Below are 144179 nucleotides of genomic sequence, written 5' to 3' on the forward strand. Positions count from 1 at the left end.
TCTCATCCAAGAAGCTTCTTCAGCTCTGACTGGATGGTGGTGGGGAGTCAGAGCTGAAGAAGCTTCTTGGATGGGACCAGTGAAGCATCTTCAAGAAAAACTAGAAAGTCCAGTTGCCTCTTCTAAAAGCACCTTTGGGACAACCATGACCTGGATGACTGAGAATCTCCATAGACATTTAGCGATAAACTGGCCAGATGAACTGCCATTTATTAGAGCTGTGTGATTAAGTTACACAGAAAGATCGACCAGACCCTTAATGGGCCAAGTTACTGCTACAGAGGTATTGTATGTGATTTTAGATATTTTAGTTGTAATTTTATATATTATCTGACTTGACATAAATTGTAAGACACATTTTTGTAATGTGAATTGTAATCACACTTTATATAAATCCAGATACCATCTAACCCATATATTCCGTTTAGACTTCACAGATTCTAACCAGATTGTTTTACAGATGCATTTTAAGTTTGTCTCAAATTTTCTTTACTGTCTCTGAAGATCGATTTAGAAGTACTCACAGAGAGTTCCTAGTACTTGTCTGTAATAAACTGACTGACTGGCCAGAGAGGATAAGAATACTCCTTGTAGTAGTACTCGTTCTTTCTGTTACAGCAAAGCCACAAGTGATTTAAGTGCCAGTAAATTACTAGGACCCATTTTCAGAGAAAGGTGTGCAAAGGAGCGTTTTCTTTTCGAACGAACTCTGGCGCTCCTCCTTTCATTGAATGTACCGTAGACCATTCACGTTATAAATCCGGTTTTTGCCTCAATGCCTCCGTTTAATATGCCAACAGGGAAGTCCGCTTTACTGGGGGTGGACGGGGGGGGGTGCGTTGAGATGGGGGGGGAGAGAGCGCGTCCCGCCCGCGAGCAGTTCCCTCCTCCTTCTCTCCCTCAGAGCGCACGGACGAATGAGTAGAGGTCACGTGCACAGAATCCCGCCTTCTGGGCACACTAATTGGCTTATGCCTTTCTCTCCCCTCGGTTGGTTGGTGGATTTGGGCCATCACTCTAGCAGCTTTCCCGGGATGGGGGGTTGTGGAGGAAGGAAAAGAGAAAAAGGCTGCTGACTGCTGGACTATTAGCTGCAGGAAGCCGGAAATACTACTTGCTATCCGTTAAAGGGTTGCCTCCGGCGGGTTTGTAGTCTCTTTTTTTTTTGGCCGCTCGTCCGTTGGGACCGTCGCTTCGGTTGGCTCCTCCCCGATTCTTTTCGTTCGATGGCCGAGTTCGATCTCTTCGGCGCCCCTCAGCCGGTGGCGGGAAACGGGGCACTGGGGGTGGGCGGCGAAGAAGACCCAGCCGCCGCTTTCCTGGCCCAGCAAGAGAATGAAATCGCGGGCATCGAGAACGACGAGGGCTACAGTATCCTGGAAAATGGCGAGCTGCCCGTCGGGATGCAAGGCCAAGACGGGCTGACCGCAGGTTAGGAGAGGGCCCGGCCGAGGACGCGCGCGGGGAGGGGAAGGAAGTGGCACGTGCGGAGGGGGGGGGGAAAGAAAGAGAGGGAGTGGGTCACGTGACAGCCGGCGCGCGCTTGTACGGTTGGCCTGAGTGGGGGGAGGGAAGAGAAAGGGAGGGAGGGGGGAGAAATGGAAGCTTCGCGTTCGATCCCCCCCCCCCGCCACCCTATCTAGACGTTCGATAGCTCTCGAGAGGAGGGGCAGTAGAATTATCTAATGGTTAGATCTCCTGCTTCCCCCCCCCCCCAAAATCTCTCGCTCTGACCGCGTTCTCGTTTAACGCTGACCCGAAGGGAAGCTATGTCATAGCGAACGTATGAAGACGCCTTGTAATACTGGGTAGCCTTCCCCCCCCTAAAAAAAAAAAACTTGTCCTGAAAAAAAATACCTTGCGTATTTCCTTCACAAACACCCCCCCAAAAAAAAATTACACCCCCCCCCCCAAAAAAAAACCTGAGCCAGTTCGTGTAACTTTTGAAGCCATTGCAGCCGTAGGCTGACACGTTCCTTGTGGCTCTGGGCGCCTTTTCTTTCTCTCTTCTGCCTCTTTCTTCACGAGAACCTGTATTGGGAGAGTTTTGCTGCCTGAGGCGGCTTGCCTCGCCCCGCCTAATAGGTTGTAGGGAGAATCCAGCGTCGAATAAATGGCAAATAAAATGAGCCACGGTAAAGAAAACTGCCTCGGAACTGAACTGAAACTTCCCTTTCTAAGGGAAATTTTTAAATTTTTTAGTAATTTTTCTAGTCTGGGCATCTACGCCAGCGCTTCATATTTTTCCACACATTTTCTTTCTGCCTCATAGTTCACTTCGGATTATTGGGGTGCTCGTCCGTCCTCCCAATAATTGTCGTTCCTATCAATGCCCAATATTTGTATTTGTTTCCAGGTAGCATTCAAGAGGCTGGTCGTTATTTATAATTCCTACTTAAACTACTGTCATTATGTATGGGCCTGCCTCCTTCAGCATCGATTCATCCTGTTTGAGTAGTCCATGAAGGATTGCTCTGGATTCCTCTTCAACACTTCAAGGGCAAATGGGCCTGAAACTGGCCTTTTTTCAGTAGCATTCCTTGTGGAATTTGCTGTCCCTGAAATCTATATGTATATCGCTACAGTATAGTTCTATTTTTCCACAAGGCAACAGAGAGCATAAGACAATTAAGATCAACAGTATTGTGTCTAATCCTTATATATTGTACAGTCCCTCTTTTTTAGCTATATAGCTGTTGAAATATTTCTGTTTTTATTTTATTGGTTTGTTTTTTAAATGTTAGTTGCATGGAGTCTGAACTAGGCAGAATATAATTGTTTCTTTAAACATAAAGTCCATTTAGGAAAATAACATGGAAGTAGGTCTTCTCAGTTTATATTCTAAGCTGCTTACGTGTCTTTTCATGCTATATGTAGCGTTAGTAAGAAACTTTTAAGTATAACACCTTCTCTCACCATTTTTTAGTGGTTCTTTAAACAACATAATAAATCAGAAATATCTCTTAAACATTAAAGGGACATCATCACAACCATTAATTTGGATGTTTTATATTAGATTTGTTATAGACTATAGGTTTATAGTCAAAAAGGATAGAAATAAAGAGGAAAAAAAATTATAAAAATGACTTCTGATCTTTATAGCAGTTACAAACGTTTATCATTTTTCCCTTTAGAATTATATAAGAATTCCCTTCTTCCCATGTTTAATATGTTTTAATCAGCAAATCCTTTTTGTTTATTGTCAGCAAAAAAAAAAGGGTTTTAATCTTTTATAAACCTACTGTTTTGTCCCTAATCAAGACAGGTCAATGCCTCCTTTGTGGGTACATTTTAGCTAAGCACTTCTGATTTTATAACTCAAAAACAAATTGTTTCCTTTTTCTCTCCCTCTTAACATGATTCTCATTCACTCTATATTTGATTAGCACGAAATGAATTATAGAAATGGATCTATTCTGAATCTGTATGATTCCAGCTTGAGAGCACAGATTGCATTTTTGGCTATGGTTTGATCCCCTATTTCAGTGATGGCGAACCCTTTCGGCACCAAGTGCCCAAACTGGAATGTGCACGCCAGAAACCCAAAGACCAGCTGGCCGGTGCACATGTGCGCAGGGTGAGCTGGTCTTCGGGTTTCCAGCACGCACGAAGACCAACTGGCCGGCACGCATACACACACCGGAAACCCAAAGACCAGGTGGCTGTGGATAACCTTTGGTGGTTGTACAACATTATCTTCTGCCAATGCAAAGAAATGTTAAGTGTCTTTGGGACTAAAGTACATTCAATTTTAGGAAAATGATGAAACGGCCAAATAAAACATCTGACTTTAACCCCTTCTCTCTCCCCCCCCCACCTCTGTTCAATTGTATCTGATTCTTGGAGATTGCCTGGACAAGTCCCTATAGTTCCCTGGGCATGGTTTTTCAGAAGTGGTGTGCCATTTCCGCCTCCCTACAGCTAAGAGAAAGTGACTGGCCCAAGTTAATGCAGCTGGCATTGTGCTTAAGGCAGGATCCGAACTCATGGTCTCCTGATTTCTAGACTGGTGCCTTAACCACCTAGTTCCTTTCTGTTTCAAAAACTCTGCATCATAAAACTAAAACTGTTCCTATGAAGCCTTTTAGATCTAATATGTGCAATCTTGATGAAATTCCTTAGTATAAAATCACCACAGGTACTCCTTGACCTATGACTATAATTGAGCCATGAATTATGGTAGTTAAACAGGTCACCACACGACCATACCTGATTTTACAACATTTTTTGTGCTGGTCATTAAATAAATCCATTTTACCCAATGTGCTTTATAAAACATTGGAAGCCAAAACTGCCAAAAATTGCAGTCACGTGACGCTGGGATGCTGCAATCAGCCATAAGGATAAACCAATTGTCAAGTGCCCAAAATGTGACGATGTAACCATGGGGAGGTTGGCTGTCAGAATTTTAAACATAGCTGGGGTTGGGGCAGTGTAACTTCAAATGGTCTGTGAGTGGCGAGCTGTATGTTGAGGATTATCTAATGTTAATTTTGTCTAAAAAATGATTTTGTCACCTTTGCAGAGGAAGGTAGAATATCTAGCTAAAAGAGACGTCTGATTTCAGTAAAGTTGTCCTGATGGTCACTATAAGAAGAATGAGAACAAAAAGTGTTATCTAATGCTAGATTTGAACTTGTCAGAAGGGCTTTGATCTTGCTGTAGGTACAGTAAAAAAGATAAAGGAGTCCCTGCAGATTTTATTCCATTAGTTGTTGCTGCCTATAGGGGCAGTGCTTGTCTCCATGTCAAGGCTATTGAGTCAGCACTGTCGGAAGACATTTCCAGAATTATGTGGCCACTTTGATGTCATGGAGCACTGTTATTTTCCCACAGAAGTGGTACCTTTTTATCTACTCACATTTGCATGCTTTGACTGTTAGATTAGCAGGAGCTGGAGCGAGGATGGGAGCTCACACCATTGTGTGGAGTTCGGGTCTCAAACCTGGGCTGCAGCTTTCCAGCCAGCAAGCCCAACATCTTAATGGCTGAACTATCATGCTGTCCTTGCTGCAGGGAATGGGAGAAAAAGCACAATCGTTCAGTACATGTTGTCTTATAACTCTTAAGGATAGATTCCTCACCTGCTCTCATATCTGTTTTGCCCAACAGCAGTTTAAATTCACAAGAAAAATAAAGAGGAACAAATGGACTTAGGCAGAAAATAGAAAAAATTCAAGCTTGAACACAATTGTGAATAAATTAAAAATGGTTTGATCTTAATTTGGATTAATAGAAAAGTATGGTCTAAGTATACTTCATAAATTCAGTATTTATTTGATACAAAGTCTTGATAAAATGGCCTTGCTGCTCATTTGTTTGTTTCTGATAAGAATAATGTAAATCAGCTTCAGTTTTTCCTTACATTTGCTATATGTGACAGAATCCATTACGTATTTGCTAATAAATAGTAACTGTTCTAGAATGCTTGGCCAAAAACTTTAGAAATGGGTTTAGTTTAAAATAGAGGTTTTTGTTTGCTTGTTTGTTTACATCTACAAAGTCACTTTCTACATACATGTTGAAGGATAATTTGTACAGCTTATGAAATATATATGCTTTTGTGAAAAAATAGATTGGCGTGGCAACAGCCCTGCCCGAGCTCCTCAACGTGATAGCCATGGTGGCAGTTGATACACCCAGGCTTATGGTCATGGGTGATTTCAACTTGCCGTCCATTGGTGAATCATCCGAGATGGCTCGGGAGTTCATGGCTTCCATGACAACCATGGACCTGACCCAGCTAGTTCATGGCCCCACCCACAGGGGGGGGTCACACTCTGGACTTGATTTTTGTCTCTGGCCAGTGGTTGAGTGGTCTTGTTATAGGGGATATAGACATGGAACCCTTGTCATGGTCAGATCATTCGCTCCTTCGCCTGGACCCTTGAACCGCTACACCCCGCCGCAGGGAGGCGGAGCCAATAAGATGGGTCCGCCCCAGGCGCCTGATGGATCCTGAGAGGTTCCAGATGGAGCTTGGGCCACCTCCTGAGGATCTGGCACATGACTCGGCCGAGGACCTGGTGGCTGCCTGGGATCGGGCGGCTGGTGGGGCCTTGGATCGAGTCGTGCCTCTGCGGCCTCTGACCCGGTGCCGATCCCTCGCGGCTCCTTGGTTTACCGAGGAGCTGAGGGAGATGAAGCGCCGGAAAAGACGCCTGGAAAGCGGTTGGAGGGCCAGTCTCGCTGAATCTGACCGAACACTAGTAAGGTCGCATATTAAGACCTACTTAGTGGCGATAAAAGCGGCAAAGTTTAATTACTTTTCCGCTCTTATTGCATCATCAGAGAATCGTCCGGCCGCCCTGTTCAGGGTGACTCGCTCCCTGCTTCAACCGGGAGTGCGGGAGGACCCCCTGGAAGGCAGGGCTGAGGATTTCGGACAATATCTGTATGACAAAATCGCTCACATCCGGGGGGATTTGGACTCTGACTGGGAAGAGTTTGACTCTGTGACCCCTGATGACTTAGTGCGGCCACATGTTTACTGGATCCGTGTCCCTCCTGGTTAGTATTGGCTTCCCGGGAGGTTACATGAGGCTGGCTCCAGGGAATTATTAATGCTTCGTTGAGTGAGGGTTACTTCCCCACAGCCTTGAAAGAGGCTATGGTGAGGCCTCTCCTCAAGAAGCCCTCCCTGGACCCGGCAGTATTGGCCAACTACCGTCCTGTCTCCAACCTTCGCTTCGTGGCGAAGGTTGTTGAGAGTGTGGTCGCGCGACAGTTTCCACAATTCCTGGAGGAAACGTCTTATCTAGATCCTTTCTAGTCGGGTTTCAGGCCTGGGCACAGCACGGAAATGGCATTGGTCGTGTTGGTAGATGATCTCTGGAGGGCTCGGGACAGGGGTTGCTCTTCTGTTCTAGCCCTGTTAGACCTCTCAGCGGCTTTTGATATCATCGACCATGGTATCATGCTGCACTGGTTGGAAGAGTTGGGGATGGGGGCACCGTGTTACGGTGGTTCTCCTTTCTCTCTGACCGGTCGCAGTTTGTGTTGGCAGGGGGGCAGAGGTCGACCTCGAGGCCTCTCATCTGTGGAGTCGGTCCTCTCGCCCCTTTTGTTCAACATTTATGTGAAGCCGCTGGGTGAGATCATCCGTGGCTTTGGGGTGAAGTACCACCAGTACGCTGATGACACCCAGCTGTACATCTCCACCCCAGACCACCCCAACGATGCCCTTGAAGTGATGTCTCAGTGCCTGGAGGCTATGCGGATCTGGATGGGGAGGAACAGGCTCAAGCTCAACCCTTCCAAGACTGAGTGGCTGTGGTTCCCGGCATCCCAATATAGTCAGCTGACTCCATCGCTGACTATTGGGGGCGAGTCTTTGGCCCCCTCGGAGAGGGCGCACAATCTGGGAGTCCTCCTGGATACGCAGCTGTCCTTGGAGGAACATCTGACAGCTGTAGCCAGGGGACCTTTTGTCAGGTTCGCCTGATTCGCCAGTTGTGACCCTTTCTTGATCGGGATTCCATGTGCACAGTCACTCATGCCCTCGTCACCTCTCGCCTGGACTACTGCAACACACTCTACATGGGGCTCCCCTTGAAGAGCACCCGGAGGCTCTAACTGGTCCAGAATGCGGCCGCGCGGGTTATTACGGGAGCTGCATGGCGCTCCCACATAACATTGCTGCGCGAGCTGCACTGGCTCCCAGTGGTCTTCTGGGTGCGCTTCAAGGTGTTGGTTACCACCTTTAAAGCGCTCCATGGCATAGGACCTAGTTATCTTCGAGACCGCCTGCTGCTACCGACAACCTCCCATCGACCCGTGTGCTCCCACAGAGAGGGCCTCCTCGGGGTGCCATCAGCCAAACAATGTAGGCTGGTGACCCCCAGGGGGAGGGCCTTCTCTGTGGGGGCACCTACCCTATGGAACCAGCTGCCCCCTGAGATAAGGAAAATCCAAGACCTTGGTGTCTTCCTCCGTGCCCTTAAAACTTTCTGTTTTCATCAAGCCGGGCTGGCTTAACATATTTTTAAATTTTAAATTTTTAATTGGTTTGTCATTTTAAACTGGGGCCAAATTAATATATATTCTTTTAATTGTTCTTAATGTTTGTATTGTATGTTTTTATCTGGCTGTACACCGCCCTGAGTCCCTTGGGAGAAGGTGCAGTATATAAATTTGAGATAAAATAAAATAAAAATAAAAATTACTGATCTACATTTTTGAACATAATAAAAATATGATATATTCATTTAATGGCCTGCTGTGGAATTTTGACCACATTGGTTGCAGTTCTGTGACAAATGCAAGGAGACATTTCTTTGGGGCTGAACAGAGCAGCATACTTGCGGCTATAGCTTGTCTTTGGGACTTGAGCTGAGGGACTGCTGATGTTTGAAGGAGATAGATGCAGGTTTCTACTTCCCCGTGTAGATAAATTATAACTCTTAATCAGATTTGTGCTCTATTTTCTTTTTAATTGCAGATAGTGCTCCCCTCTTACTATCAGATTATTCTTTGCTTCTGGGAATGTTTAATGGAATAGAATGTTTAATAGAATGCAAATGTGATAGTAAATAGTTTTATTTACTATCAGATCTATTTTTAATCCATACAGTACATAAAGATGTTTAGTATTATAAGAAACAATCCATGAGAACAGTAGTCATTATGAATAAACAGAGAAACAGAAAATAAACACGGTGAAGGTCACAATTGTATGCTCAATAATATGATATTCATTAGCACAATTTTGTTTTCTGCAAAAATTAAACAAAGACTCTAAATTGTTCCAAATACAGTTCTGTTGAATTTATTTCATATAATAATTATCTAAATTATCCTTTCTAACAGTGGAACTCAACTAAAGCATTTCTTTAGATAATTGCAATTAAAAATATTCTGTTAATCAACTGTTGATATTTGAACGTGAAATCTGTTTTCCTACCGAGCAACTTGGAAATATAAAAATATGATCCAGTTTCGATGTTTCAAGTCTTTTCTTAATAAAGCAAATACTCACACAAACACTTTCTTTCGCTTGCATGTTGCTGATTTCAGGATCCTATAAAAAAATCGGGGATCTGAAAACACGGTTTTGAACTGGTTTCAGGGCCTGATGTGCTCTGTTCCTGGTAACCACTATTTTCTGTTCAAAGATAACAGGAAGAAGTGTGACTACATATATCTAATCTTCTGGCAAAGGGTGGAATATGCAAGTGCAAATTTCCTGTTTCTAAAAAAAATTCTAGTATACTTGGATTTTTGTCTTCATCTCATTAAATATTTAGCCTTTTAATTTGTGTGACTCAAATCTCACAATTAGTTAATTATTAAGGATAAAATTTTAAAAACTATTAAAATTAATAAAACATAATCTCAATAAAACATTAATTCTAAACTGGATTCTTGTGAATTTTAGAAATAAGGTAGTACAATTTTAAAAACCTAATGAGAAATTAAATTGCTGTAATCTGACAGTAGAGACTGAATCTAATTTTCTCCTTGCCCTAGAAAATTAATTAATGGAATTGTAGAATACATAGAGACATTATAGAAAAGAAAATATAAAAGAAAATGATCTGTGAAAGAAAGAGTTTGTGTGTATATTTGCTTTATTAAGAAAAGATGTGAAACAATAGTAGCAAGGAGTCTTGGTTCTGATCCTTGCCTAGGCTCAGAAGCAACCTGGGTGATTTTGGTCCTCTCAGCCCTATACTGAAAATATCTATCAAGCAAATGTGCACTGGACCATCATGATAGCTAAAGCTCCATAATCTTCAATGAAGCAGGATTGATTCAAGCAGATTATATATACATTTATACATTCTTTGTATTATTGACCACATTTGTATAACTATCCATTTCACGTAGTGACCCTGGGTGGCATATACAATAAAACACACAACCATTAAAAAACAATTTTAATTAAAAAGATTAAGATAAATAAAAACAATGACAGGAGTGCATTCCATTAATTATATATAGCCATCTAGAAGCTTCATTTCTACTGTTGGATACCAAAGCAAGTTGACAGAATCACTTTTAAGTGCCTTCTGGAAGGTCAATCTCACCTCAGGGTGTCTGTAGTTGTGATCTCTCCCAAAATGAATGTAGCCCTTAATTTTCCTAATCTAATAGAATTTATGCTTTACTCTTGTTATAATCAATTTTAATCATTGAAATTATTTTTCAGTAAATTATTTATTTAGCATTTCAAGTGTTTTGAAACTATTATAATAGTGGCTTTAACAGTTATCTTGAAATTGGTATCTTATAAAATATATTACAAAGGGAAGAGGTTGACTGAAAAATTATGGCTTCACCAAGTAAACAATTAGAAGAGCTTTGAAACGTGAGCTTTCTGTAGTATTTACTCTTAGTTAATATAGTCTCAAGTTCCAGTTGAGAGGGTGAAGCTAGTTTAACTATAACTAAATAAAGTCTCATTCTTTAGTTTACTTTCTTACATACTTTTAAATGCTGCTTCTTTTAAAGAAAGATTCTGTTGCCAAGAAAGTTAATGTAGACCATTTCTTCTTCCTCAGATGCAATTGATGGAGTGACGAATGGCGATATCTACCAGGTAAGTGAAATTCTACTGTAAGAATGGTCACCACTGATTGAACCGAACTCTTGATAATGAGTTTTGTCTCCTGTTACATCATGTCTCACTTCACAACTGCACCTGTTAACAATGAATTTTCCAGTGCGCTGCTCCCACTATCCATCAACGGGTTAAATCCTCCAGCTTTGGCAATAACTGAGTGAAGCTAAGACTTCCCTTTCCTGCTGCCAACCACGCCCCCCAAGTCCCATGATCCCCAGTCTTCACTCAGTTATTGGCAAACACTGGAGTGATTTTCTGAGCTGCTGGAATAATTTTTTCCAGAAGATTTCCCTTTCCGTTAGGTTTTTTCTTTATTTTTGATTACTTGTTTTTTCTATCGGGTAGCTGCCTTGCAGCGAAGACCGGAGTTGCGGCTGGGAATTTCAAAGCGTCAGCTGGGCAGCGGGCAAGCTCTTCCCCTCGCCCACGCCTCAGCGCACCTGGGACGCTCCGTTTCGGCAGCGGCCGAACGCTAGGCTCCCCTCCAGGGGGGGGGGCATTTCCAAGCCGAAGGAGAGCAGCGGAGCTCAGAAGCGGCGGCGGCGGCGCGGTTTACCGCCGCTCGCATCCAGGAAGCGGCAGGAGACTCCCAGACTCATTCGGAGCGCACGCGAGTGGCGGTAAGGCGGCAGGCGCTCCCAACGCGGCAGAAGAGGGCTCAGGCTTCTCGGGCTGTTAGCGGCATTTGGTCGGACCCTCGGGCCGCCATTGTGAGTCCGCTGCTTCCACAGCCCTTTCGAATTTGGCGCCACGTGCGCCCGCCATCTTGGTGGACCTGCGGGCCGCCATTTTGAGCGTCATTTCCGGCCCCACCCGGACAAGCCTGCACCAACCTGCCTACCCAGCACGGGAAGGGGGAAGCCCTTAGCTGCGAAGCCGCGCAAATTAAGGCAGTTTGGGGACCCTCGGGCCCCATCTTCCTGGAAGCCAGTAAGCATTCCCGGGGGCCACAAATCCAACGCGCAGGACCCCAGCCTGCAAGGAGAAGCCATGTCAGAGTCACCCTTCTCCTCTGACATGGAGCTTGAGGCCAGCCCACCGCGCAAGTCTCACAAATCAGACAAAAAGGGGTCGGGCAAGCGGTCTGAGTCCACCAGCCGCAAAACCCAGGCGGAGAAGGCGCCTCTCACACTGGACAGAGACGCCCAAAGGCGCCACAGGGCCCTAGAAAGGCAATGGGCCAAGGCGCAGAAGGCAGCCTCAGTGACATCAGGCCGGGAGATAGGCTCCCCCCAAAGAGCAAGCCTACCCCCAGGAGAGGGCCTGCCTGGAATCACAAGCCTGGATGAACTGGCCACAACACCAGCTACCCCCAAGCCTACCGGGTCAGATAATTCACTGCTCCGCTCCAAAGGAGTCTCCCTGTCCCTGCCGGATGTCTCAACCGCCAACCTGTCACAGCGGCAGCACCGGGGCGCAGAGGCGACCTTCACACCAACAGCAGCAGGGTTGCGAGCAACAGAGGGAGCACCCCCGACAGGCCAGCTGGACTTCCAATCAATGCTGTCATCCGCCTTTTCCACGTTTCTGGCTACGCAGTTTCAGCAGGCCTCACAGGCCCCGGCACAGCCGTTGGCGCAAGGGACACAACACCGGCAGCGTTCCCAGGCGCATCCCTCACGAGATCATGATTCATCTTCGGATGACTCAGATCAAGCAGAAGAGGGTCCGGAGGACAGGGAGTTCTCTGAAGACGAGGGACTGACACCTGACACCCCGGCTTTCACAGGACTGTTCCGCCCGGCACTGTTCAAATCCCTTCTCCACAAAGCGAGGCTCTCGACTAATTTGGGAGTACCGGGGGAGGTGACTCCGTCCCCTCAGGTTCCGGCGGGACCCCACGACGCCCTGTTCAAGTCATCAAAGCCAGAAAAGGACTGCATCCCCTGTCCACAACTGTTTGCGGACGTAATCCAAATCCCGTGGGGACAACCAGCCTCTCTCACGACACCCAGCAGTCTGGACAGGAAACTCTACTGCTCAGCACCGGAATTGGAGGACCTTTTGGCCCTACCCTCAGTAGACCAACCGGTAGCGGCCCTCTCAGCTACCTCCATGATTTCCACAGACGCCTTGGACGGCCTAAAAGCGGAGGATAAAAGGACAGAGTGGGCTTTCCGCAAGTCACATCAGGCAGTGTCGTGGGCAATCAGGACAGCAACAGCAACGTCCTTCTTCAACAGGGCAGCTCTAATCTGGCTGAAACAAATGCAGGAGAGGATCCCACCGGAGGATGCCAGGCTGCACCAAGATTTAAGCAAAATTTTGGCAGCCACAGAATACGCCGCGGATGCGTCTCTGAACTCCGCAAAGTTTGCCTCGAGGGCACTTGCCTCAACAGTCACAGCTAGAAGGCTATTCTGGCTCCGCCCCTGGAAAGCCGACCTGAAAGCGAAATGGAAACTCGCAGCAGCCCCATACAAAGCCCCAGACCTTTTCGGGGCAGCCTTAGAACCTGTCCTAATCGAAAGCAAGGACAAGAGGAAGATCCTCCCATCGGCCTACCGCCGCCAGGAACGTAGATTCTCACCGTATGGGCACCAGCAGCCCTTTCGTTCCAGCGGGGGGTCCAGAGGCCCCCCCTCTCAACGAGCCCAGTTTCAGAGTGGTGACCGAAACCAAGAAAGACAGCAGTTCCGAGATCGAGGCCGACACCAACAGTCTAAGAGACCATTCCGGGGAGCAGGTTTTAAAACCACCAGGAGGGGGAAGTGACGCCCGAGCCGCGGGCCCCATCGGAGGGAGGCTCCATCTCTTCCACCAACAATGGGCCCACTCAACATCGGATCTGTGGGTACAACGCACGACTTCTTTGGGGCTTTCTATAGATTTCTCCGGTCCTCCTCCCCGTCGTTTCGTGCGCTGCCCGGTCCCGCCTACCAGGGACCTCTCCCTTCTGATGGCTCAAGAAGTATCACACCTCCTGGAGATCAGAGCCATAGAACCGGTACCATTGAATCAGCACGGTTCGGGGTTTTACTCAATCCTCTTCCTCGTGCCCAAGAACTCCGGAGGTTGGAGGGGCATCCTAAATCTAAAGCAGCTGAACCTGACCGTCCAGTACCGCAGGTTCAAAATGCACTCCCTTCGGTCAATCTTAGCAGGGGTCAGACAAGGGGACCTGCTCCAATCAGTCGACTTACGAGAGGCCTACCTTCACGTTCCCATTCACCCCAACCACCGTCAGTACCTGAGATTCGAGTACGCGGGGCAACACTTCCAGTACCGCGCGATGCCTTTCGGACTCTCTTCAGCGCCCCGCACCTTTACCAAACTGGTAGCAGTGGTAGCAGCCACTCTCCGGGAGATCCCGGTACGAGTTCTTTGTTACCTCGACGACATCCTGGTCCTCTCATCGTCTCACGAGCAAGCGATCAAGGATATGGAGCGGGTCCTGGAAGCATTTCAAAACCACGGCTTCACCATCAACTACGAGAAGAGTCAGCTGCGGCCATCGACCCGTATCCTGCATCTGGGGGCGGTGATAGACTCGGTACGAGGACAGGTCTTCCTGTCTCCAGAAAGGGTCCGGAGCATTCGGGTCCTGACTCAGCAAGTACTGACAAAGAGGAAAGTACGCCTGCTGCACTTCTCACGCCTGCTGGGGAAGATGGTCTCCTGTTTCGGCATCGTACCGTGGGCACGCAGACACTCGCGGTCCCTCCAATGGTTCCTTCTTCCGTTCCAGCAGACGGGCAAAGCCAGCTCGATTCAGGAGGTGACCCTCCCAGCTCAAGTCCGCCGGTCCCTCGGTTGGTGGATGTCCCTGTCGCTTCTCAAAGGCCGCGACTTTCTGGACCCGGACAGACTAACTCTCACCACAGATGCGAGCCTCCGGGGATGGGGGGCTCACCTCGGCTCCCAAGTGGCACAGGGGCAGTGGTCACGGAGCGAGCGGCAGTGCAGCATCAACCTGTTGGAGCTCCGAGCGATCAGGCTGGCCCTAGTACATTTTCAATCCACAGTGCAAGGCCATCACGTCCTCATCCTGACAGACAACATCTCGGCCAAAGCTCATGTGAACCGAGAAGGGGGCACGAGGTCCCGAGCGCTGATGTTCGAGTCCGAGGCCCTATTCACCTGGGTGGAGAAGCACCTGCGGTCGATAAAGGCGGACCACATCGCGGGGTCGACGAACGTCACAGCAGACTGGCTCAGCCGGGAACAGCTAGATCCGGCGGAGTGGCAACTACACTCCAGCCTATTCCAGGAGATAGCGACAAGATTCGGGACGCCGGTGGTAGACCTCTTCGCGTCCCCGGCCAACACTCAGCTTCCTCGGTTCGTGTCCCGTTACACAACGCCACAGGCAGAGGATCAGGATGCTCTCCGCTGCAGGTGGCCCAGGGGTCTGCTATACGCCTTCCCGCCGATCCCTCTACTTCCTCGCGTCATCCGGAAGTTACTGGTCGAAAGAGCCGACCTACTCTTGGTCGCGCCAAACTGGCCCCGAAGAATGTGGTACGCCGACCTAGTAGCTCTCTCGGTAGAGCAACCGTGGGTGATCCCACCACACAAGGTTGTACTGTGCCAGGGAGCAGTCACTCACCCAGAGCCTCAATGGCTTCAATTGGCCGTCTGGCACTTGAAAGGGTCATCCTAAAGAAGGACAGACTGTCGGACGGAGTCGTCAACACCATCCAGGCGGCCAGACGACCCTCTACGACTCGCATATACGAGTCCTCTTGGTGCGCCTTCTGCTGCTGGTGTTCCCAACACCATACGGACCCCACAGCAGCGGTGGTGCAGGACGTCCTAGAATTCTTGCAGACTGGACTGGACAAGGGACTGGCTCCGGCCACCCTAAGACGTCAGACAGCAGCTCTGTCCACCGTCATTTTGTGTCCACCGTACCAAGCACTGTCGCACCACCCGCGTATCAAAGGTTTTCTGCACGGCGCTACGAACCTCAGGCCCCCTACAGTACACCGTTACCCATCATGGGACCTCCCTCTGGTATTGAAGGCCCTGATGTCAACCCCATTCGAACCATTAAACTCGGTCGCCCTCAAGTATTTATCGTTTAAGGTGACCTTTCTCCTGGCTATCACCTCGGCCAGGAGAGTTTCAGAGCTAGCGGCCCTATCGGTCCGGAGGGACCTGTGTATTTTTAGAGATTCCTCAGTAGTACTACGGCTGGATCCTTCCTTCGTGCCCAAGGTCAACTCCTGGTTCCACCGCGCTCAGGAGCTCATCCTCCCGGATTTCTGCCCATCCCCGCGCAACGACAGGGAAAGACGTTGGCATACCCTCGACGTGCGTCGCGCGCTCCGCATCTACATCCGGCGGACAGCGGCACACCGCCGCTCGGAGGCGCTTCTAGTGTCTTTCAACCCAGCCTCAATGGGTCTGAAGATCTCGGCTTCCACAGTCAGCAGGTGGATTAAGGCCTGTATCGCCTTAGCGTATGATCTGGACTCCAGGCCACCACCGGGAAGAATCCTTCCGCACTCCACCCGCAGTGCGGCCACCTCGGCGGCCTGGGCAACGCAGGCGTCGGTGGCAGACATCTGCAGAGCGGCGACCTGGTCGTCTCTGTCACCCTTCATTCGCCACTACAAAATTGACACCTATGACTCGGCTGAAGCGGCCTTTGGCCGTAGGGTCCTCCAAAGGGTCCTAGGCGAAGAGGGCCCAGGAGGCAGTCAGCCCCCCGCCCAGGGGGTTTAAGCTTGGGTATATCCCGTTGATGGATAATGGGAGCAGCGCACTGGAAAATGGACGTTGTCTTACCTGAACGTCCCTTTTCAGGGCGCTGCGTACACTATCCATACCCACCCTGGGTCTGACTACCAGACAGATTGTTGTTCCTGTTTAAGGTTTTGTTCAATAAAGTTGGTTTCTAACTGCCAATCATTGTTTGCGGTGTTTTCGTTCAGACTGGGGATCATGGGACTTGGGGGGCGTGGTTGGCAGCAGGAAAGGGAAGTCTTAGCTTCACTCAGTTATTGCCAAAGCTGGAGGATTTAACCCGTTGATGGATAGTGTACGCAGCGCCCTGAAAAGGGACGTTCAGGTAAGACAACGTCCATTTTCCAGTCCCTATATTGTTAAGTAAGTTGAAGAGTATAATTCAAAGAACCATACGATACGTACATAGGATGATACGTATAGGTAGTCCCTCTGTTACGACAGTTCACTTAGCAACCGTTCGAAGTTGTGACATAATCCCTCCCCCCAAAGTACTTACAACACAGTCCCCAGGTTATGAATGTCGCAACACCACAGCAGTCATTCATCCTTACGGATGACAACAGAGGCACTGCAACATTCATCCTGCCTATTCCCTCCCCCACGTTGGGTCTCCATAGGCAGGCCTGTTTCCACAGTGAAAAGATCTTTACTTACCTTTTGAAGATCTAGCAAGCTGACTCCTCTCCAGCCTTTCTGTTTCTTTGCCTGCCTGCTCAAACACTTTTTGCCTTGAGACTGGAAGCTTCTGGGGGCCATGATCTCATGCGACTTCAGGCACACATCTGCTTTTGCAGAGAAGGGGTGCCTAAAGTCCTGCGAGATTAGGGCACCCAGAAGCTTCTAGTCTGCACATGAAAAGTGTTTGCATGCCAATAGGAGGCTTGAAGCAACATGATTTCACTGGCCCAAAACCTCCCATCACCATCCGAATATGTTTCTGTGCCGAGACTGGAAGCCTTTGGAGGAGATTCACTGAGGCTGCCCGCTGCTCCAGAAGTTGCAGGCAGCCTCAGTGAGTTAGAGAAGCTGATCAAGTCGCACTTGTCCTGCTCTCCCTCTGCTCTTGCTGGGAGCAAAGAAACCAGAGGCAGGAGAGGAGGCAGCTCGCTAGATCTTCGAAAGGTAAGTGAGTCTCCATAGGCCTGCCATTGCAGGATTGGGGAGGGGGGAAAGTAATTGCGTGCATTCTCTGGATTAGGTGAGACCTTGGGTGGTCTGAAGCAGGTGGTCTGTTCCATCACTAGGTCCCCCATGGCTTTCCCCACCCTGAGATACCTCATGTGCACTTAATGACCCACGTATCCGATTAGCAAATGCATGGACAAAAGGAGGGAGTGATCATGTTCAAGTTATACAATTCACTCCTTCGAATCCCCAGGTTACGAATGTATTTGGCAGGCCCCATTGCATTTCTAACTCAAATACTACTTGTAATTCCATTTGTTTTTCTTCTGTTCAATTATGTCCAATTCTCGGATACTGCCTGGATAAGTCCATGTGGGGTTTTTTGGCCAGATATTTCAGAAGTGATTTGCCATTGCTTCCTTCCTAAGACTGAGAAAGAGTGACTGGCTCAAATTGACCCAGCTGGCTGTGTGCCTAAGTGGGACTAGAACTCACAATAACCAAATTTCTACCCTGGTACTCTAACTACTACATCAAATTGGCTTCCAAAAATTTCCCATGAATACATGATGAACCTTCCAGTTAAAATAAATTTATATGCCTTTTCCTTATTATTTGAAAAGTATATTAGGTGGTATCCCCTCTTTGAGGGTCAGCATGATATTAACGAAGTACTTGGCAGTGCTCTCTTCTGACAGATAGTTATCACTCTTTTTTTTCCCTACAGATGACTAGGATTCATCTATTTCTTTAGCAAAATACTATTATTAGTGTTGCCCTTTTCCTATTTTTCCTAGCAAAAGAAGGTTTTTCCTAGGTTTTCTTGCTTTTTCATAGTTTAAGGTGGCAGCCAAAGGGTACTTTTTTTTAAAAAAAAAGGCTGAAACCCAGAAACTCTGCTCTCAACTCCCACTTAATGCTTCATTTGCCATGGAGGTTATATATTACCAAATCTTTCCAAATAACTTGTCATTGTTGATCCATTTGCCTCTTCTTACATTTCTTCTTACTCTTCATGCAGCAAAGCTAACCATACCTTAGAACTTTATTTTTATTCAATTATAAAAATAGCTGCCTCTTTGTCTGGATCAGGAGAGCAATGGTCCTACAGACTGCTATGCTGCTATTTCTCAAGTTGATCGTCTGCAGACAGAACCAGAGAGCATTCGCAAATGGAGAGAAGAGCAGCGAGAGCGTCTAGAAGAGCTTGGTAAGAATCTAATTTTCAGCATCACATAACTGTTAATGGGAACTTTATTTTCATCTGAGTAGCAATATTGTCAGTTATCCTTGAATTGCAAACCATAGGCAAGGCATTTACCATCTCTCTTGAATGCATTTTGACTCCATTTTGAGTATGTCTTCCTGTCCATTAGGTAGAAAGGAGAGTATTGTTCAGGCCCAGAAAATAGGGCTGATCTGTTGTTAAAGCAGAGAATGTATATAATAACCGTTCTTGCCAAATAATCTCAAATTCTAGAAATAATTCATTTGTGTGGTTTTTTTCCCTAACATGTATAATGTTTTTCTGCTGATTAGTTTGCATAGCATTCATTGTCCTATTCAATTTTTGAAAGAAATAGTCATTAATATTTCAAAAATAGAACCAATTTAAAAAAAAAAAAGTCTTAGGAAACTGGGATATGCGACCAACTATTTCATTATTCTTGTAGGGTTACTTCAGGTCATGAACTTGGTTGGTGTGGTGGATCTGGTTTCATTTTTTGCTACATTTCAGAAAGGAATTAATATATTTGTACTGCTAATTAATCTCGAAATTGATTCCAGCCTTTGTGCTTACTGCCATTAATAGTCATTCATAAAATCTAAGTGGTAAACTGCCTACCTTCCATTGATTTTTATCCCCTAGAAAAGTCCTATGATCTCCATAGTTTTAGTTAGTAATAGTTCAGAATTTTAGCTTTATTTAATCCCAAAGAGTAGATATGTATGTATAAACCACATGTCTGTGTGTATATTTTTTTAAAGATGCAAACTCTCGGAAGCAAGAAGCAGAATGGAAGGAAAAAGCAATAAAAGAATTGGAGGAGTGGTATGCAAGACAAGATGAGCAGCTACAGAAAACGAAAGCAAATAATAGGTAAATGATACAGTTAAAGATCAATTACTGGATTTTGGCATACCTTTTTTATTAATATTTTTGCTGACATGATGATGGCTCTATGCTGATTATAACTAGCAAACAGTAACCTCTCTGAGGAATTTTCAGGAATCCATTATTCTTAGGATAATGATTTTCTCATTCCCAATTCCCCCTCTTTTTTTTTTTTTTTTGTATAGATGTATATCTAAAGTAAGAATTACCATGACTTTGCTAGTACCATTGAACAACTGTTTTCAGTAATAGAGACAATCTCAACCCTTTCCCTAAGACTAAATGACTGTGTATATGTGATTGTGTATGTTATAGGTGTATAATCTGTGTGTGAGAGAGAGAGAGAGAGAGAGAGAGAGAGACTGTTACAGTTATAAAATATGTATGTGTTTATGTGTGTGTATATATATACACATACTTGATTAGGTAGTTTCTTGCAGTAGTCTGGTATAAAAACTCAGCAACAGGGGTTAAGATTTTTTTTATTGCAATCAGTATTTGATATTTCTGAATGAAACATTTGAAAATGTTGCTGTGTTTTGACAGTTAACTTTACAGCCAATTCAATAAATAGGGTTGTTTTTCTTTAGCCGTTTCTGTGGTTTTCAGTCAGGAAGTCACAATTGCTTCTTAGCCTTTTTCTACCATAGTTCCTGAGTCTTGTGATAAAAATGAACTGCAGAGATGACAGATGGAATGTCCTCTTTACTATATAGCCACTTGCTGGTTCAAAGGTTTAGAAATGCTAGCTCTGTAGAGCAGATTTCCCCTTTCTTAGCATAAACCAAAGCACTTTTTTAAAAAAGCTATTGCAAGTTAAGTTGCCTTTGTTAGCTGTTGTTTATAAACTAATTTACCAAGATATCCATAGTTTGAAATTTTATTGTGCAAAACAATGCCTGAAGACCTAAAGAGAGCAATCAGGATGTTTGATTATCTGCAAGGGACTAATTTACCTTAATTGAGCTAAGTTGTTTCTTATCTGTGTGGTTTATTTCTTAACACATATTTCTTATATGTTTTTTTCCTTCACTTAACAATTTCTAAGTATTTCTAGGATCAAATTAATCTGCATGCTAATCACTTGAAATTTAATTCTACTTGGCTATGTTTCCTTTTGCTTATTCTTTTCTCTTTGTCTTCTGTCTGCTTGCCTCTTCTGTGGATTACTTGCCATCTAGGGTGGCAGATGAAGCTTTCTACAAACAACCCTTCGCTGACGTGATCGGTTATGTGTATGTTGCCTAACTACTGGTTATATTCTGATCCATCTGTTTTACTTAACATTTTTTAATCTTTGAGAGTTATTGTGATCAAAGTACCCCTACGGAGAGAGACGTATCTTGTTATAGGGCAAAATAGGAAGAAGACATTTGACTTGGGGGGGGGGTGTCAATTTCTATGATATTACATGCTGTTAAAATAGGCAAGAATAATAGTATCCAAAGAATGTCAATTGACTTCTGGCCACATAATCACTGAATAATTTAGGTGCTTTTTAATCAAAGAATGGTGGAAGTTTCAAATAAAATTGTAAGGAAGAACAATTTTCCAATGTTAAGGAAAGAGATTCCATAGTTTTGTTGTCACTTCTTGTTGGGTTTTGAATATAGTACTAAAAGTGTTATTACTATGTAGCAAATGCTGAAGACTTCAGATAACTCATGGTTTGGTTTGAGTTATGCAGTAGAGTGTATATCTGGAATAACAATTAATTGTAAAAATATTAAAATTAATAGATAATGCTAGAATAGGTGAAATAATTGAATAGTAAATTGAACTTTTTCAAATCAGTGTTCGGTTTCATTAATATTGTAATAAGCAAACCTGTCTTAAATTTCATTCTATATTGAAAATTAAACTACTTAGCATGCAGAGTTGAATTTTGTTGAACTAAATTAGGTGATCTTTAATAACTGAAAACACTCAGTTGTTTTCTCACAGCTGTACTTTTTACATATTTGGCTGTTTAGGATTATGTTACCCAAGCATATAAAATAATAAAAGCTACTTACAGCTCCTTTGTAGCTATACTAGGTGTAAAACTACTGCAGTGGTTAACAAGAAATAGAAACAAATGGGAAAACAGGTTAGGTAGTTTTGTATAACTTCCCTGTAAAATATAGAATGGGAGAATTCATTCAGAGTCATAAAATATTGCTGGAGAATTTAGCTCTAGTAATTGTAGGTAAAATTTAGACATACCACTTTCCTATGTAAAAATAACTCGTTTCAGAATAAGTGGGATAACTTTTTCTGTTTTTCTGTTCATATTCCAGTTCTATACTCTGAAAAAATTAAATAAAAGGTGCTTCTTATCTTCTGGATGTTTGTTCTGGATGTTTGTTGTTCAGAATCAAATGCCTTCTTTCCTCAATGCACATGCTAAAATTGTGATACTTATGTTCGCTGGGGCGAATCCAGATGGACAAAATAGAATACTATAATGCATGTGTTGATAGAGTAATTGTCTTTCAAAAGAGAACCAAGAGAAAGAGGCATGAGCAATTTGCAACACATTTTTTCCTTTTTCCTGCTTGAAAACACCAGTAATGGCAAGTTCAGGAGATGGGGAAGTCACTGTTCCTCGTCTATACTCAGCAAGTTTGTAGTTAAATGGAATATGTCAGGAATTGAGGAAAAAGAAATAGTGATCAAACTGCTTTGGAGCTGGGACCCTGTGTTCCTCACCATGATTTATATTTCCTTAATTGCCTACAATATTTTCAAATTCATTGTGTAATCCGGAAGAGTTGCATGGCAGCCCTTGAGAAGGCCGATGGATATTTCATGCCTGTTTCTATTCTGAATTTAGTACCAAAACTTTTTCCCAATGCTATAGAAGTTTGGTAGATGACTTAGGAAACCCCTTGACTTGTGAAATGCTGGACTTACAGGTGGTGTCTGCCTTTGATTTTTGCAGTCGAAGTTCAGGCAGAAAGGCTGTTTTCTGTAACTGGTTGAGGGGGAGAGAAGAATGCCTGTAGTGCAGCTGCCATAAAAGAAATTTCGGAGGCACCTGTTCCTGAATGTTGATAGTGCTGCAAAGTGCATGTCTGGCCAGCTTTACTTGCCATCTGCATTATGCTCATTTTCATTTTTCTATATCTGACTTAAACTCTCCTTTTTGTTTCTCTTCACCTTTAAAGCACAAACATAAACCATCCTTGCTACAGCCTAGAACAGTTAAGTAAACTCTTCACTGCCCCTTAAGTGTCTTGTCCCATGAAATAGCAGTGTTGTAGTGACCCTTGTCATCAGTGGTGTTTGTAAAATATAACCATACTTGTGATCAGTGCTGAACTTCATAAGTTCATCTCATTGCTTTCCCCCCCCCTTACTCTGTGGGAGTAGTTTTCTTCCTTTTCCCTTCCCCATAAGTAGGTCTGCTTTATTGCATTTGCTTGTGTTCAGAGCTCACAGTCTACTTCAATTAGCTCCAGAAAATAATTTTCCTATTTGTGAGCAAGGTAGCAGAATGCTAGTATTGAAGGGACAATACTTGTGGTGATGTCACTAAGCACAAAATGTGCAGATGAAGAAGCAGATTTCTCCTTGGCCTTTCTCCTTCAGTCTTCCTTGCTCCAGCCTTTAGGTCCATAGCATTTTCAAGCATAAGGGCTATGACTTCTTTTCTTTCATGCTAATTTCTGCTATCTCTCAGCAGCATTGAAAATAGCGTTCCAGTTTCATGTTATAGTTTGTAAAAATTGAAAATAACTAAGAAGGCAACTGAATACCAACCTTAGCATACCATGCCAACCTGATTACTTCTACTAGTATCCATAGGATCATTGGCGATGGCCTTATATAGGATTAAATGGTGATCCTTCAAACTTAGTGTCATTCAGATCTGACTCCTAATAGCTCTCCGAAGTTTCAGATTGGAATCTCTTTTTTTCTCTCTCTCTCTCTTTTTTTTTTTTTCCCCCTGTATGGAAATGCTCGGGATTGCACCTGGAACCTTCTGCATGGATTACACATGCTCTGCCATTGTATTGTGGATCTTCTAATTTATACTGTATGCAGAACTCTGTGGGTAATGAGATTATGTGCCATTGTCAAATTTGCACATTACACAGACTCAGGTTATGCATCTGTACAGTTGATTCCCAACAAACCCATTCTCCTCAGCCTTGTACACTATATAAGGTTGAGATTACTCTTCTCTGTTAAACCAAGCATACATATACTCCCAACTACTTGACTTAGCACCTCTCTGTTCACCTGGGTCTTGATTACTGCCCCTTCCATAATTTGAAGGTCTAAAAAGAGTGGATTGGAAATTTTACCCTACTTTGAGTGATGGTGATGATTTTACAAATAATTAGAAAGCAACTGATGGGAAAATGGGCGGGAGTCCTATTTCGTTGAAATGAAACATGGTGTTGCATTATTTCTAGGGCAGCTGAAGAAGTCTTTGTGAATGATGTTGATGACTCATCTCCTGGCACCGAGTGGGAACGTGTGGCTCGGCTCTGTGACTTTAACCCCAAGTCGAGCAAGCAGGCGAAAGATGTGTCCCGCATGCGCTCAGTGCTGATTTCGCTCAAGCAGGCCCCGCTGGTTCGCTGAAGGGAAAGCACAACCTACACTACAAATGCAATATCTAACTTTACTCAGAGAAGCTGTGTTTGCAGTAATTGGATTAATTATGTTTAAATGTTTTTTGTTGTTTTTGTTTTTGGACCAAACCTCACGATGTATTTAGAGTTTGATCATTGTTCTGTGATTGCATGTTTCTCCTCTGTGTCCTCCTGGTGTCCAAACTGGGAGAAAGCTTCCAGAACTGTAGTCTCTATGCTCCTCCTCTTATGCATTGAGATTTGACTTTTAAATGTACCAATATTAAAGGTCTGTTTAAATTGCACTGTTGTGTGGGAATATTAAAAAGCCGAAGAAACTTTACTCATTTAAAAGGATTCTGTTGTGCTAGCTACAAATAGTTGGGAATATAATGGCTGAAAATTGTATTTTCAAAAACAGAAAAATTACTGTTTTTCCCCCCAGTTATCCCTTGCACTATAGTATAACATTTCCAAACCGGGAATATTTATTTAACTATTTATTCGCAAGATTTAAATGGCCACCTACTTCATACAATGACCTGAGGCAGTTCACCATTCATTCATTCTGAACTTTTATATAGCTGCCCATGTCAGAAAAAAAGCAATTCTGGGCACCACATAATAAAACAATGACACATAAAAAAACTATTCAAGAAAATTTTACAGAAGATCACCAAATGTCAACCACCATGGAGCCACCTCAGTACTTGCTGGTATCGTGGGGTCCCCAGGTCTGATGGCATAACCAGGTTTTGAGGGACTTATGGAAAATCAATAGGGATGAAGCCAACTTCACCGGGGGGGGGGGATTCCATAAAGTGGGCACCATGGCAGGAAAAAGCCCACCTCCTGGATCCTGCCATGTGTAGCTCCCTAGCATATGGGATTGGGAAGACGCAGTCCTTCTAATAACCCAGCCTCATGCCATGAAGGTATTTAAAAGTCAAAACCAGTATGTTGAATTGAATCCATTTAAAAAAAAAATAGTTTGAAACAAATGTATCCTTTCCCCAAGGGCTAGACCACTCTTCCTCAAGTTCTACCTCCATTCTAGCTCTTGGGAGAAGAGCCAGATATTCACAGCCCTCAGGAAAGGATCCTTGGGATGGGAGGCTCTTCTAAAGGACTGGGACAGTCATTGAGAAGGTACACATCTGAGGTCCTATCAGATGACAGGGCTTAAAGGAGGGGACCTGGAACATACCCACCTATTTAACCTAGGACAGGCAGATGGCATTTGGGAGATGTGATTCTGTAGCTAACCTAGCCCTGAACCATGCAGGACTTTAAAAATATTCTTCAGGTATGTTGATCAGTTCTATAACTTTTCAGCAAGCATAGCTAGTGCTAGGAATTCTGGGAATTGAGGTTTGTACATCTGAGAGTGCCCAGTGTAGGGAAGGATATATACTATATCAGGTAACATAATTTGTATTCCTAGAAGTTATTTAATTCCATCAAAGACTGAAACAGGATTATGGTTTGTCTTGAATATCAATCACACTTTTTCAAAAAAACATTTTTCCCCACACTCAAATTTTTTGTAGCTAGCTTGATGAGTTCCAAAGAATCAAATCCTGCAATTGCAAAATATATGTTGCTATAAGATTGAAGTTTTAATTACAAAAAAATCATATTTTTAACACACATTTAAGTGATATATGCATATTTTAGTCAAATTTTACCCAAAATACATAAGAATGTCTTTTTTCTATACCACAAAAAGCACTATCTTTTGTTGCTCCATTTTGTCATATTCTCTGCACCTGTGCTTTTAATTTAAAATTACAATGTCAAGTATTGAAGCCTGTTTTGAGACTTGTATTATCCTTTCCTCCTGGTTTAACTTGGAATTGTGTTCTTGAATACTTTTACAGCTAGACTTTATGGGAGTAAAATTGACCGAACATGGGTCTAACAGGTTTATAAGAGATTGTTTTTAAAGAAAGGGATTGTTCCTGATAATGAAGAGTGAGAAAACCTAGAATCTGATGAGAGTATCAGGTTTTAGACACTGAGGATAAGGGATATATTCCTACAGTAGCTGCTTCTAAAACAGCATTAAGTAGAAGTGAATAGTTGAGGAAGCTATATTTTATACAATTCTTAAGTATGCAAAACCTTTGGAACTAAAAAAATTACCTTCTGGATAGTTGATTAGAGTTATTGGCCAAGCAGTTAACATTATTCACAAAAGTTGTGAACTGTTATTACATCATAGCTAGAGATTATTAATAAGCTTGCTTTTCAGATTCCTTGAAGAGCAACAGAGCCATTTCCAGAGAATTAGAAATAAACTTTGTAGAATTAATCTTGATTTAAAAGTACTGATTATGCTATCAGGTGTCTTCTGGTTTTGGCTTTAATTTCAGGAATTTTATAGTAGTGAGCTATGATAAAATCATGCAGATGTGATGTTTCTCAAACTAATAGCTAGATAAATAAATAATATACTTAATGGAAACTTGATACATACATAATTTTTATTTTTATTTGAATCTTTGATATTTAGCTTGAAGTCACTTAGATCTATTTGTCAACATTTACACAAAGAACAGAATGCACAGAACTAATTGTTTTAATAAAAAGGCAACAGAGAAAACCTTATTTTTCATGCCAACAAGAAATAGAAAAGTACCAAATTTCAACATTTGATTTTATTTTTATACATGTAACATAGGCAGATGTAAAAATATCCTCCTTTCCCAATTAAAAAAAAGTTATGCAGGAGCTATGCTGAGCTAAATAACAAATATTAAGATCAATATTCAATTAAAAACAATTTTGCTTTTAAAGTAATACTATTGGGACACTTGAACATTTTATTACCAAATTATGAATATACAGTTGAGCCAACACTTCTTTTTTCAAATTTAATAAAGCAGGCAAAGAGCCTGTTAAAAATTCAGTACTAACGAATGAAAACATGACTAATCACATAAAATGTTACTTAACCACATAAACACATCTGCATCATAATTTAGAGGTGCAGCAATGCCCTTTGTCGGTGATAAGATTTATCTGATAGAGTAGCAATTAAAGATATGATATCTTTCATACTGAGGCTAATATGCTGGGGCATTCTGGGAATTAGACAATATAGTATGTTATCTTGGGATGGGTGCTTTAGGAATTTATGTCCTCCCAATGATTGGCAGATCATTGCTCAGAGATCAGTACCAATTAAAAAATGTGCAAGTCTCACCAGAAGTAAATTGAAGTCACAACAGCCCACCTGCACTTTATTATTATTTAATGCTGAACTTGGATGTTCCCTTCATGGTTTATAGAAGCCAAGTGAGCACAGCACTACATTTCTTTTCCGTTCCATCCAATACCAAACTATAACCAAAAAAAATCCCAAAAATGACAGCTTCACTATTTTGAGATAACTTGTTAGTATGCACAAAAATAAAGAATTTGTCTTTTCCAAAACAATTGAATATTTAAGGCAGTTGAACATTATTTGGAGAAGAAACTGGCTTGATGAAACTCCTACCAATTTACTAAGTGGCTTTCAAGGAGGCATGGAAAGTCAAATCTGTTTCTATAAGTCCATTCTGCTGCATCCCTTGCCTAAATATCCCAAACCCTGAGTTTAACTGCACAAGCAACTCATTCAGGTAAGAAACGGGCATAATCCCAAGCAATAAATTTTGGTGGTAGTTTCAATGCAGTCAATTTTTCATTTTTTAGCAATTGTAATAATTGCGGAGAGAAGGGTGAGTAAAATTTCTTCCCCAAAATCACTCTTCAGGGGTGCAGTTGCAATTTGAGCAAGCCTTAAATGTTAGCAATCTGTTCCAGTCTGAAAGCTATAGGTGATGTGGGAACGAGATTTTCCAGTCATTCGTTTTTCTTCAGACTATTGTCTTTGTTTTTATCCCACTTGCCTAACTGAACAAAAGTGACAGCAAAAATAACCTCGTGTTTTCTAATTTCATACAGGAAAACAGATTTAGTGCACTTAACTGAAAACTAAGTTGTGTATTTTGCAAAATGCTTTGAACTCCAAAGCTTCCTTCAAAGTAGTTCTTTCAGAATGAAAAGAATGGACCCTCTTCATTTAAATTTAACCCTTTGCTACAGTATTTATATTAATTGCTCAATTGCCTGCAACTCGCTCCCATAGTTCAATGCAGCTAAGGTCTGGAAAATTCCCTTGTTTTATAATTCCAGGATGATAATGGAAATGAAAAGTTTATTGAAAGTTTACTCAATGCTTAGAAGGTTGTTTGGTTTGGGGCAGAATTTTAATCAATGTTTTAATATTGTAATATGTAAAATTTTATTTTAATATACTGCATAATAATTTTCAAAATAGGATATATAGGGAAAGGTAAATATTCCTTTGAACTAGAACAACATGTATGGCATTTGACATATTAGAGCCAGCAAAAAGAACCAAAAATATTGGAGAAGGAGCTCAAACTTTCATATAAAAATCTGTCCTACTTTGTTTCGCATGGATAACTTTTCACACCCTGTATTTTCAAAATTCAATTATTTACGGTAATTCATTATTACAAATGTTCAGGCAGTGACTGTTTTCCTTATATTATTAGACTGAGGAGTCATAAAATCCTAGCACAAACACATTTGTCAGACATCTAATTTCTTTTTTCTTGAGTTATATCCAGTTGTGTCTGTCAGTTAAGGAACAGAATTCACCAACATGACAAATCTGCTGCACAAATTCCAAATTTGATCCAGAGGACAGAGATTCCTTTAGGGCTGATTTGAGGATGTGAAGCACAGAATCACAAAAGAACAAGGAGATACCTTCTTGTTTACCCAGAAATCTAGAAAACCTTAAAGGAGGATTATTTTCCAAAACCCAGTTTACCCTCTAATAAACAAATTAGAAGCAAACTTTTAAATAGGAGTTCTAATCAAGTATCTTTAATTGATCTTTAGATCCCAAAGTGTTCAAATATAAGGATTAGATGCACTCTTATACATACTACAAATGAAAGCAGATACTCTGGTAGATATAGATTCCTGAAGCAATTCTGTTATTACTGCTATCCTATCATCCTGTTTTTGTTTTAAAATGTGCCTTTAAAATAGGGGGGGGACCCATATTTTACAGCAAGAGCCTCCATAGTAAATGGTTCCCTTGCACTATTTTCTATGATAACCACATAAAGAACTGAAAGTTGCCTTAAGCACACTATAAGGTTCAGCATTTGTAGCTTCCAAAATCTTTAATATATGGTCCACTATATTTGCCTTCTATATATCTGGGTTTTGTAAGCACAAATCAAATGCCAGTAAGACCATAGTATGGCACTTTTTTAAAAAAGTAGGACTTGGTGAGCACGATGAGGCTAACAAAAATATATCTGACAGATTTCTGAAAGCCAGATTAAATATGGGTTTGATTCAAAAAGCAAATGTTTTCTCAAGCCCCAAGTCGACAAGATCTATCTTTTCAGCCAGATATCTAGCAATCTGGGTCAATTAATGAAAGCATAATGACTAGTGCAACTGACTCTTTAATTTCCAAAACATGAAAAACTGGCTGAAAACATTAAAAGCAAAGAACATGAAAACCAGGTGGTAGGAATTGCCACAATTCAGAGGATGTATATAAAATGTAACTACTGTTAACTGAGACAAAGTATACATTTTATTCTCTTTCATTCTAGCACATTGTATGTCTCCAAACTTGTGCCTTTTATGGGGTTTCCAGATTACAGCTGCAGTAACTGCTGGCCAACATAATTGACAGTTATGATGGTTCTGCAAATCAGTATTTCTGAAGGGCATTTCTGAAAGGAAAGCGCTTTGAAACTGAACATGTATCCTAATAAAGATTGTATTCTAATTAATGATCTCATTGATAGTCACATTGTAATGGTGGGTATTTTACCATGAGATGTTTCCAATTTCTCTTATACAGAGATCATACCTGCCCAGCTCTGCAGAGATGGAAATGATTACATGTATCTGTCAGGGATATTTATTTACTTGCTTAACAAAGGTCTGGTTACTGAAATTACCACCTACTGAGAAAAACAGTTTGAAAATACATTAGGAAGAAGTACATTCAGTTTTCTTTTTTACAATCTGTAGCTCCCAAGAAGTGTTTCATTTCATTTTGTCTACAAGAGAGTCCTCTTCTGAACCGTGTTTCTAGTGATATTCCAGCATATAAAAATAGAAATTAAATAAAGGAAGGGTGGATGGGAACAATTTTTATGGTGAGATTTCCATAAAACCATATGAAACAATGAAAAACCCCAACATCAGTAGGAAATATTTTTCCCGTTACAAACTTCATAAGGATTTCTACTTATTATCCAGGTGCTTAGTATATTCTGCGTGTTGTATAATCCAGAACCATGCTAGCGGCTCCAAGCAAGGCAGGATCACTCAGGTCTGAGACAACCACATTCACTGTTTGGACAGAAAATAGCGCTCGCTGACGAATCACATCTCTGACAACATTGACATAATGACTTGCCAAGATGCCAGAAAGTATAACCAGGGAAGGACTAATGGTGTGCAGAACATTAACAATTCCAAGGCCCAGGGCTGTTCCTGCTGTGAGGAAAAAAAGGAAACATGAGTTAGGGAGGACATAAGAACTGGAGTTACATAAGAAAGAAACTCTTTCAATTTATTCTTTGGATTAATTATAGATCTGTTGCTTTAGGCACAAATATAATTTTCTTAAAATTGGATTGAGTCTATTTTCACAGGAGCTATCAAAGAAAGTATCAAACATGGTTTCTACTACATTCAGGTTACATAAACAGGTTTCAGTAAAACCTCTTTTAAGTTTTCAAGGATTATGATTCTATGCTAGCAAGTATGCTTCAAAATTTAAATGAGGGCTTGTCCTCCAAAGAAACAGAAATTAAGACTGCTCTCCATTCATAAAAAGGCTCCCTTTCCTATTCTGCTGATAGACCTCTTCCATTAACAGGAGAATCCTAGCTGAATACTTGCCAGGCAGCTTGGTTTAATGGTATTGAGATGCTCTAAGTTGTAGAGGCAACGTGGTTATCTTGTTTTAGCAAAGAAGCAACGTGTTTTGCCTCAATAAAACACTTGATGTTACCCCAAAGCCTCAACTGTCACCCCAAACTGCTGGAGAAGGTTTTGTTCATCTGCTGAACAATTGCAACTGCTAGAACACGCTTTAGAAACAAGTGAAGCAAAACGAAGTAATCAATTTAGTTTCAAATGTAGAAGGGCAAGCAGGGCTACAAAGAACAACTTTCACAGGGTGATTCTGGTGAACCACTAGCACAGAAAGTAACCTATCAAAGCTTTGCACAATTGTATTTAAGATGATTCTCTGCACTTCTAACTGTATTTTTTTCACTTCTATCCCTCCTTATCTTGCCTGGTCTATTTTTCCCTCTCTTTGCATTTCCAGTGGAAAGTTAAAATGTTATCGGGAGAAGAATAAGGCCTATTTTTGGTACTGTTTTATAACAGAAACAAACAGATGATGCTACAGCAGTAGCAATATTTACCACTAGCCAATATTCTAACAAAGATCTCAGTCTTAGGTTTGTATTTTTACCTGTTCTAACAATATTGTCAGCTTTTGAGTTTCCTAGTTTAGCTGCCTGAATAAGATGTGCAGCAGTTATTGTATCTTCTTTTTTCATAGACATATCTCCAATCAATAATGAATCCTCTGTTTGGAGAAAAAAAAATGGAAGAAAGCAGAATTAGTAATTAAGAGGCAAAACAGAAAATGCTGATTATTACATTTTACCAATCATTTTTTTAAAAAAATCACAAAGAATCTAATCTACCTATGTCATACAATAAAATTAATTTTAGTGCAGCTTTTTCCATAAATGAAGTTTTATCCCTCTTTTCTGGCAAAAAATCCCACTGGCTTCCTACAGATGTAAAATGATTTCACATAAATACCGGTATGTATAAGGAAACAGTGGAATATACCTAATCTGTTTGGTTTGGTTTTGTTTTTTAACCAACAAAACTGACTAAGTAATGCAAATGCAGATTTAGCCCTCACTTTCCTGATGCTGGATTTTATCTACCTTCTTAAATTGGTATAAGGCAAGGAAATCCACTTTCTTTTTTCTTGTTTACATTTACAAATGTAACTTTTAATTCATGCAATTGCCTATAAATGCACATACCGTATTCATATCTATATATAATAATACATTTTATTACTTTTTTATTATAATAGTAAAATGTAATACAAACTAAACAAATAAATGAAGAATAGAAAGGAGTAAACTGCAAAAAAAAGAGAAAAGTAAGAATATAATAAAGAAAAATATACTGTGTAATGAATTCATCTTCATCTCAACAACTATAAAAAAAAATTAGTGACTCTCCACTACTTCTCTGAAGTTATATTTATTTCTTTATCCCATACTCTATTTATGATCTATGAAAAAAATCATAAAACATCATCTTTTCAGGCCTGATATCAGCAGAAAGTACATGAAAGATTAGCTAGAAGTAACAACATATTTTGTTCAAACTTTGATGAAAAACCCCAACTTTATATTACTTCCTTTTACTTTAATCTTTAGTTAATTCAAATACTACCATAGGATTTGATTTCTTTTCATTTTTTCTTTGTCCCATTACCAAGAGTTCTTCAAGGCTTTAAGAAGCCTCTTAAAATCCCACTCCAATAAAATCCTCCTAAATCCAAAACAGTCTCTTGGTTTGTAGTTTGTATTTCTCTTTTAAATTTTAAAATCTCAGACAATTTCTGTTGTAGATCCGGTAAAAGATCCTTTTCTAAATCATTAACTTCCCTTGTCAATTGTAAATTCACTTTTGATACCATCTCCATCTTGCCAGATAAAGTCTGTTCTACATCTGACATTTTTTCATAGTCTGTCCACAAAAACAGACATAATTACTAATTTTCTTGATACTGTGGCTACTATTATCTAATTCCATCCTTCCAGTGTCTCCTTCAGGATTTTTATTGACAAAATGTTTTGCACCATCTACTGGTCTTTATATCCGTATCTAAAACCTTTAGTCCCCTCTAGTGTCCAGTTTTTGAAATCATGAAATTGTTCATCTATGTTATGTCTTATATAAACCAAGAGATCTATTTCTTGCAAGATGATGTTTGTAGTTTATAATTAATTTTAAAATCCTAGTGTAAGGGTTTTGGTATTCCAATTTATCTGGACTCATTCCATTTATAACATTCTAAAAGCAAAATCTTATTTATGTTTTTGCTCTTTATTTCAGATTCTTTACATTCTTAAGCTTACGAAGAAGTTTCTTCTTTGAAGAAACGCCTTCAAAGAAAAAAGAAAAAAACAAACAAACCAGAAAGTCCAGTTGCCTCTTGAAAAAGCACCTTTGGGACACCCATAACCTGGATGACTCAGAATCTCCATAAACTCTTAAGCTTATGATTAAAATTTTCTTTTGTGAAAGATTGAAGGCAGACTCACCCAGCTTTTTCAAACCTATGTTTGAAATCAGATTAGTTTGAACTATAGAAGAGCAGCCCAGATTATAAGGCAACAAATATATTTAAGTGAGTTTATTCATTAGCATGTAACAGTAACAGAGCTGGAAGGGACCTTGGAGATCATCTAGTCCAACCCCCTGCTCACGCAGGAGACCTGTACTAGGGATTCGAACCGCCGAACTGCCGACCTTTCTGATAGACAAGCTCAGTGTCTTAGCCACTGAGCCACCTAGTCAGGCTTTGAGCCACCTAGTCAGGCTTTATATCCATGTGATGGATATATTGCAATAAAGAAGGCTTTTCAGATCAGAGTTATATACAGGTAGTCCTCAACTTACGACAACAATTGAACTCAAATTTCTTTCTTTTTTTTTAAATAAAGTTTATTTTCATTTTTAAAAATACAATACTTTACATATATACATACAAGGTTATTGCAACTAACGTACACAAATCTGCGCCTATACCACTAATACAATCCATTTCATTTTCCTCTCTTTTCTTTCACCCAATTATACCATAAATTCCAACATTTGTAATAATCAGAATCTTTTTGGTTCCTAAGTAGTTTCGTTAACCGGTCTGCCTTTGCGCATTCTGTAATTTTCCAAATCAATTTATTTTCTGTGGGTATTAATTCGTTTTTCCATTCTTGCGCGTATAGTATCCTAGCTGCAGTAGTGATGTGGAGGATCAAATACCATTTTTCCTTAGTTATTTTGTCTGGTTTCATTCCTAATAAAACAATCTCTGGTTTCAGCTCTATATTATATCCTGTAATTTACACACCATCCAGTTCCAAACCTTGGACCCATATTTGCCTGCTTTGGGGCACGTCCACCATTGGTGGTAGTATGTCCCATAACCATTCCCACACTTCCAGCATGCCGGAGAAACTCCCGGGAACATTCTTGCGATTCTTGCCGGGGGGATATGCCAACGATAGATCATTTTATAAACATTTTCCTTGTAGGGAGTTGACAAAGTAAGTTTCATATTCCTATTCCATATCTCATCCCATTTATCCAGATTTGGAGAAAATCCAAGGTTCTTCCCCCAGGCAATCATAGTGTCCTTGATCACCTCCTCGCCAATCCATCGTGATACTAAAAACTGGGAGCACCTTGAAAGTAATTTCTTTTCAATTCCCAATAAGGTTTTATCTAATGACCTGTAGTGACCTATATATTCCCTCCTTTCTTTGGTCCCTTCTGACTCTCGATTGTATTTGGGCATACGCCCACCAGTCTACCTTTTTGCCCTGTTTTGTAAGCTCCTCTCGGGTCTTCAATTCCCCTTGAGGGTCAAGCAAATCCTGGTAAGTCAATGGTATTTCCTTATTATATAGTGTCGCATGTGTTACTGCTTCTAATGGGGCAAACCAAATCGGAATCATTGAATAATGCCTGTTCCTAACTCTTTCCCAAGATTCTAATAATATTCTCCGAAGGTAGTGTCTCTTCAACTGTCCACATTTCTTGCCCCTCTCCCTCCATAGAAAATGGTGCCAACCTTGACACAAATCATAACCCTCCAATGTAAGAGTCCTCTTCCTATTTAAAAGCATCCAGTCTCTGATCCAAGTTAAATTAGCCGCTTGGTAGTAAAACTCCCATTTCGGTAGACCAAATCCCCCTCTACATGGAGCCTCTTGGAGCATTTTAAGTTTTATCCGGGGCTTCTTCTTCTGCCATTTCCTCACATAACTATCTAGCAGTTTTAAAAAAACCACTATCCAGTCTCGCAGGGGCAATCTGAAATAAGTAGTTCCATTTCGGAAGTACGTGGGTTTTAATCGTAGCTATCGTACGAAGTAAGGAGAGTTGCAGGTGCTCCCACTTTTCTAGGTCTGTCTTTGTTTGGGCTAACAACTTTGTGTAATTATCTGCCATAATGGACGTATTTTTAGAAGACATCCAAATACCCAAGTATTTTATTCTTTTAGTCACTTGAAAGCCCAATTCTCTCTCCAATTCATTCCAACGATTTCGTGTCATATTATAATCTTCGTCTTGTCTTTGTTGATTCGGAGACCTGCAACTCTACCATACTTCTCTATCTCCTGAAGCAAGTTTTTACCTGATTCTAATGGATCCTCTACAATAAAAACCAAATCATCCGCGAATGCCTGAGTTTTATATTTTTCAGATCTCACCTTCAGCCCCTTTATTCCCTGATTCTTCCTAATTTCCCGTAGCAGAGGTTCTAGTGTAAAGATAAATAGAAGTGGGGACAGTGGGCATCCTTGTCTTGTGCCTTTTCCAATTTCAATCCTACCCGTTTCTTCCCTATTAATTAAAGCTCTAACTATTTGAGTTGAGTAGATTGATCTTATCGCCCGTATATAATTATCTCCAAATTTCATTTTATCTAACAAGGCAAACATAAATTTCCACTTAACCCTATCGAAGGCCTTCTGAGCATCTACAAAAATGAATGCTACTTCCTTATCCGAAAACGTCTCATAGTACTCCATTGCATTTATTATCGTCCTCACATTATCCCTTATTTGTCTATGTGGCAAGAACCCATTCTGGTCTCTATGTATGTAGTGGTTTAAAAAATGTTTCATTCTCCCTGCTAAAATTGAAGTCAAGATCTTATAATCGGTATTCAAAAAGGATATAGGCCTGTAATTGTGGATCAGCAATGAATCTGTTTCTGCCTTGGGAATCAAGGAAATATATGCCTCCGTCCAGGAATTTGGGATCCGACCCTCCACGATGATTCCATTAAAGACTTCAGTCATATATTGTCCCACTATATCAAGAGTTTCCTTATATTGTTAATAGAATTAGAAATAAGACAATTGAAATGTCTATTGGTTACTATTTATGCTCCGAATGGAAATCAGAAGTCTTTTTATGAACGTATATACAAAAAACTGATTGAATTAAAATATGACCACGTTTGCCTGACTGGAGACTTTAATGTTATATTGGACAGCAATTTGGACTATTCACCAGGTACTAAACTGCCGGGGGGAGAGAAAAAAATATACAGGAGGGGGTTGCCAAAGGAAGGAATCATGATGAAAGAAGAATTAGGCCTTCGGGACATATGGAGAGACCGACACCCAGAGACGAGACAATATACATTTCACTCTTTCAGGCATAAGTCATGGTCGCAGATTGACATGGCTTGGATGACACTACAATTAGGGGAATATGTTTCTGAGACAGAGATTGGGGTTAATGATTGGGCTGACCACAGCCCTTTGCTTGTAACATGGAGGGGCCAACAGAAAAGGAAAAGATGGAAGATGGATGTGAGGGTGCTAAAGGATGAGGAAGTTGTAACCTGGATCAAGAGAGAAACAAAATATTTCTTTAAAGAGAATAAGAAAGAGGATACGAGCCTGCAAAATAATTGGGATACTTATAAGGCGCTAATTAGGGGATTGGTAATAAAATATACAATAAGGAAGCAAAGACTAGAAAGGAAGGAACGATCAAATTTAATGGATGGTTTAGAATAAGTGGAAAAAGGATTACGAAACAAACCGATGGATCAGGCATTATTAGAGGAAAAAAATTCAATTCGCCATAAAATAGATTTATGGACCAAGAAGATGTAGCTGAAAAATGCAGGTGGGTCAAACAAGGTTATTTTGAAAATGCTAACAAGCCGGGAAGATGGCTAACCTATAGAATTAAAAAGTTAAGGGAAAGAAGTAAAGTAGGTGGTTTCAAGGATGCGAATGGAAGATGGGTAACTGAAGGGGAAGGTATGAAGGGAATCGTACAGAAGTTCTTTACGGATTTATACAAGAGAGAGGAAGGGTCAGACCAAGAGATGGAGAAATATATAGAGGGGCTGGATCTTCCAAAAATGCCGGAAGAGGTAAGACAAATACTTAACAGGGAAATTTCAGAGAAGGAATTGGAAGAAGCAATTTGGAGGCAGAAATTAGGGAAAACTCCGGGGACAGATGGGATTCCTATGGAATTCTATGTTGCTAAGAAAGACATTTATTAAATATGTTTTGCTCCATTTTACAAGCTTTCTTGCCACAACAGTTAAGCGAATCACTGAAGTTACCGTGTTTCCCCGAAAATAAGCCCTCCTCGAAAATATTTAAATGCATGTGTAGTCGGTCCCCACCATTTCCTCTGGTTAGGGTTAGGGAGACAGAGCTGGAAATCAGGTAAGATGGCAAGAGGATCCCTATCTTGCTCCACGTGCCCCAAAATAATAAGACCTCCCCAAAAATAAGGCCAAGTGCTTATTTCGGGGTTCAAAAAAATATAAGACAGGGTCTTGTTTTCAGGAAAACACAGTATTAAGTTAGTAACATAGTTGTTAAGTGAATGTGGATTCCCCATTTATTATTTATTTATTCAATTTGTATGCCGCCCCTCTCCGAAGACTCAGGGTGGCTTTGCTTGTCAGAAGATCGCAAAAGGTGAGCACACGACCTCAGGACACTGCAACCGTCATAAATATTAAGTCAGTTGCCAATTGTCTGAATTTTGAACTTGTGACCATGGGAATGCCACAATGATCGTAAGCGTGAAAAACGGTCACTTTGTTAACTTTGTGCTGTTGTAACTTTGCATGGTCCCTAAACGAATGACTGTAAGTCAAGAACTACCTGTATATGTTGATCAAGGTGGTCAGTGTGGATACTGGCATGTAATAGATGCAGAAGTATGCATTCTGCTACCTTATTTAATAAATGGCAGCTATTGAGTGGCAAATGTATTGTATGTGAACTTTTTTTAGGCTGCTGACACTTATGTACAATCTACTAGTGAACATGGGCATAAACAACAGGACGTCACCTTACTTACCATCATGTAATTTCTTAGCTTCTCTCTGCAAAGCTATTCCAGAAGCATATGCCTCTATGCAGCCGTGGTTCCCACACAGGCACTCTGGTCCATCCATTGCTACCACAATGTGCCCAAGCTCAGCAGCACAAAAAGAACTACCGTGAATTAATTCATTTTGATGAATGATTCCACCACCGATACCTGGAAGGAAAAACATAAGGACATTGTCGCTAAACTCTGAAGACCAGAAAATATATAGCATTCCAATGGATTCCTTTATCATAGGCAAATATAAAATCTCACTTGACTGCCCAGACTTTATTTGAGTGATTCAGTGCTTGATGGTGCTCTGTCCATCCAATTTATTTTTCAATTTATCACCCTCGCTCCCATTCTCTCTTGCTCCATTCTTGTTTGATATTCTTCAGTTTGTTTGTTTATCCAATGCTCCCTTTATCCAGTTTTTCCTCCTTCCCCCCACCTTTTCATAACATTATACTCTTAATATTTTGTTGAAAGACAGTAATTATTCAATTGTACTTTTTAAAATGTTGTCTTCAGTGTTCGCTAATGCCTCCTGCAAAACATTTATATGTAAGAATAAACAATGAAGGTTTCTGTCCTTCATGGTTTTTGTCTTTTGTCTTTATGCATGCATTATACTGACAGAGGTGTGTGTCAACATTAGCTAGTATTATTGGAGAGATGAAAGATGGATTTGAAAAGTGTTGTAAAATGTAATCTTCTCATCGTTCCCACCACCCATCTCCTTCCACTTATGACTGTATGACTATAACTTTGTTGCTTGTATCCTTAGGATTTATATTGATATTGTTTCTTATTTGTACCTTATGACTATCATTAAGTGTTGTACCTTATGATTCTTGACAATACTTTTCTTTTATGTACACTGAGAGCATATGCACCAAGATAAATTCCTTGTGTGTCCAATCACACTTGGACAATAAAAAATTTCTATTCTGTTCTATTCTAAATGTCGCTACTGTAAAAACAATGTAACTTGAAAACACCACCCACTTTTACATTTCAAATGCTTGAATTTCTTTTAATAATGGATTAATTTTCCTGGAAATATAATTATTATATGCATTGTTAACCTTTTAATCTTTGTATACTATACAATGAGAAAGAGGAACTCCATTTCTTTTTTCCTGTTTTACACTCTGGAATTCGAAATGAGTCATGAGAAATCATCATTTGACTGACATAAGGTGTAGTGGAGGGGCTATTCCAAAGCCAAGGATTTAGTAGATAAGTGGTTACTGCCCAGTAATTTGCATCGGTTTAAATCTAATAAAATAACAGAAAACATAAGAGAAGTTTCCTATTATTTGCACTAATCACAATTCCCTGCCCAAATCTGACATTTCCTGTAGTTTAAGGGGATTTAATCATGTACCCAACAGCTGGATAGAGATTATAGCCATTTGCACATGATCTAGTACAACAAATATAACATTTGAATAAGTACAAGATGGAATTATTACTCGATTCCAAAAAAGACTGAAAACTGTTTTAGGAAGTTTGAGGAAATTGATACCTGTGCCAGTGATAACGGTTATAAAGTCTTCCACTCCTTTTCCATGTCCAAATTTTCTTTCTGCTAAAGCTGCACAGTTGCCATCATTATCCACCCAGACTGGCAAATGCAGGGCGTCTGAGATTGGAGTCCGCAAGTCAACAGCGTTCCACTCCTGAATAAGTTTTGTGGAATGAAGAACAACACCTTCTCGGGGATCAACTCTTCCACCTGTAGAAATGCCTGAGCCACACAGCATAGATCAAGTTATATGAAGAACAGGACAGAACTCTATTAATTCTAGCATTTATTTTTTTTTTTAAATCCAAAATAAAGCTTTGTTAAGTGTTAGCTTCTCATTCAGAAACAAAACTGAACCACCTCCTTCAACAACGAAACAACTAAGTCCAGCAGTTCGGTTTTACGTTAGAAGAATTCCTCAATAAACCCCCAAATAAGTAAAGAATTGTTATCATATGGTAACTCATGCCACAATTTCCTGTTTAATTTTGCATTATCTAATAAGATGCAGAGATACATTGTCTGAATTCCCATATATCCTGTTGATTGTACTGTATCCATAGATAGTATCACACACAAAAAATATGAGAGAAGACAAAATCTTCAAAAATTTAGAGGTTAACAGCTGTCCTGCTTATCTCAATCTAACACTTGATGCTCAATCAGTGCCTTTTCAGCCTATTGTAATTTTGAGGGGAAAAGTATAATCTAAGACTATATATACTATTTCTAATTGCCTTCAGAAGTACAACTTATTATGAAATATATATGGCATGGGGCTCGAGGATGTTATTTATTTATTTATTTAGTGCCTCTGGGTCAGGTTTTGGCTTCTAAAGACTGCCTAGAAAAGTCCCTGCAGTTTTCTTGGGAAGGTTTTTCAGAAGTGTTTTGCCAATGCCTCCTTCCTAGAACTAAGAAAGAGAGACTGAAGTAAAGTCATCCAATTGGCTTTATGCCTAAGGCAGGGCTAAAACTCGCAATCTCCCACTTTCTAGCCTAGTGCCTTAACAACTGCACCAAACTGGCTCTTTGAGAACTGTATACCAATTTTAATATATAAATTCATTTTGCAGGCTATAAACACTAAGATACCCGTTTGTAAAATTCAGCACTTAGCAAACAATTCCTTTTATTATATTTGAAATGCATAACTTCTTGCCTTCATTTCATAAAGCAAAAAATAAATAAATATGATGATTATTAAACTTACCTACACCCAGAATTCTGCAATTCAGGTCTACTGCTTCTGAGGCAGCTTCTATACACATCTTAAGGATCAATTCTATTCTATCCTCATAAGTTTTAGGGTTCAGTTGTATGTATTTCTTAACTATTTCACCCTAAGAGAAAAGAAAAAACCCATCAAATTTATGTTTTCTAAATATTCTTCTGTCATAAAAGTGCTGTTCCCACAGGATATCAAATATGGCACAGAGTGGTAAACTATGTGCCATCAAATCAATGTCAATTCTTGCTCACCAGTCAAAATCAAAACTGAAGAGATGAGACATGTATTCCATGCAGCAAGCAAATACTATATAGGTAGTCCTCAACTTACAACCATCTGTATAGTGACCACTTGGGAATTACAGCGGCACTGAAAAAAGTGACTTATCACTGTTTTTCACACTTACGACCATTGCAGCATCCCCCATGGTCATATGATCACAATTCAGGCATTTGGCAACCAGCATGTATTTAGGATGCTTGCAGTGAACTGATCACCATTTGTAATCTTCCCAGTGGTTTCCAACAAGCAAAGTCAATCGGGGAAGCCAGATTCACTTAAGGCTGTATGATTCATTTAAGAACTGCAGTGATTCACTTCACCATTGTGGTAAAAAAAAATGTTGTAAAATGGGGTAAAACTCACTTAACAACTGTCTTACTTAGCAATGGAGATTTTGGGCTCAATTGTGGTCGTAAGTTGAGGACTAACTGTATGAAAAGAGAAGTCTTTCTATGTGTCTCTGCGCTTTCCTAGCCAGACAACCATATGCCCAACCTTAATCTCAGCTTATTGGCTGGCCTGCAAAGGGGATGAAAATGGTGGAGTTAATGCCTTTTGCAACAAGAAAGGAACAATGAAAGACAATCCTGGTTTAAGACATCTTTTAAATATTAATTAAATTTAATTAATCCTATCAGTTAAAAATGAACCAAGCAAGAGTTTTAAGAGGCAAACATCCTGTTCTCAGGAAGCCTAAACTTTATAGAAGGTGCTATTAAAAAAGAGCTCCATTACACTCCATTACAGTTAAGGGAGAAATGGCTCTTCTAAACAATGCCCATCAACTGCAATTTTTACAATGTTTTTTTTTACAACATTTATGTTAAAAACAGTTTATGTAGTCCCAAGGCAGCTTTGCTACGGCATGGGAGTCCAAAACCACATTGTGAGTAGCAGTACAGAACAGAATTCATACTCAGCTACTATTCTTTTAATTCTTCAAACTTTACATAGCCCACCCTGTGTTTCCTGAATCAGGATGTATGATAGATCTTCATTTGATTTTAGATCACTGTTTCACTTAAACCAATTCATCTAATGTGTACATTGCACTACAGTATAATGGATTATTTGAAAATTGGAATTATTTAGTTGCATTTATATTCCACCTGTTATCCAGGACTTCATGATACGGGGTCTAGTCTCATTTTACCTCCACAACAACAGGGGTAGGTTAGGGTGAAAGATAGTGAATGGACTTTAATCACTTTGCATACAGAACACCAAAACATCTGTTATATATTTTTTAAAATGTTTTATTTTATAGAGAATTGATACCCATCAGTATTGATTGGAAGATTGTGTTATATTCTACATATTTTCTCTTTTTTTCCTCCACATTGTCTTCTGGTAACAGAGGTTTTTTCCCCCTCTGAATATCTATTTATTATCAACATGCTACCCTCTTACAAGAAGCTGCCACATTTTAGTAAGACAGAATACAGGGATCGGGTGCATTTTAAAATTACTACTTATACTACTTAAAATTATAAGTGTGTTATTCTCAGCAAGACACCTCCCTGTGGATATATAAACCATTCTTTTATGGTTTATTTATGATTTATAATTACCTTCATGCTGACAATTGCTACTCGGAGATTCGTTCCACCCAGATCCACTGCCAGTGCACTCTGGGTTTCTAAGATATGATCAATATCTTGGGAAATATTTTCTTTTACAGTGGGGAAGCAGAATTTCTTTTGAAGGGGTTCCTCAAGGTCAATGGATTTAAGGAACTTCAGAATTCTTGGAACAGCATTTCCATCGCCATATATTTTTGAACTGTAACATCAAATGGAAGAAACTATAACATTTTAAAACAGATGGAAAGTATCTTACAAGCCAAACCTATACATTCAGATTGTGAGTACACTAAGAGAAATGCCATCTTGAAAAAGTTATTTAAAAATTGTCCTTGAATATATTTACAACATTAAGCTAGGAATGCTCAGCATGGTGCTGGGATAATTAGTAAGACAGAAATTAATACTTGTATTTATTTTCATTGGAGAGGAAGACATGCACCCTCCTATCCTTCCGCAAGTGCCTGAAGACCTGGTCTTTTTACTATATTCAAAAGAATCGATTTCCAAGTAAATGCGCAGAGAATTGCTATCTTACTTTTTAATTTTAATGTTAATAGAACCATGGTAACATTAATAATCTGTACCTTTTTGCCAGCTAATGAGCTTGGCTTATATCTGATAATAACAGTATATTTGCTTTTTTTCCTTGTTCTTTGGTATCCGTCCTGCAAATTCTAACTTAAGCATCGATACACATATGGCAACATATGTATAACTTGTTCTTAATTTAACTTGTTTATTTATCCCACACTAAAGTAAAAGGTAAAGGTTCCCCTCGCACATATGTGCTAGTTGTTCTCAACTCTAGGGGGCGGTGTTTATCTCTGTTTCAAAGCCAAAGAGCCAGCACTGTCCGAAGGCGTCTCCGTGGTCATGTGGCTGGCATGACTAAATGCCAAAGGCGCACGGAACGCTGTTACCTTCCCACCAAAGGTGGTCCCTATTTTTCTACTTGCATTTTTTACGTGCTTTTGAACTGCTAGGTTGGCAGAAACTGGGACAAATAACAGGAACTCACCCTGTTACACGGCACTAGGGACTCGAACGGCTGAGCTGCCGACCTTTCGATAGACAAGCTCAGCATCTTAGCCACTGAGCCACTGCGTCCCTTAGGACTTGACTTGACTTTATTTATTTGTTTATTTATTTATTTATTTGAAGTAGTCCCTTAGGACTACGTCATTTAATGACCAAATTCTTAAATGAGGTCTACCTATAATTGTGAGCCTAAATAGAAAAAGATGGGCAGGGAGTCTGGGATTTGCCAGGGGAAGTATCTATGGACACAGTCTTCTCTACACTCTTTATGTTTCAGGGGGAAAAAAGGCAAGCATTTTTTTTTTATGTATGGTAGTAGTAAATCTGAAGCAAACAGATATACATCAGCAAAATGAATTATGCAAACTGTCATTTACTCTGTAGGGCAGCATTTTTTAATAGAAAGATACCATTAAGTTTATCACACAACTGCTTTCCCAATGCCATATATTATTACCCTATTTGTAATAAACTGTTGTTTTGAAAAATTTGCAACATATAGTAATATTTTCTCTTGGTATCTTAATTTTTCTTATACTTGCTTGTATGGCTTTACTCACCAAGGGTATTGTTTCCCAAACTGGATGTGCAAAGCTCGAAGTATTTTGTCTTGGGAATCAGCATCCCTCACGTGAAGGACATTCTCTCCTCAAAAAAAGCAAATGCCCTCAGAACATTAAATATCATATTAGAAAAAACTGAACTTAAAATGAAACATACTTGCTTAATAGAGAAGAACAGAAGGCTGGACAAAAAAATAGTTTAAAAATCTGACTTCATTACTCTTGCATTATAGCAAATATGTTAGCATAATTATTTAAACAATTAAATGTCCTAAACGTCAGTTTCTTTTTCTGTATTTTAATTATTGTTAGTTGCCTTGATTCCTTGGTTGAATAAATAATAAAACAAATTACATCTATGTTCTGGTTTTCATATACGTTAACAAGATGCATATTTTAAAATATCACCTGCAGAATTGAATGAATAAAAGGGTATATTCATAAAAAACACAAAAAATAAAATGTATTTTGCTTTTATTTTGGTTGATGGACAAATAATGCATTTCATTATATTACCACAAACCTTTCCAGCATTCTCAGCCTTAACAGAAATTAAAATATAAGCCTGCCTATTTGGCCCCTTAACTGCACAAAGCAATTACCCACAGAAGTGCACTCCGTTAAAGAATCATACAAGTAAGTAGGCTCTCTGTTTCACAGGAAGAGAAAAATAACCACAGAAAAGAAAACATTTCCTCTAATTTTACCTTGCTTTTCTAGGCTTGTCTTCTTGATTATGAATTACAATTTTAATCAGGCCCCTGTTCAAGTCAGAAAATGGTTTGCTTCCATAGAGATACAGTGGTAATAACTGCCCATCCCTGCCCCTCAATTTCCATCAATAAGTTGAGTGAGATTTCTCCCTTCCAAGTTTCAAATTCTCCTCTCCATTTCCCTTGCAGTTTTAGCAGTTTGGAAAAGAGGGGAAAATAGCAACTAAATTCAGAAACTAAATTCTACTGGAAGTCTTCACTTAGGCCTTATGTTGTACTATCCAATCAACCATCATTCTTTAGCCACCTGACAATTGGAGCTTACTCCTCTATGTTACTCTCTGCTGCTAAAGTTGCAGGACATAACCATAAATCCTTCAACATAAAACCATGTACATCTGCACCAGCATGCATTTACTCGACAAACATGGAAATGCCGAATTCTAAAAGATAGATTTAGTGCAATAGCAGTGCAATGTGGAAATTAGCCTGAACACCAAAAACATTTTGGCTCATGGCAGAGAGTTTTGTTTGGTGATATTCAGGAAGAAAGCCTCTTTTCTACACTGCCTAGGACAGTGATGGCTAACCTTTTTGCGGTCGCGTGCCAAAAGCGGGGGGAGCGCGGGGGAGGTCACGCGTGCACGCACCCATACCCATAATTCAATGCCCCCTGTGCCCTGCCCCTCCGCACATGCAAGCGCGACACCCCCCCGCACTCCCCCCGCTTTTGGCACGCGACAGCAACAAAGTTACTGGTGGGCCCTCTAGGCCTGTTTTTCACCCTCCCCAGGCTCCAGAGGCTTTCTTGGAGCCTGGGGAGGATGAAAACAGCCTTCCCCCCCCCACCCCAGAGACCCTCTGGAACCCCTCCAGTGGGCCCAGAAGGCCCAAAAAATAGCTGGCCAGCACACACTTGCGCGCTGCAGCTGAGCTAGGGCAACGCTCGTGTGCCCACAGATATGGCTCCGCGTGCCACCTGTGGCACGTGTGCCATAGGTTCGCCATCACAGGCCTAGGAAATGTTAACTACAAATAGTCCTTGACTTACAACCATTCGTTTAGAGACCATTCCAAGTTACAACAGTCCTGAAAAAAGGATTTACAACCAGTTCTTGCACTTTCAACCACCGCAGCATCCCCATGACCAATTGGTCACCTGACCAATATTTTGGAGCTTGTTAGTTGGCATGTATTTACAATGGTTGCATTGTCCTGGGGATCATATGATCACCATTTGCCATTCCTAGTAGCTTCTGAAAAGCAATGTCAATGGGGGAATCCTGATTTGCTTAACCACGTGAAGCTACCATGTGATTCTCTTAAAAGCTACCATGATTCACTTAAGAATCATGACAAAAAAAACCCATGTAAAATCAGGCATAATTCACTGAACAACTGTCTTGATTAGCAGTGGAGATTCTGGTCCCAACTGCGGTCATACGTTGTGGACTATCGACAGCAGGGGTGTCAAACTCAAGGCCCGGGGGCTGGACCCAGCCCGCGGGGTGCTTAGATCTGGTCCACGGGGACACCCTAGAAACAGCAAAGGATTGGCTGTCCATCACACATGGCCTCCCAGGCTCCGTTATCAGCTGTGACGGCCTCCTGCTGCCCTCTGCCAGTGAAAATGGAGCTCGCCCCCCCCCCCCAGCTTTATTTTCACTGGCAGAGGGCAGCAGGAGGCCGTCACAGCTGATAACGGAGCTCAGGAGCCCGTTAACGGAGCTCAGGAGCCCGTTTTCGCTGGTAGAGCGTTTGGGCCATCACAGATGCCCCTGACACGAGTGACATCAAGCTGGCCATGCCCACTTTGGCCACGCCCCCAGCCCCTCCCCCCGGGGTCAAACACAACCCTGATGTGGCCTTCAATGAAATCAAGTTTGACACCCCTGATCTACCACGTATCAATTCTGCATAAACAATAGCTTTCAGTTTGTCAGATAGTTCTCTCCACCCTACAGATTTCTGGTTCCAGTTAAGAGCATGACTACAGTAATCTTATCTCTAGTATGAAAAATGCATGTTTTTCCTTACTCTCACTAAAGAATTTGACACGGCTACAGAAAGTTTTCAGTTAAAACAAAGAAACTTAGTGCTAGGCTGTTGTTGCCATTTTTAAATACCTGTTTCTCTCCCTATCTGACGGGTTCCAAGATTGATGACAGGAGTTCCAAATGCCCCAACTTCTCGTACACCACAGCTGCTGTTCCCAATCATGCAACCTGCATGAGCCAATAGCTGGATGAACTGGTCGAAGGGGACATTTTTTACTGCACGGAAATTTGGGTGATGCTCAATACCTTTCTTCCTCATTACCCGAACCATTTCTTTGCTCCCTAGGATAAAAAAAGGCAATAAGACTTTTAATGTATTTTGAATAAGCGTAAGAGGACTATAAAAGTATACAGAAATTATTACAAGCCACTTTGCATAATGAAATCAGAAGATAATCTTAGTGCTGATCAATTATTGTAATTCCTTTTCAAGATAATCTTTATGTCAGGGTTCCAAGTAATACACCCATAATAAATGGAACTCCAAGGCAGGAAGATTTCTCAAAGAACTGGTTTATTGGATATATAATATTGGTACAGCCTGGTGAAAACCGACTCTGAATATTCCCACAGTTTTCACCTAATTAAAAGTAAAAGGTTTTCTCCCTTCCCCAAACAATCAGTCACATGGTCCAATCATTGTGTTTTCCAGTTGCCTGGTAACTTCGCTCCTCCTCTCTCTGACTACTTGTAGGAATGTCCTTGGTTCCCAAGAGAAAGTATTTTGTTTTGGCTACAAACCCCATCTATCTCTATTCCCCCCTCCCTATCCTTCAGCTCCAGTATGGCAACACTGAAGCTCAGAAAATGGCCTTGCTCAGACCAGCTTCAGGGTCGACACTTTATGTACCACATTCTGCATATTTTTGTAAGAAATGTCTGACTACATGAGCAGAAAAAAAGGCTTCCACTTAATTCACGAGTGTATTTTTAGCTTTCAAAAAGGCATTCCAGTTTCTAAAAATCTCCTGTGTTAATATGAGGCAATCCAACAGATACAGAACTGGGATCTGCCATATAATCTTATTCCTGGATTAGTTACTAATCATATATTCGACATCAGAATAAAAGTTAAAGAGGATGAATGTGACTTAGATTGGGAGTTAAATCTCTCTTTTATGAGCAAAACAAATATGGGCTTAAAGATGATTTAAACTTTAGATGGGGAGCATGACACCACTTCATTTTACATAAAGGGATAGGAATCTGGGGAAGTTCTATAAAGGATCAGAGGACAGAAAGGAAGCTGAATGGCCTTGAATATTCATTAGAGACAGTTCTCACTTAACGATCACTTGTTCAGTGACATTTAATTTACGATGGTGCTGAATAAGCGGTACTTATGAACCATCCTCAAAGCTCCAGCCACTGCAGCATCCCTGTAGTCATGTTATCACGATCTGGAGGCTTGGCAACCAAGTCGGAATTATGACTGTGAGCAATATCTCACAGTCACACAATTACCATTTGCAACCTTCATTGCCAGCTTCCACAAGTAAAGTCAATGGGGAAGCTACCAGGATTTAATAATAGTGCAGGACTTGCTTAATAACATCAACTAAAAGTCCCAGAACTGGTGTCATTAAGCACCACAATCATGTGAATTGCACTTTACAACCACATTGCTTAGTGGTCCTAATTATTGTTGATAATCAAGGATACCTGTATTTGTGTCAAAGAAGTGAAAGGATAATAATAATAGCACTATCGCTTAAATTTTATACCTATTTTTACATTTCTAATATAGTACATTAACATATTCATAACAGTCATATCACTCACCTGCATCAATATTTGGGAATAAAATCAAAGTCCTCTTGTTAAAAGAGATGAGGGCATCCAAAGTCAGTTCAAACATCTTTACAGAATGTTTAATGTCTGTGGTCACAGGATGCTGTAAAGCGATTATATACTCTTTTGGCTTCACGCCTTCACCTGTGAAAACAATGTAAATGTACTATATGCATGCATACACACTTAAAAAGCAAAACTGAGTTACAAAAAAAAAAAAGCAACCACAGAATTCATTTAATGACCATGGTGCTCTCTTAATGACATTTAGAAAAAAAAACAGTTGTAATGTCAAATCTGGTCATGTGATGCCTCAATTTATGACCAGTCATAATAAGATCCCTTTTCACATTCTAATGTGAAAAGTTTGCTGATAAATTTAATCTAGACTTCTGTTCCATGGAGCAGCTATAGAATTTATATATTATAAATTCTAATATATAATCCAAAGACAAAACATTTTTGGTAAGTCAAACCAAATTGTAATGGTTTGGCATATCAATTATAATGGCAAACTCCAACAGGTGTCAGATAAACCTTTTTTTGCTATGTGCCTGGGATTATACAATAAGATTATGGGGCAATACCAATTTGATGGGTTGTACTCTGCTGCATGAAATTGTAGCCTTACATATACATACACAACTCATTTACCTAACCACATCCGAATAATGCTCATATAATCCTTATTTTTGGCAGATAGCAGTTTATCATACGAAGGACATCCTGCCAGAAGGATGCGATCGTGGTCTTCACACATAGAAATCAAATGCTGTTCTGCACTTCTTGTGCAACACACGTGGTAATGAGCCAGCTTGGTAATGGCATGCCTGATGGAATCATCTATGGTCCCGCTGACTTCTCCACCTTCAATGTGAAGAATTCGAATGTTCATTAAGGCAGCAGAGGTAGCTAGCGCTAAAGCATCAAACCGGTCTCCATGGACTATCATTATGTCAGGTTTCAGGCGATTGAGCACATCGGGCAACTTGACTAAGGCAAGACCAACGGATTCCACCATAGCTGCTTCATCTTCTCCTCTTACTATTGTGTGTAATCTGGTGTGGATGTCAAAGTCATCTTGTTCAATCATACGGTAGGTATTCCTGAAAAGAGGGAAGAGGAAAAGTGCTTAGATTGCACTGACAAACACTTTTAACATCGAAGTGACAGATTCAGTATGCTAGTTACTGAAATTAATGGTAGAGTCAATATATTTCTCTGACAAGACAACGATAGGTAATATGAATAATTTCGATCCGAAGAAATTTAATAATAATAGAAATAATAATAGTAATAATAGCATGACTGTGGCAAAAATAGTACCAATAGTAATAGGTGCCTTCAGTGCAATCCCAAAACAACTGGAGCACCAGCTGAGCACCATCAACATTGACAAAATCAACATCAGTCAATAGCAAAAGGCAGCTTTGCTCCGAATAGCTTACATCCTGAGATGATATCTGTAACATCATTAAACATCCACATCTGCCTATCCTAGATCCATGGGAAGGACTCAACTAGTAGATAAGAAATGTCAAATCTAATCTAAACCTCTGGCTGACTGTGGAACCAGCCATCATCGTCATCATAAAGTATTATTAATAAAACCATTCTTTAAGGGCTGTACAGGTAGTCCTCGACTTACGACCACAATTGAGCCCAAAATGTCCATTGCTAAGCAAGACAGTTAAGTGAGTTTTATTCCCATTTTACGACCTTTCTTGCCACCGTTATTAAGTGAGTCACTGCAGGTGTTAGCAGGTAGTAACATGGTTGTCAAGTGAATCTTGCTTGTCAGAAGGTTGCAAAAGGTGATCACGTGACCCCTGGACACTGTAACTATGATAAATACATGTTAGTTACCAAGCGCCTGAATTTTGATCACGTGACTATGGGGATGCTGCCACAGTCATAAGTGTGAAAAACTGTCATTAGGTCACTTTTTTTCAGTGCCGTTGTATCTCTGAATGGTCTCTACACAAATGGCTATAAGTCCAGAACTATCTGTATCTGCAGTGCCCCTCCAAGATAGGTATAGCAAGCATCTGTTAAGTCTCATGACACCTGTTCCCAAATATTAAGAAATGTTGACTTCAGAAATTATTGAAAAACGCATACATTTTAGCAAATGAAGAAACATCTCTTCAAAGATATCTGTTGCAAAAATGAAGAACTGGGACAGATTATCACTGGTTTCTGTTGCTATTTTCAGAATCATTACAGCAGGAAATCGTATCATTGTTGAACCTAAAAAGATAGAGATCTGAAATACGGATTCCTGGTAAACCAGCTTGATATTATTAAAAGAGGGGAATGATTCAAATTTGTGAATTGGTTCTTATCTGCTTTGACAACTGCATGAAAATTTGTAGGATCAGGACTTATTCTAAATCAATACAGGTAATCTTCATTTAAAGACCAGCCGCTTAACAACTGGTCAAAGTTAAGACAGATTAAAAAAAAAATACTTCTGACTCAGAAGTAGAGCAGATTTCTGACTCCTGCATGCTCACTTCACCCGCCACCCCATGATCACATGATTTGGAGTACTTGACAACCAGCTCAAATTTACCACTGTTTACAATGTACCATGGTCACATGACTATGATTTGTGACTTTTTTTTGCCAGTTTCTGGCAAAAAATGCCATTCAGGAGGATCGATTTGCTTAATGATCAGGTAGTTTGCTTAATGGCAATTTGCTTAACAACCAATGACTTGCTTTACAACCATCATAAAAATGGTTCTAAAGGTGGTGACCAAAATGACTTACAATGAAAATTCCAGGCCCCATTGTGGCCATTAAGTGAGGACTATCTTTGAACCTGGAACAAAGAAAACAATCTTAAGAAAACCCATCCCTACCATTCCAGTTAAGCATGTTTGAAGAAATAAAGTATGCCTCTTACCCATAGTCATCAATCAGATGAGAGCCCAGAACTACAATATCCAGTTCAAAAAACTGTGGTTCTGCTTTAAGGCCAAACATGATTGGGGCCAATTTTGAATAATCTGCTCTGTTACATGTAGCAACACAAACCCGAAGTTTCCGGTTGTTTCCATTCTTCTCCATTACTTCCTTTTGTTTTTGCTTAGCAAGGGTCTTGAAATAAAGCTCCTGGAATATAATTATACAGGGATTAGTACACTAGGAACATGTAGAGTATATTGAATACGGTAATGGATGTATATAGCAATAGCAATAGCACTTAGACTTATATACCGCTTTACAGTGTTCTATAGCCCTCTCTAAGTGGTTTTACAGTGTCAGCCTATTGCCCCCAACAATCTGGGTCCTCATTTTACCCACCTCAGAAGGATGGAAGGCTGAGTCAACCTTGAGCCTGGTGAGATTTGAACTGTCAAATTGCCGGCAGTCGGCAGGCAGCAGAAGTAGCCTGAAGTACTGCACTCTAACCACTGCACAACTAGATAAGAAATTAACTAAATTTTGGGCCAGAAATAAATTTTATATCCAATGTAAGTCAAAGAACTGTAATGACTCAGGAGTGGAGATTTCTCCCTAATAGATAATCAACTGGGACAGGCACCGTTTGGAATGACTGCAATCGAGAAGACCCTACATTCAGGATAATAGATATGCAAAGAAAAAAATCATGACACAATGCATTTAGAGGTAAAACTTAGTTAAATGGAATTTCATGAAATATTATTTGTTATATAACTACATGCAATTTTTCCCATACATAATTCTTGCACCAGTGATGGAGAAATACTTGCTCCACAATTCTCCTCCACACTTTTTAAACTATGAGCCACTTGAATATAATTAGACCAACTGAAGCTAAATTATACAGGATATAACTTAGAATTAGTGCTTTCAGTAACACTAATGGATGAATCGTAGCGAGCTGAGATCAAATTCACTTTAAAACCTCTAACCATTGAAATTTTAAAGTATGCTGCCTACAATATTTTTAAAGGTTTCCAAGTATTTCAAGTAATTGGTTCCAAGTACAGTAATGAATAGGGATTTTTCAGTAATCAGTTTATGAGTCCATCGAAAGCAGAAGGGGAAAAAGGAACTATTACTTTCTTATAAAACAATATATGATCAGTTGAAAAAGGAAATTTTGGAAAGAAGGTTAAATTACTCTCTAATTGGTTGATAGGATTATGTCAAGTCTCAGTTTTTTCTGCTACTGCTACAAAAAACTATATTTATTTTGTAAGGTGTTTTCTACTTTTAAAAAATACCTCTGTAATTATTTATCTGTCACTAAGGTTATTTCTCATGCTAAGTTTTTCTGAAATGAAAGGAAACAGCAACATAGAACTACTCATATTTTTGCTAGAAGAAGAAAGATTTATTCGTCAGTTCCCCACAAATAAGAGAATACAGAATTCTCACATCCTACGCAGCAGGCCTCATTTTATCACAGCTATTTGAATCAGATATAATTTTCTTTGTATAGCACAAATGCTTAAGATCTTTCTGGAGTATTAATTTTATTTTGAATTTATTTCTTTAAATTTGGAGAAAGGAGCTCCTCTAATCACAATTCAAATTTTTGTTGTACAGTATTAATATACAGAAATATCATTTTTGCTTTACCATGTGGAAAAGCAGCTATAAATTTGTAATAACTAAACAGCTTCCTACTATAGTCTATTAAAAAAACAACTTTTCAATCCTTTCAGTGAAGCAAAATATTTAACATGCCAAATCTCCAATTTCTTGGTGTCTGCGTACAAGCCAAGACGGTAAGGATTTTTTCCTCTCACTCCTACACATTTCACTAATAATTATTCACTTTATTGAATTTATTAAGGCCTCCCAACTTCCAAAATGTCTCTGGATGGCTTGACCCTGAAATAAAGATAATGGTGTATATTTGAATAAACATGATTCAGATTCTGAAATGCCAGATGTTAACTGGCCAGCATTTATGATATAAAGTGCTTACACCAGAGATCATGTAACTGAGAGGCAAGATTTATTTTCTCTTAAAGGGAAATAAAAATAACTAGAAAACAATTTTGGAAATCCAAAGATAATTTTTCCTACAATTCATACAACCCCTCCACAAGAGTACTATAATTGTATAGCTAAATTATTGAGGTTTTATTCAAATAAAGAACATAAAAATCAGACATTTAATATTTTTCAGACTAATTCAGATCAGTTTTATTCATTTACAACAAATAAATGTGACAACAAGCTACAAGAACCAATTGTATATTGTAATTAGAATGAATGGTGTCTTTCCTCAGAACAGTAATTAAAAGTAGAGAAAAAAAAATTTTAATATCCAAAAGAACAACTTTCTATTAACAGTTAAGGCAGTCAAATTTGCTTCAATCATTTATTCCACTTTAATACAAAGAAACCTTACTTACCTCTGCTTTATTGTGCAAGTAAAGATTAAATATTAGCATTCAGTGAGATCTGCCTCAGATTAAGTCCATCTAAGAACCCAATGAGCAATTATTAACTCACAAATTACTGTTCTAGTATTATGTAGGTTTCTAATTAGATATATGCCAAATAATTAAATTAACCCTTTAAATAAGAAAGTATGTTAAAAATGTTTGGTCAATTTAAATGCTGAACGAGCAATGGAATGCAAAGTAGAACTCCAACAGCTTAGTAGGAAATTAAATTCTATAAAATAGCAAAACAATGGAAATAAAATATGAATACTTTCTGAACCTGTTTTTCACCCTTCATTTCATTTGGTTTTCCTAAGTGTCAGACATAATGACAAAGGAAAATAAGGAGCACAGGATAGATTGAACACATGTATCACTTAATCTACTCCCGAATGCAACCATCACAGATCATGTTTTTTTCTGATTCAAATTGCTATTGATTTTTGTTATATATCTTACCTGACATGTTTGGTTGCAATATTTTTTTCATTTGATTTAGAGAAAAACAACTTTAGAAACTATTTAGAAACTGCAATTGGTGCACATTTTTCAGACTTCAGTGTTTTACACTTAAATCAATTACACTGACTTCCAACTTGTTTAAAGGCTAATTCGTAAGGATGGTGTTTACCTGTATCTTAGGGCCACTAATATTTGAAAGAATAACTCCTCCCTGACTGCATCTGAAGTGAGGTTTTAAAAGTTTTAATTACCATAAAAAAATTAAAAGGTCTGGTTGATGGAAACCTGAATTGTTTTCCACAGCAGCACTGCAGTACTATACGCCCTAACCAAACCCCAAAATCTATCTCATGGGTGTCCAACCTTTTGGCTTGCTTTGGCTGCATTGAATGAAGAGGAATGATCTTGGGCCACATATACAGGTAATCCTTGACTTATGACCACAATTGAGCCCAACATTTCTATTGCTAAGTAAGACATTTATTACGTGAATTTTGCCCCATTTTACGATCTTTCTTGCCACATTTGTTAAGTGAATCATTTCACTTGTTAATTTAGTAACAGGGTTGTTAAGTGAATCTGGCTTCCTCATTGACTTTGCTTGCCAGAAGGTCACAAAAGGGGATCACATGACCCTGGGATACTGCAAAGGTCATAAATATAAGACAGTTGCCAAGCCTTTGAATTTTGATCACATGACCACGGGGATGCCGCAATGGTCATAAGTAGTCATAAGTCACAAGTCACTTTTTTCAGTGCCACTGTAACTTTGAACAGTCGCTAAATGAACTGTTTTAAGACAAGGGCTACCAGTAAAATATATAATATTATAATATTAATGTATATAAATCACATGATGTTAAAAGTTTACCATCTTGTGAGGGCCACTTTACTAGTTGCCTAGGGCCAAATGTAGCCAATGGGCCGCAACTTAGACATACCTACTCTAGATAGTTCACAATAAAAATTCATAAAACAAATCCAGCAACTTTCTCCCAAAACTCAGAATCAGCCTTATACTGTAATATAACCCTTAAAAAACTACATGAGTAACAGTAGAATCCAACCTAGCCCATTGTAACACAAAAAGGCACAATATTGTTGTCTCCAAATGACCAGCAGAAAATAATTTTAACACCTTCCCAAATGGGGGGGTGGGGGTGGGTGGAGAAATGTCACCTTAACTTTGGTGGTATATGGAAGAAAAAGAGTTCTACAGAATTGGGGCAGCCACTAAGGACAACTGATCCCTATTTCCCAAACCTTGGAGACAAGAAATTAAAAGCATCTCCCACTAATAGGAGTATGATGGGCAGACTTAACTCAAAACCTTATTAGGATTTTACAATTTACAGTCCTGTGAATCTACTTAGAAACCTACTGGTAACTGATGAGCCACACACAATATTTGAATTACATTGCTCTCAGATGCAAGCAGGTGGGTGCTGTACTGTGGGCCATTTGCCATTTCCAAGTATTTTTCAAAGGCTGTGGTGGAATTCTTTCAGAAAGGTGGGCAGTGAAAACACTGGATGCCTTTGAATTTGAAAGCAAAGATAACTGACTGGTTTTATTCCTCTCGTTTTACTCCATTGTACTATTTATGTTTTACATAAAAGCCCTGGGGGCTGAAAGGCAAAAACGGAAGCAGTATGCTCCGTCCCATAATTGAGTAGACCAGGTTGCCCTAATAGACCGGACTCCCACCAGAGAAAAAAACACTCCACTGTACACTTTTAACATTTTTGCTTTCCAGTCTACTTAGAAGTTCATGGGGATATCTATATAATTAAATAATTTTCCTAGTATCCTATATGAGCCCTAGACTCCACCCACCACAAATGGACAACTTCAGATTTTAAAACACTTTTTAAAAAATACAATAACCTGGTTAGTATCTTCATTTTGACAAATTTATCCTTACCAGGAAAATTTAAGCATTTATGAGCTTCAAGTTAATCCTATTTTTTTAAAAAAAAAATAGTTTTAACTCGTCAGTTAAGAGCGTTCTGTAGTATGATAGATTCTATGATAGATTCAGTCAGCCATATACTTTTGTTTTGTTTGTATTTAATGTTTTATCTTTTTTATAAGTTTCTTTTTTTAGATTTAAACATCTGCTTTTTAAAATGTTTTTAACTTTGTGTATTTTATATTTTTTACCTTTTAAAATTATTTATATCCCACCCTTCTTATATTAGTCTAGGACTGTAATAAAAATTTGATTTACTGATCTGTGAGTTGCATGTTCATGAAGGTTAATTATGCAGTTATATATGAATTACCCAGACGCAGTCTTTTAAGTATAGAGCTTTCTTTAAAAAAAAAAAAAGATAAAAGAGTCACTGAATGAAGGATAGACCTGAAAGAGAAGGAAGTGGGGGGAGAGAACAGAAATATTTCCCACAATCTGCATCATAAGACTTCCAACAGCCTGAATCATAAGACTTTGCTTTGCAGATCAAAAGCTTCACTTATATTTAAATACTGAATATAGTCTGCTCTTTATATCTCTGAAGATGTTTCACTTCTCACCCAAGCTTCTTCAGTTCTGAAAGTGCTTTTTCAAGAGTCAACTGTACTTTCTGGTTTTGTTTATTTGAAAATGTTTCACTTCTCATCCAAGCTTCTTCAGTTCTGAAGAAAGGTCTTCAAAACAAAACAAAACCAGAAAGTCCAATTGCCTCTTGAAAAAGCATTTTTGGGACAACCATGACCTGGATGACCAAGAATCTCCATAGATACTCTGCTCTTTATACATATATTTTATTTTATCCTGAAACAATCATATTTTATTTTTGCTACCTTCATCAAATTACCTTACTTTACCTTTTGTTGTTGACATATTATGAAACACTATTACCACATATATATTTTTAGACCCTACAGAATAGTAGTGTGCAGTTATTTGGCCCGATTCCTCCTCCCAAAATTTTAAACCTTCAGTAAAGAGCATCTTGCAGGTAGCGCTGCTGATTATGAAACGCCAGCAAAACCCACCACTTTGCTCCTAAAGTGGCCTAGGTAGGGGAACAATCCACATCGCTTTAAAAACAAAAACAAAAACCAATCCACCTGGCATCTGTTTTAGGGGAGGATGTTCAATTCATCCGCCTAGTTAAAAGACAGAGATGAAATGCTCCAGGCTGAAAAGCATTGCTTCCAATGATATTCGGCTCCAGATCAGATAGGGCTTCCCACCCTCCCCCAGCCACTTTTCTTTTTGCAGGGATCAAATAAACAAAAGGAGCCTCCAGCCTCCGACAGATGCATCCCCGGGTGCTGGATGCTCTTTATTTTCATCGGACCGCTATCTCTTTGGGGCAAGGGTTGCTTTTTTTTGCAGCGTGGGGAGGAACAACAAACAGCGCCCGTCGCCTTGGCGGCGGCGGCTGCTGCTACTACTGCTGCCGCCCTTACCCCGCAGAGGTCCAGCAAGGCCTCGGCGAAATGCCACGTCCGGTCAGGGATGCTTTCTTTCACTTTCCCCTCCACAGGACTGCGCTAAGCAGCGGCTCATTCCCGCCTCCGCCGCGCCAGCGTCAGGCGAAGCAAATTAAAGGCGGCCCACCTCTCCCTCTCTCTCTCTCTCTCTCTCTCTCCCCCTCCTCCCCACATTTCCCTTTTACCTTTCTTTAACGCGCCTCGCTTCCCTCCCCAAACCTCGGGAGGCAGCCTGTCCTCGCGGCCTGTGGAGGAAGAGGCCTCAAGGCGGCGGCAGGAAGGGGGGGGGAAATATGGCTCGGCCTCTGCAGCCTCTCGAGGGAGGCGCGTGTGTCTGTGTGTGTCGGCGCTGTGAGGAGAACCCGGCTGCGAAGCGATCGGCCCCTTTCCTTCCGCTGCCACTGCCGCCTCTGCCTCTTCTATTCTCTCTAACAGCGGGGAAGAAAAGGCAGTTTGCTTCGCCGGGCGTTTCTCCCCGTTTCCATTCCAAAGTCAGCCGCAGCCGCCACCTCCCATCTGCTGTTGGGAAGGCGACGCTTGTGGCGTCCTTAGATTAGCCACTTCTTCGAGGCTCTGGGTGAGCCGTGGTTTGGCTTCGGTAAAACTGAGCCCGTTTAACCCTTTCTTGGTGTGTGCACTTTTGTCATCTTCAATTACAAACAAAACGAATAAAATACACATTTCCTCCAACAGTGAAAGGGAGAGAGAGTTGAAGCCAGCGCTTTGAATTGCATCATTTGCGGCGAATTTTATATCCCTCTTCTAAACTCAAGTTTAAAACTCTGGTCTCTCAAAGGACTGATTTCTCCAGATCTAAAACTTGGATGTCTGCAGCAGCCTGTCTGGAATAGATTTTTTTTTTTTTTTAAATGAAAGTGGCAATTTAATGTTGAAAGCCGCCTGGAGTCTGGAGAAAGATAGTCAGCATAGAAATTTAACAAATAAATAAATATTCTTCAATCTGCTGTTCTCCAGATGAATTCAACTTGTTTTTATATGTACTTTGTTTCATATTGTTTGGCTTATCATTAATATTGTCAAACTACATATTTGCTCTGTTTTTATAACTGACTGTACTCCACCCTTCTAATCATAATATTGGACCATAATAAAGATAACTTCAATTTGATATGCGGGTTAGAATATAACATAAATGTATGCTCTTTTCAGAATGACCCTGTTGAACTCATACAATCCTTAAACTCATCTTCCACTTTTAGCTTAATGTCCTGTGGATACCAGATTGCTACCATTGTACAGAGGAGAATCTGCTCCAGATACCCTACACATTTTTATGCTTATGTTTAAACAGAATAAGATGTTTTTGTTGTTATCTTGATTGTTTAATTTCTATATTATATATGATATTTTTGTTTCTTATTTTATCTTAGAGTAAAAGTTTATTATATATTTGTACCTGTACTCAAGAAAGTTGGAAGGCAACCCTTTTTTCTGATCATTTTTCTGACATTTTTCTCCCTTTTTTATTACCCCCCTCAAATTTCCCCCCTTTTGTTATTTTGTATTTTATATCTTTTTGAAATTTAACAGTCAATTAAAAATATTAACACAATGTATAATAACACACAATGTATGTTCTATTTGTACATACAAATAGAATTAGCCTGAAATAGGCTGCTTGTGTTGTGTTCTAGTTGTCAAAGGCAGATAAAGAATAATTAGGTTAATATTAAAAAGATAAATTATTTTACAACTCTGCTTATATTCCATTTCTAATAATTGAATAATGATACTGATAAAGGGTGCTCTATTATTTGGAGGCATACAATAATGAGTCTAGGAATAACAGAATAACAAAATAACAGAGTTGAAAGGGAGTTTGGAGGTCTTCTAGTCCAACCCCCTGCTCAGGCAAGAAGCCTTATACCTGGTTGTCCAATTGCTTCTTTAAAACTTTAAAACAAAAATTGGAACATTCAGAACATCTGGAGGCAAATTGTTCCACTGATTAATTGGAACTGTCAGGAAATTTCTTCTTAGTTCTAAATTGCTTCTCTCCTTGATTAGTTTCCATCCATTGCTTCTTGTCCTGCCTTCAGATGCTTTGGAGAATAGCTTGACTCCCTCTTCTTTGTGTCAACTAGCACAGCTATCATGTCACCCCTGGTTCTTCTCTTCCTTAAACTAGACATACCCAATTCCAGCAACCATTCTTTATATGTTTTAACCTTCAGTCTCCTAATCATCTTTGTTGCTCTTCTCTGCACTCTTTCTAGAGTCTCAACATCTTTTTTACATCATGGCGACCAAAACTGGATGCGGTATTCCAAGTGTGGTCTTACCAAGGCATTATAAATCATATTTCATGTGATTTTGATTCTATCCCTCTGTTAATGCAGTATAGAATTGTCTGTTGGCCTTTTTGGCAGCTGCACACACTGCTGGCTCATATTTAAGTGATTGTCCACTAGGACTCCAAAATCCCTCTCATAATTACTACTATTGAGCCAGGTACCACCTATACTATACCTGGGTATTTGGAAGGCATATATATCTCATGGTTTGCTGAAGGCATGGTATAGAATGGTTTTGGTTTAATAATTGTTTATTTATTATGTGCTATCAAGTCTGTAGTGACTCTTAGGTGGCTAAACCTCCAGATGTTTTAGATTTTTAAAAATCTTTAAATCAGACTTTTTAGATCTTCAACAGAGCACTCATCACTGTTGCAATTGAGCCCATTCACTTTTCTGCTGCTCATTTTTTTTTACTTCTTTGGCAACAATATAGATTTCTCTAGAGACCTAGGTGTTCACATGTAGGTAGCTCTTGACTTAAAATCATTCATTTACTGACTGTTCAAGGTTACAATAGCACTGAAAATAGGAACTTACAACTAACTTAACAGCCCTCTAGCTGTATGTTCCATTTGTGGGTTTCATCCCACCAAGTTTCTGTAATGGCAACAATATCGTATCATTAATTCTAAATAACCTGTTCATTTTTTTTGCTGTAATAGTTGACCATTTATACCTCCTTGTGCCAATAATATAGTCAATTTTATTTCTGTGTACTCCATCTAGCAATGTCCATGCATATAAATGTTACTTTGTCCTCCTCAAATCTTGCTGTGTTCCCTTATGGTGGCAGGTTTCCCCTGGGAGAAGGAATGAGCAAAGAATACCAAGGGTATATACACCAAGCATATATATTCCTATGTATTAAGAGGAATCAGGAACCAGTTTGGGGCAGCAGCAATATAAGGAGATACTGTAAGCAGCTGATCATTTTAGTAACACTGGCAAAGGAATTATTTCATACTGCACTTTGGAAGAGAATGATAAATTCTCCTTTATTTTACCAGAAGGAAGCCAGTTTGGTGTAGTGGGTAAGGCACCAGGCTAGAAATCCTGCACTGTGATTGTAATCTTGTCTTAAGCCAAAACCAGTTGGATGACACCTAAGGCAAGGTGTCATCCACCTTACCTAAGACCCACTCTTTCAGCCCTAAGCAGGAGGCAGTGGCAAACCACTTCTGAAAAATCTTGCCAAGAAAACCATAGGGAATAATCCTGGAAGTTGCCAGGACCAAAAAGTGACTAGAAAGCATACACACACACACACACACACACACACACACACACACACACACACACACATTTTACCAGAGACAAGATAAAGGTGTATTTAAAGAGAGAGGAAAGTTCTACTGATGAATGAGTGGTATGGCCTTGTTGACATTCCAGATTCTTGAAAGAGAAAATACCTAGTAAATATTAACTCAAGGTATGTACGCGCAAACAATTTGATTAATGATGCAATGTATACTTAGTCAAAAGGTCAGCCAGTGAATTAAAGTACATGTGCCCAAAGAACACTCTAGATGCTACAGTAGATTGCAAATGAACATTGACTTATTAGATTCCATTTCATGCTATATTCGGAGCAATTGAATCATTACTTAGAGTGCAAGCGTATTTATGCATATATAATTTTCACTTGCTAATTTCTCTATATAGGCCAGTTTGATGTAATGGTTAAAAGTACCAAGCTAGAAACTGGGAGACTGTAAATTCTAGTCCTGTTTTTAGCATAAAGCCAATTGGGTGACCTTGGGCCAGTCCCTCTCTCTCTAAGAAGGAGGCAAGAGCAAACAAATTCCAAAATTTTTTCCAAGGAAACTGCAGGTTCTGGTTCTGCCAGTCGCCAGGAGTCAAAAATTGACTTGAAGGCACAATAACAACATCAAAAAGAATCCCAAAAATCTTTTTCTCATCCTTTTTTTGAAGGCAGATAAAATAAATAACTAAAATACCAGTGATTTCTATCGTCTTGTACTACAGGTATCATATTATTGTATAGGTTATGAATAGAGATGCTAGGAGCATATTTGGAAGGCTACAGATTCCTTCACAGAGGGCTACAGATTCCTAGATATACAATCTATACATTAATTAGAGAGCCTGTGAAAATACTAAAATAATAATAAACTCTGGAATTTAATCTTTTTTTAAAAAAAAAGTTGACTTCATTATCATAATCTCTATTAGGCCTCCAATTTCTCTGCTTTACTTGCTCATAATTACTGGAGATAAGCAATAGTAGTATATATTACAGTAAATGTCAGCCATCTCAACTTAGTCAGTTAGTAAAGAAAAACTCCTAGCCCATGTTTAGCCAAGAATATACCTTACTAGCGCCAAAGTGGTTACAGCAGAAGCAAAGCTGGATCTGAAACCTTCTCAAATTCTCAAAATTTCAAATAGGTCTCTGAATTCAAAGTCCTTTTGAATTCAGACTTATTTCCAAGAAAGCAGATATAAAATTGTCTAAGAATACAATCTCTCCTGAAATTGACACATTGAATATCTATATACTAATAAAACTCTCCTGCCTCTAACCTTTAACTAGGTGACAGAATGCATCATAGGGCAACCATTTTTGAACCAAAGTACCTAAAATGGGCTAGCCAACAGAATGCGTCCAAAATCTAGGATCCCTGATACCCATGGGATTGAAATTTGGCAAATTTGTGGTTGCTTCAGTGCTGCTGCATTGCTACATTGCCAACCAGAATTTCAATAGACTAGTCTCACCCTGGTCTTCTGGAGACCACATAAACCAGCGTCTCCTTTGGCCACTGGAGATCAGGTAGATCCCCTTTCTAGCCCTCTGGAGGCCAGGTAGACCAGCAATTAATTTTCCTAAGGGGCCACATGAGAAACATGAAACAGGGACTATTGTGGAGGGTCTCTGCCGCACCACTGATTTTGACATTGCCCCGCCTCTCTACCAATGCCCCGCCCCCACCACTGACATCCCACCCAACACTGCTGATGCCCCGCCTCCCCACTGCCGAATCTGCCAATACTGTGGGATGGACTAGAATTGCCCACAGGCTGGATATAGCCTACAGCAGGGGTGAAATCCAGCAGGTTCTGGAGAACCGGTAGTGGAAATTTTGAGTAGTTGTGTAGTTCGGAGAACCGGCAAATACTGGCACCGGTAGAGCCCTGGTGGCACAGCAGACTAAAGCACTGTTATTAACATCAGCTGCCTGCAATTACTGCAAGTTCAAATCTCACCAGGCTCAAGGTTGACTCAGCCTTCCATCCTTTATAAGGTAGGCAAAATGAGGACCCGGATTGTGGGGGCAATAAACTGACTTTGTATACATATACAAAAGTATGAAGGCTATTGCTTAACGCATTGTAAGTCGCCCTGAGTCTCCGGAGAAGGCAGCATATAAATTAAATAAAAAAAAACCCACCTCTATCTGTCCCCAGAGTGGAGTGGGAATGGAGATTTTGCAATATCCTTCCCCCAGGTGTAGGGAGGGAATGGGGATTTTGCAGTATTCTCCCCTGGAGTGGGGTGGGAATGGAGATTTTGCAGTATCCTTCCCCTGCCACCACCACCAAGCCACACCACGCCCACCACGCCATGCCCAGACAACAGATAGCAAAAAAAATTGGATTTCACCGCTGGCCCACAGGCCATAAAATGCCCAGGACTGAGGTAGATTGTCCCATCATTGGCTACCCGAGGGCAGTCAGCTAGCAGGAAGTTGGAAGGCACTCCCACTTCCAATGCATTTTTTCCATTGGTCATTCTTTTTCTCTGTTTAGGTAAGGAAATATTTCTGAAACAATGACCCAACAAGACAGGTTGTATAGGAATCTTTAAAATCAGGCTAAGAATAACATAGTTTGCATAAAAACTAACTTCCAATATATCAAGAGATTTACATGTGATGTTCTGATGGTTTTGTATTTACTATTAAAAGCATGCATACAAAGGAGTTCATTGTTAGATGGAGGAAGAACTGTAGGCATGTTTAGAGAGGGTGGTTTAATCTTCTCCCTTATTTTTTCAAGTTTCTACATTTCATGGAGTGAAAAACACATAGTACAGTATGAGAGTGTTATTAACTTTTACTAACATACAGTGCGGCTGTTTTTCAATCTTTGAGTACGGATTTTTAAAAATTTATTCATTACATGTACAATCAATATGCTGATAGATAAAACATTTTTCTTTCTTTCTCTCCCTTCGCCCAGATTATATGAATGAATTTTAAGTTACATAGTGTTTAAATATTTAAATTGTAAAGACAATTTAAGAAAACCAGATAGAATTTACTTTGTTCAAGTTTCAGGAAAAAAAATTGGCATGAGAAATATTTGATCCATAGACTAGTAAATGTACTGTAGTCTAGCCAAGTAATCTAATAATCTTAGATGTGTATTCTGCAAATTGAGATTCATCATACAGAAAGAGGAAAGGCACCTGGCATCTTGAAACTTTTACTGGTATTAACAATTTCTTAAAATAAATGTAATGCAAGTGTAAATTTGAATAACAGCTCAAATTCAGAAAGCATATCATGGTTTTTTCTATGATACTAAAACCAATTTATGTTACTCTAGATATATAGGTGGACCTTGTACATTGAATAAACCAAACTCAGTTATAATGTTGTTCAATATTTTTAATCTGGTAAAGAAATAGGAAGCAAATGGTAAGCTAATGAGGATTCCCCCCACCCTTTTCACCACACATTTTTAAAATCAATCGTGATGTAATGTCTCATGAGATATAAAGCACTTCTATTCCTAATGTTTTCTGAAACTCTGGAATGAAACCCTTGTTTAATTCCCTTTTTGTATATTATATCTGTATGAATAATATCAGTGCAATCCTCTTTGTAAAAGGCAAAAAAGGTCCCTTTGTATGTTCTTCAATGGTACAAAGCTGTCCTACAATAGTCTCTCAGTATTGCATTTTTGATGATGCTTCCTCTTATTCATCATATGCTTTTACATCAAGAGCAAAACGAGTCTGGGGTCAGATTTCTAGATTTTGCTATCCAAGCCCCATAGTGATCAATCTCCAAACCGTGAATCCTGATTTTCCCTCCACACATATTGCCAGCCCACTACTATTCAAAAAGTCACCCCCCAAAAAAGCAGGGCAGGGTTGACAACGAAGACAGCAAATGTTATGTCATTAGTGGATAGCACTTCAACTCAATAGTGAGGAAAGGCCATCAATCTTTCCTTATTAGCCTGCCAAGACTGGGCAGAGAGATGCTGCCAAGGAAACATGGCATAGTTAAGAGACAAAGGATAGTTACTAGGGCTGTAAAGGAGATGGGGATTGAGAATTGTATTTTGATAGTTGCAAGATTTATTTATTTATTTATTGGTTCGATTTATATGCCGCCCTTTTCCGGAGACTCAGGGTGGCTTACAATGCGTTAAGCAATAGCCTTCATACTTTTGTATATACCAGTTTAGTAGGGCTTTGCCCCCCCCCCAAGCGATGTTCTTTTTTATACAAAGTCAGCTGATTGCCCCCACAAACTGGGTCCTCATTTTACCTACCTTCGAAAGGATGGAAGGCTGAGTCAACCTTGAGCCTGGTGAGATTTGAACTTGCAATAATTGCAGGCAGCTGGTGTTATCTTAACAGTGCTTTAGTCTGCTGCGCCACCAAGGCTCTTGATGCTGGCCTTGTGGTAGGAACAGATAGGAACTACAGCCGCAACCAGATGAGCTATCTCTATGTTATTGTAAAAACTACACTGGATATTTCCAGCCTCTGCAGCTTGAGAAACTAGGGGAGTCTCTTCTGAGTATCTTGTCTCAAACACTATCTGTGTACAACACACAGCTGTGTGCTGTCTCTTGTCTGGCCATTCTCTTAGCCACATCTCTTTGCTGAGGCTCCTAAGGTCTTTTTCACATATAATTACACCTGCCATGTCTGAATATATAAAAATTATACACAACATTCTTTCACAAGGTTATTCCTAATAACCTACTTCAGCAAATATTCCACAACCTAGACTCTTCTATAATTAGGAGGGAATTATACAACCATATCCATATATAACTATCTTCAACAGCTTTTTTATGACACCCTCTGTTATGGTTTAATCAATGCTGTTTATTACTCTCCTCCAAGGACAGGAGAGAGAAAAATTGGCTTTATGTCTCAGGAGGATCAGTTAATAATTAATGGAAAATTTGGTGTCTACATGCACTTCCTACATGGGAAGAAAGATGTCTATGTATGAAAAAATACACATAGGATGCTTCCACTGGGATGATGCCGATATATAGCCAATATAACACCCCCAAGGGTAGATCTGACTTTTAACCAATTAAGAGCACAGAAGCCTACAGTATGTCTGTACCATCCCAGTACAGTGTTGCAAATAGTGTTACAAATAATTCAAACAACAACTTGTAAGACACCGCATTTTGTTTGTATTGCCACATATGATATAGTTGTCATACAACAAGAATTGCCAATTTTCATTATAACTTTGCCTTGAGTTTGTATCTGTATTAAAATACCAGAGGAAGAATTTGATACCTACAGCTGAAACAAAGACAGCTGTTGTTAGAGCTTAAATTGGTCTCATTAAGACCACAATGAACTACATTAATTAAAGAAAAAAAAAAGTTCTCAGTGTTTGCAGAATGCTTTGCATTCACAAGTGAGGAGCTAAAGAAAACTTCCATGTATTGGGATTTTGGAAGTTATTTATATTGCAGAGAAAATAAGTTAAGATAAACTGGTTTTCCTTTATCTTCTTTCTCGAAAGTCATTCAAATTGTCACATTCTTCAAAATCTTAATCCTTAAAAATCTATTTTCACAAATCTTTATTTATTGAGCCCGGTTCATACAACAGGCTAAGCCATCACTTATTAAATGAATCACAAATCACAGTGGTTGCTTTCAGATTAAACTCTAAGCAAAGTCAACACATTTTAGCTTTGCATGATATCTGTGTCTCAAAGATGTACATATAATTGTAACATTGACATTTCTACCATTCCACCTCTCATTTTCCTAGCTGGCAAACATTAACCAAACACCTACACTTTTTATCCAAAGTATTTGCAGTAAATATCAATCACAACTCCCTAAACAATCTAAAGAGAATAGGTAAAAACAGAGACAATACAGATAGTCCTCAATTTACAACAGTTCATTTAGTGACCATTCAAAGTTACAACAGCATTGAAAAAGAGTTACTTATGACCATTTTTCACGTGACCGTTGCAGCATCCTCATGATCACAAGATCAAACTTCAGATGCTTGGCAACTGACTCATATTGATGATGTTTACAGAGTTTCAGGCACAGGGGTGGGTTCTACTTGCCTTTACTACCGGTTCGCATTGTGCCTGCGCGTACAGATCACTTGCAGATCCGCCTGCGCAAATCACTTATGATGATGTCAGGGTCAGTGGGCAGAGCCTCCCGCCGGTTTTACTGCCGGTTCTATAGAACCGGTCTGAAACAGGGGCAACCCACCATTGGTTCCAGGTCATGGGATCACTTTTTGCAATCTTCTGACAAGCAAAGTCAATGGGGAAGCAAGTTCACTTAACAACCTTGTTACTAATTTAACAACTGCAGTGTTTCACTTAGTAAATGTGGCAAGAAAAGTCATAAAATGGGGCAAAACTTTCTTAACAAATGTTTCACTTAATAAAAATTTTGGGCACAATTGTGGCCGTAAGTCGAGGACTATCTGTACAATACTGCTTGTAAATATGTTGCATCTGCTTATCAGAAAAACACTGGATCATAGTGTAGCCATTACTGGTTTCTTAACTAGTATATAGAGTACATTTAGCACTACTGATTTGTGCATTTGCAGGCCATCTTTAGGTGTATATCTAAACATCTAATGCACTTAATGGTCTGTAAGCAATCCAGCATGACAGCTTCAAGTAGTTAAATGGACTTAAAGGATGGAAAGAAAGATTTGCCAGTCAAAGCAAAAGAAACTGGGGTTTGAAGAGAGAAGAGATTCTGTGTTTTGTGCAAAGGTTTGACTCTTTATGATGTACAGTAGGAAAGATTAGACTGATTGCTGGGCTGAAATTTAATTCCAATGATGACTGTCCATCACTGTTATTGGTGAAAGACTCCAGTGAAGAAGCAAAGATGGGAAATAATTACATTTTGTGGAACCAGCAGTGGCTGTGTCTCATCCCGCCATCCTCTGTCTCCAAGGAGAAGCAATGCCCTCCTGTTCAGAAATGAATCCCAGAATTTGATTTCACTTAGAATTGCGCTGTAAGATTTATAAAGGATAGAAATTATTATTCAATTATTTTTCAAGCGAGACACTACCATCCTATATCTTCTACTTAGCAAATTCTCAAAAAAGCACAACAAAGAATGTTCTTTCTGCATCAAGTCAGGAAGCTCAAACTGCCCAAGGAACTGCTGATACAGTTCTACAGAGGAATTATTGAGTCTGTCACCTGCACCTCTACAACTGTCTGGTTTGGTTCTGCAACCCAACAAGACTGACACAGACTTCAGAGGATAATTAGAACTGCAGAAAAAACAATTACCACCAACCTTCCTTCCATTGAGGACCTGTATACTGCACGAGTCAAAAAGAAGGCTGTGAAAATATTTACAGACACCCTCGCATCCTGGACCCTAAATTTTTTTAACTCCTACCCTCAAAACAACGCTATAATAATAATAATAATAATAATAATTTTATTTCTATACCGCCCTTCTCCCGAAGGACTCAGGGCGGTGTACAGCCTATTTAAAAACACAAACAAAACAATGATATAAAATTTAAAATAATTAAATAAATGGCTCAAATTTAAAACCCCAATAAATTTAAATACCCCAATTTAAAACTATTGTATTGATAGTCCGGCCTGGCGGAACAACAGGGTCTTCAATGCGCAGCGAAACACCCGGAGGTCAGATATCTTACGAATTTCCGGGGGCAGTTCATTCCACAGGGCTGGGGCTCCCACAGAGAAGGCCCTCCCCCTGGGCGTCGCCAGCCGACATAACTTGGCTGATGGCACCCTGAGGAGACCCTCTCTGTGGGAACGAACTGGTCGGTGGGAGGCTATTGGTGGCAGAAGACGGTCTCGGAGGTACCCGGGTCCTATGCCATGGAGCGCTTTAAAGGTGGTAACCAACACCTTGAATCGCACCCGGAAGACCACCGGGAGCCAGTGCAGCTCGCGCAGGAGGGGTGTCACATGGGCATAACGGGTTGCGCCCATAACCACCCGCGCGGCCGCATTCTGGACCAGTTGGAGCTTCCGAGTGCTCTTCAAGGGGAGCCCCATGTAGAGAGCATTACAATAGTCCAACCAGGAAGTAACAAGGGCATGAGTGACCATGCGCAGGGCGTCCCGATCCAGAAAGGGCTGCAACTGGCGAATCAGGCGAACCTGATAAAAGGCCCCCCTGGCCACGGCCGTCATATGCTCTTCTAAAGACAGCCGCGCATCCAGGAGGACACCCAGATTGCGAGCCCTCTCCGTGGGGGGCAAAGATTCACCCCCAATAGTCAGCGATGGCACCTGCTGACTATATCGGGGCGCCGGAAGCCACAGCCACTCGGTCTTGGAGGGGTTGAGTCTGAGCCTGTTCCTCCCCATCCAGGCCCGCACGGCCTCCAGGCAGCGGGACATCACATCAAGGGCATCGTTGGGATGGTCTGGGGTGGAGATGTACAGCTGGGTATCGTCAGCGTACAGATGACACTTCACTCCAAAACCACGGATGATCTCACCCAGCGGCTTCACATAAATGTTGAACAGGAGGGGCGAGAGGACCGACCCTTGCGGCACTCCCCATGCGAGACGCCTCGAGGTCGACCTCTGCCCCCCTGCCAACACGAACTGCGAGCGGTCGGAGAGGAAGGAGGAGAACCACCGCAAAACAGCACTGCACACCAGAACAACTAGACACAAGAACAATTTTTTCCCCCAAACGCCATCACTCTGCTAAACAAATAATTCCCTCAACACTATCAAACTATTCACTAAGTCTGCATTACTATTAATCTTCTTATTGTTCCTGTCGCCCAACTCCTCCCACTTATGACGGTATGATGTAACTTTGTTGTTTGTATCCTTACGATTTATATTGATTGTTTCCTAGTATGATTTGATTGCTTATTTGTTCCCTATGACTATCATTAAGTGTTGTACCTTATGATTCTTAACAAATGTATCTTGTCCTTTTATGTACACTGAGAGCATATGCACCAAAGATAAATTCCTTGTATGTCCAATCACACTTGGCCAATAAAGAATTCTAATCTAATCTAATCTAATCTAATCTAATCTAATCTAATCTAATCTAATCTATTTATTTTTCTCTTTGTAGACTTCAAGTTTTGGGCATGAAATTAGTTTTCTTCATGGCCAGCTTAAATCCCTGATCCAAAACAAATCAGTGGAGCTTCCTATAATTTATCTGCAAGATGTAACAGGTGAGCTATTCACCTGAACGCATATTAATATGCCCACATTGTACAACTCATTTGTCTTTGACCTCTACATCAGCTGTATTCTCATATCTATCTTCACTAGATTGATTGTTCCAACCATATTCAGTAATTTGTGTTAAATGTCTTCCATACCAAGGAAGTAAAGATGAATTAATAGTTACTTTAACTTAACTAAAATTAATCCAGCTGCTGATACTCCATTCTCTCTAATCAGAAATGGCCAGTCCAGATAAGGAAAATATTAGAATGTGCAGAAATGAACAGATTAACATTAGCAATTAAGGAGAAAGAACAAACTGAATATTATATGATATGGGAAGTATTTTATCAATGGTTGGAGGATAAAAAAGGATTTCGGAAATGAAGAAGGCTAAAGAACAAGTAGAAAATACATTAAGATAAAGATATAAATAAGATGAAAATTGTTAGTATATGTATGATGAGAATAATGATGTTTAATGTTAATATGGTATTATCACTAGAGGATATTAAGAAGAAAATGGAGAGCTTTGCAATGTTTAAATGTTTAATATATTATAATATTAAGTTTTGAGAAATAATGTGATTGTGAATGTAAGTGATGTGGCAAATGGTGAACGATGTTGCATAGAGATGTTTGTACCCAGATGACACACTGCATAAGGAAAGATGGAATGCTTATCTTTGTAATTGAAAAATAATAAACTTTTTAATAAAAAAAAAGAAGTGGTCAGTCCAGGGATTGTATGTGGCCTTCCAAAAATGTTTGTTGTTGCTTCTTAGCCATGTTGCTACCAAGATTGTGCTGCCAAAATCTAGAAGCAAGTTCCTAAGCAAATCCTTTCCCCCAAACATTTTTAGGAAAAGGTTAAAAACTCATAGCTAAAAACCTAACTAAGCAATTGTATCTCTAGGTTGTTGACTCCTGATATATACTACTCATAGGGAAGCCTAGGTCCCACACAAACATTGTTTTGTTATTCAGTAGCAATAGCACTTAGACTTATATACTGCTTCACAGTGCTTCATAGCTCTCTCTAAATGGTTTACAGAGTCAGCATATTGCCCCCAACAATCTGGATCCTCATTTTACTCAGAAGGATGGAAGGCTGAGTCAACCTTGAGTGGTGAGAATCGAACTGCTGGCGGTTAGCAGAATTAACCTGCAATATTGCCTTCTAATTATTGCGCCATCATGGTTCTATGTCTTAATAACAGTTCATTCTAATGTTGTTGTTGTTGTTGTTGTTGTTGTGAATCTTTTCTTCCTCTCCTTGTTTCTCTTCCTTTCTTTGATGATGTCTTTTCCTGATTAAGAGAAGGAGAGTCAGGACAGAATACTATCTTTTACAATGCTGTTTACACCAAAAACTTAGCCTATTGAAAATATATACAGCATGTATAAATAATCATACATTTCTGATATGGTTCTCTGAGCCCAATTAAAGGATATTTTAGAGTAAAGTGAGCCTGGAATTTAATAAATGGTTTCCAGATTGCACTTCAGATATGGAACTGTAAGTAGCACTAATTAATCTCAGTTTAAATAGCCTATCCTGACTATGTCAATGCACTGTGGATATCTATTAATTCTGAACACAGACAACATTATACTAGCTTGCATGGTAGACTCTAAGTTAGAGATCCTGGCTTATATAGATGAACATAAAGCATGCATGGATAAAAAGGGGCTTTGATTAAGTTTGTAGTACACTGATTGAAATGTACAAAAAAATACATAAGATATGTACAGTTCTTTTGCTGCAGAAAACCTGCATACAGAAACTGATATATTCCAAGCTGATAACTTGGTCTACTTTTTCCATTATCTTGCTAAAAATTTGGATGTGAAAATCCAAATTCACCAAAGCCATGATGGATGGTAGAAACAATTTGTAGAGGCTCATCTGTTAACAGCGTAACATATGAAAAGTTACAATTTGTAATATATGTAGGAATAAATGGCAGTGTGAGAATTAATGACCGAAAAGAAAGAAAATCGAAAAACTAAGAGAAAGGAGATAGGTATAACAACTGAAGAAGATAGTTTGATCTATTTATTTATTTATTTATTAAATATACAGTATATGCCACCCATCTCACTGGGTTCTGGATGGCTAGTGGAAATGATAAATTGATGACACAGGAAAATAAAGGTATAGGTTTAATTAGGAATGAAATAGCTGAATGTATGTTGAAAAAATGACTTGATGTCATCTTGGGTATGGATATGAAAGTAGGGATTTATAAGTTGGTGGCATGTGTCTGCATCAGGGGTGAAATTCAATTTTTTTCCCTATCGGTTCTGTGGGTGTGGCTTGGTGGGCGTGGCAGGGGAAGGATATTGCAAAATTTCCATTCCCACGCCACTCTGGGACCAGTCAGAGGTGGTATTTGCCGGTACTCCGAACTACTCAAAATTTCTGCTACCGGTTCTCCAGAACCTGTTAAAACCTGCTGGATTTTACTCCTGGTCTGCATGTTGCAATACAAGGTTAACAAGGGAAAAAACTGAAATGAGTTTTGATTAAAATTGCACAAAATGGAGCATAATAATTGGATCCAAGTGAAAATATAATTCTGGGGGTGACATGAATGGATGGCTGGAATGAGATGTGCACAGAAAAAGTGACTGATTACTCAGAGATCTAAGAATGAATTAGAAAAATATTTATTTAGTCTGTATCTATTTAAACAATATTTTGAATATAAACATCAGTATATTCATATATGCATATGAAAAAATGAATCAAGTGTAATTGATGAGGTTATTTTTGATAAAATATTGAGAGAATCAACAAAGGATACAAAGATAAAGATGATTATGATGACTACAACAACAACATGCTTTTGGGATGTGTGTGTGTGTGTGTGAAAGAAAGAGAACGAGATAATATTACTGCAAAAATGACAGCAAGGAAAGGTTACGTTTATAAAAGGCTGATAAAATGCAGAACAATTTTAATGAGAATGAAAAGTAGTTTTGCAAGAGGGTGGAATAGGTTAGCCTGGACCACTGTAACGCTCTCTACATGGGGCTCCCCTTGAGGAGCACCCGGAGGCTCCAACTGGCGCAGAGTGCGGCCACGCAAGTGATTATGGGAGCAACATGGCGCTCCCATGTGACACCTCTCCTGCGCGAGCTGCACTGGCTCCCGGTGGTCTTCTGGGTGCGCTTCAAGGTTTTGGTTACCACCTTTAGAGCGCTCCATGGCTTAGGACCTGGTTATTTACGGGACCGCCTACTACCACAAGCAGCCTCCCATCGGCCGGTACGCTCTCATAGAGAGGGGCTCCTCCGAGTGCTGTCAGCTAAACAATGTCGACTGGCAGCCCTCAGGGGGAGGGCCTTCTCTATGGGGGCACCCACTATCTGGAATGAGCTCCCCCCAGAGATACGTAGTATCCTGGATCTGCGCACTTTCCGCCGTGCTCTTAAGACTCTCCTATTCCAGCAAGCTGGCCTGGCCTAATTTTCTCCCCTGTTTTAAAATTCTTGTAAATCAAAATTTTAATCTGTTTTAAATTATTGGGATTTTTAATTGTCTCGGGCTAAATTATTTAATCTGGTTTTAATTATGTTCTTAACTTTTGTATCTGTGTATTTTATTCTGTGCCTGTTCACGGCCCTGAGTCCTTCGGGAGTAGGGCGGTATATAAATCTAATAAAACATAAAACATAAACAAGGAGTCTCCCATGATAAATTTTTTTGGAACAAAGTTCAAGTAAGGGGGTCCTGGAAGAAGTATTTCATAGATTTCTATTTGAGAATGATAGCAATATGTGAAAGACTGAAACTGAAATTAATGCTAGGTTGGTGTTCAAGAAAAATTGATGGCAAGGAAGTAATGAATTATGTGACAATGTTGAAACATAATAAGGCTGCAGGTGTAGATAGCAAACCTAAACAACCATTAAAATATGAATGTAGTTTGTTTACATACTGTTTATGCAAAAGCTGTAACTGTTTGATTATTAAAAGACTGCTGCTTGCCTTATCTTATAAAAACAAAGATAGCAAGAGATAATGCACAAATATGAAAAATGGAAGACTTGATCATGTCCATCGTCTTGACATTCTGAGCCCTCCTTGCCCAATACATTGGTTTTTCTTCAGATCATACAAATCTCTCCCCCGCCCCTTTTTTTAAAATATTCATGGAAATTTTAGTAGCATTTTGATTGAAAATATACAAGAGATAATAATGAGCAAAATTTGGAAAATGTGATATGGCTTTATGCTGGATGCAAGGTGTGCAGATCAAATTTTTGCTCCCCTGAATGTCATTGAATGTATTAATCTGATAAAGAAATTGTATTGTCAGTTGTTGATTTTTAGACAAAGCATATGATAAACTGAATAGGGTTGAGTTAGACAATGTTTTATGTGAGTGTAATTGAAAGTTGCTTGTTGTTTAATATAGTTACAGAACTATAGTATATCATGGAAATAAAGCATGTGAAAGAACAAATTGAATGATAAGCAAAAGACTCTACACAGCAGGGAGCAAGAATGGGATTCTCCTTGGTTCTTTAATGGATTTCTGTAAGGAACATTTTTAGTAATGTCAGGGATATATTCATTGAGGATGTGAATGTACCCATAATTTTGTATGAGATGATGCTATGCTATTGGTTCAAGACCTGAATGATTAAGAGGTTCACATAGATGGTACAACAGAATGAAGATTATGGATTTGGAAATTAATGCATCAAAGGCTAAGGTAGTTTTATTTGAGAAGACAAATGGAATGAAAAATTATATGATATATTCATAAGTGAAAAAATTTAGAACTGGGAGATGAATGAGTTCCACGAGCTCGGAGAATGAACCTTTACCCTCAATTGGATTAGTGTTTTTGAAAATATCTTTATTAAATGATGGGAAAATGGATTAAGAAATGTTCACATGTGTAAATGCTGGTAGAGCATGATGTCCTTGAAATCCAATGGACTTGGTCCATTAAGTAAGTAAGCCTAATTCATACATATGGATGCAGTGGGAAGGACCTTGAATTCCCTATGGTGCTTGCAAGGTGCAAACCCTCTCTACTTTTTTGTCATAGCAGTGGGAATTTTATTTTATTTATTTTATTTATTTTATTTTATTTTGAATTTATATACCACACCTTCTCCCGAGGGACTCAGGGCGGTGTACAGCCAACTAAAAACATACAATACAAACATTAAAAACAATTAAAAGGATATATTAATTTGGCCCCAATTTAAAATGACAAACCAGTTAAAAATGTTTTTAAAAAATGTTATGTTAAGCCAGCCTGGTTTGCTGGAAAAAGAAAGTTTTAAGGGCACGGCGGAAGGCACCGAGGTCTTGAATTCTCCTTATCTCTGGGGGCAGCTGATTCTAGAGGGTAGGTGCCCCCACAGAGAAGGCCCTCCCCCTGGGGGTCACCATCCTACATTGTTTGGCTGATGGCACCCCAAGGAGGCCCTCTCTGTGGGAGCGCACAGGTCGGTGGGAGGTCATCGGTAGCAGCAGGCGGTCTCGAAGATAACTAGGTCCTATGCCATGGAGCGCTTTAAAGGTGGTGACCAACACCTTGAAGCGCACCCGGAAGACCACTGGGAGCCAGTGCAGCTCACGCAGGAGTGGTGTTATGTGGGAGCACCAGGCGGCTCCCGTAATTACCCACGCAGCCGCATTCTGGACCAGTTGGAGCCTCCGGGTGCTCCTCAAGGGGAGCCCCATGTAGAGAGTGTTGCAATAGTCCAGGCGCGAGGTGACAAGGGCATGAGTGACTGTGCACAGGGAATCCCAATCAAGAAAGGGCCGCAACTGGCGGATCAGGCGAACCTGACAAAGGTCCCCTTGGCTACCGCCGTCAGATGTTCCTCTAAGGACAGCTGCGTATCCAGGAGGAAACCCAGATTGCGCGCCCTCTCCGTGGGGGCCAAAGACTCGCCCCCGATAGTCAGTGATGGAGTCAACTGACTATATCAGGATGCCGGGAACCACAGCCACTCAGTCTTGGAAGGGTTGAGCTTGAGCCTGTTCCTCCCCATCCAGATCAGCACAGCCTCCAGGCACTGGGACATCACTTTGAGGGCATCATTGGGGTGGCCTTTTGCTTATTTTAATAAACAATATTTATTAAAAATTATGCATTTTTAAGTTTTTCTAGATGCCCCAGTGCGTTAATTTAAACTCTAGCTACGCATGCACGAGATGGCGGTTCCCCGAAGTGCCGGCTGAGATCGGGATGAAAGAGTTGCGACAGGAAACCGGGGGAAGGCCGTTTTTCCACTCATCGGCCCCCTGCCCGATATGCTGAGCCTTTGACAGTTCAAATGAGCCGTCTCCGACAGAAGACGGCTCTCGGATGACCCAGGGACGGCGATGAGAGGATTGCATCAGCTGGGCGCCGCTGGGAGGGCGGTGTCGGCCCCTGCAATCGCGCTGAGGCCGTTGGAGTTTTACCGGCCGGATCGGCGCTATTAAACGCTGCAGACACTCGGCGATTTTACATCTAATTGGGGGAGGCTACAGGCACTAAGGCTGCTGTAAGATCGTTAGCCCCCCCCCCGATGAATCTGCTGAGATTAAGGCAGCGGGTACTGTGGCAGCCTTGTTGATGGCGGTGAATGTCACACTGGAGATGAGAGGCCGAGAAGATCTGGGCTGTAACTGCCCAGCGAGGACAGACTATGACTGCGGGGCGGGTGGTCCTGAAAAAGATCTGGGGGGCGGGGAGTTGGCCGGAGGGGAAGTGATAATTATCCATCCATCTTGCTCTTCCCTGGGGTCTCTCCCTCCCCCATTTTTGCCCCCCCCCTCGGACTGTTGCCTGCCTGGTTCGGCCTGTTTGTTTTACTCATCTTCAGTTGTCTGTTGGGACTTTTGTCATCTCCCCTATTTGAACTGCTATCTGACTCCTGGCTCCTCTCACACCGTAAAGTGTTACATCTTATCTTTTCACCCCTATTACTGCCTTATTGGTCTCGTTGTATTGGTCAGAGTTATGGAGTTACAGACTGATGAACTATGAATCCTGGTGGACTGCTGCTGCATCATGTTCCTAGGAACTGCTCTATGACTCCGCCGGTGGATGTTCCCCACCTAGCCACCGTGAGAGGGTGGCTGCGGCTGGTTCCGCGGGACTCATTCATTGCAGCCTTGGATTCTCCACCGCTGTGAGAGAGCGGTGGTTATGCCGGCCTGGGTTGACTCCTATTTTACCATCATTATCCCTCTTGTTTCTCATCTCGGTTTCCTGTTGCTATTTTCCATCCACTTCTCATATTTATTATGGCTTACACTTCGGCGACCCTCCTTGCTCTGCGAGATGCCCCCCTCTCGCAGACATGGCCTTCGAATTTATCGAAGGCCTACCTCAAGGACGGGTTTTGGAACCCCGAGTGGTGGCATGCTTCTAAGCGTGGTTTGAGGGGTTTTTTAATTAATGTTTTTAATCAAATTTTAAGGGGACCCGGGAGGCGGGTGGTAAGGGTTGAGCCGGGGGCGGCTCCTACGGTTCAGCAATTGGGCCCGTCGGATGGTTGTGGGGGGAGGGAGGGAGGAGGAGGGAACAAAGAGGCTCAGTGGAGAGAGGGTCTTCCAATCCTTGTGACAGTTGGGAGACGCAGAGGTCGGGAGAGGGGGGGGCTAGGAGGGCGCCGCCGCTTCGTTCAAGCGGTGGTGCCCTCCTGCCCCCTCAGCTCATCCTGCTCCCCCGACAGCGACAGAGTGCGGAGCCCTGGACTCCGACTGGTGTACTTAAATGCCAGGTCCGTGGTGAACAAGACACTCCTCGTCCGAGATCTTATAGACGAGGAGGACGCGGACCTGGCTTGTATCACTGAGACCTGGCTGGGGCCGGAGGGCGGTGTCCCTCTCGTGGATTTGTGTCCCCCAGGTTTCCGGATACTACACCAGCCACGACTCCAGGGGAGGGGCGGAGGAGTGGCGGTAGTTATTAAGGAAAGTCTTAGGCCTAGGGAGGTCACTGTTCCTCAGGTTGGCGGGTGTGAATCCCTCCTTTTGAAATGGGACCCTGGAGTTCAGTCTGGGCTGTTGATCATGTACCTCTCCCCCAGCTGCGTGGCCTCAGCTGCCTGGCCCGCACTACTAGATGTCTTAGCCGAATTGACGGTGGAACTCCCCAACCTTTTGGTTGTGGGAGACTTCAATCTGCCATCGGCCGGTGAGTCATCTGAGTTGGTACGGGAGTTCATGACCTCCATGACGGCCATGGACCTGACTCAGATTGTACAGGGCCCAACTTATATTGGAGGACACACACTCGACCTTATTTTTCTCTCTGGACAGTGGATAAATGATCGTGGGGAGGGGACTCTATCTATTGACCCTCTGTCATGGACCGATCATTCCCTCCTTAGACTCGACTTTTCCTCTGCCACCCCCCGTCGCAGGGGTGTGGAACCAGTAAGATGGTTCCGCCCCAGGCGCCTGATGGAACCCAAAAGTTTCCTGATGGAGCTTGGGTCATTTCCCGCCTCCTTAGCCCACGATTCATCTGAGACCCTTGTCGCGGCCTGGGAACAGGCTGCGGTGGGGGCCTTGGATCGAATCGCGCCTTTGCGGCCTCTGATCCGACGCAGATCCCGGGCGGCTCCTTGGTTTACCGTGGAGCTCAGGGAAATGAAGCGTCGGAAAAGACGCCTGGAGGGTGGTTGGAGATCCTCCCGATCCGAGTCCGACCGAACACAACTAAGAACCCATATTAGGTCTTATCTTGTGGCGATGGAAGTGGCGAAACGTAACTATTTCGCCACTCTCATTGCATCTGCAGAAAATCACCCAGCAGCCCTGTTTAGAGTGACCCGCTCCCTCCTTAATCAGGGAGCGAGGGAGGACCCCTTACAGGGCCGTGCTGAGGATTTTGCACAGTTTCTGCAAGATAAAATCACTCAGATTCGGACCGGGTTGGACTCCGACTGGACAGAGTCCGTTGAGGTGACAGGGCCTAGTCTCGGTGGAGACATCTGGGTTGAGTTTGAGCCTGTTTCATTGGATGACGTGGACAGGATTATGGGTAGGTTGGGATCTTCCACATGTTTACTGGACCCTTGTCCCTCCTGGCTTGTTTCGGCAGCCAGGGAGGTGACTGGAGACTGGATCCAGGCTATTGTCAACGCTTCACTAAAGGAAGGGGTCTTTCCCGCTGCGCTTAAAGAGGCGGTGGTTCGACCCCTCCTTAAGAAGCCTAACCTGGATCCTGACGTACTTAATAACTACCGTCCAGTCTCCAACCTTCGCTTTTTAGCGAAGGTTGTTGAGTCCGTGGTGGCACAGCAATTCCCTCAATTCCTGGAGGAAACTGACTACCTGGATCCTTACCAATCTGGTTTCAGGCGTGGCCACAGCACGGAAACGGCATTGGTCGCCCTAGTAAATGATCTCTGGCGAGCCAGGGATGGGGGTTGCTCCTCCATCCTGGTCCTTCTTGACCTCTGAGTGGCATTCGATACCATTGACCATGGTATCCTGCTGCAGCGGCTCAGGGGGATAGGGTTAGGAGGCACTGTTTTACAGTGGTTCTCCTCCTATCTCTCGGGCCGTCTGCAGTCTGTTTGGGCGGGGGGTCAGGGATCCTCCCAGAGGCCTCTCACTTGTGGGGTGCCTCAGGGATCGGTTCTCTCCCCTCTGCTCTTTAATATCTATTTGAAACCGCTGGGTGAGATCATCCATGGTTTTGGGGTGAGGTATCATCAATATGCTGATGATACCCAGCTTTACATCTCCACCCCTGACCACCCTAGGGATGCCCTTTCCGTGATGTCCCACTGCCTGGAAGCGGTGCGGGTTTGGATGGGGAGGAACAGGCTTAGACTCAACCCTTCCAAGACTGAGTGGCTGTGGATGCCGGCATCCCGGGATCTGGAGGTTCCATCCTTAATGATCGGAGGTGAAATCCTTGCTCCCTCCGACAGGGTCCGCAATTTGGGTGCCCTCCTGGATTCTCGGCTGTCTTTAGATGACCATCTGACGGCCGTAACCAGGGGGGCCTTCGCACAGGTCCGTCTTGTGCGCCAGTTGCGCCCGTTCCTAGACCGGGATGCCCTCGCCACGGTCACTCACGCCCTTGTTACCTCTAGGTTGGACTACTGTAACACCCTCTACATGGGGCTGCCCTTGGGATGTGTCCGGAGGCTTCAGCTAGTCCAAAATGCAGCCGCGCGGGTAGTTTCGGGGGCGTCTAGATACTCCCGTGTAACACCTCTCCTGCGTGAGCTGCACTGGCTACCGGTGGCACTCCGGATACGTTTCAAGGTGCTGGTGCTCACCTATAAAGCCCTTCATGGCTTAGGCCCGGGGTACTTGCAGGACCATCTCCAGCCGTTCTCCCATCGTCCTGTGCGCTCTCACAGAGTCGGCCTCCTCAGGGTGCCGTCGGCCAAACAATGTCGGCTGACGACCCCCAGGGGGAGGGCGTTCTCTGTGGGAGCCCCGACCCTCTGGAATGGATTGCCCACTGAGCTCAGGACAGCCCCCGACCTTCTTTCCTTCCGTCGCGAGCTGAAGACGTGGCTCTTCCGCCAATTAAACTGATCCGTTTGGGGGTACACTGGTATAATTTTAAATCGTTTTTAATTGGGTTACTGATTTTAATTTGGTATTGTATTGTGATTTGTATTGAAGTTGTCATTTTGTAAGCCGCCTTGAGTCCCTAGGGAGAAAGGCGGCATATAAATCGCAATAAATAAATAAATAAATAAATAAATTCCTCTCAATGATTAGGCTGCTGAATATCTTAGTTGCTTCTTCAGGTGAATACATGGGGATAGGGAGCAGGAAGGGAACAAGTGGGGAATTCTGTTCCTTCAAACTTTCTGCAGCTCTCTGGATTCTGCTGAAGTGCAATTCTCAGTGGCCCCAACAACATGACAAGTAGTGCTTGCAGCTGTAGTTCAGCAACATCTGGTAGGCTGGGTTTTCCCTCCATTACACTAAAACCTCTAGAACTGTGCAGATTTTGGGAGGAGAGGTTCTTCCAAGTCAATTCAGTAGGACAAAGTAGGTACAACACACATTATTCTTGAGCAGAGGTAAAATTTTCGAGCAGAAGTAAAAGCACGTTGTAAGATGCCCAGAGTCACTTGATAGCAAGATCAGTGGTATATAAACCCAATAAAGAAATAAATCTCTCAAAAATCCCAAAAGGCGTTCGACAGAGTGAGTTGGGACTTCATGATTAGAACCATTGCTTAGGGAGGTTAGGAGGAATACGGAAATAAGAGGAATGAGGGTTAGGCACGAGGAGGTGAAAGTTCAGGCATATGCGGATGATCTAGTTTTCATACTGGAGGATCCATCAGAATCAGGACCAAAGCTATTACAGGTACTTAGGGATTTTGGGAGAGTAGCAGGATTATTAATTAACAAGGAAAAAATGAAAATATTAGTTAAGAATATGATGCAGAGGCAGAGATGTCAGTTGGAGGGACTCCTGCGGATGCAGACAGCTAATAAAATAAAATACTTGGGAATCTGGTTGACACCAAGGTGCTCTTCGGTAAAGGAAGATAATTATGTTCCCCTTTAGTCAGAAATTTGGAGAGGTGGAAAAATTTACAACTATCTCTTATGGGAAGGATAGCTGCCATCAAAATGTACATCCTCCCCAAATGGTTGTTTTTGTTCCAAACTGCCCCAGTAAGTCTGGATAGGGAATTCTTCAACACCTTGAACAGAGTTATTTCTAAATTTATTTGGCAAGATAAAAAGTCAAGGATTAAGTTTAGGATGATGCAGGAACCTAGACATAGAGGGGAGTTTGGACTCCCAAATTGGGAGCTTTACCATCAGGCAGCCATTCTGATATGGGTGAAGGACTGGATCACCTTGAAAAAGAGGCGGCTATTGGTGGCAGAAGGCCACAGTCTTCAACACGGTTGGCACCACTATTTATGGCCAGGACAGTCAATCCGACCGAGGTATTTTTGCAATCATTATTTACGTAAGACCCTAGGGGATACCTGGGAAAGACTTAGGAGAAAGTTGTACCTGAAGATACCATGTTGGATTTCGACTCAGGAAGCCCTGGTATACTCGACGTTATACAAAGGAGAGAAGGTCTTGACCTATGAAGACATTTTGGATACTTAGGGCAGACTGAAGACATGGAAACAACTGAGGTCAGAGGGGTGTAATATAGACTGGTGGGCCTACACCCAAATACATTCAAGGTGGAAGAAAGATCAGGAGAGTGAAGGGATATATCATGGGAAACAAGAATTGGATAAAATATTATTAGGTAACGACAGGGAAGTTTTATCAAGATGCTATTCTTACCTATTATCATTGAAAGTGGGAGAGGAAGTCGTTAAAGACTCCATGATTGCCTGGGGGTGAAATAAGGGTTATTCATTGGATTTTCAAAAATGGGAGGAGATTTGGCTTAAACATTTAAAATTAACTATGGCATCCTCTTATAAAGAGAATATTTATAAGATGGTTTATAGATGGCACCTACCTCCAGCAAGATTAGCTAAAATGTTCCCCGGGACATCTTCACAGTTCTGGAAATGTGGGCATAGCAATGGAACTTACTTCCACCAATGGTGGACATGTCCACTGGCAGCTAAATATTGGATGAAAATAAGACAATGGTTGCTTGAAATTACACACTGTAGAGTGGAATTGAAACCGGAAACCTTTTTGTTGGGGGTTAGACCTGTAAATATTGGATTGACTAAATGGTATCTGATGCTGCACATAATCACTGCAGGGAGACTGGCATTTGCACAAGAATGGAAGAATGAGGATCTACCAACGGGCTTCAAAATAATTTATAAAATCATGAAATGTGCGGAGTCCGATAGACTTACAAAAGTGAACAAGGGTAAAAGAGACTCAGATTTTTATAGTAGTTGGAACATGTGGTATGATCGGATCCAGAAACGATGGGAAAGCGACAAAGGATAATGCTGGATTATAATTATAGATGATGGTATAATTATGGTAATCAACAAGTATTGGAAGTGTAAAATTGTATATAAGAATCTGTAAATATTTTCTATTTTTACTTTCTGATTATTGGTGTATATATACATGGACATTTTGGTGATGTTACACTGTGATAGAAAAACTATAATATATTTGTCTTTGTTTTTTCATTTGTTTTTTTTTTTGAACTATAATAAAAAATAATTAAAAAAAAGAAATCTCTCTCTCTCTCTCTCCCCCCCTCTCTCTCTAACACACACACACACACACACACACACACACACACACACACACACACACACGAAGGATGAATGTAATATTTTAACAAGTTCCCACCTCCAAAACATCCTCCTTCCCAAGTTTGAACATACAAATAAATATAATCAGACTCCAATAATGTTTTTAGGGAGGCTATTAAATGATTTCTATAGAAAATTCCTTCCTTCTTTCCTCCCTCCTTCCCCTCCCTTCCTTCCTTCCTTCCTTCCTTCCTTCCTTCCTTCCTTCCTTCCTTCCTGAAGCACTGCCAATCTTTCAAGCTCAGCCCTAGTTTTGACATGAGAGAGATGGACCGAAGGAGAAGATTGGCTGGGGTCGCCAAGGAAAGATAGCGGAGCGGTAGCGACACCAGAGTCAAAGCACGTGAGGACAGGCGCCTGGCTGGAAGTCGCGGGGATCCCGCACCCTTGAACTTTTATCAGGCAATTACCAGGGCTTGGCTTTCCTTAGCGTTCAACCCTGCCCGCCCCCCTGCCCCCTCCCTCCTTGCACCGCCGGTCAAAGATGAAAGGGTTGCTTGACCAGATGCAGAAAGCAATTCTCTTTTTCGGGGAGGGGGGGCGAGTGGGGAGAAAAATCCCGACAGCGGAGCCACCCCTCTTAAGGATGGGGACGCGCTTCCTCCCTTCCAGCTTTGCATTTCTCCAAACCAGACCCGGCTAAGGAGCGACACCACTCCTTCGCTCTCGGGCATCACATTGCTCCCTCCCTGGTTGTGCTGAAGGGGATCTGACCTCCGTGGTTTTGGCTTTTGCGCTACAGGCAATTCGGAGCTAAAAGGAGAGCTCCCCGGATCCCTTAACTGGATCGGGGTGGGTAGATGGAGTTAAAGGACCAGTGGCTTCCTCCCCACCACCACCCCGGAGGGACTAAAGACGAGCAAGCGACCCCGCGCAACGAGAGTCCATTCGTGGCGACGCCTGCCTGCCTTCTCCCGGTTGCCTTTGCAAGGCTCTCGTTCAGCCCACCGTCTCCCCCGCCCGCAGTTTCCGAGACAAAAGGCTCTCCCACCCGAGATCTGCCTTACGTGGGGACCGCGAGGGCTTTGAGGCGTCCGGCGGTGCTGCTCGTGGCTTTCCATGGCGCGGAGCTGGGGTTTTCCCCTTCTTCTTCTGCTGGCTGAAGGAACCGGGCAACTCTTGGTTTTCTCTCTCTCTCTCTCTCTCTCTCTCTCTCTCTAGCGAGGCTTCGCCGGGCACCTGAATTCCATGCCCCACATTTAAGCCCGGCCCCCTTGGAAAGTCACCGAGGGAAAGATCTGACTCATTTGCCGGTCTTTTTCGGCAGCAACAGGATGTCAGCCGAGGCTGTGTTTCAGATGGAGACGCTGAGCTGGGCTCGGAAAAGCGCTTTTAAGCATTGAGACTGACGGCTGACGTTACATTTTCCTCCAAGCCAGGTCTTGGCACTTGGCGTGTGGCAAAAGACGCTTTGCAGCCCCCTGGTGCCTTCGAGAATATAACGCCCAATGCTTCCAGTCTGGGACCGATCAGGTCAATAAAAATATCTGCTCACCTCAAAAAACACTCTGAGCGGATTTTGCATTCGCAGGTAGTCCTTGGCTTACGACCACAATTTGAGCCCAACATTCCTGCAAAACCCACATTTGTTTGAGTGAGTTTTGCCTCGCTTTCTGACCTTTCTGGCCACAGTTGTTAAGTGAATCATTGCAGTTGATAAGTTAGTAACATAGTTGTTGAGTGAATCTGGCTTCCCCGTTGATTTTGCTTGTCAGAAGGTTGCAAAAAGTGATCCCCTGACCTGGAACTCTGCAACCATCATCAATATGACCTTGGGACACAGTAACAGTCGTAAGTCTGAACCAGTTGCCAAGCATCTGAATTTTGATCACATGATCAGAGGGAGGCGACAAAGGTTGTAAGTTTGAAAAATGGTCCCTAAATCACTTTTTTTTCAGTGCCGTTGTAACTTTGGACGGTCGCTAAATGAGCTGTTATAAGTTGAGGACTACCTGTACATCTTATGGAAGAAGAGGCAGCCACAAAGCCTGAATGCTAGTACAGCCAGTCCTCGACTTACAACCACAGTTGAGCCCAACATTTCTGTCGCTAAGCGAGACAGTTTTTAAGTGAATTTTTGCCACATTTTACGTCGTTTCTTGCCACAGTTGTTAAGTGAATCACTGCAGTTGTTAAGTTAGTAACATGGTTAAGTAAATCTGACTTCCCCCGTTGACTTTGCTTGTCAGAAGGTTGCAAAAGGGGATCACATGACCCTGGGACATGGCAACCGTCATCGATACGAATTAGTTGCCACGCAGCTCAGTTTTGATCACATGATCCTGGGGATGCTGCAATGGTTGTGTGAAAAACTGTCATAAGCCACTTTTTTTCAGTGCCTTTGTAACTTCGAACGGTCACTAAACAAACGGTTGTAAGGTGAGGACTACCTGTGCTCAATATTTGAAGGCCCTTTAGGCTTATGGAAAGAACTTCTGAGAATGGACGGATAAAATGATCTTACGCATTGAGATAGTACCAGAAGTGTGTTTTAGGGGAATGCTCTCATTTAAATTGTCAATGCAATAGTACAGATAGTACAGTGGTTTAATGCACCCTGTTATTAACACAGCTGCCTGCAATTTCTGCTGGTTCGAATCTCTCCAAGGCTCAAGGTTGACTCAGCCTTCCATCCTTTCTAAGGTAGGTAAAATGAGGACCCAGATTGTGGGGGCAATAAGCTGACTTTGTATAAAATATACAAAAGAATGAAGGCTATTGCTTAACGCATTATAAGCCGCCCTGAGTCTCCGGAGAAAGGCGGCATATAAATCAAATTAAAAAAAAAAAAAAAGCATGTTATTTGCCAGGAAAAGTTTTTAGAATTGCAACATCTATCAATACAAGTCAGCTTGATTAGCTTAGAACGTTTATTTATCAACAGTTCTTAATGATTTTATAATATATTCTTAGAATATATTCCATCATCTGCAACATATACCTTCCTTATAAGAATATGAGGAGACTAGTGAAATGCGTCATCTCTGAACAAAGAAAAACTGTGTTTGTTTTAATTTTATGACACTTTTAAAGACCAAGTTTGCCAGGTGGCCTGCAGTACACTAAACTAGAGTAATCAGATAAAGTAAAGATCAAACACAGTGCCTCAAATACATCACCCTAAATTGGTAAAATAATAGATGGAAGAAGAATGATGAAATTCCCACAGCGGAAGAATGGATTGTGAAAATGTCAGAAATTTCAGAAATGTCAAAACTGATTTGCATTATTTGGTCAGAGAACAAACAAGAAAAACTGCCTTTGAAAGCCTTATACAGGCTTTTTGCTGAAGGAAAAAAAAATGAATTGATTTATGGATTTGAAGGCTAAGAAAGATGAGGACTAAATGAAGGGATAGTTAAGAGGGAGGAGGCAATTAGAATGCAATTATCTGTTAAAAAGAAGCTTGGAAAACATCTGTATGCCTCTTTGATTTTCTTTTTTCTTTTCTTGCACTTTTTGTCCCCACTCCCTTTTTTCCCCTTTTGGCTTGTTTGCATGAGATTTTTCGATAAATATATTTTTTTAAAAAAATGTTAAAATAATAGAACGATAATAGTAGCAGCATCTCAAGGAACTAAAATGATAAAATAGAAGAAGAATAGCATCTCAAGGAGCTAAGAAATTTCAAAGTAGCAAATATATCTGGAAGAATAGCAAGAACATTTAAAACCTAGCTGATGAAAATATGCGGAAGTATAAAAATGCATTCTTCTGCTAGAGATGCAACAAAGTTGGTGCAGACAGTGCTTACTATTGCAAAGTTGGGGTGTGTGTGTGTGTGTCTGTGTGTGCAGCTGTGGTATGCACACTTTAAAGCAGGAAGATACCTAGTTCAGGGCTTCTGAAAATGGATTTCAGGTAATGTTATTCCTATTACTTGAAAGTCATTTTCAGATGTGTGTATATTTAATCCATTAAAGCCACAATAATTAAGTCTAGTGCAGGAGTGTCAAACTCATGGTGTCATGGCGGTGTCACATGACGTATCGTGACCTTTGCTAAACCGGGCGTGGGCATGGCCAGCACGTGATGCATCCAGCCTGCAGGCCGCGAGTTTGAGACCTCTGGTCTAGTGTTATCTTCAAGTTGCCTTTGCAAGTTCTCTTTTCATGTTCTCTGGGTGTCTTCTGATGGCGCCACCATTCTTTACTAGGAACAGTTCTAATCATACCATTTTAGAATGAATCACATCTGCATTTCGACTTACCTAGTAAAGTTTTTATAATAGAGATGAATGAGAAATGATTTGGAGTAGAGAAAAAGGCATCAGGCTACCTGGGTGACCTTGAGTTGGTCGCTCTTCTCAACCCTAGAAAGAAGGGAAGGGCAAACCACTTCCAAAAATCTTGCCAAGAAAACTGCAAGAAGTTGTCCAAGTTGTTGTTAGTTGCAAAGTCATATCTGACCCATCGTGACCCCATGGATAATGTTCTTCCAGGCCTTCCTGTCCTCTACCATTTTGCTTCTGGATTTTGGCTCAATCTGTTGCCCTTAGGGCTTATGAATTTAAAGAACATGCACCTGCTTGTAATCAGTATTTGTTGTTGTTAGTCACGAAGTCATGTCCGACCCATTACGACCCCATGGACAACATTCCTCCAGGCCTTCCTGTCCTCTACCATCCCCTGGAGTCCATTTAAGTTCACACCTACTGCTTCAGTGACTTCATCCACCTCATTCTCTGTCGTCCCCTTCTTCTTTTCCCCTCGGTCTTTCCCAGCATTAGGCTCTTCTCCAGTCAGTCCTTCCTTCTCATAAGGTGGCCAAAGTATTTCAGTTTCATCTTCAGGATCTGGCCTTCTAAAGAGCAGTCAGGGTTGATCTCCTCGAGGACTGATTGGTTTGATCGCCTTGCAGTCCAAGGGACTCGCAGGAGTCTCCTCCAACACCATAGTTCAAAGGCCTCAATTCTTTGACGCTCAGCCTTTCTTATGGTCCAACTTTCCCAGCCATACATTGCAACTGAGAAAACCATAGCCTTGACTATATGCACTTTTGTTGGCAGGGTGATGTCTTTGCTTTTTAGTATGCTGTCTAGATTTGCCATAGCTTTCCTCCCCAGGAGCAAGCCTCTTTTAATTTCTTGGCTGCAGTCCCCATCTGCAGTGATCTTGGAGCCCAGGAAAATAAAATCTGTCACTACCTCCATTTCTTCCCCATCTATTTGCCAGGAATTGAGAGGGCCGGATGCCATGATCTTAGTTTTCTTAATGTGTTGTCGAAGTAGTAGGTGTCAAAACCAGCTTGAAAACAGAAATAAAAATAAACAAAATGGAAAGGAACTTCTTGAGAATTTAAGAGCCCTAACGCTCTCTGCCAATTCATTTCAGGATGCCCTTACTTCAGAGCAATCTTGTAAGATGAGAGGCTAAGAGAAATAGTGACACCTGTGAAGACTAACTTCTATGAATCAGGGATCACCCGGTATGATCAGGGATTAAGGGATTTATTAATACAGTGCTCTTAGACTTCGTTACAGACTAGAGGAAACTATGGTGGGTGCATATAAAACGTACATAGGTGCCAAAGGAATATTTTCCTCAGAAGAACAGCAAGAGAATGCTATTCTGATGCTCAGGGATTTTTTTAAAAAATGCTGCCTTTATTATTTTTAAATAACTCAAGGTGGCAAACATACATAATATTCCCTCATTTTCCTATTTTCCCCACAATGGCATCAACCCTGTAAAGATGTGTCTGATTGAGAGAACATCACAGGCCCAAGATCACCCAGCTGGCTCTCATGCCTAAGGTGTGGGACTAGAACTCAATAGTCTGCTGGTTTCTAGGCCAGGACCCTAACCACCACACCAAACTGGCTCTTAATTATTAATAAGGGAGTCCCAAAGAAATCCTGAAACTGAGAAAGCTAGATCTTAGAGGAGAAAAGGTCTTGAAATGGAAAATCCATGCCTTAAGCAGCTTCTGAGGGTCATTGAATATGTAGTCTTTATACTTCCTTGTAATTATGCTTAGGAGCAGCACAATCCTCAAAAGCAGGTGATAGAATTGGATCAGCTCCAAGACCAAATTGCTGATTTACCAGACTGTCCCTCCCTGATATATTGTATGATCAGCTGCACAATTAATATGTCATTAGTTGCCTGGAAACTGCTCTAGGTAGATTCAGGTTGATGATCTTCAGATAATATTTCATGTACAAATTTATTCTAGCCCCACCTTAACCGCAGTGTAATTGTTATAAATAAGAGTTCCTGAAACCGCAGTCTCCAGAGCAATGCTACAAGGGGGAAAATGTATAAAATAACAAAATATCTTCCAACTTTGACTTGGAGTAGTCAGGCCATTTGTCATTAAGAGATCATAAAGTTCATTTAACTGTTCTAATGAGATGTCTGTTTCAGGCAAATAATTCTTGATAGACATTCATTCATCTGCCATTACTGCTTAATTTTACTTTCTAGGACTAACATTAAGGACAGGCAGAAAAGTTGCACAATGTAATGTGAAACACAAGCCACAGAATCTTAGTTTTCTTTATCAACAGCAGCCAAAACAACTAACCAATGTGATGCACAAATATTTCTGAAAATTCTGTTAAATTTTCAGAGACTGTGAAAGTAGCGTTTCATGTATGGCTTGCATACATTCTTCACATCCAGTTAATATAATAACAGGACTGCAAAACAGACTAACAGATCTACTTATAAAACAGACATTATGCAGATCATACTTAGCATAAATAATTGCCTTCAGCTTTTTTTATTGGAGATGTAAGGTTTCCTTAGTACATAAATTTTGATTTTTTTAAAATAACTCATAAAACTCAATGTTGGTAATGAAGCAAATAACAGAACCACTTATTAGCAAGTATCTTAACCTATCACATTTATTCATATAGAACTAATTCATATGCAGACCCTGAATGGCTTAAAACCAACCAAGGGAACTGTCTATGCATTTGGTACATGTTTAGCTCAGAGCCCATACTGCTAAACAACCATTTTACAGCACCATAAATACTAGCTCACTTTTAGCAAGCTCATCAAAATGCAGATTAAAAAGAACCAGGGCATCAATTGTGCTGCTAATGGCCATCATCTTGACATTTTTGACCTCCCTTGCAGACACACCTAGTTTTCAGTTTAAAAAAACCCCCAAATTGCACTGCTAATTCAGAGGAAATCCTGAAAACGTTCCTTCGCTTACCTAAGAAAAATGCTCTTACTACTTATTGACACTTGCTAATACTGATTAGAGGAGATCAACCCTGACTGCTCTTTAGAAGGCCAGATCCTGAAGATGAAACTCCAATACTTTGGCCACCTAATGGGAAGGAAGGACTCACTGGAGAAGAGCCTAATGCTGGGAAAGATTGAAGGCAAAAGAAGAAGGGGACGACAGAGAACGAGGTGGCTGGATGGAGTCACTGAAGCAGTTAGCATGAGCTTAAATGGACTCCAGGGGATGGTAGAGGACAGGAAGGCCTGGAGGAATGTTGTCCATGGGGTCGTAATGGGTTGGACATGACTTTGCGACTAACAACAACAAATACTGATTGCAAGCAGGTGCATGTTCTCTAAATTCATAAGCCCTAACAGCAACAGATTGAGCCAAAATCCAGAAGCAAAATCCTGTACAAGTAACTTCTCTATTCTAGGGAGAATCTCTCCCCCATTCTCCCACAAATTGCTTAGGGGGTTAAGGGAGTTAGAATTTAACATAACCAGAGAGCGCTACTGTCTGGAAACCATTGTGCTATTCTTTGGGGATCACAAAATGCTTTAGCTGTTACTTGCTCAGAAGCGAGGATTTTACACCGAGTATAGTAGCATCCTTCAAGCAATAGAATAGAATAGAATAGAATAGAATAGAATAGAATAGAATAGAATAGAATAGAATAGAATAGAATAACAGTTTTGGAAGGGACCTTGGAGGTCTTCTAGTCCAACCCCCTTAGGCAGGAAGCCTACACCATTTCAGACAAATGGTTTATCCAATCTCTTCTTAAAAACTTCCAGTGTTGGAGCATTCACAATTTTTGGAGGCAAGTTGTTCCACTGATTAGTTGTTCTAACTGTCAGGAAATTTCTCCTTAAGCTCACAACTGCTGGAGCAGGGAAGAAAGGAGAGAGAGAGAGAGAGAGAGAGAGGGAGGGAGGAAGGGAGGGAGGGAGGGAGGGCGGGAGGGAGGGAGAGAGAGAGAGATTGATTCTCCTCTGTACTTCCTGTTTGCATACCCTCCCTCCGGAGGTGGTATTCATCCGCTTTGTACTGATTTGGGCAAACCAGTACTGGAGATTGGCTCTATGCTGTCCTATTAAGGACATTTTTGAGGCTGGGTACATGTGTGGAAGCCGTGCGAGCGAGAAAAGTGCATGCACAGAAGGTCTGCACGGGCGCAAAGCAAGTGTGGGTGTGCGCGGCGAACCGGTGGTAAGAATATTGGAAACCCACCTCTGCTCCCCCTCCCATCCTCCCACCTTCCAGAACCTGTCAGAACCTGTGGATTTCACCCCTGCTCTAGATAAGTAATTCTATATCTGGCTATGTGCTAGGGCATGCTATTGTAACTTTTTCCTCCTGTCTACTATATTTTTCCCTCCCTCATAGCAAATTATGCCTCCTTTTATGCATTTCTCCATGTGGGATTGAAGAAAAACCTCTGTTATTATACACTGTTGTTTGTAGTCGTTATTAATGAATGGAACTACAAATTTATTTGTACACTAAAAGCTAGATTAGGAAATGGTTTTTACAGCTGAAACGTGTTATTTAAGGCTCATTTGTGGTAGCTTACATGTAGGCATTTGAGAGCCAGTTTAGTATAATGGTTACGGCATCAAATTAGAAACTGAGAGATCATGAGTTCTAGTCCCGCCTTAAGTGCAAAGCCAGCTGAGTGACCTTGAGCCAGTCACTTTCTTTCATCTCTAGGAAGGAATCAATAACAAACTTCTATAAACAGAAAAAAGGTAGGGCCATGTCCAGCCACATTTTGAGAATGAGACACAATTGAATGGAAGAAAAAAAAAAAGACAAGTATCTGTATGTCTCCAGGTTATGCAACTACTCATTAGAATCCATTGATTAAATTCAGGATACAAACTATACATTACCAACCAACAAAAGGGCTGATAATATCTGCCTAATTAATTTGAAACAAAACCCCTTTAGGCAATTGTTAGGCAACCCTATTTCAGATAAAGTGAGGGAGGAGGAAAACACATTTAGATTTGCAAAAATTTCTGTTACTGTAATTGATCTAATAAAATAAAATTTAGATGTTTATGGCTTTGGCTTCTTAGTCTGGTCTGCTATATGTGACCGACAAAACTGCTCACTTTTTGGCCAGCTGTTAGCCAGCTTCCTTAATATCATAGTTCTGAGGTTGGTCCAGAACGCAGCTGCGCGAGCTAGGTACACCCACATTACACCAATTCTCCGTGAGCTGCACTGGCTCCCTATTGGTCTCCGGTCACAATTCAAGGTGTTGGTTATTACCTTTAAAGCCCTACATGGCTCAGGGCCAGGGTATCTTCGAGACCGCCTTCTACCACATAACACCCAATGACCGGTAAGATCCGACAGAATTGGTCTCCTCCGGGTCCCGTCAGCTAAACAATGCCGGCTGGCGGGCCTGCAGGGGAGGGCCTTCTCTGTGGCTGCCCCAGCTCTCTGGAACCAGTTACCTCCTGAGGTCTGGACCATCCCCACCCTATTGGCCTTCCGAAAAGCGGTGAAGACCTGGCTTTTCCGGCAGGCCTGGGGACGTTGATTTCGCTCTTGCGATCTGGTGAGATCCGGCCATGAATGGTGTGAATGAGTTTTAATGTTTTGAATGTTTTTAATTCTTAAATGTTTTTTATAATGTTTTTAAATGCATTGTGAGCCACCCTGAGTCTTCGAAGAGGAGCGGCATACAAATTGAATTAATTAAATTAAATTAAATTAACCCTCAGAGCAATTATGTACAAGTAGTCCTCAATTTATGACCCACAGTGGATCCCAAAATGTCTGTTGCTAAGCAAGTCTGCCTTCCCTGTTAAGTTAAGTTAGTTTTGGCTCATTTTACGACCTTTCTAGCCACAGTTATGAAGTGAATCACTGCAGTTGTTAAGTTAGCAACACAGTTGTTAAGTGAATGTGGCTTCCCCATTGACTTTGTTTGTCAGAAGGTCGCAAAAGGTGGTCACATGACCCCAGGGACACTGCAACCCTCATAAATGCATGTCAGTTGCCAGGCATCCAGACTTTGATCATGTGACAATGGGAATGCTGCAACGGCTGTGTGAAGGAATATCATAAATCACTTTTTTCCAGTGCCATTGTAACTTTGAATGGTCACTGAACGAGTGGTTGTAAGTTGAGGTCTACCTGCATAGTGAGGTGGTTATGGCAGCTGATTGGGCATTCACTCCCAGTGTTCCCCATAGAGCAATGCCTGCACCAAGATTAATAGTACAAAAAATTGCTCCGGGAGACGCACATTTTAAGTACAATGAAGGCAGTGGTGAAATCCAAATTTTTTTACTACTGGTTCTGTGGGCATGGCTTGGTGGACGTGGTGTGGCTTGGTGGGGGTGGCAGGGGAAGGATACTGCAAAATCTCCATTCCCACCCCCCTCTAGAGCCAACCAGAGGTAGTATTTGCCAGTTCTCCGAACTACTCAAAATTTCCACTACCGGTTCTCTGAACTGCTCAAAATTTCTGCTACTGGTTCTCCAGAACCTGTCAGAACCTGCTGGATTTCACCCCTGAATGAAGGGATTGTTTTGAATGGCAGAACAGAAAGGCAGTGGATAATGTATGGGGGGAAGGTGTGGTTAATTTCAATTCATTGCCAATCCAGTCCAATACCCAAACTTTATTATACCCAAGCTTTATTTTACCGAATGGCAGAGTGGGCCCTGCTCTTCCTCATTCAGTCCTACTGGTATTCTAACTACCGAAAAACAGGATTTGATTTGATCCTCTAAAGCAGTGATTCTCAACCTGTGGGTCGCGACCTCTTTGGGGGTCAAATGACCCTCTCACAGGGGTCGCCTAAGACCATTGGAAAACACATATTTTCAATGGTTTTAGGAATAATTTTATGGTTGGGGGTCACCACAACATGAGGAACTGTATTAAAGGGTCATGGCATTAGGAAGGTTGAGAACCACTGCTTTAAAGACAAAGGTCTCACATTGGTCCAATAAAAGTAGATCGACTTAAGTCCCATTCGTTGTTTTTTATATGATGTGACTTTATAGCATTGCCTTTTACTCACTTCCATCTGGCTGCAAAAGCATCAGATTGTCTTTAGCTGCTCCAGTTTTAAAGTAGTGTTTTTCCTTCTGTGGACCCAGTTTTTGACATGGACATTTGCTATAGCATGGGTACATCAATGATGGGGTTTCTGATGCAATCAAGGGCTGGAATCTGCCCAGTTATTATTGGGCACTTTAAGACCGTCTTCCCTGTTTATTTGCTGGACACTGTTTTCACATGTTGGCTTAGATAGCAGGAGAAAGTTAACACCAGGCTTCCACAGAAGCATCTGTCCATGTTATTCCTGGTCATTATTTCCTGAAGTGCTTGTGAGATCTTTCACAGACTCCTTATATACATGGGTTTACTGCAGGGGTGAAATCGCCCGATCTGGTAGCGATGGCGGCGGGTGGTTCGGAGAACCGGTAGCAAAAATCCCTGCTACCCCCCCATGCCCAGCTGAGCCACACAATCATCAGAGGCTTTTTTTATTTTTAAAAGCATTTTTTCTACAACCTCTTTGGCCGAAGAGGTTGTAGAAAAAATGCTTTTAAAAGCCACTGACGATCCCAGCTGAGTTGCCTGATCGTCAGAGGCTTTTAAAAGCATTTTTTTTACAACCTCTTCAGCCAAAGAGGTTGTAGAAAAAATGTTTTTAAAACAAAAAAAGCCTCTGACGATCAGGCAACTCAGCTGGGATTGTCAGAAGCCTTTAAAAGCATTTTTTTTTTATTGCAAAAGTTTTACAATTACATTTTCACCCCTTTTCCCCCCCCACCACCCATCCCAAACCTTCCAACCTCCCTAACCCTCCCTAACCCTCCCCTCCCCCCAGACTTCCCTATATTATACTCATTTCTGGTAAAAAATAAATAAAAAAAACCCCTTAATATAAAACTTATGTAAAAACTTGAACCCCTCCCTCCCCTTTATAATTTTTCTTTTTACCCTCATTACATTAAAATATTTCTAATACATTATTTTCAAATAAAAGCTATTTGATACTTTCTAGTTTGATATTTGTTCTGAACATATTCTATCCACTTTTTCCATTCCCATTCATAAGTCTCTTGTGAACAATCTTTTAAGTATGCTGAAATCTTCGCCATCTCTGCAAAACTGGCCATCTTCAAAGTCCATTCCTCAATAGTGGGCAAAGCTTCATTTTTCCAATATTTACCTATCAACAATCTTGCTGCTGTTATCATATACAATATCAGTTTTGTTTCACCCGATGTAAAACCCTTAACTATGCCCAATAAAAACAATTGTGGAGAGAATTGAATTTTTTTCTTCAAAACATTCTGCATGACCCACCAAATTTTTATCCAAAAAGCCTTAACTTTCCTACAGGTCCACCAAACATGATAATACGTAGCATCCAAACATTCACATCTCCAACATTTTGGCTGAACATTAGGGTACATACATGACAACTTTTTGGGATCTAAATGCCATCTATAAAACATTTTATAAAAATTTTCCCTCAGGTTCTGCGACTGTGTAAATTTAACATTCTGAACCCAAATTTTTTCCCATGTTTCCAACATCACTGGTTCTTCAAAATTTTGTGCCCACTTAATCATACAATCTTTAATTAATTCAGTTTCTGAGTCCCTTTCTAGCAAAACATTATAAAGCCTTTTGATATGCATTGGACCTTTCTCTTTTATATGTCTAACCAATTCTTCCTCGTGCAACATAATACCAGTTTTTTGCTCCTCTTTCCATCTCAATTGTAATTGATTATATTGTAACCAAGTTAAATTAATCCCTTCATCCAACAGTGTCTGCAATGTCTTCAGCTGCCATCTGCCCGCATCTGTAAAAAGAACCTCTTTGTATAAAAACCCCCCGAGTGACATTATATTTGTATTCCATAAAGTATGACCAAGATCCAGCCATAGCGGTATTTTATAATCCCATTTGAGTCGGTGCTTCTTCCAAACTCTCATCAAAGAGTCTCTAAGTATATGACTTTTAAATACTTTATCAACTTTGTCATCATAAAATAAGTAAGCATGCCATCCAAATTCAAGATCAAAACTTTCTGCATTCAATATTCCAGCCTTTTTACTTCCAAACCAATCACTTGTTAAAGTTAAAGCTGCTGCATCTTGGCCAAAGAGGTTGTAGAAAAAATCTTTTAAAAATAAATAAATAAATAAAAAAGTTGGCCACGCCCACTCAGTCTCATTACACACACACACCCCAAGTTATGCCCACAGAACCGGTAGTAACAAATTTTACATTTCACCATTGGTTTAGTGTGTTTTTGAAAGAGCACTAGACTGGCATTAAAAAACTAACACATAACTGACATTTTATACAGTGATGTTGATGCTTTGAATGCTCTCTTGATGCTATGAATAGCGATAGCACTTATATACCGCTTTATAGTGCTTTACAAGCCTCTCTAAGCAGTTTACAGAGTCAGCATATTGCCCCCAACAATTTGGATCCTAATTTTACCCACCTTGGAAGGATGGAAGGTTGAGTCAACCTTGAGCCTGGTGAGATTTGAACTGGCAAATTGCAGGCAGCCAGCAGGCAGCAGAAGTAGCTTGCCGTACTGCACTCTAACCATTGTGCCACCGTGTCTCACGCTAGAACCATGGTCAAGAATAGGCCAATTGACAAGGTCCAAGTATGGAATACTTCTGGCTTGTATCCTGTTACCCAGGCAACTTGATAGATGGCTAAACCTGTCACTGAAAGCTCATAACACATTACAGAATAACAGAGTAGAATGGGACCTTGGAGGTCTTCTAGTCCAACCCCCTGCTCAAGCAGGAGACCCGATATCATTTCAGACAAATGGTTGTCCAATCTCTTCTTAAAAACCTCCAGTGTTGAAACACCCTCAACCCACAACATACCCAACTGCACTTCACTACCTATTAAGTGGAGGAACTGTATCAGTGGTGAAATGTAAAATTTGTTACTATCAGTTCTGTGGGCGTGGCTTGGGGGGTAATATGACTGAGTGGGCGTTTTTCTTTTTTACTTTTAAAACCATTTTTTCTTTTACTTTTAAAACCATTTTTTCGACAACCTCTTCAGCTGAAGAGGTTGTTAAAAAATGCTTTTAAAACCTCTGACGATCCCAGCTGACTTGCCTGATCAGCAGAGGCTTTTTTTCCTTTTAAAAACATTTTTTCTATAACTTCTTCGGCCGAAGAGGTTGTAGAAAAAATGCTTTTAAAGCCTCTGATGATCCTAACTGAGCCACGCGATCATCAGAGGCTTTTTTTTTTATTTTTAAAAGCATTTTTTTGGCCGAAGAGGTTGTAGAAAAAATGCTTTTAAAAATTAAAAAAAAGCTTCTGATGATTGTGTGGCTCAGCTGGGCAATGGGGGGGGCAGGGATTTTTGCTCAGTAAATCATACAATAGTGTATTTTTTTTTCTGCCTCTAAGACTGGCGGATTGCACTTGAATGTGGCATCTGGTTGTGCCCTTGAATTATGGAATGAATGCCTGGCACACTGAACATACCAACAGTTGCAACACTGTACAAATTTTCAAACCAAAGAAGTATTACAGTCAAAGACCAGCATAATAGGGAGATGGTAAACAAAGAATTAAAAAGCATAAAACACACACACAAGCACATCTGTATGGGTGTGTGTGTGTGTGTAAAAATATTTTTTAAAAATCTAAATTAAAAAAAAAACTAAAGAGGAGTAGGAACAGTAAATAGTTATAGGGGAATATGGCAAATTAGATTGACGACAATACAGAGCACTGTAGAACGATGAAGGAAGTGCTTGTTAAAACTGGTTTCTGGCATGGATCATTTGTGATGCATTTTAATTGCTGCTGTGCAGAACTTGGCAACACTGTATGGTATAGCAGGGCTGGTATCTGAAAGCAGCGGAGGGATATAAAGTAGTCCTGTGCACCCTGGATATTTGGAATAATAATGAAGTGAGGCTGATAAGGATGTGTCTGTAGTACAGGCAATGGAGAAGTAATGTTCTGTTATTTCAGTCCAGAATTACAGGGACAATGTGTCATTAGGTAGAGGAAATCGTCCTGTATCATCCTTCAAGGACAGCTCTTTCTGTTCTTCTCTGTTTTCTCTTATAGCCGAAGACCGCCCAAAGGAAACCATCTCTTTAAACTACCCCTATTTCTCCTGCCACCCTCTTGTGGAAAGCCAGTTTGTAATATCATAGTTAAACAAACTATAGCTTAAAAGGTAAATAACCCTTGCTTCTTAATTGGTGCATCCATTCATGGTTCTGGATTCTGGCAACTGATCGTCTCTTCAGTAGCTGGTGCTGGCCATTTAATTGCTTTTTTATTCTTTTGAGAATAACTGGTAATTGAGCTAAGGCCGAAAATATGTCTTGGTTTAGAATACCAAGAGAAATAAAGGCCAGACAAAACTACCCAAGGAACAAAGAGAATCACATTGTTCTTCCTTTATTTTCCTTTCTTAGTTCGATGTTAGTCTGTCTCACTCCCACATTTACTATTTAATTAAATATTCAGTTTTAGTTTCCATAACAACCTTAAATACAACACAGGGTCTTTCACTGGGTTTTGTGTTGTGTGACTCAGAAGAACAAATTTATGAAATCTCAATGGTGCTTAGAAAACTGGCTGTTTACATGGCCTGACTGTCAGAATAAGGGGTGCCAGGAAGGGGTGCTATTCAGCAGGTTCTAACAGGTTTTGGAGAACTGGTAGCGGAAATTTTGAGTAGTTCGGAGAACTGGCAAATACCACCTCTGGTTGGCCCCAGAGTAGAGTGGGAATGGAGATTTTGCAATATCCTTCCCCCAGGAGTGGGGAGGGAATGGGGATTTTGCAGTATCCTTCCCCTGGAGTGGGATGGGAATGGAGATTTTGCAGTATCCTTCCCTTGCCATGCCCATCAAGCCACGCCCACTAAGCCACACCCACAGAACTGGTAGGTAAAAAAAATTGAATTCTACCACTGGTTCCAGGTGAACTTGTGATTTGGGGAGGAGGGCGTAGGGTTTCTTCTGTTATACCTGATAGGCTGTAGTTGTTGTGGAAAAGAGATCAGTTGGTTGGAAGGAAGCAGCAGAAACAGTACTGAATCACTAATGGCTACAAAAGTTGAAAATATCAGCAAAAAGGAAAAGGAAAGTGAAAAGGTAAAGTAGGGAAATGATTTCTTAACCCCTCCCCCCTTTTTGCCTTAGTAATCAAACAAATGACTATCAATACTATAAAAGGTGATAAGGAACCTTCTAGATATCGGATTATAATATTATACTATGTTATTGTCGATCCTGGTTGTGGCAGCTGGAATTTGAGCCCAGCAAATGGTTGTAAGACATTCTTGGCAGAGATATCATTCTGCCAGTCCCCTAACTGGCAAAGAATTCAAAGTCATAATTCAAGCCGACACATTTTCTTCTCAAAAATATTGCTCCTTTGGATGGAGTTAGGTCAAAAAGATCTGCGCACCTTCCACCGTGCTCTTAAGACCTTTTTATTCCAACAGGCTGCCTGGCCTAATCTTTTCCCTTTTCCCCTTTTTAAAATGTAAATTTTAATCTGTTTTAAATTATTGGGGTGTTTTAAATTTGTCTTGGGCCAAATTGTTTAATTCGGTTTTACTTTGCTTTTAAATTTTGTATTTATGTGGTTTATCTTGTGGCTGTTCACCACCCTGAGTCCTTCGGGAGTAGGGCGGTATATAAATCAAATAAAATGACAAAACAAATGACAAAACATGACAGGTCAAGGGCTCCTAGGAAAATCTGTCAGCTCAAAGACATTACTTTGTAAGCACAGAAAGAACTGGGTTAGCCGTTCAGACCGGTTGGGGAAACTCATATTTTTTGGACTCCACAAACTCATAATTTACTTAGCTTTTAACTGTCATTAGGTTTCTCTAGTAGGATTACTCAAGTTCAGCCATTGCTAAACTGCTGTCCTTAGGAAATTTAGACTGGGTCTTAGAATTAGCCAGGTTTCCTGAGAATTCTGAGAGTTGTAGTCTTATATATTTGAGATCAACAAATTGGAAAACGCTGTTGCAAAGCCGTTGCAAAGCAAAACACAGTGCAATTAATTGACCGCTAAGTTATGCAAACCCAGTTGATTCATGGTTCAGTGCATAGTGCAAACAACTGCCATTGTAAAATAAAAATAACTGCTTGCCTTGGGAGCGTATTATTCCCCATCCATCCTGATTTCCATTCACCTCTCTGTACAGCTCCCAAATGCTCTTCTGAAGTCAACAGTTCGGGTGACACTGCAGCTTTAATATTGTTCATCCTTGTAACTGTGGGAACAGTTCAAAAACCCCATACTGCCCATCAAAAAATGAAATGAGTTTATATCTTGGATCAGCAATTAGTTTTGCAGGAAGATGATCTTGAAAACAGTGGGGATTGGTGGGCAAAAGGGTCATTTTTATTTCCCCAAGGGCTCTGTTGCCGAATCCTATTGCAGAAGACAGTGTAAAGCAGTTAGTTTTCAATTTGAGGTGCAGTGACTTCACAGCTTCTTCCCTCTTTTGACAGCAGTATGTGTACACTTAACTCAAAATGAGGCGAGCTGCTTTTGTTATATTGGAAAGTTCTGCTGAGTACAGTAAGTAAATCTAAGCTTCTGCCGAGAGGTGGGTTTCAGCAGGTTCTGACCAGTTCTGGAGAATCAGTAGCGGAAATTTTGAGTAGTTCGGAGAACCGGTAGTAAAAATTCTGACTGGTCCTGCTCCAATCTATTTTCTGCCTCCCAAATCCCAGCTGATTGGGAGGAAATGGGGATTTTGCAGTAACCTTCCCCTGGATTGGGGAGGGAATGGAGATTTTATAGTATCCCTCCCCTGCCACACCCATCAAGCCACGCCCACCAAGCCACACCCACAGAACCGGTAGTAAACATTTTTGAGACCCACCACTGCTCCTGCCCTAACAAATAATTCTACTGTAGTCTTGGTGGTAATAGGGAGTGCAAATAGCTCATTCCAGGGACTGATTTTAGACCCAGGGTGCCAGCTTCTGATTCTTCATTCACAACTTTGCTTTCTCTTAATGTTGTGTAGGAATGTAGTTATGGCTGTTCTTATAGTTCTTATAGTAAATTAAATTAGGGCAGCTGCCTCAGATGGAAGGTGTCTCTAGGATCTAAATCAGGGGTGTCAAACTGGTGGCCCGTGGGCAGGATGCGTCACGCGCAGGCCACACCCACCCCAGCACCATGAAGAGAAAAAACATCATGAAACGTCACGTGACGGCAACGTGACGCTGCGAGTTTGACACCCGTGATCTAAATTGTAGAAACTTGTCTTTTGTGCTAGTGCATACATACATACACACACACACACACACACACACACACACACACACACACACACAGAGGTATATATTTTCTTTCTACTCCAGATGTGCAAAGATGATGGAGTGTCGTGTTGGATGAAGGAGAACAAAAGAGAGGTATCAGCAGGCCTGACTAGGTGGCTCAGTGGCTAAGACACTGAGCTTGTTGATCAAAAAGGCCGGCAGTTCGAATCCCTAGTACAGGTCTCCTGTGTGAGCAGGGGGTTGGGCTAGATGACCTCCAAAGTCCCTTCCAACTCTGTTACTGTTTTTTTTTTTAAATAGTTTTTATTAGGTATTTTACATTTTAAAATAAAAAACACAGTAACAAAAGAAATACAAAAAAGAAAAAAAAGAACAAGCACATACATCAAACGCTAAAATACAAAACTAACAACATTTACAGTATATACAATTTTACAACTTTCTGCATCAACATTTGTCTTTACATTTAAATTCCATCTTCCTAATCCTTCTCTTATTTTTGTATGCCCATATTTAATGTTACTGTTACCATAGCAGGCAGGAGAGAAGAGAAAAATGATTAACAGCATGAGTTGGAGGGAGAGGAGAAGGGGGCACACCTTAACACCCCAGGAACCTGATAAAAATACCTTTTGAAGTGTTTTCCATTTCTTGTGGCTTCTTTGAACCCACTTAAAAATGATATCAGTTATTTGCAAAAATGATGGATTAAAGAAGTTGAATACCCCATGTTAAGCAATCAACTGAATTTAAAATTATATAAATACTCTTCAACTTACAACTCATTTATTTAGTGACTGTTTAAAGTTAGGACACAACTGAAAAAAGTGACTTATGACTAGTCCTTGCATTTACAATTGTGGCCAGGGTTGTGTAGTCACTTGATCCAAATTCAGGTCCTTGGCATGATTGCCATTTGTGATCTTTCCAGCTGGCTTCCTCAAGCAAAGTCAATGGAGGAAGCTGGATTCATTCATTTAATGGCTGCATGATTCACTTAACAACAGAAATGATAAATAAAAATAAACAATGCTGGAGGGAACATTTATGAGTAAGAAAATCTTCCCCAGCTGGTAAGAAAACATCTACCAATTACTCTTTGTTACATTTGATTGTAAAAAGATCAAGAGAAGGTGAGCTTTGACAGATGATTCTGGAGGATTTAGCCATCTGTCAAGACTTACTCTAGTTTTGTTTTTGACTGGTGTGAGAAGAATCTAAGAGTCAGCTGATAACAACTGATAGTAGGATGCTCTTCTGGAATATTGTTAATTTGGAAAATTGTAATTCTGGAAGAAAATTAAACCTGTGTTTAAATGTTGCTCCCACTACACCAAGCAACCCCACATGTCTATGCCCAGGAGTCATTTTTCAGACTCTGTTCTGCCCCAGCTACGGACTCCAAAGAACGCAGCACACACAAAGTCTGTACAAAACTTAATTTACTAAAATAACTCAGTCTTTCTCAAACAAAGGCTGTTAATAAACTTTCTTAACAGCCTACAAGAAACCAAAGATAAAGTAATCACAATCTTACTATGGTTGGCAGAAAGCCCAGAAGCAATTTGCAGAGAAACCAGACGCGAAGGAGAGTGAACTAAAGTTGTTCCCTACAGCTTGCTGCAACCGGGGTACCTCCTTAAATAGGCTAAGGGAGTGGCCAATTAGCCCCAAGCCTTACTCTTGAGGAGACCTCCTCCTGAAGAGCCACTCCTGCCTTTTGGCAGCTCTGCGCGCCCGTGCATCAAGAAGAGGCTCCTCCTCTTCGTCCTCTTCACTTTGAGGAGCTTCTGGAGGTTCTGAAGGCCCTGGCTGAATCCCTGCCTCTGGCACCACACCGCTGACGGGCCACAACACACTGGCTGACTGGAACTGGGGTGGAAGAGAGATTATTAATTCCCCTACTTCTTCTGCCACCCATAACCCAACCCTAACAGCAAGCTGCCAGGACTGGTGGATGGTAGGAAAAGTGGGGCAAAATAGAAGAACCAGGTTTTTTCTTATCCCCAATCACACACATGCACACCTACAAGGATTAAAGTTCTGTGAAGAAACTAGTAGTTCTGCTTTTTAAACACAGACCTACTAACTTTTCAAAAGTGCATTAAACCTGTGTCCAAATGGAACCTATATATTGCCTTTAAAAAATTCATCAGAATATAACCAGGAAGCTAAATGTCTGACTTCTCCTTCAGTCAAGACAAAAATAACCATGGAAGAAAGACATTGGTATTAGTATTAGAAGTGAGGTATCATGCCCACAGGATTATAAGGTAGCTAATGGGAACATGCCCCTCATCACATCATGACCTGTATAAGGCATCGTAGATCACATCCCTTGGCAGATTTGTATTGGGAGAAGAAAGAAAACAGTAGATTTAGACTAGCAAGTTTAGAGACCAGTTGGAGCTGCCTCTATGGTACTTTGGGGATGAGATGAAGCAAGATTGGCAGGAGAACATAAGGACAAGCTTATTGAATAATGTGCCAAATATTTGGAATTTAAATAAACAAAGAGCTATGGATTTCCTGAGCGTGGAACATAGTGCTACCATTCTTTTACCATGGAAATGGAGTGCCACAACAGATCTTGGATTGATAATATGTTAGTTTCCTTCTTCTGAACTGACTTTTTATTGACCTAATGGAAAAATTGATAATTTGATGCTATCAAGGTTTAATCCTTAAATTTAAAAATTGAGCTGTTGTTTTATAAAGTGGTGTTGTTGTGTTAGTCTCTGCTCTATACACTTTTTCCTTTGTTTTTTCTTCATTTTAATTCTGCTCTATATACTTTTCCCTCTTGTTTGTTTATTCTTCACCTGCTGCAATACATATACAATTAGTTTAACTATGTTCTTTTACAAATATATCATGTTCTAACTTTAATTTCCATTTCAGTGATACTCCAGGAATTTTCCTGCAGACAACCCAGCCTAAACGTCAGGCTATTTTCTTTTTTCCTCCAAGTTCTCATAGAATGTTTTCTCTCCATGTTTTTTCCAAGTAGAAACTCTTAATATTCTCCCCATCCCAGCCTAAGATCTGATTAAACTCCACTTAGTTACCGGTACTTTTCAAACAGTAGTTTAAATGTGACTTTCTCAACAGACTATCTACATTTTGCTTTCTATCTGATCATCAATGGTTATTATCAATTTGATAAATTTATCATTTCTGGATTTTACGAGTTGATTGTATAATACCTAGAGATGTGTAATTGTGGCAGTAGAATACTGGAGAAGAAATAAAATATAAATAAAATCGCAGATCCTCCCTTTTTTCAGCTTTCTCCTTAATGTTTTCTTCCTGAGACCCACCTACCAATTTCCTGTGGGAAAGCTATAGAGAATTGTACAATATTGCTTCTTGAAAAATGACATTTCATTCAAGAGTCATGGTTTGCACAGAATTCTCTGTTGATCCCAGGGAGCCTAGGCTGTGAGTGAGTTGAATGTAACAGCTCCCCAAGCTTGTAAATAGACGTCCACCTCCTCATTATCTAATGCAGTGTTTCTCAACCTTGGTAGCTTGAAGATGGGTGGACGAGTTGAAGTCCACCCATCTTCAAGCTACCAAGGTTGAGAAACACTGATCTAATGGAAATGGAAATGTCATGAATTGAAACTGAGACTTTCTACATGCAAGCTATATTTTTTGCTGCACATCTCCGCTTCTCCCACAGTAATCAAGGTGAATAATACGGAGTTTTGATTGTGCACCAGTAGTTTGCATATATAGGTAGTCCTTGACTTACAAGAATTTGTTTAGTGACTGTTCAAAGTTACAACAGCATGGAAAAAACTGACTTACGACTGACGAGTTTTCCACACTTATGACCGTTTGCAGCATTCCCGTGGTCATGTGATCAAAATTCAGATGCTTGGCAATTGGCTCAGATTTATGATGGTTGCAGTGTCCCTAATCATGTGATCACCTTTTGCGACCTTCTGACAAGCCAAGTCAATGGGGAAACCAGATTCATTTAACAACCATGTTCCTAACTTAACAACCCCAGCGATTCACTTAACAGATGTGGCAAGAAAGGTCGTAAAATGGGGCAAAACTCACTTAAGAACTGTCTTGCTTAACAACAAAACTTTTGAGCTCAATTATGGTCTTAAATTGAGGAATCCTTGTATATGTAATTTCCCGATGGTGCAGTGAGTAGTTACAGTTGGCTGAAAAATATGGGCAAATTATTTTCATTTATTAAATGTTTATATCATTGCTTTAACTCTGAATTGTCTTTTCTGCCCTCTTGATGGATGTAGATATGACACAGTTTTGCTCATCAAATTATGGAGTCCTGGGACATCTTTCTTAGATATTTTTCACTCTTCCAAGAATTATTTCTGCTGCATAAATCTTGAACTGACTCATATCTTTATTGCATCCCTGAGCTGCTTTTTCCAACACATATATAAAATCAAGCATATGTTTCTTTTTTAAAAAAGTAGGGAAAAATTGCATGAATTAGTTTTATACTTCCCCAAACCATTGCATAGCCTTAAATAATTCCATTAAGATCCAGAGTGATCACGGTGTGGTAAAAACACCATTTTTTTTCCAGTTTAGTTTCTTTGTGGTGCTGATCTTAGTCCTATCTTGGTAGAGTTTGGAGTTCCTGTCTTCTCTTCTTTCCTAGTCTGTCCGAGTCAAAAACAACCTTGTCTTGAGGCTGAATTTTGGTAAGATGATCTGACGGTGCTCTTTTCTTCAGTTGGAGGGTTAGGTGTGATATGATTCCTGTGGTCTGCAGGTTATCCTCCTGCCTTAGAGCAATTCCCTAAACGTATTTTTGAAAAGCTACAGAGAACTTACCAGGCAAATAAAAACCAGGTAGTAAGATTGCCACTTTTTATGTTGGTCATTTTTCTACCTGAATAGTTAACCTGATGTACAAAACAAAAACAGGTGAAATACGTACTGAAGACAACTATTGGGAAAAACATTCCTTGTACTTTTATTATGCAGGCTGCCTGCAACTCAAGGATGAGGATTTAGTACTATCAAGTTGGTATAGACTTCAAACGATAGCCAGTTGGTCTAGTGCAGGCAGTGGTGAAATTCAATTTTTTTTACTACCGGTTCTGTGGGCGTGGCTTGGTGGGCATGGTGTGGTTTGGTGGGCGTGGCTTGGTGAGTGTGGCAGGGGAAGGATACTGAAAAATCCCCATTCCCTCCCCACTCCTGGGGGAAGGATATTGCAAAATCTCCATTCCCACCCCACTCTAGGGCCAGCCAGAGGTGGTATTTGTTGGTTCTCTGAACTACTCAAAGTTTCTGCTACAGAACTTTTCAGAACTTGCTGAATAGCACCCCTGAGTGCAGGGGTGTCAAACTCATGTCTCATCGTCGTCACGTGACGTATTGTGACTTTCTCCCCCTTCGCTAAAGCAGATGTGGGCGTGGCCAGCACGTGATGCATCCGGCCCAGGGGCCATGAGTTTGACACCCCTGGTCTAGCAGTTAAGGCACCAGACTAAAAACCAGATAACTGTGAGTTCTAGCCCCACCTTAACCATGAAAGCCAGCAGGGCAATTTTGGTCTAGTCATGGTCTCTCAGCCCAACTCACCTCACAGGGTTGTTGTGGGGAACATAGGAGGAGAAAGAAGTATTAAGTATGCTCACTACCTTGAGTTATTTATAAAAATAATAAAAATGAGATATAAATAAATACATTTTTAAAAATCCAAGATGATTTGTCACTAACTTAGCCTTTCAGGTTTTCTAATGGTTCACCCATCCCCACTGTATAGGGAGTCCTCGACTTACAACAGGTTCATTTAGTGACCATTCAAAATTACAACAGCACTGTAAAAAGTGACTTATGACCATTTTTTTCACAGTTATGATCTTTGTAGCGTCCCCATGATCATGTGATCAAAATTCAGATGCTTGGCAACTGGTTCATAATTATGACTGTTGCTGTGTCCAAAGGTCATGTGATCCCCCTTTTGTGACCTTCAGATAAGCAAAGTCAATGGGGAAGCCAGATTCACTTAACAGCCGTGGTACTAAGTGCAGTGATTCACTTAACAACTGTGGCAAGACAGGCCGTAAAATGGGACAAAACTCACTTAACAATGGTCTCACTTAACAACATAAATTTTGGACTCAATTGTGGTTGTAAGTTGAGGACTACCTGTAATTTACCCATATTGCTGGACATCTCTTTCTTCTCTTTCTTAGCATCTTTCCCAGCATTACGGATTTCTCAAGAGAGCTGATCTTTGCATAATGTATCCAAAATATAATAATTTGAGCTTGCCCATTTGTGTCTCAAATGAGAACTGTGGATTGGTTAATTTTTAAACCCATTTATCTATTTTCTCAACATCCATGGTAATCTCAGATGTCTTCTGCAATACCAACATTTGCAAGCAGCAATATTCTTTCTAGCTTCTTTCATTTCCATTGAGTATCATGGGGAAAGTGGTTATTTGAGTGATTCTGAACTTTGCAGGAGGACCTGATTTTAGGAAGGAACTCAATAAAGAAAACGCCGATTCCAATGTGCAAAATATTTCAAAGAACCTCTTGTTCAACGAACCTAACATTCAGTATTAGATTCTCATGGACAAAACCTGTGTGGTTGCTACAAATTTTGAATGACCTGATGGCACATAATTGTGAATGAAATTCAAAGACCAAGGTGTTGATGATGCAGCTGCCAAACCATTGAACATCATATGGTGAGGAATAGTTTCAAGGAGCACAATAGGACTCTTTCTCTGTAGTTGCACAAAATCTTTGACTTCACTAATTTAGATCTCAAACAATGGGCTAATACAGGATTCAGGATTTATTCTGAGCCTTGGTATCTTCTTTCGGTGCAAGGGCTGTGTCTTGGAATGTACTCTTGTAAGACTGGGGATTAGATAAGATGGAATGAATGGTCTCAAATGAAGCTGAAAACTAGTCAAACCTGCTAGCCAGGTCTCCCCAAGCACTTTTTTTTTGAAGGTCAACTATATGTGACAAGGGACACTAGGAAACAGAGAGTTGGATTTCTAAATTCTACGCCTTACCAATCTTTGCCTGGAACAATGCCAAGAAGAGAATGTGCACGCACCAGTTTTGTCTTTGGTTTTTTCCAGGTGACCCCTTGCATTTAGTCCAAAGGAACAGGAGAGGAGGGAAGGAACCAGGGTTCCTCAACCACTTATATAGAAAAGCTTGTAGGCAACCTCTAAAAACATTAGATTGTATGATAAAATGGGCACAAAACATAGGTGAACCAATAATGATGGATACATGGGAAAAAATATGGGTTAGAAATGCAAGATTTACACAAGCTCAAAATTTAAGAGAGAATTTTTACAAAATGTTTTACAGATGGCATTTAGACCCAAAAAAACTAGCCTGTATGTATCCAAATTTACAATCTAAGTGTTGGCGATGTGAGCGTGAAGATGCTACATATTTTCATATATGGTGGACGTGTAAAAAAATGAAGGCTTTTTGGATAAAAATATGGTGGATTATTCAAAATATTTTAAGGAAAAAAAATTAAATTTACACCACAGTTTTTTCTGTTGGGAATAGTCACGGATTGTACTGTAATAGAGACTAAGTTGGTTTTGAATTTAATAACAGCTGCCAGGTTACTGGTGGCACAGTACTGGAAGAAGGAAGATCCACTCACCATTGAGGAATGGACATTAAAAGTTGTGCATTTGGCAGAGATGGCAAAAATTTCATCATACCTTAAAGATCATTCAAATGAAAGATACATATCGGAATGGAGAAGATGGATTGACTATATACAAAAAAAGTATCTGAAAAAAAAGATTCACATAGCTTATGAATGAAATATTTTTAAGTAGCTTATGTTTATAGTTTTTCAGTTATAAGGAGTTAAATATTTAGGGAGAATATGAATGCAATAATTTGTTAGCATATTTTAGCTTTATGTTTGTGAATGCTATATCCTGTGCTTGTTCTGGGAAGCCTAGGGAGGGGGGTGGGGGGGAAGGATGGAGGGGGGAGAGGGTTGAGGGGGAAAGGGTGGGGGGGAGAAAATGTATTTCCTATAAAACTTTTCAATAAAAAAAAATAAAAACATTAGATTAAATATTTGTAGCAAACTTTCATGTGATCAGGAACTGGTCTTATCAGGGTTCTAAATCAGGAGAGATTATGTCAGCTCATCTAGTAGAAGACATTTACAAAAAAGCCCTGTAGGAGATTGTGCTCTTTGAGGGTAGAAAGATCTATATCCATGATGATGAACCTATTGGCACACAGGCCAGAGGTAGCACACAGAGCCCTCTCTGCTGGCACGTGTGCCGTCACCCCAGGTCAGATCTCCGTGGCGTTTCTTTCGTGAGCTTCTGTTTCCCTGCAAACGACGAAACAGAAGCTCACGAAAAAAAAGATCTTACCTCTTGGTGTTGGGATGCCCGGTCTCCCACCGGCCAGCTGGTCTTCGGGTCTCTTCTGCTCATGTGCGCATGTCCATGAATGTCCATGCACATGTCCGTGCATGCATACGCTCATGCATGTCTGCACATGTGCATGTCTGTGCATGCGTGCATTTGTGCGCGCACACCTTTCAGTTGGGGCATGCGCGCGCGCGCAGTTTGGGCACTTGGTATCTAAAAGCTCTGCCATCACTGATCTATAAGATTATGTAGAGGGGTACATGACGTCAGTCCGGCCAGATTTTTCAATGCATTATAGGCAGCATTCTTTCCCGTGTCAGGTTCCTGATACAGGATGTTCCAAATATAATAATTAATGTTGGACAGTTTTGATTCAGACCCAGAGAAAGACCTTCCAAATGCTGATTAAATGTTACAGGGCTTAGAGTGCTGATGATGGAATAGTGAACTTTGGCTGCCTCCTGCAGTGCGTAAATTGTGAGTTTTCATGCTTCTCTAGTCTGTAAATAAAATAAACACAAATATTACACAAGGGCAGTAAGGTTTCAATGACCTTTTGTTCAAACCTAGGTCTGGAAAGGCCTCCTGAAAGGTTTTGTCAATCAGAGCAATGCGATGACTGTAGTAATAATGATGGATATATTTTCCTTTATCCATTTGACATATAGAAATGGAAGAATTGAGCTAGCCATAAAATCAAACACATAAATCAACAATCATATCTTCTTTCAAAGTTTTCGAAGTATTTCCAGATCTGAAGCCATGCTAGGGTTTTTCATGTGACCCAGGAGTGAAATGTTCTCGGTTTGGACCGGATCACCCGATCCGGTAGCGATGGCAGCGGGTGGTTCAGAGAACCGGTAGTGAAAATCCCTGCGGCTCCCCCCCATGCCCAGCTGAGCCACGCGATCATCAGAGGCTGGTTTTTTTACTTTTAAAAGCATTTTTTTCTGCAACCTCTTTGGCTGAAGAGGTTGTAGGAAAAAAAAATGTCTTTAAAAGCCTCTGGCGATCCCAGCTGAGTTGCCTGATCGTCAGAGGCTTCTAAAAGCATTTTTTTTCCTGCAACCTCTTCAGGTTGTAGAAAAAATGCTTTTAAAAGTAAAAAAAAAAAAAAAGTTGGCCACGCCCACCCAGTCACATTACCCCACCCCCACCAAGCCATGCCCACAGAACTGGTAGTAACAAATTTTAGATTTCACCCCTGATGTGACCCCCATCAGTTCATACTGAACTAGTGATACCACACTTGGAACACTGCATCCAATTCTGGTCACCATGACAAAAAATAAGATGTTGAGACCTTACGAAGAGTGCAAAGAAGAGCGTCAAAGATTATAAGGGATCTGGAGGCTAAAACATATACTAAACAATTGAAGCGACTAGGTACCGTATATCTAGTCTAATGAAGAGACGGACTAGTCTCCGGTACTTGGGGAGCTGTCACAGAGAAGTAGGGGTTGACCTACTTCCCAAAACACCTGAGGGCAGGATAAGAAGTAATGGGTGAAAGAGAAATCCAGCTCCCTTTCTTTCTAAGGAGAAATTCCCTGACAGTGGGAACAGTTCATAAGTGGAATAGCTTACCTATGGAAGTTGTGAGGTGTCCATCATTGGAGGTTTTCAAGAAGAGACTGAGTAGTCATTTATCTGGAATAGTATGGGATCTCCTGAGCTGAACAGGTGATATAGACTAGAAGACCTCCAATGTCCCTTCCAAACCTATTTTTCTTTATTCTATAGTCTAAAGTTTTATTCTTTTTTTTTTTTGGCTTTTACAGATTCTGCCTTCAACTGCTTATGCTTCTTAGATGGGTGGTTTTTATATTAACTGGAATCATGAAGAAGAAGTCCTGGTAAAATGCCTCCAGGACACCAGTAGCTTTCATTCTCCATCAGTCTACACCTGTATTATCCACACAGCAGGTCCACTTTCTGGACCCTGCTGAAAGTGCACACGCTCCAGACTTAAACAAACCACCTTACTATAGAAGCTGACCACCTGCATAATAACAGAATAACAGTGTTGAGTGTCTGCCATCCCACTGACCTCATTGCCTTCAAAATCGAAGACAAACACCTTCCCTTGTGATGGGGTGACATTCTTTTGATCCGAATCAAGTGGCTGTATCCATGAAACTATACATTGTAGCAGGGGTCTCCAACCTTGGCAACTTTAAGTCTGGAGGACTTCAAAGCTGGCTGGGGAATCCTGGATGTTGAAATCCGCTAGGCTTAAAGTTGCCATGGTTGGAGACCCCAGCATTTTTTTTTAATTTGATTTATATGCCACCCTTCTCTGGAGACTCAGGGCGGCTTACAATATGCTAAGCAATAGCCTTCATCCTTTTGTATATTTATACAAAGTCAGCTTATTGCCCCCACAACTGGGTCCTCAATTTACCTACCTTAGAAAGGATGGAAGGCTGAGTCAACCTTGAACCTGGCGAGATTCGAACCTGCAGTAATTGCAGGCAGCTGGTCTTAATAACAGGGTGCTTTAGACCACTGTACTACCAAGGCTCGTAGCATTATAGCATGTATGTGTTAATTTGCACAGAGGCCCATGAGAAGAACCTGCCTTTACTTCAGAGGAAAGGTGGCCATGCCTGGTTATTTCTGTATCATTCTGTATTCTATATTAATGTGCCGGACATGCCTTCTTTGAGGACAGATGGTTTCTGTGGTGTCTCTGTGCTAGGAGTGATTGGGTGATGTAATCCCACTGAGGTGGCAGAAGCAGATTGGGAGAGAGAGGCTTGGAGCACTGACTGATTCCAGACATACAGTAGGCATCTCTCAGCCAGTTCCACCAGCTGTCGGCACACTTAAATTATTTCATTTATTTCTCTCCTAATGCATCCCACTACAGGAAAGATGTGCTGGACTGTCTCGACATTTTCAATACTCAGTGCATTCTGTCCCTACTCTCCCCCCCTCACCCGCCCATTCCTTCTCCTCCTCATTTCTGACTGACGTTATTTTGATTGCATGCATTTTTTAAATCTGTTCTTCAGCAAGGCTCTTAGGACATACTGTGCAAATTAATCCAGCCTTCATGGAAAGGCATTGCTAACTTCAGCCCTTCCCGCACCAGTTCCAAAATTTAGCTTGTGATAACAGTGGTGAGATGTAACTGTTTTCTCGAGAATTGCTGGGAACCAGGAAGAGGATCTGAAAGCACTCCTTGCTGACGTCAGGAAAAGGAAATTGAATCAAGCACATTACTTATCTTTCATTAATCGGGCTTGGCCCAAGAATCTGGCTCTTGTCAGCCTCTCCTTTCGGGGACAAACGGTGTGCGTGTCTGCACAACTGAATAGATTGACTATGTACTCTGTGTCTTTGCAAAGCAATATTGACAGAGAGCTGCAAAAAGATCTTACTTAAACCACATCCTGCCCCTCCTGACAAGTGAGCTACCTGTCAACAGGGAAAGAGCTTGAAAACAATCAAGCGTTGAATAAGGGGAGAGCTCTTTAAATTGTTTCCAAGTTTTAAAATGAAGAAAAGCAGGAAGTGCCCAATACTCTTGACATGTTTGACATGGGAGGGTCAAGATTGCCTTGAGCACAGCCTGAACAGGATTTTTATTATCCTAGCCCCAGGATGAATGCATCAATGAGTACGTGGCACTTAAGGAAGGTGTGCCTGGAAACAGAGCTCAGGTTCTCAGATCTGGCCTTTTAAAAGCCAGATGACCAGTGGATGGCGCCACAGTTAGACGTTTTCTTGTGTATTTCTGCTGCCACCTAGTGGAGGAGTGAATTATGCAGCCCAGATAGAATAGCCCTAAATCGGGCAATTCCACTAGCCCAGGGGTGTCAAACTCAATTTCATTGAGGACTGCATCAGGGTTGTGTTTGACCTTGGGGGGCCGGGGTATGTGTGGCTGGGGAGGAGGCATGGCCAGGGGGGCGTGACTAGCTCAACGTCACTCATTGAGGCTCCGTTTTCAGCTGTGATGGCCTCCTGCAGCCCTCTACCAGTGAAATGGAGCTCGGGGAGGCCATGCGTGGCCCTCCCGGGCTCTGTTTTTGGCCATGACAGCCTCCCCGAGCTCCATTGTCACTGGCAGAGGCACCACAGTCTGGTTCTTTGCTGTTTCCAGGGCAGCTGCGCAGGCCAGATCTAAACTTGCTGTGGGCTGGATGCGGCCTACGGGCGGGCCTTGAGTTTGACACTCCTACACTGGCGGATTATTTTTTTAAATCTTCCATCACTCCTTGATTTTATATTTCATTTTAAACACACATACTTTATGTGTTTAAACTCTTTCCTCCTGTTCTGTTTTCTTTTAAGTTGGGAGGCAGAAATGGTTTCATTCACACAGGATAGGCTGTTCTGAGAGGACTACATATAAGGATAGAAATACTTCTGATAGATAAAGAAGAAACCATCAGCCTAACAGAACAGGGGATCATTTTCTAACCCAAAGTAGTCAACCCATCATACTATTTTTTTTTAAAAATGTTAAATGTTATAAGGAAGGGGGCAATGGATCAGCAGTCCCTGCCATGCTTATGAGTATCTTTGTAGCAGGGGTGAAATTCAGCAGGTTCTGACAGGTTCTGGAGAATCGGTAGCGGAAATTTTGAGTAGTTTGGAGAACTGGCAAATACTACTTCTGGCTGGCCCCAGAGTGGGGTGGGAATGGAGATTTTGCAATATCCATCCCCTGGAGTGGGGTGGGAATGGGGATTTTGCAGTATCCTTCCCCTGGAGTGGGGTGGGAATGGAGATTTTGCAGTATCCTTCTCCTGCCACATCCACCAAGCCATGCCCATCAGGCCACACCATGCCCACCAAGCCACGCCCACAGAACTGGTAGTAAAAAAAAAAAAATTCACCACTGCTTTGTAGGTATGCTATAGATTCATTATGGAGGATGACCAGCAACAAGATGGATGGACTTAGTTATGGTGGTGGAAGGAAGTAGTATGGAAAGTACTGAAGGACCAGGTTAAGGGACAAATCACCATGGAGAAAATCTATGTGGTCACTAAAAATCAACAATGACTTGATGACATTGCTTATGACAAAAATAAAACTCCTATCATGACATATTTTAACTGTGGGACCAAAGCTCATCTAACACTTTAAGTCAATTCAAACATTGCCTTTTGTTAAATAATCATCTCATCTGCCTGTACCATTTCCTGACTAAATCTTGGTCAAAGCTGAAGTTGATAACTCTGATGATAAAACATCTTACAGGTCCCCAAGTTGACAACAAAATCTGTTGTAGATTTTATTTAAATCCTGCAAGAGCAGTGAAAAAGAAATGAAATGTGGAACAATCAATTTCAGCCTAGATCTTAATTCCACATAAAAGCAACTCTTGGATAAATTGCCCATCGCTTTGCTTTTTTCTTTTTCCTCCATGCCGCTTTGGCGGATGGATGAGTGCATACAATTTATGCACCACTTCAGAGCAATAGAAAATAATTCTTTTAATTGCACATTCATTTAGCAAAGTGCTGTCTTTCCCTAGGCTTTGTCAAAGCCAAGCCTGTTCACAAATGCCATGAAAAAATGAAAAAGATAACTACTCGACTGCTAACAGTACAAGTTTCAGGCAGCCTTATCTGCCGAAAACAACAATTTTCGCAATGGTTGAGACTTTCTCGCTGTTATCTCCATTTGTATTTCATCTGGGCTTTGCACAGGAACTTTTGGGGCCTTCATCTTTGGCTGGCGAATAGTTCTTAACATGCAGTATCTTTCTAAACATTGTGAACTCAACATCTCAAAATCTTAAAAACAAACAAACAAATAAACAACAACACAACAACACAACAACAACAACACCATACCACATCCTAGAGCAGTATATTCCAATCTTGCCAACTCCAGAATTCCCCAAGCTATATGGCCAATGTTGAAAATTGCTGTTGGGAGTTAGTTAAACCTTCTTCTCTGGAAGCTGCCCTGGTTAGGCAACATTGCCCAAGACCTTTCCAGATAGCTCATTGTGTAGACTTGGACCTACATCAAACCAAGAAAATCCTTGTGCAAGAGGACCACAGATGCAAATCTGGAATTTGTACCATTTGCATTGCTTGAGGCTCCTTGGCAATCTTAGCAACTTTAAGGTGAATGAACAGCAACTCCCAGAATTTATGCAAACTGAGAGAGTTGAAATCCACCCATTTTAAAGTTGCTAAGGTTGAGAAACTCTGCTCTTAGCAATAAGACATTGATCCAGTTCTTGTTAGGCAGTGAAGGCTGCATATTGGTAATGGCTCCTGGACAAATAATGCACCAAGGAGCCTGAAGCAGCGCAAAGGGTACAGATTACAAATTTGCATCTGTGATCCTAGTTTTCTCCAGTTTGTTTACTCGTCAAATTTCTAAAGCTGCCTGACTTTATAATGGCTTTGAGTGGCATACAATATTAAAAGCATCATGGCCAGTTTAAAAAAATGGTAGACATCCGGAGGAGAAAATAAAAACAAACTAACATAACTTCCAACTTCCATATTTTCCAAAAAGGCCTACCACTCTCCTAGCCTAAGGTTTAGGGCAGTGATGGCTAACCTTTTCCAGACTGAGTGTCCACATGTGCAAACCCTCAAAATGCAATGCGCGTGGGGCATTGCACATGCACCCTGCCCCCCGTGCACGTGGTTCCCCCGCATGCACCCCACCCCCATGCATTCATGACCCCCGCATTTGCCTGTGGTCCCCCGCATGCCCTCGCCCCCTGTGCATGCGCAGCAGAGACCCAAAGACGAGCTGGCCAGCAGGAGGCGCACGCGCATATGCAGCGGAGCTGAACTGGGGCGATGGCTTACACGCCCATAGAGAGGGCGCTGCGTGGCACCTCTGCTATGCGTACCATAGGTTCACCATCACGGGTTTAGGGAATAAGCCAGGCCTTCAAGGTTTCCTTAAATAGGGTCAGTGTAGGGAGCACTCAAATCTCTGGGGGATGCTGTTTAAGAGAGTAGGCTCTGTGGCGGAGAAGACTATTGCAAGAAATCAGTTATTGTAGTAAGGGCAATCTTTAGCCTGTAACTATTCCAGGCAGAAAGAAATAGGGTGCTAGTCTCAATGTTTTCCCTCTTCCCTTATTCTTCCCCTGCCTTTTAGTAAAACTTTTCTTTATTTGCAGTATTAGATCCATTACAGCAGTGGTTAGTTATAAAGAGTGGTGCTGACACCAAGTGGTGTATAGGATCTTTTGCAGTGAGCCATTGTTCCAGGGATCCTGCAGAAGAAAACTCCAGCTGGATCTTTCTTGGATGTTAATTTGATTCAGATCCTGGGAATTCCAGAGGAATGTTTCAGAGAGTTTCCCAGGAAGAAGAGATGCAGTGGTTATTTCTCAGATACAGGTACCTAGGAACAAATTAAATATGACGATGTTCAATATGCCACTTGGAATGCCGTTTTTTTTTATTCTTTAAGTGATAAAAATCATACATAAATGGAAATCCATGTAAGCTAATGAAAGGTCACTGTGAACAAGGAGAAAGATATTATAAACTCTATAATACATACATTTGAATATAGAAAAGAACACAAGATATTGCAATGTAACCAGTTCATCGATCCATCCAACGTATTATATTAATACTCATTGACAGCAGCATCCCTTAGTGTTATAACCAAAGTTTCACTGATGCCATTGTCGAGATTGAGGATGACATTTCTTGTCATTTAGTGTTAGGGAATACACAAAAACCATGCTGATAAAAATGTTTAGAAGTTGTCCTTAAAATTTTAACATTGACACTGAAATGGACTGTATATGTGTTGATGTTATTTATTTATTTATTTATTTATTTATTTATTTATTTAAATGCATTGTGCTGGTGCGTGTATGTGTTTAATAAAACACACAGATACATACACCCCAGTGGTGGGTTTCAACATTTTTTTACTACCGGTTCTCTGTGTGTGGCTTGGTGGGCGTGACATGGATTGGTGGGCATGGCATGGATTGGTGGGCGTGGCAGGGGAAGGATACTGTAAAATCTCCATACCCTCTCCACTCCAGGGGAAGGTTATTGCAAAATCCAAATTTCCTCCCGATCAGCTGGAATTTGAAAGGCAGAGAATAGATGGGGGCGGGGCCAGTCAGAATTTTTACTACCAGTTCTCCGAACTACTCAAAATTTCTGCTACTGGTTCTCCAGAACTGGTCAGGACCTGCTGAAACCCACCTCTGATACACCCACCACACATTGCAGTTCCCCGCGTTTTCTATATTTTTAGATAAACCTATTGAAAAGATACTCAACAATCAAAGGTCTAGGTAAATGCCTTAAATGGTTTGGACCATTCAAAGTTGCTCTGATCTTTCAGTAAACATCTTGGCATTTGAGATCCTTCAAAATTATTTCGGAGAATCAAGTACCACTAAGCTATAAAACAACAGCTGGATGTACCTATTCTGTGACTTCATCTGGGTTGAACAAACTGCCCTTCACACAAAACTTGTCAAAACTCCATCAACTGGGTAGGACACACAAGATACTTTAAATTGATATGGGCGCTCACCTCTGTCAGCCTTTTGAAGTAGGCCACATTAGGATATCAACTGCACAAATTTGATTGTTTATTACTTGTATACAATGGGCTTATTTGTGTTTGCTTATAGTTACAGACTCTTAAAAGCCTGATTGTGTTTTCTCTTCTCTCTGCCTTACGAGTCAGGGTAAAGCCAAGCTGAACTTCTTTCTAATGTTTTCTATGTCTCCCAAACTTAAACCATGTTTTATTTTTACAACCATTGTCGCATAGTTTTTCTAATATCATCTCCATGGCTCCATGGCTTTCTATATCATGCAAGAATTTTTGTCCTACATACACTCTTCTTTATCATCAAATGTCCAAATTATCAACAAGTGAGTTTAATAACTGTTATCAACTAGCAGGGCTAATTAATTGTTCTGGCTTTAGGGTAAGGAACATTTTGAAAAAAATGGCTTTTCTTCTTGTTGCATTTTATCAATTGATGTAATCACTACTAAGTACAAAAGACCCAACAGTAATATAATTAATAAAATATAATGTAAAGAGAAATTATGCTGTTCGATCATGCTCTAACATTTTCTTGTACGGCATAGATCCGTGATGGTGAACCTATGGCATGTGTGCCAGAGGTGGCACGCAGTGCCCTCTCTGATGGCATGTGAGCCGTCGTCCCAGTTCAGCTCCACTGTGCATGTGTGTGCGCCTCCCACTGGCCAGCTGATCTTTGGGGCTCTGCCATACATGTGTGGCGGGCAGGGTGTATGCAGGGGCTGGTACGTGCATGTGTGGGAGAGTGTGTGCCTGCAGGGGGGCCACACATGCATGCATGTGGGGTGAAGTACATGTGGGGGTGGGTGCATGTGCATGTGTGGGGGCCATGCATCCACTGCATTTTGGGAGTCTGGGCACATATGGACTTTTGCCATTGGGAGAAGTACTTTTTGATCTATGACCCCTTGGGGGTCCCGCCGTGAGAGGGCGGACTGGACGCTGTTCCCATTGGCTGAAATTGTCAGAACCCTCCTACTGTCGTGGGAGGACAGTAGAGATACCAATGGTACATCAATGAACAAATGGCCCCATGATACATCTTGAGACCCCTGATTAAGTCCCCTCCTCCATCGCTGCACTCGGAGATGTACACGACTGTGGATCTTCTTGCGCTGCGAGATTCCCCCCTCTTGCAGATGTGGCCCTCATCATTATTGAGGGCCCACCTCAATGACGGGTTTTGGGACCCAGAGAGGTGGCATGTGAAAACTAGGGGGTTGAGGGCTTTTTAATCAAAATTTTTAGTTAAATTTTTAAGGGGTCCCAGGGAGGGGGAGGGTCAAATTAGAACTCAGGCTGTGGGTTTGGGGGAAAACCCACAAGGGGGAGGGTCGGGGTCGGGTCTGGCCGCGAAGCGTGGTGAGGGAGGTGGGGGGCCCGGGATCGGGGGGGGGGTTAGAGCTCATCCGGATAGTGTTTCGAACATCAATACTGTGGGTGGGAGGGGTAGATATGGCAGGAGCAGGGGGCCATATCGTGTTAGGGGAGCACGCACTCACTGTTTACGAACGATGGCATGCTCTGGCCCCCAAGGCTCCACCCGGTTCCCAGGTTGCATAGACCCTCAGGGCCCGGGCCTTCGGCTGATGCTATGCAATGCCAGGTCCGTAGTAAATAAAGCCCCCCTCATTTGTGATCTTATTCAGGAGGGGGGTGCGGACCTGGCAGATATTACAGAGACCTGGTTGGGCCAGGAGGGGGGGGGTTCCCTTCATTGAAATGTGCCCACCAGGTTTCCTTGCATTCCATCAGCTGAGGTCACAGGGGCGGGGCGGGGGGGGGGGGGTAGCGGTTATCATTAAGGAAGGTCTGAAACCGAGGGAGGCCACTGTTCCTCACACTGGCTGTGAATCCCTCCTTGTGAAATGGGGCCACGGGGTTCAGACGGGTTTGCTGATCACGTACCTGGCTCCCTGCCACGTGGCAGCAGCCCTGCCCGAGCTACTCAACGTCATCGCAGCGGTGGCGGTTGATACCCTCAGGCTTATGGTCATGGGGGATTTCAACCTACCGTCCGTGGGCAAGGCGTCTGAGGTGGCTCGGGAGTTCATGGCTTCCATGACAGCTATGGACCTGACCCAGTTAATTCATGGCCCTACCTACACAGGGGGAAACACGCTGGATCTGGTTTTTGTCTCTGGACAGTGGTTGAGTGATCTTGAGATAGGGGATATAGTCACCGAGCCCTTGTCATGGTTTGATCACTCTCTGCTTCGTCTCGACCTTCGAACCGCTACACCCCGCCGCAGGGAGGCGGAGCCGGTAAGATGGTTCTGCCCCAGGCGCCTGATGGAACCTGACAGGTTCCAGATGGAGCTTGGGCCATTTCCTGAGGCTCTGGCACACGCCTTGACTGGAGACCTAGTGGCCTGGGATAGGGCAGCCGCTGGAGCTCTGGACCGGGTCGTGCCTTTGCGGCCTCTGACCCGGCGCCGATCTCATTTAGTTCCTTGGTTCACTGAGGAGCTGAGGAAGTTGAAGCGTTGGAAAAGACGCCTAGAGAGTAGTTGGAGGGCCAGTCTTTCTGAATCTGACCGGACACTGGTAAGATCTCATATTAGGAATTACCTAGTGGCGATAAAAGCAGCGAAATGTAGCTATTTCGCTGCTCTTATTGCATCATCAGATAATCGCCCAGCCGCCCTGTTTAGGGTGACCCACTCCCTGCTCCACCAGGAAGCGCGGGAGGAACCCTTGGAGGGCAGAGCCGAGGATTTTGTTCAATATCTGTATGACAAAATCACTCAGATTCGGGAAGATCTGGACTCCGACTGGGTAGTCTCAGGGGGAGGGACTGGGGCAGGTCTTGAGAATGTTATCTGGGGTGAGTTTGATCCTGTGACCCCTGAGGACATGGACAGGATTCTGGGTAGACTGAACGCGACCACTTGTTTATTGGACCCGTGTCCCTCCTGGTTAGTGCTGGCTTCCCGGGAGGTGACACGAGGCTGGCTCCAGGGGATTATAAATGCTTCGTTGGGTGAGGGTGACTTTCCTGCTGCCTTGAAAGAGGTGGTGGTGAGGCCTCTCCTCAAGAAGCCTTCCCTGGACCCGGCAATGTTGGTTAATTATCGTCCGGTCTCCAACCTTCGTTTTGTGGCGAAGGTTGTTGAGAGTGTGGTTGCGCAACAGTTCCCCCAGCACCTGGATGAAACGACGTATCTGGATCCGTTCCAGTCGGGCTTCAGGCCTGGGTACAGCACGGAAACGGCATTGGTCGCGTTGGTAGATGATCTCTGGAGGGCTTGGGACAGGGGGTGCTCCTCTGTCCTGGTCCTGTTAGATCTCTCAGCGGCTTTTGATACCATCAACCATGGTATCATGCTGCACCGGTTGGAAGAGTTAGGGGTGGGAGGCACTGTGTTGTGGTGGTTCTCCTTCTTTCTCTCTGACCGGTCGCAGTCTGTGTTGACAGGGGACAGAGGTTGATTCCGAGGCCCCTCATATGTGGGGTGCCGCAAGGGTCAGTCCTCTTGCCTCTCCTGTTCAACATTTATGTGAAGCCGCTGGGTGAGATCATCCGTGATTTCGGGGTGAAGTACCACCAGTACGCTGATGATACCCAGCTGTACATTTCCATCCCGGATCACCCCAACGATGCCCTTGAAGTGATGTCCCAGTGCCTGGAGGCCGTACGGATCTGGATGGGGAGGAACAGGCTCAGACTCAAACCATCCAAGACTGAGTGGCTGTGGTTTCCGACGTCCCGATATAGTCAGTTGGCGCCATCACTGACTATTGGGGGCGAATCATTGGCCCCCACGGAGAGGGCTCGCAACTTGGGCGTCCTCCTGGACTCACGGCTGTCTTTAGAAGAGCATTTGACGGCTCTGACCGGGAGGATTTTTCATCAGGTTCGCCTGATTCGCCAGTTGCGTCCCTTTCTGGATCAGGACTCCTTACGCACGGTCACTCATGCCCTCGTCACCTCCCGCCTGGACTATTGCAATGCTCTCTACATGGGGCTCCCCTTGAGGAGCACCCGGAGGCTCCAACTGGCGCAGAGTGTGGCCGCGCGGGTGGTAATGGGAGAGACATGGCACTCCCATGTAACACCTCTCCTGCGCGAGCTGCACTGGCTCCCGGTGGTCTTCCGGGTGTGCTTCAAGGTTTTGGTTACCAGCTTTAGAGCGCTCCATGGTTTAGGACCTGGTTACCTATGGGACCGCCAACTACCACCAATAGCCTCCCACTGGCCAGTACGCTCTCATAGAGAGGGACTCCTCCGGGTGCCGTCAGCCAAACAATGTCGACTGGCAGCCCCTAGGGGGAGAGCCTTCTCTATGGGGGCACCTACGGTCTGGAATGAGCTCCCCCCGGAGATACGGAGGATCCCAGATCTGCGCACCTTCCGCCGCGCTTTGAAGACCTTTTTATTCCACCAGGCAGGCTTGGCCTAATCTTTTCCCTCTTTTTAATATGTAAATTTTAATCTGCTTTTAAATTATTGGGGTGTTTTAATTTGTCTGGGCCAAAATGGTTTAATTCGATTTTATCTGGTTTTTAAATTTTTTGTATCTATGTATTTTATTGTTTGGCTGTTCACCGCCCTGAGTCCTTCGGGAGTAGGGTGGTATACAAATCAAATAAACTAAACTAACTAACTAACTAACTAATATGCATGCTAGTGCGCTTTGGGCACTCAATCCGGAAAAGGTTAGCCATCACTGGCATGGATGCACTGAAATATCTGACTGTTACTCTAGGTATTAATCTGTTTCTTTTCCACTTATTTATGGATGTAGTCCTGGTATGGTGTGGATGGATATTGAAGATGGCTTTTATGTCACTGTTTTTAAGATTAATATTATACCAAATATATCGTGCATGGATTAGGATTACCTGCTGAGTTTTAGCTAATATTTTAAGAAAAGCTTTTTTTTTCTTTTTTTTGCAGAAGTCTCACATTATTCCAAAGGCAGTTTTTACAAAAAGAATGGATGAAAGAGATTTATGTAAGTGGTAATTTTAAACATGCAAGGAATACTGTAATGTTAACAATAGATTTTTAAAGCAGATAGTGGATGAAGAAATAGCAGATGGAGAAAGTTGTTGATTGATTTAAAAAAAAAACATATCATAGCACCCATTCATCCAAATTCTATTCTAGGCAAGGTCATTGAACACAATTTTCACCACATAAGTTGTAATTAACTGATGACAAAGATGGATTTAGCTTACCATACTTTCAATTTTATCACTGGGTATTTATCAAATTCATATTTTTTTATCTGAAAAAGGAACGGGTTTAACTCAGAGACAGAGATTATCTATCCCCAGTGAAATCCTGACTTCCTGGAATAGTTTTCTTTTCTATGTCCTTCAAAATGGTTTGCTCAGAAGTAGAAGTCTGTATTGAATAGATTAAGCAGTGCTTTTAAAGGTACATTACATCCAGGGGTGGGTTCTAAATTTTTTTACTACCGGTTCTGTGGGCGTGGCTTGGTGGGGGGAGTAATGTGACTGGGTGGGTGTGGCCAACTTTTTTTTTTTTTACTTTTGAAAGCATTTTTTTCTACAACCTTAAGAGGTTGCAGAAAAAAATGCTTTTAAAAGCCTCTGACGATTCCAGCTGAGCCGTGCAATCATCAGAGGCTATTTTTTTACTTTTAAAAGCATTTTTTTGGCCGAAGAGGTTGTAGAAAAAATGCTTTAAAAAGTAAAAAAAAAAAAAAAAGCCTCTGATGAGGTGGGCGGGGTAAGTGAGCGGCGACCGGGCTGGGGGCGTGGCCAGCCAATGTTATTACTGGTTCTCCAAACTACTACAAATTTTTACTACTGGTTCTTGTGAACCAGTGTGAACTGGGAGCAACCCACCACTGATTACATCCCTAAGTGCCCCCCCCCAAAGTCCTGTTATGTTGCCTCATTGTGGTAGTGGGGTATTCCTTGGAGAACTGTAGGAGATGAGCAGGCTGAGCCCAAGGTATGGGCCCTCAGGTGCTTTGGAGAATATGTTGACCCCCTCTTCCTTGTGGCAGCTCCTTAGATATTGGAGCACTGCTATCATGTCACCTTGAGTCCTTCTTTTCACTAGACTAGACATAACCAATTCCTGCAACCATTCTTCATATATATTTTTAGCCTTCAGCCCTCTAATCGTCTCTGTTGTTCTTTTCTGCACTCTTTCCAGAGTCTCAAATCTTTTTTATAATATGGTGACCAAAACTGGATGCGAATTCCAAGTGTGGCTTTACTAAGGCTTTATAAAGCAGTACTAACACTTCACGTGATCTTGATTCTAAATGCCCAAAATTAGCTGCATGGTTTCCTGACATTTTGAGATGCGGGAATATTAGAATTCTATTGTAAGCCTGACTCCACTAGACTTAGAACAGCAAATGATTAAATTAATTTGCTTTGGAAAATCAGATTTCTTTTTCTTGGAAAGACCAATTCAAAACCCAACAGGGGATTATGAGTAACTTGAAATGCTTCATGTCAGAGTTTTAAAGTCTGCCTGGATCCAAAAAGCGGGGCAGCCCTTGCCTTTAGTTTAATGATTAGGCTAATGCAAGCTTTTGTTTATAAGCATCTGGAGGGCCACTAACTGGCAGGTTTATTGTCTTGATGGTCCAATGTAGAGCTCATCCAAATCTTTATGGATTTTATAACCTGGATGTCAGACGTAGCTACTGCAGTCATTTAATACATTTATGATAATCAATATATATATATATATTGTGCATCTGAATGTTAGTTTAGCTCTATTTATTTGAGCCTATTATGCCTGTCATTCTCATTAAAAAAAAAAAAACCCCGTATTCTTTGCTGATTCCTAATTCAGGTTTCTTGTGCAACAGTTATGGCAAATGAGTTAATAATGCATGGATTTTGTACCATGCTATTTGCAACCAAAGGGCACTTTGTTATTTATAAAACTATGAAGAAACTTGAACAGCGTAGGCTGTGGTGGCAATCATCCCCAAGAATAATTTACTGCCTTTAATTACAGCTATATCCCATAAGTGAAGCGAGCTCCAACCTACTTCAGACTTCAGTTTTTAGAAAGGTCAGCTAGTCTCTGCTTGCATGGAAAGAGTAAATCTCTTCCTTTTGCTGTTTAATCCTAAATTCTGCTGTACTTTCCTCTCTTAGGACCATTTCCATCTCTCAGTATTGGACTAGACCTTGAATACGTCATGCTTGGATGCTGCTCTTCAAGAATTGGATGGAAATGGAGCCATATGGCCCGCAAATCAGAGAAATCCTCATACACTTTTCCTACCCATCTGTCTTCAATTTAATGAAAGAGAATTTTCTTTTGAAATTTTTAGAAAGGTGACAAGAACAGTGAATAAATTCCATAGGGGAAGACCAATGTTCCCATTTTTACAAATGACAGGAGCTCTATACAGATATTCTTGGGCCTGTGTAGCCCTCCTGTCATTCATTGTACCATCATTTCAGAGTTCAATTCCAACAGAAGACCCTTCTGATAGATAAGGAGCTTGAAAGAAAATTTGGAACATTGTTATTATATATGTTGATAGGGGCAAGAATCTTACATGCATAAAGATGGAAAGACACATGATCCCTCACAATGGAAAACTGGATGGTAAAAGTGATGGAGTTGGCAGAGATGGCAAAATCAACTATTTTAATTAAAAAGAAGAATTTATCCAGTTTTCTATTGTTTTTGGATTTTGTACACAAGGAGTTGATCCTCTCTTTGTGGCAACTCCTTAGATATTGGAACACAGTTTTAGGGATGCTTCTGATTTGCACTTAGGATCCACATAGGATTACAAATTGACTAAATTTTCACTCCTCTATAACCTACCAATATGCATCCCACTATATCACATCGCCCCATTCCTTCACCACCCATTCCTCAACTCAGCTAGTTGGTGGTGGGTTCTAAAATGAGCCATTTAAAGAGTAAGGATAACCTAAAGAGTATGCTCTACCATCTCTTGGCTCTCATCCAGACAAAAACAATTAGTGTAACCCTAAAGTCTATGGAGATTCTCAGTCATCCAGGTCCTGGTTGTCCCAAAGGTGCTTTTTTCAAGAGGCAACTGGACTTTCTAGTTTTTTCTTTGAAGACGTTTCACTTCTCATCCAAGAAGCTTCTTCAGCAGAATTGAAAAAGCTTCATGAATGAGAAGCGAAACTTCTTCAAAGAAAAACCAGAGAGTCCAGTTGCCTCTTAAAAAAGCACCTTTGGGATAGTGTAACCCCAGTTATCCCCCACCTGCCAAAAGCTTTCCAGACCAAAGATCAAAAGTCCAACATCTCATAATCACCAATTATTTAGACAGAAAGCCATGATCTCTTCTTTCTGACAACTCCACCCAATACCTCCAAATTTATAAGATGCTCCAATCAGACTGACTCCCAGCCATGAATAACTCCCCAAATCTGTAGCTTGGGTTAAAAACAAGAAAGATAGATGCAACCTCATCAACAACACAAAGCCCATATACAGAAAGATTTATGTGCCTTAGTGCTTTTCTGGGAACATATCTGGAGTGGACTGTGGAATCCATTCTCTGAAATATGAAAAAAAAACGCAGCATGAAGTCATTCTACACTCTGCCAAAATTCTTTTATTGAATGAACGACTCTCTATGAAAGCAGAAGCAATCTCCTGCAACTAGCCAAAGTATAATATTAGATGGGTGAAAATATTCTTGGAGGTTCAGAGCTAAACTTGGACATCATCATATCATCAACTAATGGTTGCTATCTTCATCTTTCTTTCTCTTTTTGCCCGTCCAAGCTTGTGACAAAAATGGCCCCTAGAGATCTGTAGCCATAAAGCTGTCCACACAATTTGAGGCTTATCTTTCATAATGACATACTGCCTACCCTGTTAAGACTTCCATGATCAAACTGTTGTCTGCCCCATGCTGTCATTAATCAAGATGACATGAAAGACCAACACAAGGATTTAAAACATGGAGCTGCTGGTTTATATGGCCGAGCCTGTCATTTTTAATTAACCTGATAACTTTGGTCTCTATTCCTAAAGGGGAAGGGAGAAATTAGATACTTTTTTTTTTTTTGAAAAGAGCAAATGTAAGAGACAAAGTGTCCATCAAGGAAAAAAGCCAGCTGGAGGAATTGAATAGATGGCTGTTGGCTTGCTAGTTTTCAGCCTGCAAAAACATCTGGGTACACAGAAATAAACCACAATAAACTGATATAAAATTGCTATAAGAATAAAATCAAGTAGAATGTTTATTACATGTGTGAAAGATTAATAAACCTAGTAGCGTGTTTTCCAAAGATGGTAATATGAAAGAGACAAATAAATGTGAGGAGAAAGATAGTGGAAAGTATGCAGTCTGCTCTGAGGAAGCTCAAGTTGTTATGTGAAAGCCTCAAAGTATTCACATAAAGCAGGTACAAATAAGAGCAGCATTGTAGTTACAGAGGAATGCCTATGGAGTTTCATATTTTTTTTCCTGTGGAAGGGAAAGCGTAATTCTTCTTTTTGATAACCAGAGAGTTCAAGAGTTGAAATGTGCCAGATGGATCATAGGGAAGGAATTTACTTGTTTAGAGACAGTAGTATTAGTGGTGTTTGAAACAGCTGCGATGAATTTGATACGGTGAGATAGGAGATATGATTTCATATGATAAGCTGCCCAGAGGCAGCTTTTCATGGCTTTTCATGCCCAAAGCGAGACTAGAACTCACAGTCTCCTGGTTTGTAGCCTGATGCCTTCAACACTAGACTAAACTGACTCTCTTGTATTGTTTTTATAACAGCCACAAAGAGTAAGATAGGTTACCGTGATGGCGAGCAGTAAGAACATTTTCAATTAAAAGAATTCGATTTCTTAATCGACCCTTGCTCTTTAAGAAATGCCTTAAGGGGAGCATCGGAATGGAAAAAGATTCATTTTCAATACACAGCGATGGAAATGAGGGTTGTTCATAAAACTCTTAGTGCTTAGCCTGGGGATTCAAAACATATTCAGGAAGCTCACTGGAGCATAAGATGAAAGATCAGAATGCTTGTCTATCTGCATCTCATTTGTGGATATAAGATCTTCAGAACGATGGAGAAATAGCTCTGAGCTGAAGCCCTGACTGGCAATGTTGATAATGATATGGTAGATTTCCCTGGTCTCAAAATCACCAGTCTAGAACAGCTACTGGTGCATGGCCAACATTTTTGTTCTTAAAGCATATCATATTTTATATTCAAGGTGGTCTAAAAGTCTTAGTAGAGTACTTATATATTCTTCTAATGGTGTGAGAAAATGTCTCTCTCCTTCCCTCTCCCTCCCTCCCTTCGTCCCTCCCTCCCACGGTCCCTCCCTCCCTTTCCCTCTCCCTCTCCTCTCTCTCTCTCATCTCTCTCTCTGAATGATTCACCCAATCAAAGGTGTAAAAATGGTAAAAATGCTTTCCAGGAGCATTTTAAAATAATAATTTTTAAATAATATTTTAAAATAATAATTGGAAGGAGACATGCCTGCATTGATAGTTTATGTTCGGGAATGTTTTCTTTTCCAGGAAAAAAAGAAAATAAAGCCACATTTGTTTTCTGGCTCAATATCTAAATGCTTCAAAGTTTCTTTTGGTAGAGGAGTTTTAGCTTGCAGGATTGTTCCAAGGTGTGGAGGTTTCCTCTAATGTGTGTGTTTGTGCGTGTATTGCACCTCCTCGACTGCTTCTGCTTCCTAGTCTGAAAATCGTCCCTGGAAGAAGTCTGATGTCTTTACTCTTGGGGGTTAACTGAGGTGTAAGACAGTAGGAAGATTGCAGCCTGCTAGAGATAAAATTGTACAATGAAAGACAAAACATTTTCACACACACGTGCAGGCACAGAGTGCAATTCCAAAAAAACAAACAAACAAAAAAAAAAACCCCATGCATGTGGGTTGCATCAAAATATTCCATTCCTGACTTTAAACCAGAGATTTTTTTATTGGGGATTGTACCTGAAATATACAATAGAGAATTGAGATATTTGATTGTGAATGTATTAACAACGGCTAGAATTGTGTTTGCTAAAAATTGGAAAAATGAGAAAATGCCAGCACAAGACAATGTTATTAAGAAAATAATGGAATGTGCAAAAATGAGTAAATTGACATTTGAAATTAGAGAACAAGAAGATGAACAATATTATAAGATATGGGATTTATTTTACCAATGGTTAGATAAAAAGACATGGAAATGAAATATGGTAGAGATTTTTCCAATGTAAGAAATGTAGAACCATATAAAATACAATATAAAGATGTACTGTTATTGGAATGATTTAGGAGAATGAAGGGCATAATACAAATTAACTTAAATCTTAGATTATTTTGTATGACAGGAAGGAAGAAACACCCATAGTTAAACATATGATTAATGAGGATAATAATATATGGATATATATGAATAGAGTGAAGATGCACAAAAGACTTGTAACCAACCAACATACTGTTTGTATTTACATTGAAGATGGTTTTTTATTTGTTTTTTTATATATTTGTTTAAAAAATAAAAATTTTGTCAAAAAAAATTCTATTCCTTTGACAAGAAAATGTAGCAGTATTTCTTCTCAAAACCAGAAAGCAAATGAGATTGTGCTGATCCTCACTGCTTACTGTTCAGCAAGCAAGAAGTTATGAGTCTTTTCCTATTTCATGTAATCACAGCTGAATCATGTCTATCATCCTCCCTTTTTTTTTTGCTGTATCATCATTATGTTGCCTCCCCTATCCCAACCCACACCTGAAGCAGCTTAAACTAGTGCTTACCTATACTTATTAAGCAGCCATCAATCTGCAGCACTTTTACTGTGGACACAGTCTGACATGCTTCACTGAGCATTCTGTTCAAATGACTTTAGATGTCCTTTTGGAGATGTGCTTAGCCTGATAATTATTGGCTGCTTGAATCTGATGTGGTAATTTTCCTCCACTCCTGTCTCTTGCCCATTGATCTCAAGGAAAAACTTTGCACTGAACGGGAAGTAGGACTGAGCCTGGTTCATTGAAACCTGGTTTTCCTTCCACACCTGTCAGGTCTTCAAGTTGGTTCCTGGCTTGGAGAACCTGAGAAGCCGGAATAGCAACCTGTCAACAATGGCATTATAATATAGAACTAGATAACTGGCAAAAACTCTGGGAAAGAAACTATGAATTGACGATGACAATCACTTATAAAGAAAACTTGTATAAAATGTTTTATAGATGGCACCTACCACCGGCGAAAATATGATAAAGGGAATATATATTTGATATTGCACGTTTTAACAGCAGCAAGAATTGTATTTGCACAACATTGGAAAAGCGAGGAAACACAGAAGAAGATATAATTAAAAAAATATTGGACTGTGCAGAAATGGACAGATTAACACTGAAGATAAAAGAAAAAGAAGACACAGAATATTTTTGAACTTGGGACTTGTTTTATCAATGGTTGGATAAAAGGGGTAGAAATTAGGAACGTAAGAAGTATTACTATATAAACGAATTGACCCAGTCAGTACTCTATTCATCAAGCACATATTGTATGTAAAGAGAAAATAAATAAAAAAAATATATAAAAAAATCCTAATACAATGGCACTGGGGGGAAGGGACGTGGTGAAATGGGAAAGAGAAAACTGTCCCTCTCTGCAACTTCCTAGGGTAAGCCTTGTATCTTGTTTTGTCTGCTTCTGGATATGGCTTTCGTGCATTTCTAGAAGAATGCAAAACCTGAGCTCAAAAGCAGCCTGAACACAGGAGACAAAGCTAGGGAGCGTTGTGTGAGCCAACAGTTTTGTCCACTTAGCGTACATCTCACCTATCGGTCAGCGGTTACCTATTTTTAAACATATTTTAAAAAGCCACAATCGATAGCTGACACGGGAAGTCCTCGACCTGCAACCATTCAGTTAGTGGACTATTTGACATTAAGTGACACTGAAAAAAGTCACTTTTTCAACCTTGTTGCTGGTATCCTTACAATTTATATTGACTGTTTCCTAATATGATTTGATTGCTTATTTGTTTCCTATGACTATCATTAAGTGTTGTACCTTATGATCCTTGACGAATGTATCTTTTCTTTTTATGTACACTGAGAGCATATGCACCAAAGACAAATTCCTTGTGTGTCCTATCACACTTGGCCAATAAAGAATTCTATTCTATTCTATTCTATTCTATTCTATTCTATTCTATTCTATTCTATTCTATTCTATTCTATTCTATTCTATTCTATTCTATTCCATTCCATTCCATTCCATTCCATTCCATTCCATTCTATTCTAACAGCCGGTTCTTGCACTTACAACTGTGAGAGCATCCCCACAGTCACAGGATCAAATTTGGGCACTTGGCAATCAGCATGTATTTACATAGTTGCAACATTCCACTGATTCCCATTTGCGGCATTCCCCACCAGCTTCCCACATGCAAAGTCCATGGGAGAAGCCCGGTTTGCTTAATGACTGCATGATTGACTTAACCATTGCAGTGATTCTCTTATCAACCATGGCAAAAAAAAAAAAAAAAAGGGTGTGATATTGGATGAGGTTCACTTAACCATCATCTTGCTTAGCATCAGAAATTCTGGTCCTCATTGTGATTGTAAGTTGAGGACTACCTGTATGTTGTTTGGAGGGGGCAGTCTGGTGAAACAGGGGAGAGCTCTTATCTGATTATGTGTCAATTACCTGAGCTGGCTCATCCCCTCTCCTGCCCCATCTCCCATTACAAGAGTCACCTACTGGTGTGGGAGAGGTGATAGTTAAAGGTGGAACCGGTTTCTTCAAAGCTTCAGTTCCTATGGAACTGTTGGGGGAAAGGACAGACGAAGAGGACACATTCTAAAACATGGCTAAATCCATATTTTTCCAGACAGACGATGAGTAGTTTAAATCCCATGTTTGCCTGCACACCATTGCTGTGATCGATAGATGTTTTTTTTTCTCCACCTAATTGTGATGAGATGCAGGGATAGGTCAGACAACACGCAAATGTAAACCCTCACAGCAGTGGTGGAATTCAAATTTTTTTACTACCGGTTTTGTGGGTGTGGCTTGGTGGGTGTGGTAGGGAAAGGATACTGCAAAATCTCAATTCCCACCCCACTCCAGGGGAAGGATACTGCAAAATCCCCATTCCCTCCCCACTCCTGGGGGAAGGATATTGCAAAATCTCAATTCCCACCCCACTCTGGGGCCAGCCAGAGGCCTACTCAAATTTTCCGCTACCCATTCTCCAGAACCTGTCAGAACCTGCTGAATAGTACCCCTACCTCACAGCTTCAACCTCACCCCATTCCTAAGAGGTCCGTAAAAGGGGTGTGCATAAGTGCACCAGCGTGCCTACCATCCCTGTCTTACTGTCCCCATTTATCTGTATTTACTTCCTTTTTTTCATGCTTATGCTCATACTTATACTTGCTACCATGTACATGTTTGAAAAACAAATCAAATAAGAATAAAAAAATAACTATCCTCAAGTCTGAGGCCAGAGGGCCAGAGGGCCTGGCCTCAGTGAGGAATAACAAAATCTCCAGAGGCTTACTTTTCTGCTGGTTCATAGACAGATAAAGAGCACCCTGGCTGGGAAATTCTGGGAGTTGAAGTCCCACCCATCTTAACATTGCCAAGTTTTTGAAAAAATACCGCTTTAAATAAATTGTGGGGAATTGCTCTGTGTAGATTCCAGCAGTGAATACTAAAGCGGAATATATAAACATCCTTTCCAAATTCTCCAGTGACTCTGTAGGGAATCCCAGGGAAAAGTCCCCAGTGATTGCTAAAAGACAGGGCTTCCCTTTCATGGTGACGCTGCTAACTCCTTAACATGCCCAGTCACTGTCACTTCTAGCTGACTATTTGGAAAGCAAAGTGATGACAGGACAGCACAGTTGAGACTCACGATGGCTTGGCATCCCACCTCCTAAAAAAAAAAAAAAAAAAAAAGCAGGGAGAGGAGATTATCATGAGCTCAAGATGGCTATGTGACACAGGATGTCAAATCTGCAGTCTAATTAAGCTTTCAATCTTAATTAAGCTTTCTGGCTGCTCTTAAGAATTCAGCCTTGCCTTCAACTGGTTAGCAATGATATTTTATTAGCAGAGGGTTCTCTTGAATCCTTTTCTTCCCGACGAAAGGATTCCTCAAATTGCCATCTAAGGTATCCCACTCAGACGTGGTATTCAGCAGGCTCTGACCAGTTCTGGAGAACCGGTAGCGGAAATTTTGAGTAGTTCGGAGAACCAGTAAATACCACCTCTGGCTGGCCCTGCCCCATCTATTCTCTGCCTCCTGAGTCCCAGCTGATCGGGAGGAAATGGGGATTTTGCAGTAGCCTTTCCCTGGATTGGAGAAGGAATGGAGATTTTACAGTATCCTTTCCCTGTCACACCCACCAAGCCATGCCCACCAAGCCATGCCCACAGAACTGGTAGTAAAAAAATTTGAATCCTACCATTGATCCTGCTGCTGGCTAAAGACGGACCAAGCGATAAGTAGTACAAATTCTTTTTGGGCCACTGAATATTTGTGCAGAATGTAACCACTAGATGGGGAAAGAATCATTGTACTGCTTGATTGTGTACTGCAGGTACATAGACTACCCATCTGTAACGTATGGATAGCTGGCAAACAGCATCTCTGACAAATGCAATTGTTCACTATTAGGTGGTGTGTAAGGGCAATGCCGAAATTTCTTTAGTTTTAACATTTCAGGACAAAAAGTCTCTATTCCAGAAATGTGGAATATTTATTCATCCATGAGTTCTACACAATTATTTCCCTGACTTGATACTAGAGATAGATCTCATTTAGCAACTGCCTTGTATGGTGACCGTTTGAAGTTACGATCATGTAGAAAAAAAACCCAGCTTTTTGATCAATTCTCACACTTACAAATGCAGTGCCCTATGGTCATGCGATCGCCATTTGTGGGCTTTGCAACTGTGACAAGCACAGTTAATGGCAGGGTTGAAATCTACTTACCTTCCTTACTGGTTCGGAAGTGCATGCACTGCGCCACATGTGCGCGCAGACCCTCTGCACATGCACAAAACCTTCTGCACATGCACAGAGGGTAAAAAACACATTACTTCCTGGTTAAAACCAGGAAGTAATGACACCTGGGCGGGTGGGCGGAGCCTCGTGCCGCCATCGCTACCAGTTCTCCAAATCACCAGCCACAATCACTACCGGATCGCCTGATCCGGTCCGAACCAGGAGCATTTCACCCCTGGTTAACGGGCAATGCAGATGTAAAATTGTCAGTCATGGTCATGTGAAATTTGTCTTAATGAACACAATGATTCACTTCATGAAGTAGAAGTGAGGCCATATGACAGTTTTTATCACATGATATTCTGCTTAGGGACCATGTTTCTTAGTGATGCAGTTGCTAGTCCCGATTGTGGTATTTAAGCAAGGGCTATTTGTATTCTTTGTATTTTGCCATTGAAGTTGTTCTTTCTCCTTCTGGTTAATTGCACAGGCAGACCCAACCAATCACAGATTTCATAGTGAATGGGAAGCCTGGTGATGTTTATTTATTATTAGTCATATTTCTATGCCGTCCACTCTCCGAGGACTCTGGGCGTCTTACACCAAAGACAGTATACTAAATAGCATATTGCCCCCAAAAATCTGGGTCCTCATTTTACCCACCTCGGAAGGATGGAAGGCTGAGTCAACCTTGAGCCGGTGAGATTTGATCCGCTGATCTGCTGAACTAGCAGTTAGACTGAAGTAGCTGCAGTACTGCACTATAACCACTGCGTCACCTCGGCTCATGTTCCTAACCTTTTTTTTTTTTAAAGGGACCATCTGTGCTTTCAGACAGGAAAAAGCTGTTGGCCCATCTGGAGACTTTAACAACACTGTTCTCCCAAACTTATTTATCTCTGAGGAAATAATGGGAGCAATTTTAAGGCAGATCTCCCACAAGGAAAAAAATGAGCCATGTTGCAAAGGTACCACACATACTTTCTAGAAGCAAAGAGGACAACTAGCTCTTTGGTAGTGGGATTTTCCTCCTGGCACTTTTTAAAATTTTCTTTTGGTATGCAAGGGAAGAATTCCTGAGGCAGACTGCAAGCTCCCTACCACTACTACTACTACTACTACTACTACTACTACTACTACTACTTCTTCTTCTTCTTCTTCTTCTTCTTCTTCTTCTTCTTCTTCTTCTTCTTCTTCTTCTTCTTCTTCTTCTTCTTCTTCTTCTTCTTCTTCTTCTTCTTCTTCTTCTTCTTCTTCTAAGCGGTTATTCAAAAGATGACACAGATGTGAAGAAAATTCACTTTGCACCTTGTGTGCATTTCAAAGAACTCCCTCATCCATCAAGTAGAAAAAACAGTCTGCAGAGACTGCCTTGCAAGACAATGCTACCTGTGATCTTCAAAAGGGGAGAAGAAAACAAGAGAACAGCACTTTGCAATGTCTTAGATCCAAGGGTCTTAATGTTCAATAGGATGAACCCCCCTAAAAAAACCCGATAACTCAATTTGTGTGGCCCCTTCCATGAATGGTAGTAGTGCTGTAAAGATTTCACTGGGTTGAGTTGGGCAAGATATGTTATAAACATACCATTTACATGTATTCATTAAATATGTACATGTGTGATAACTGTATGAATTGAAACAGTTTCTTTGGAACAACTAATCATATTTGAATCCATACTTTTAATAAGAAGGATGAACTTGTTTATTTTTTTGCCTTGCAGCCAGAGGAGAAAATAATGTTTCTATAGATACTGTATAGAATTACCATATTTTTAAATTGGAAAACAAATGAAGACACTATTGTACTGCTACTGCTGCTTGTTATTAGTATTTTTTTGGGGGGGGCAAAGACAGGCAATGACTGCTATGTGGATATTGGATGGGTTGGAGATGGAAAAATATTTATTGGTTCAATTTATATGCCGCGCTTTTCCGGAGACTCAGGGCGGCTTACAATGCGTTAAGCAATAGCCTTCATACTTTTGTATATACCTACTTAGTAGGGCTTCGCCCCCCCCCAAGCAGTGTTCTTTTTTTTTTTTTAAATAAAAAGTCAGCTTATTGGCCCCATAAACTGGGTCCTCATTTTACTTACCTTGAAAGGATGGAAGGCTGAGTCGACCTTGAGCCTGGTGAGATTTGAACTTGCAGTAATTGCAGGCAGCTGGTGTTACTTAACAGTGCTTTAGTCTGCTGCGCCACCAAGGCTATGACTTCTTAATTGTCTTTCTCCATTCTTTATTGTGCACAATTATTTTAATCAATCAATCAATCAGCTGGAAGGGACTTTTTACCCACCAAAGCCAGAACAAAAAAAAAATGCTTCTTTGCCTTGAATGTTACAGGTTCTAGATAGATTACAACGTTGTTCCTTGCCTCAAATGATCTTTTCTTAAACTGCTCTTAAAATCATGTAGCTTGTAAAGCACAAGCATAGTCTCCTAGCACAGCCACCTGGAGATCTCCATCTCTTCCAGACTGATGCTTGGAACTGGCAAACCTTTCCTTTATTCTGGTGATTCTCTTCTCACTGCCAACTTTTCTCTTTCTCTCCATCATGATGTCTCCACAGAGGGAGCATCGCATCAAAGGGTCAAAGGCTTGTACCATTCTGGTAGGTTCACCTTCTGATCACAAACACCATGATCTAAAAGCAAAAAGAATATTAAGGTTTATTAGAGGGCTCTGGAAATATCAGATTGCTTTGGGTTCAGCATACTTTTTAGGAGATGGTTTGATTGAGAGGACTGCATCCAGTTTTGGCCATCACGATGTAAAAAAGATGTTGGGGCTCTCTAGAAAGAGTGCAGAGAAGAGCAACAAAGATGATTAGTGGACTGGAGGCTAAAACATATAAAGAACGGTTGCAGGAACTGGATATGTCTAGTTTAATGAAGAGAAGGACTAGGGGAGACATGATAGCAGTTTTCCAATATCTCAGGGGCTGCCACAAAGAAGAAGGAGTCAAGCTATTCTCCAAAGCACCTGAGGGTAGGACAAGAAGCAATGGGTGGAAACTAATCAAGGAGAGAAGCAACCTAGAACTAAGGATGAATTTCCTGACAGTTAGAACAATTAATCAGTGGAACAACTTGTCTTCAGAAGTTGTGAAGGTCCAGCTCCAACGCTGGAAGTTTTAAAGAAGAGATGGACAACCATTTGTCTGAAGTGGAATAAGGTTTTCATGCTTGAGCAGGGGGTTGGATTAGAAGACCTCCGAGGTCCCTTCCAACTCTGTTATTCTATATTCTATATTCCACATATGGGAAGGGGAGTTTTGAGAAATGTTTCCAAGCCTTGAAAGAATAATATTCAGAATCGTATTGAGACATGGATAAAACATTAGTAGTTCACACAACATAAAAAGTTTGGATTCCCAACACTTTTAGGGGCTCAGCACAATTTACATTCAGCTGGTGAGTCTTCGTGCTGAGCTGATCTCTTGCACAACTTTATGGCCACCTAATTGATAAGATATGGAGTTGCCTTAAAGTGCCAAGTTCCTACACCAGTTCTGGAGCTAAAATCTACAGCAATCAATGATACTCAATAGTAACTTCCCCTAACCTAAAGCCATTTGGAGATTGGAAGCTACCACTCTCATTGTCAGTGCTGGCTGGAAATGAGGAGAACTGTAGGGAAGGTCAATGGACACAGATATGGAAGCTTGTCTTAAGTAGGAAGCTGATTGTTCATGCTTTGCTGCTAATAGGGGATGGCCTTGACATCATTTTCCTTAAGACAGTCCTTACTGCATGAAGCAAAGTTTCAGTCTGTTCTACAAAGCCTCCAAACTTTGGATGGATCCCTTACGAGCTGTGAGAGCCTGTTGAATTGATGAGTCATCTCCTCTACTTGCAGGTTGGCATGATTGCTTGTCTGCTCAATCCTGCCCTAATTTCATCCCCCCCTCCTCATTATGGCCCTCTTTCTTGTATCTGAGCTGCCAGTCTTGACATGCAAATGTGCCTAAATGAGCCATAAGATCCTGGAACTTATTCCATATGTTCCGTGACAAGAAGCCTGGGTGGCGCAGTGGACTAAGTGCTGTTAAAGTAGTACTTAGCTGCCAGCTACCTGCAATTACTGCAAGTTCAAATCTCACCAGGCTCAAGGTTGACTCAGCCTTCCATCCTTTCGAGGTAGGTAAAATGAAGACCTGGATTGTGGGGGCAATAAGCTGACTTTGTATAAAAAAAAAGAACACCGCTTAGGGAGGGCTGAAAGCCCTACTAAGCAGGTATATACAAAAGTATGAAGGCTATTGCTTAATGCATCGTAGGCTGCCCTGAGTCTCCGGAAAAGGGCAGCATATAAATCGAACAAACAAACAAACAAACAAATAAATAAGGAACTGTGATAGGAAAAAATAAAAAAAACCAAAAACCTTGAAACATTTTCTATGAAAAAAAAAAACCTTCTATTTCAGCTCCTAATAGTTCAGGCCAACAAAGGGGGATGTGTATGTTGTGAGCCCACCAGGATTTGTGTGCTTTTTGAGATAGTTTTTTGTAATAGCTGTATCTAACAGGAAAGGTTTTCAAATCCGTTTTGGGATGAAGTGTACATGTGTGACAAATCAATACCTATTTCCAGCCACAAAATAATAGTTTAAAAAACAGAGTAGCAAGATAATGACTTAATCTTTCGTGTTGCCTAATGCACATTAAATTGCTAGCTGAAACTGCAGAGGCTTTTATATCAACATGTATTTTCCTTTGACTCCCCTCTACAGAAGTGAAATGATTGTAGGGGAACAAGTGTGAATCACAGGATGTTTAAAATTCACCTCTGTTTAAAATTGAGTGGCATAAAACTATGCTGCTCACATGGGGCTACACATGAAAATGCTGCTAAGGAACAGATATAGGCAAGGACAGGACATGGGCACTAACAGAGATGAATCTAACAGATGTTTTAGCATGAATTCTGCTGGAGGTGAATTTGGGTTTCCTGATTCCACCAGATTTCACTGTAAGGCAAATACTACTGTAGTACAAACTCTGACAGAAGAGGTGTCAAAAAAAGAGAAGATGATGGCTGTGACGATTTGATAGAAGGACTGTTACTTTTTTGAGTTTTTGACATCTCTCTGCAGATCTTGCTGACTTCCCTACTGTTTGTACTCCCCCAATTAAATATTGATCCAAAATATGTCTGGAAAAAGAATATGCTTCAAGATGCAAGTTATATTTCGAAGGAAATTGTGTCTGCATCCCATTGTGTTCTGAGGAAAAAAAAAGAAGATAATTGCTCATTTTGTAAACTCAAATGACCCTTCTCAAATTTTACCTCCACAGTTAGGTAAATAAAGAGAACAAGAATTATAGGTAGCCACTGTGCCTATAAACAATTACAGTTATTCTTTTTCTGCTCCTCATCTTGGAGAAGAAGTCTTAATCTGGAGAAAAACCTGGAATTCGGACCTACAAAGATGGAAAATAAATTGGAGATGGGTTTTGATGCTCGTTACCAGGAATGGAGGTGGTAGACTCCTGATGGAGTGGCATTGGGCTCCGAGGAGGAATGAAATGTTAGCAGAGACCCTTGCTTACCTGCTGTGAATATAGATGAGGGAAGGAGTTCTAGGAAAAGGTAGTGAAAATTGAAAAGCAGGAACTGGAAAGTTTCTGGCAATACTTATGGACCTATATTGAGAGTATGCCTGTTTTTTAGGCTTGATTAAAAAATCCAAGCTCCAGTCAAGCTAATATAATATATTGGTGCTCTCTGAGCTTGCTTGCAGATGTTTCATTCCCCAAACTAGGTAACATCATTGTCGAGGTGTAAATAAATCAATGTACCGTAAAACCTTTATCTCTATTAAGATCTACTTTAACAAATGAGCCTCTGAAACAGTTAACATTAAATGTTTTTTATTAATATAAAAACAAAACAATATCTATTCAAATATTAAATAGTATTTCATTACTTTGCTTAAATATCCTGTCAGATACATACATATGTATGTATGTATGTATGTATGTATGTATGTATGTATGTAATCGCTCTAAGCGATGTTAGTTCTGGTTATTCTTCCTCAGAAGAAAGAGCCTTGTAAACCATCAGAACTCATCAGAACTGCCCTTCTAACTGACTTCCAAACTGCTCACAGTTTTCTTACAGAAGAACTGAACAGAACTCTCTGAACTACCAACTGCCTTCTGAACTGCCCTTTGGACTGCCAACGGTTTTCTGTCAAGAATCTCCTTTTATACTGTCAACTGTGACAGTTAGGGGAGGGAACATTAAAAGCCCTGGAGATTCAAACCCATCAGCTGCCTTCTGATTGGCTCACCCACTTGTCCATTCCAAAAGCCATTAATAGGCACACCAATTGAGAAATAACTTTTCTCTCACAATCACCTGTGCTAGTAAGGAGGGCTATTTGCTGTCAGTTTACATTCTACTGACTTGCCCTGTCAATGTGGGTGGGAGTGGGTAGGATTCTTTGGTTGGGCTGTTTGCTGTTGGCTTTACTGATGGTTTACTGATAGCCATCAGTAAATAGCCCAACCAAAGACTCTTTAAGGTCACCCCCACCAACACTGACAGTCACCAGAATATAAACTGACAGCAAACAGCCCTCTTTACTAGCACTGATGATGCTACCTAGTTAGAGTAATGAAACGTCTGCAAGAAAACAAGCAGGCTCAGAGAGCACCAAGGACCCCTCATTTCAACCCTGAGCTACAAATAATTCTCCTTTACTGGTAAAGGAGACCATTTCAGATCATAAAGGTTCAATTATGACCGCCAACTTGGTCACTTTTTCCCTGTTCAAAACTGCCCTGTCTTTTCTGTTAGGAAATTATTTAATCTCTCTAAATGTATGCTGAAAGGAAGTCTTGGCCCAAATCAAAGATGAGAGCATCTTGAGTTTAGGATAGCTTTGAGTTTTAGTTTTTAAACTCTGATCAGTAATTGCAATACTCTTCTGTCCACTACAGTGTGATTCCCTTTCTTTCTCTTTGGAATTTAATTTTGGAAAGTCCATATTTGTTTAAACCAATTATCCCATGGGAAGGGTCAAGGCAGAAGCTAAACAGGCCAAATAAAATATACCCATAAAACGGGTGAGCACTACTGTTCTAATAATGGGAATTGAAGAATTCCTCTTAAGGACAACCGGTGAGTTTACAGCTGAAGTGGCGTTGGAAATGTAGATTCCATTGCTTTTGCTATATTAGACAGTAATTGGAATAAACATGTTGAAACCTAAAGACTGAAGAACGTGTCCATTTTTATTGATTTTGTCACAGCCCAAGGAACACATGTTGATGGGTCAGGTTAAAAAGAGATCTGTCTGTTTCTCAGATGTCTCCCCAGCTGATGTAGATGCCAGGGAAGCTGACAGACCATCCTAATCATGGAAGGAAGCCTTTGCATTCTCCAAAACTGGATGACTCATGAGCAAGCATCAAGTTCCCTCCAGACCTGGCAGGCTGGCTCTTAGCCACAGCCAAATAAAGGGTGCTGCAACTGAATGCCCTCTCCCCCTCCAGTTTGGGGGAGGGAATTTAAACATTTTTACAAATACTTAGTTGCTGGAAGCAACTCTGACCTTTGCTTCCTTGCTTTGCGTTTTTGAATCCTGCAGCATTCTTCGACCTCAGCTTGTCCTGACCTTAACTCTGGCTCACTCCATTGGCATTCTGAAATATTCCTATCTGTGCATCGACTTCCGAACACTCAGCTTTGATTCTTCTCTCTCCTTTTGCTCTTAGCGTGAGGACGCCCTCCTCCTTCCCAGTAACTCAGTAAACATGTTGCCTCCACTTTTCTGTTTCTTTGCTTTGTGCTCTGTGACCTGCCTGGCAAACGTGCCCTCTTTTCCTTTGTTTTCCACCTCCCATTCGGGCACATACCTGTGGGTACTTAACTTAACCCTGGGTTGGCCCTTTGAACTAGAACAGGCCAACAAACAGGCAACAGAAGTTGAGTCTCTGGAGTCCTGAGTCTCTGGAGAAAGGGAGGCATATAAATCGAACCAATAAATAAATAAATAAATAAATAAATAAATAAATAAATAAATAAATAAATAAATAAATAAATAAATAATGGATGGAAACTGAATAAGGAGAGATTCAACCTGGAAATAAGGAGAAATTTTTTGACACTGAGAGCAATCAACCAATGGAACAGCTTGCCTTCAGAAGTTGTGGGAGCTTCATCACTGGAAGCTTTCAAGAAGAGACCGGACTGCCATCTGTCAGAAATGGTGTAGGGTCTCCTGCTTGGGTGGGAGGTTGGACTAGATGACCTACAAGGTCCCTTCCAACTCTGTTAATCTGTTTTCTTCAAGATCCCTCTTAATGACTCATTCATTCCTTCCCCATTTGCAAGGTCAGATTCCTTCATATCCAGACATTTCAGGAGACATGGTAAGCCTCCCAGTGTTCTTCCAAATTCCTAAAGGTG

General features: G+C 41.2%; 2 protein-coding genes across 8 annotated transcripts; one reads left to right on the forward strand and one right to left on the reverse strand.

Moving 5' to 3' along the window:
- Positions 1–1016: 1016 nt before the first annotated feature.
- CLTA (clathrin light chain A) lies at positions 1017–24369 on the forward strand. Of its 6 annotated transcripts, none has more exons than XM_070938514.1 (7): positions 1017–1431; positions 10503–10540; positions 18455–18593; positions 19373–19484; positions 20681–20734; positions 22649–22684; positions 23903–24369. In XM_070938514.1, the coding sequence occupies exons 1-7, from the start codon at positions 1227–1229 to the stop codon at positions 24072–24074; spliced, it is 756 nt and encodes a 251-aa protein (XP_070794615.1). In that variant the 5' UTR covers positions 1017–1226; the 3' UTR covers positions 24075–24369. The 6 variants fall into 6 exon arrangements, with proteins under 6 accessions (XP_070794615.1, XP_070794616.1, XP_070794618.1 ...); XM_070938515.1 differs by having other exon boundaries at positions 18476–18593; XM_070938517.1 differs by lacking the exon at positions 20681–20734.
- Positions 24370–28927: 4558 nt separating this feature from the next.
- Positions 28928–85629, reverse strand: GNE (glucosamine (UDP-N-acetyl)-2-epimerase/N-acetylmannosamine kinase). 2 transcript variants are annotated; one of them, XM_070938521.1, is made up of 12 exons: positions 85400–85629; positions 52024–52232; positions 49767–50218; positions 49104–49256; positions 47391–47603; positions 44549–44636; positions 42936–43146; positions 41065–41194; positions 39852–40073; positions 38309–38491; positions 31608–31724; positions 28928–30616 (listed from the first exon to the last, which is right to left on the reverse strand). In XM_070938521.1, the coding sequence occupies exons 1-12, from the start codon at positions 85451–85453 to the stop codon at positions 30381–30383; spliced, it is 2268 nt and encodes a 755-aa protein (XP_070794622.1). In that variant the 5' UTR covers positions 85454–85629; the 3' UTR covers positions 28928–30380. The 2 variants fall into 2 exon arrangements, with proteins under 2 accessions (XP_070794622.1, XP_070794623.1); XM_070938522.1 differs by lacking the exon at positions 85400–85629 and adding an exon at positions 58600–58810.
- Positions 85630–144179: the final 58550 nt, after the last annotated feature.

This window comes from Pituophis catenifer, unplaced genomic scaffold, assembly GCF_029215685.1.
Source record: "Pituophis catenifer annectens isolate HBS135680 unplaced genomic scaffold, rPitCat1.0.hap2 SCAF_2, whole genome shotgun sequence".
NCBI classification, from domain to species: domain Eukaryota; kingdom Metazoa; phylum Chordata; class Lepidosauria; order Squamata; family Colubridae; genus Pituophis; species Pituophis catenifer.

Excerpts from the sequence above, each read along its gene's own strand:
- GNE (XM_070938521.1), bottom strand. The coding sequence starts at position 85,453 with ATGGAAAGCCACGAGCAGCACCGCCGGACGCCTCAAAGCCCTCGCGGT. Across the intron at positions 47,604-49,103 it reads ATTCCCAAATATTGATGCAG|GGAGCAAAGAAATGGTTCGG; the intron begins GTGAGTGATATG and ends TTTTTATCCTAG. Across the intron at positions 38,492-39,851 it reads AACCGTTATCACTGGCACAG|GTATCGGTGGTGGAATCATT; the intron begins GTATCAATTTCC and ends TTTTCCTTCCAG.
- CLTA (XM_070938514.1), top strand. The coding sequence starts at position 1,227 with ATGGCCGAGTTCGATCTCTTCGGCGCCCCTCAGCCGGTGGCGGGAAAC. Across the intron at positions 1,432-10,502 it reads CCAAGACGGGCTGACCGCAG|ATGCAATTGATGGAGTGACG; the intron begins GTTAGGAGAGGG and ends CTTCTTCCTCAG. Across the intron at positions 19,485-20,680 it reads AAAACGAAAGCAAATAATAG|GGTGGCAGATGAAGCTTTCT; the intron begins GTAAATGATACA and ends CTTGCCATCTAG.